The following is a 144179-nucleotide window of genomic DNA, read 5'->3' on the forward strand; positions in this document are numbered from 1 at the left end:
AAGCCGATCTGTGCCTCATATGCCGGTACTTCCTCTACCGCATCTTTGGCGAGGCGCCACTACCCATCAGGTTCATTTTCGTGAACACATTTGTGCCTTGTGCAGTCGCTACGAGGCCTGTCAGTCTCGCTGGGGAATGCCAGACTTCTGGAATACCTAAACAGCGAAGACTGAATAGTGTTCTCGATCCGAGCATACAACTGTGGGGAACTGAGAGTGCTGCCCTGGGAAAGCGGACAAAACTGCTCCACAGGTACTAACCAGGATGTATGCTTTGTGCATGTACAATGAGGTCTTAAGATTGTATTGTGACATGGCAGTATTCTGTCGACAACAGTAAAACATGTACCAAAATGATTGTGTCATGCCACAAACTTGTTCCCGGCTTGCAACAGCAGGGAAATCGAGAGGGCTTCTTAGATGACACCTAAAATATACGTGTTGTGACACAGATCTCTTCTGGCATGTAAAGTAAACAGTAAAAACAGGACTAATCATCCTGTGGAACTGCAGAGATGTCACACTCACGTTCCCAGATCACAACGGTGGGAAAGCTAGAAGTGAATTTCTTACAATTTAAGCCAGGAGTGTCATACCACTGACACCAGGCCACCCATAGACCTGTGTGGCAGGGTAAGTAAGAGAAAGACACAGTGGGTGTGGCGTCAGGCCTTGGAGAGGCATTTATTGGAAATAATAACGTAACGTCCAAAAAGGGGAATAAAACTGTCCATGGGGAAATAGCCTTCAAACGAGGCTCATTAAGCTGCACCTCTCCTTTCTCCTGCCCACTCACGTTGTGAACCTGGCTGAAGGGTGGTCCTAAGAGGCGGGGCGATGATGACGAGAGGGTTGGGCTGGTCGTTCCACCACAACCTGCCAATTTATTGAGCAGAAATCTTAGTGACCGGAGTGCCAATTCGTGGCATAGTGCTTTTCATAAGCACTGCAAAGTCAGCTGCACCAGAGACCTGAACACTCATTAAATAGGGAGAACATCAAGACAAAAACGTGCAACTCTGGAAAGGGCGGCACCAGTGGCAAAGCTCGAAGGTGCACCAACACAGTGAACACTTTTCGCGCTTTATTTCAGAGCAGGGTTTTCTCCTGCTTGAACCATGTCAAGCATAGGAGAATGGACTGAACGTGTTTGTCAGTCATGTCGACATGGCAACAAAGTCAAATTTAATTAATAGGAACATAGGTACATCTATTTACCAACACGCTTTAACCCTGTTTTTTAAGGTGTAAGTGAAAACCTCAAGCAACTCAATCTCAGAAACCACTTTTCCCCGTTTCCCGACCTCTTGAATAATAAAACAGCAAGCATCTCACCTGAGTGCATACGTTTCACTAATGATAGCTCAGAGAGCATCCCTACTATCTAAGCTGAATGTGATTATATCATGCATGCAAACTGTGAGGCACAGATGTTCAACTTTAGGTGAAGCCGCTTCATATCGAGAAAAAGGATGCATGCAAGGCTTGAGCCAGTGAAAAACCCTCCTAAAATCTCCACACTCTGTATCCCATCCTCTCGCGTCTAACTCATACAGTGCCTCGGGAGCCTCAGAGAAGCATTAGCCAGAGGAGAGGGGAATGGCTTTGGCTTTCAGAACAAAAGTGAGCTGAGAGCGAAACGTGTTGGGTTTCATGTGTTCGACATGAACAAAATAAGTTTCAGTGGGCACTGTGTTAGCTAGGGCTCTGCCCAAGCTATATACAGCACCCATGCTGAGCAGGCAAACCACTTAAGATGGAGAAAAAGGAGAAATGCAAGGCTTGAGACTGCAAGAACCCTCCTAAAATCTCCATGTTACATATCCCCTCCTCTCGCATCTTACTCAGGAAGAAAGAGGACCAGCTTCAGCTTTCAGAATGAAGCGAGCCGCTAGAGCCAAGCGTCATGAGTTTTATACACCCACATTGAACGTAATCAGTCTCAATGAGCACTTTTAGGGAACAGAGCTCAAGTCCATCAGTCAGAGGGATATATTGCTCGCAGGTGAAAAACACTTGTGAAACATTTCTTTAAAAAACATACTTTTCAGCAAATGGCTCTTTTAGTTTTCTTCAACATACTCTTTTAGGAGTGCAATGTAAACACACTGCAAACCCGGAAGAGTTTTTGAAGAGGTGCTCATTTGCTGGTGCACACAGGGAGAACAATATAACTCGTTCCCGCTGACCAGGAGCAGAGAGCTCAGCGAAGCTTTGGTTTAGGGTTCCAAGTACTTGAGAGATGTCTCTGTTGCCCTGAAGAAGGAAAATTCTACCAATGTGAAGCTGACTTTGGCCTTATATATATAAACACAGAACTTAAGGTGACACTGTCTGTGAGGGGGGGATGATGGGGGAGGGTGTCTGTGATACAAGTTTAGAAATGTCCCTGAAAAACACACATTTGTGTAATTTGAATATTGGCTCAAAGCCTGTTGTTGAGACTTTGCCTTGTGACAACTTCTCTGGGTGACAACTAGCCCAGTTCTCCCCTATATAATAATAATACACAAATTATAAAGATGCAGTTTATAGTAATTCAATTAAAATAGAATCAGATAGCGTAAAACATGTCACACTGCAAAACACTGCTGTCACTGCTTGACATATCATGTCAAACAGCACTGTGGAAATGCAGAAACAGGAAATCTGTGAATAGTTTTCAGCACTGTAGTAAAGTACAATTGTGGTAAATAAATATAGATCACTGCACTTTTCCCCTGGCTCCTAGCAACTTTGTATTCTCACACTCTTCAATAATTTCAGCATGACACTGACATCTAGTGGACTTTTTAATATTTGAAAAATGTGAAAAGCCTGTTTTGCACACGTCTCTCAAACACAGAACCAGGAAACTCGGTTGAGGGAAACTGAAACTTAAGCTGTTCTTGAGCTGTTGTATGTTTTTTCTCTATTGGTGTGTAGGCTACATGCAGTGAAATGGCAGAAGCCAGTGTTTCAGTGGAGCAGTTCAGCTGTCCAGTGTGTCTAGATCTTCTGAAGGATCCAGTGGCCATTCCCTGTGGACACAGTTACTGTATGAACTGTATTACAGATTGCTGGAATCAGGATGATCTGAAGGATGTCTACAGCTGCCCTCAGTGCAGACAGACCTTCACTCCTAGACCTGCTTTAAATAAAAACACCATGCTGGCTGAAGTGGTGGAGAAACTGAAGAAGACTAAACTCCAAGCTGCTGTTCCTGCTCACTGTTACGCTGGACCTGGAGATGTGGAGTGTGACGTCTGTACTGGACGAAAACACAAAGCTGTCAAGTTCTGTCTGGTGTGTCTGGAATCTTACTGTCAAACTCATTATGAGCGTCACGAGGAATTTCGCTCAGATAAACCACACAAAGTGACTGATGCAACTGGACGATTTCAGGAGATGATCTGCCGTCAACATGAGAAGCTTCTGGAGGTTTTCTGTCGTACTGACCAGCACTGCATTTGCATGCTGTGTACGATGGATGAACATAAAAACCATGACACTGTTTCCACAGCAGCAGAGAGGATAGAGAAAGAGGTAAGAACAGAACTGGTGTGTTGTATGAGTAGTTCGCACAAAAATGAAGACCTTTCATTTAAGCGTGAACTATTTCTTCACCAAAACAATAAAATATCCACATATAAACCTCTCTTAATTACAATGCACACTTAAAGGCACATTCAGCGATTCACTCAGAGAAACATTGTTGATATTGGAACTCAACTGCCAAAACAAACACACCCCTCCCTTTAGTGCTCCTTTGGAAGCTCCGCCCCCCAAATTCATGCACAAGAGATGGTTTTATGCACACCAGCTCCAGACACTCACAACTCTCCTGCTACTAAATCTAACATCACAACAACAGCATATATGTGTGAAACATAGCAAAATGTATGTTACCCACCTATCGAGAAGAAAAAGAGCAACTTCTGCATCCGTCTTCAAGCCTTTTACCTCTCGGAGGTCTCACTGATGTTGATGCGGCTCCTAGCCCTCGACTTACAATAATCCTTCTTTTTTAGTTTATATTCGTCTGACCTTATTCTCTTGGTCTGTTTCACAGCCATTTGTCCTCCTTGGAGTTTAGAAAGTTCTCATCAGCCAGATTTGCCATTGCTCTTCTAATGAATTTCCCTCTCACTCTGCCCCCACCCCCCATTTTGTGCACGTGCAAGAACCACCCCTTGTTTCTGATTGGCCGGAGTAGTGTTGTGTGGATCGGTCTGTTCCACTTTGTTTTTGTCCCATTTACAGAGCCAGGGCTGTGTAAAAATAATAGATTTTTTTCAGCCCACCCACAGAACAGACAGCTAGCAGACTGCGAGGAGATATTTGCAAAATTTGACAAAAAGTGTATTGGATTAGAATTACTGAGTGCACCTTTAACTATAATTATTGGGTGCAATTTTGTGGTTGTTCTGTAGTGTCCCTCATGAGCTTCTTTATTAAGTTGCACTATTTACTTCAGAGCACACAAAGATTTAAAAATGTTTCAAACAGTTAAGTAGTCAGCTGATAAGTTACTGGAATAATACACCCAAAAATGGAAATTCTGCCATGACAACATTAGGTCGTTCCAAACCCATATGACTTCAGCTGAGTTCGGAATGGCATACTACTTCTTCTTATACCATTTCTGCCATATCTATATATCTATATTACAATTATATGTTTAATCATGATCATAACCTTTTTTATTTATTTTTTTTTTTGGATAACTTCTAAAGAACTGTGAGGAACTGCAACATAATAACTATCTGTAGTTTAAATTGAATTCTAAAATAATCTGCCTGACTGCCTTTCACTGGATTGAAGTCATATCAGATATCGTGTATTGTTTGTCTACTACTTAAGGAAACATTGTGACATAATGACTAACAACATCAGACTTACTCAGAATTTTATCTTAGGATGTCTAAAGTTTTTCTCCAAAACTTGGCACACACACAGAACACTACTCATATCAAGCCAGTGTTTCTCAATCCTGGTCTTTTGTTTTTTCTTTTTTTCTCCAGGCTGCTAAATACAGCCTAGCTGGTGCATGGTGGAGCGTGTGTGGTAAACTGGAGTTCGAATGTGGCTTGGGTTATTTCCTGATCCTATACCATTTCTATCGTTTCTGACAAAAAATATTGCAAAAATCCCAATACAACAGGTTGAATACTGTTTCATAGCTGGTAGGATTTCTCAATTCATGCACCATTGGCAGGTGTGGATAAAAGTTAATTTTGTGTACTATTAATGAGACAATTTAGTGTAGCCTATAATTGATCGAAGTTGGTTTAGCCTACTCTTCTTTTTCTTTCAAAAATAGTAGTAGCCTAATGCTTCTCTGGAAAAACTCACAGTGTGAATGATATCATTATGTCAGCAGCAATCATCCACTGATTAAATAGTAAGATTATTTTTTATGCTAATCCAAATAAACTTGTGTATTTTTTTATGTAATAATTCTATGGTTTACTTTTATGTATTTTTTTAACAGCAAAACTTGAAGGAGACACAGAAAATATTCCAGCAGAGAATCCAGCAGAGGGAAAAATATGTTGAGAAGCTGAGAGAGGCTATGAAGTCTCATAAGGTACGTTTTAAGAAGTTTGAGATTCAGTTAGGATTTACACCTGGTATTAAGATGCATATTTGGGGATTCGATCAAATGTGGTCATGCGAGACACATCACTGCTTACACCAGGTCGCTCATATGCATGTGCTGTGACCACTTGTGTTTGGATTTCTGATTTCATGATGACACATCAAACACTAGGTCAGTGTATTACTGCATGAAGATGAAGTACACAAATGTTATAAAAGACAAAGAAAGTGCTAAATAACCAAGTGCACTGTTTCTCCCAGAAAAAGTTTAATTTAATCTAAGCACAAATGCGACATTTAATTTAGAATTCTCAGTTATTTTAGTGAAGTACACCTGATTTAACTGAGCTTTGTGTGTGTATGGTTCTCATCTGTGTCCTTGCATGTTCTGTGACGTTCTAGTGTGCTTTTTAAAATTTTCAGATCGGATGGTTATTTCCTTTTAAAGTGGCTCGTAACAGGCACAGTTTAAACCCTGTGTTTCAGCTCATGGTTGATTGGCAGGTGATGGGTGGTGCTTTGCTGCTGTCCGGGACACATCAGGATGGATTTGTGTGGTCACATGCATTTTTGACTACAAAATCCTACCTATGTTTTGGACCACATTTACACCTTTATTACTCACTGACCAATTTTGATCAGATAAACCAAAACATATCTAAATAAATACCAGGTGTAAGCGGGGTCTGTGTGAGGAACATGAAAAGCTGATTATAATGTGTGTGTTACAGCATTCTGCAAAGACAGCAGTGGAGGACATTGAGAGGACCTTTACTGAGCTGATGTGCTGCATTGAGAGAAGCCGCTCTGAGGTGACACAGCTGATCACAGATCAGGAAAAGGATGCAGTGAGTCGAGCAGAAGGACTCTTGGAGCAACTGGATCAAGAGATTGCTGATTTGAGGAGGAGAGACGCTGAGCTCGAGCAGCTTTCACACACAGACGACAACATCCATTTCCTACAGGTTAGAGAACTTGAGAAAAACACACTGTCCATGGTTATGGCAGGAGTACTGCAAGGGTTGGCACCCTATGGAGACAACTAGCATACTGATATGAACTATCATCTAACTTGAACGACCTGGCCCCATTTGCAGATTGAGCTGGATGGGAGAGGACCAAAGGGAACTAAGCTTGTTACTATGATGTGGGCAGCGAGTCTGGACCCAGTCTAAGGTCCTGCTTGTTGTGTTTTTGGCACAATGTTGCTTATAATGTCTTTCTTTGCCTGTTGGTGTCCTAATCAGGGACCTTGGTTTGTTGAGTTTGTTGCGGTGTGTGGATGATGGTTGTTCCAGGACATCTTCTATGGATTATTTGTGTGGGCTGGAGCAAGATTGGAGCATGACAACAGGTCCGCTACAACATTGTCATTTCCAGGTGTAAACTGCAGTTGAAAATTATATTGATGTAGTGTGTCTGCCCAGCGATAGAGGCGTAGGGTTCAATGGCCTGTGCCTGTTGTGCACATTAACATGGTGAGGGCTCGATGGTCCATCCTGAGTGTAAAGGTATGGCAATACAGGAACATGTGCCAGCTTTCACAAGCTTACATGCATGCCAAGATTTCTCTCTCTCCAACCGAATATGTTTGCTCTGATGGGCTAAGAGCCTGGGAAGTGACCACCACTGGTTTCTCCATTCCATTATGCAGTTGTGAGAGGACTGCACCCACAGATGTGTTAAAGGCACCACAGGTCACCATAGCAGGCTATACTGTAGCTAGATTGAAGTGAGCTAGGACTGATGCTGAATTAGGCTGCTTTTTCAATTGATTAATTCAAGCGCAGATTCGGAATACGGGTCAGCAATTTTATGACTGCCTTTATGTTTGATTGCAGAGGATTTATCCCATAGACTGCCAATCTGAAATCCACAAACTTAATGAAAGAAACTGCAGACACATTTCTAAGTATTCAAAGTTAGATTCTGTTGACTCAGAGTTGTGAATACCTTTTTCAGGTACTCACCGTGTGATGGCATAGGTGTGAGAACAAATTTTTTGCGAGGGGTGCTGCAGTTTATGCAGAAGATCTACACATCATGTACACGCAACGAGGGCATCAGAGAACCACATGTGCCCCTGGGGATCATGTCTTTCACCATACACACATACACACACACACACACATGTTGGTGCAGCTATCATTATGAGGACTCTCCATAGACATAATGATTTTTATACTGTACAATCTATAGATTCTATCCCCTAACCTTAACCCTCACAAAAAACTCTCTGCATTTTTACATTTTCAATAAAACATCGTTTGGTATGTTTTTTAAGTGATTTGAATTATGGGGACACTAGAAATGTCCTCATAAACCACATTTATAGCATAATACCCTTGTAATTACCAGTTTGTAACCTAAAAAAATGTCCTCGTAAACCACTTAAACCTGCCCACACACACACACACACACACACACACACACACACACAAAATGCAATGGAACGTTTTCACCAGCAATTAAGTAATTCAGTAAGCCAGCCAAAGCATTCGTTTCATTCTACCACATTCAAAACAGTTGTCATGTCAGTGTGAATGAGAAATAACCATAAAACACAATATAATTGTTTAGACAAAATAGCTAATAAAATGAACCCATAGGCTAAAATATTAGGCTATTAAGAAATGTCCTACCTATTTCTTGAAGACCCCAAATGTGGCCTTGCGCTCAGGGGTGTTGCTAATCAATGTCTTCATGGGATTTTCAATATCCAAGTTGTCAGTGATCTCCTTGTGTATGTGCATTAATCCAGAATGTGTGAGTCTTTGCTGACTCATGCTACTTTGCAGCCAAGTATCGTATTTAGCCATAGCGAAAGTGTAAAGTATTGCATCAAACTACTCTTCTTTATTAATTAAAATGACTGATCACAACAAATGTCATATTATTTAGTAAAAGTATAAAAATGATCTCAGTAGTGAGCTTCAATAAGTTTAAATACATACAATATGATGCTTGCAGAATGGAGAGCCCTGCCCACAAGCGTTACAAATCTCTCCAAAACAGGACACGATTTTTATTAACATAAATGACAGATATACTGAAGGCAGAAATGTTATTGTATATACTGCATAAATACAATGAAATACACCGATCAGCCACAGCATTAAAACCATCTGCCTAATATTGTGTAGGTTCCTGTTAGAGTAGAGTGATGTTTCTCTCTTAAGCCAAAAAAAGACAACAGGAGGCATAGGATGAAGGGCTTAAAAAGAGTGGCTTTTATTAGAGCTCAATCAAGCACCTCGTGCCACCAAAACAGTGCCAACCCGCATCTCAGAATAGCATTCTGAGATGATATTCTTCTCACCACAATTGTACAGAGCGTTTATCTGAGTTATCGTAGACTTTGTCTGTTCAAACCAGTCTGGCCATTCTCTGTTGACCTCTCTCATCAACAAGGCATTTCCGTCAACAGAACTGCCGCTCACTGGATGTTTTTTGTTTTTGGCACCATACGGAGTAAATTCTAGAGACTGTTGTGTGTGAAAATCCCAGGAGATCAGCAGTTACAGAAATACTCAAACCAGCCCATCTGGCACCAACAATCATCCATGCGATTATCTAATCAGCCAATCGTGTGACAGCAGTGAAGTGCATAAAATCACGTAGATTCAGGCCAGGAGCTTCTGTTAATGTTCACATAAACCAACAGAATGGGGAAATTTTTTTATCTCAGTGATTTGGACCGTGGCATGATTGTTGGTGTCAGATGGGCTGGTATGAGTATTTCTGTAACTGCTGATCTCCTGGGATTTTCACACACAATAGTCTCTAGAATTTACTCCGAATGGTGCCAAAAACAGAAAACATCCACTGACGCTTCCTCCAATCTGAGCACTTTAGGCTCTGGTATACACATGACTGGCTCGGCACATATCTTTACATTTCTATGTTCTTTGCACATTCTTTATTATCAAAACAATGTACAAGAAAGTTCACATTGTGTAAGTGGCAAATACTAGAATTTGTAGCTTTAAAGGGGTCATGACATGCATATTTTTTTATTCAGTTGTCTTCCTTGAGGTTCACTTATAATTTTAGAAAAGTTTGTTTGCACAGAAAGACAGTTATAATGTAGAATTACATGACCTTTTTGGTCGTTGGCCAAACGCTCAGTTTTCTGAGTACTTCACCTTTAAGACACGCCCACTGTTATGATTGGCTAACATCGTTGAAAAGCAAATGCCCTCCCGCCATTACAAGTGTGGAACTGTATTTTCCAAGAATGAAAACTTGCAAGCGATTTATGAAATCCCCTAAAAGCACTCAGTCCAGGCAATCATTGATTGTCCAAATTTATGTAAACCACACAATCAAACTACAACAGTTGTTTGACTGAAATATCAATAGAAAATGAAACAAAATCGTCACACTGTTTCTCCCCAATACTTATCAGGCATACAAGATTTGGTAATAAAATAATGCTATTAAACAGCAAAAATTGTCAAACACAAGCTATTAATAAATGTGTTTCCAGCTGTAGGGCGAGTGTTATAAGGGACGTTCGAACCAGGGATTCCCCTGTCTCATCTCCCGGCTTCAATTCGCATCCCGTGTCAGGAAATAAGCGATGTTCGCCGGCTGGAGAATCACCCTTGAATGATTTGCCTGTGGACCAGGGGAGGGGGTCTCCCTCGATAAATGTTCTGCTTAAAAATGGGAAAATGGGTGTTCCGATGCATTCATTTTGGCCAAAATGTGGGACATCATGGCTAATACGAGACAGATGAGAAAGCAGGCAGCCTTACTACTATATATTTTACCACTGATATTCATTGCGTACTACTCTCAGTGTTGTATCCCAGCTGCTTTCTCTCTCTGTCAACTCACCAGTTGCGACGATTACGTATGTTGTGGAGGTGGGGACTATGCAAATGACACTGCACTGTGACTTAACAATGTAGCCAATTTCAAAGTGAGTCTTTTTTGTAGGGTGGAAACAATGAATGTTCTTTTCGGACTGGAGAGGAAGTTTTGAGTTCTAAAACTTACAATATGTTTTTATAGTACAATGACCTCTTATATGTCAAACTATCAAGGAAAATGTTATTCCTCATGTCATGACCCTTTTAATGTGCAAGAATGTGTTGGATACTGTGAAAGTGCTGGATTGGGGTGGTGAAAGTAAGTTATTAAAAATGAAGTCAAGTCAATTGCTTTTTAATGTTTTTTTTTGTTTTTTGTTTTTCTGTAGAGATTTCCGTCTCTGTCTGCACCTCCTGAATCTACAGACGATGTCAGTTTCCTTTGTTCTTTTGATGGCATAACAGAATCTGTCTGTCAACTGAGAGAGAAATTGGAGGATTTCTGCAAGGAGATAAAGAGGATATCGGGTAAAGAACTGGAGACTCATCTGCTCTCAGAAATGAGTCATACACATCATCATCATGTAGAAAATCGTAGAAATGTTGAAGGAATGGCTGTAGATATAATTTTCTCTTTACATGAAATTTACATTGTTTGTTGATTTCCACAGTCACACACAGCAACACTCTTCCCAGGACCAGAGAGGACTTCCTACTATGTAAGTCACGTAGAAAACAAACTCAAAATCACATATTAAGTGTGCTTCCTAAGGGACCTCGTTGATTTTTCAAATAAAAAAGAACGCATGTTCAGTGTTCACATTTGTTATTAATGAAATACTTTTTTAAACACCCAGTTAAAATGCATTCTGCTGCCATCAAATGAGAGTAACAAAACCTCCATTACTTTTGCAATGTTTTTATCCTTGAGAGTAAACAACCTTTGATAATTTTTTTCAGAATATGAGACTCAATATTTAGTAAACCAATGAAAGAAAAACTACAGTTACAATTTTGTAATTATTAAACTACTATTAAAATAGTTAATAGTTAATATTTTAAGATGGTACTCATGATGAAACACTGTAGCCACACACCTGTTGTCAGAAATAAACCCATGGTAAATGAAACTTTGAGGGTGTGCAGTGACCAGAAAGGCACTGGACATGGGCAAAGAAGAGTTTAGCTACTTTTGGCAACTGGCATCTTTTAAGAATGGTTATTTTCCCTTAACTCTTACTCAGGCCTCTGTAGTGCTAATACTTAAGCAGAACTATAACCCAGAGGAATGTGGCAATGGGAGGCCTGTAAGCCTTCTAAACGCTGACTTTAATTGCTCAAGTAGCTGGCGTGCCATCTGGATCCTTGTTTACTTAAAATAGTTTCTGAAGACCAGATGGATTTATTGGGGTATGGTAATTAATTATTGATAATTATTCAATAATTATTGGCTTTTAAATATTGTTCTCTCTCCAACCACCTCGTCTGCTAGTGAAATGGTATATACTGGAAAGGTTTATTTTTTGCCTGTATTTTACCTCTTGGATATGCCTTCTATACTCTGCCCCTGATGCAAACGTGAGAGCAAATTTTCATGGCCCCAGTATTTCCTCCTTACCAGAGGTACTTGTCTATCCTTTATCACCTTTACAACCTCTCCATAGCTTTAAAAAGCTCACAGCGTTTCTCAGGGATGTTTTTAGGGGAGGTATGTCATTGTGTTTCGCTCCATGCTTATAAGCTCTTGCTTTTTGTTGCTGACCCCATTAATTCGGTTCAGAATATTTAACAAAATCTTAACACCTTTGGAACCTTTTCAGATACAAGCTTAAAATGTGTTAATGGAATGTTCCAAAATCCATCTTCTCAATACAGTGGAAGTGGATCGTGGCTCGGTCTACAGTTTAGAAAAGGACCCAAAAGTATCACAAAGTAGGGCTTTCATGATTCCAGAATTTAATGAAAAAGTAATCTTGTCCTCACCCTTTATGATATCATTAAACTATTCGTGTTCTTCTGTTTTGCACTTACATCTCTATACTCTTTGGGAACTTTCACACAATATAGTACACATTTACATTCAAGACCTTTTGAAATAATTTCTATCATTTTCGGGACACTGATTGTCTCATGCATCCACAAGTGTCTCTCTGTCTAAAACATTTTGATGTCAAATTTAACAAATGCATTTGCATTTTTACAACATTAAAAAATAACTGAGTTAAATGCTGAATTTAATCACAAGATTTTAAATGAGACCCCTCCCCCAAGAATGTGCAAATTAGCTTTCCAGGGGGTCTCCTGTTGCATTCAGGGGGTCTGAGGACCCCCAAGACCCCAGTAATTCACACATTGTTAATGCATCTCTGCATATGAGAGAAAATCAAACAGGTTTGGAACAACATCGGGTTGAGTAAATTAGGACAGATGTTTTAGGGTGAATTATTCCTTTAATATTTCTTCTGAGCCATCCACCTTGATTGCTATCTTTGGTGTCCCAACTGGATGAGTATACTAAGAAGTTTGCCAATATTATTGCTTTTGCTTAGTCTATAGCTTGCAGACAAATTCTGCTGCATTGGAAATCTTCTAAGCCTCCTTCCACTCTCTCATGGTTGGAAGATTACATGATTTTCTCTAATTTGAAAAAATTAAGTTCACACTACTGTTATATTTTATAAGTACAGGGATCATTAACTTCACTTTATTAAGAGTACATAATTTGATTTGCTAATTATTATTATTTTTTTTTTTTTATGTTCACAAAAAATTGTATTCCTGATTCCACTGTGTTTTGTCTATCAGATTCACAGCAGCTCACTCTGGATGTAAATACCGCACATCAATACCTCCGTCTGTCAGAGGGGAAAAGAGTGGCCACTTACAGTTACAACAAGTATCCTGATCATCCAGACAGATTTGATAGATATCTTCAAGTGTTGTGTAGAGAGAGTGTGTGTGGACGCTGTTACTGGGAGATTGAATGGACTGGGAGTGTGTTTATATCAGTGTCATATAAGAGCATCAGCAGGAAGGGAAATGGTTATGAGTGTAGATTTGGACATAATGATCAGTCCTGGGGTTTGTCCTGCTCATCCTTCAGGTGTTCATTCTGGCATGATACAATAGACACTGATCTCCCTGTAGTGTGCAGCTCCTGTAGAATAGGAGTGTATGTTGATCACAGTGCAGGAACTCTGTGCTTCTACAGTGTCTCTGACACAATGACCCTCATCCACAGAGTCCAGACCACATTCACCCAGCCTCTATATCCTGGATTTGGGGTTTATAAGAGCTCAAAAGTGAAATTGTGATCTAACAACAGTATAGATCATAGAGAGATCAGCATGAGAAACCAGATACAGTTAGATGCTATTTGGGTCTTATATTTTCTAATCATTAAATCAAAACTACGGCTGAACTTCTGTAACACTGATTGTGGATGCTTTTGTGTGTCCCTTGAGTTATTGTCCATCCTGTTATGTCATGACATTGTGACCTTTAATAGTTATGAAACTGTGTCACACACTGGACGTGACATCAACCATAAATTGTGTAACTTGTCTGTTTTACGCTATTGTTTAATTTTTTTATATGAGTCATATGTGGTCTGGCATAACATCTCAACAAATGCCGTACACAGACATTTTGAGGGGCAGTGGCCCAAACCATAAAAAATGGCATGTTGTTTTGATAATTAAAGACATTAAACTACATTACTGGATGCATGCGTAAACACCCTCTCAACACCCCTTATGTGACTTAATGGTTGCCGTTTGGTCACTACACAAGTGAATAAATCAGGGGTGTCAAATTCATTTAGGCAAAGGCTTGAAATGGACAAAACCAATGGCAAGCCGAATTGACTTTTATTCATTCACAGGATATGAATGGTTGATATCAACATTTCCAATTTTCACTAGTTAAAATTCTAACTCTTGATATCAAGAATGTAATTTTCACTAGTGGAAATGCCAGTTGTTGTATATAATTACATTGTGTGTTGTGTTGTCAATAATTACATTTGCAGATTTTTTTTATATCTATAATTGACAATTTTAATTTCTGATATCTGTAATGTAATTGTTACTAGTAAGAAAGTCTTTTTAGATATCATTAATTACACTCCATATTATTGATATCTGAAATCCATTTCCATTAATTAATTTCTTGATATCAGGAACTGATTTTTACTAGTAAGAAGTACACTCTTGATATCAAGAATCAGAATTTCAACTAGTGAAAATTGAATTGTTGATATCTGTAATTACCTTTGCATAGTTTTGGCGCCCTTTTAACTTTTAATCACATGTAGGATATGAATTGTTGATATCAACAATTACATTTTCACTAGTTAAAATGCTAATTCTGATATCAGGAATGTATTTTCTACTAGTAGAAATGCAAATTGTTGATATCAGTAATTACATTTCCACTAGTAAAAACATGAATTCTTGATATCAACAATGACATCATCACTCACGGAAATACATTCTTGATATCAAAAATGGGATTTCAGCTAGTAAAAACCGTCATTCTTGATATCTGTAACTGAATTCTTACGTGTTAGAAAGGAATTGTTACATGTTAAAATTTCATTTTTACTAGTTAAAATGGTCATTTCAGATATCATAAATTCCTTTTTGGATATGTGCATAATAATGAGTAGTACTTACGCATTCCTTCGTATACTTTTATTTTTCATATCAACACCACAAGGTGTATATTATTTTTATATATAATTAAATTGTATGATTTTGTAATGTGTATCGAGATATATCCATCTGCAGAGCCGCAGAGCCACAGCAGTTTCAGGACTGATGTGTTGTTAGTAGATTAGCCCCATCTACCGTTTGGAGCATAATTTCTTTCATTTGTTTGCTTTTGCGATTTTGATTTGATTACTATCTAAAACATTTAATGGTAGCCTTTTCAATACTTTTCAATAAGGTTCCATGTGTTAACATTAGTTACAGTAGGTTTCATGAATTAGCAAAGAACATTTTTTAACAGCATTTATTAATCACTGTTAATGTTAATGGATAAAACATTGTTCTTTGTTATTTTATATTTTATGAACTAATGTTAAATTTACAACTTCTAATTTTAAAAATACATTAGTAAGTGTTGAAATTAATATTAACCAAGATTAACAAATGCTGTTAAAATATTGCTCATTGTTTTTCAAGTTGACTAATGTTAACAAATGAAACTTTATTGTAAGGTGTTTCCCATTTGACTATATTATATGTGATCATTTGATTTCCTTCCTGTTCATAAAGTTACAAAGAGTACTTAAAATTGACACAAAGAATGGGCATTTAATGTCATATGTATTTAATCCTATCAAATTCAAAATAAACTTTCAATAAACATTAATTACAAAGCCTAACAAAACATGTACATTGCAAAATTAAAAAAAGAAATTACATCATAAGAAATCTAAATAATTATAAATTAAACTAAAATAATGATTTAAACAACAAAAGTTTGAGTGACTCAAAACAAAAGCATTTTTAAAAAATACAACCCGAATGCTAATCGAACTGTTTCCAGAATAATATTCGTTATGACAACCAATTTAAGCTTCTATAAGAATAATAATAAATACATGTAAAGAGATCCAGTAGTTGGCAGATAAACACTTTGCTTAATAAAGTAACTGATTACCAAAAATGCTAGATTTAATAAAACTTTACATAGACAACAACTTACCGTGCTCTCCGACATGATTGTTCTGTCATTGTTCTGTCAACATCAGTCCGTAGACTGTGGGCCTGAAACTGCTGTGACTTAAGGCCGATTTAGACTTGTGTGTCAAACCTACAGCTCTGTGGCTCAGCAGATGCATACTATTGTGTGTAATGTATCTATGTGCTGTTGATAAATGTATGAAAACATGTTCCATCTCTTTGCATAAAATCATAGGCTAAATTAATGTTTGGGTATTAGGAACAAAGAGGAGTAGACATAAAATTCTAACAAACATGGTACTACGTGAACTAGAATGAGCTCACCTGGTGTGCCTATGTGTGTAAATAATGGTTTTCACATTTTACTTTTTACTTAACCTTTGATAAAATAAATTGGCTAAATCCTTTGATTTTTTTTTTTTTCGTTATTATTTTATGCACTTTAGTTTAAAATGGAATGCACTAATTTAACAGCCGGTGCCTCGTTTCCCAATAACGATTGATCTTAGCGGTTAAGGTGTTTTCTACAAGCGATTTTACAAATGTTCATTATTTTTTAACTGCTCTTAACATGAACGTGTGAGGACGCAGTTTAAGTGCTACTTAAGAGATGCTGTCCATAAACGTGAAGTGTTGAAATGTGACCGTATAGTGCTGCTCGTCATTGCAACTTCATTATGTGTGCGCGTAACCTTAAAAACGATTGTAATTTACCTCTCTGGAAATATTTAAAAATATTTTCTTAAATGTACAACTTAATTCAACACATAATTGCATTTTGTTTTGCAGAACGATATATTTCTTTTACACAATCACTGCTTTGTTCATCAGATGTGCATTTTAATATTTTGTTTTTGAAAATGTTCTGTGGTTCGAGATTAAAGCTTCCAGGATTAGTGAAGACAGCGGAGGCCCTGTGTATGGTCCTACAAATGACAACAAGCATTAATTTAATATAACGAGGTTCACTGTGTTATTGCGGAGCGCAAAATAAGGAGACGCGTGGAAGCTGCGTTTTAGGGACATTTACCAATCAAAGGGGGATCTGCTCTTTACTCCAAAAAAATGATAACTGTAACAGCAATGCTACACAACACATGGTGCGGGCGAGAGTGCCCTTGTGTCAGAGAGGAAGAGGAGACAATATACTGTATGGACAACTTTCATGCACAGCAGCAAGTTATTGACTTTTCCTTCTCTCTCTGATTGTAATTTTTACAGTTCCCTGCAACAATCATGCCACCACTTTGTTGTTACCAACTAGTCCACAAATAACTTTTATTTGTTTACTTATTAATTTATCTGTTCATCCAATATTGACTAACCATTTTACGCATTCATTATTATTGTCATTAATCTTTTCGGTTAAAAAATAAATAAAATAAAACGAATGTATATTGATATTAAATGAGCATAAAGTGAAGCTATAGTTGTTTAAACTGTATTAGGTGTCATTTCGCATTTGTCCTGCAGGTGTCTGCGTAAGTCTGTGTCCTTACGATGCTCTTAGCACTGTACGATTACTCCAGAGCACTCTTTAATCTACAAGCATTTTCAAGTACTACTTAAGTTACAATGCTTTTGGGAAACGGCCGCAAATCTAAGATGAATCGTAAGATGGATTCTACGATTCACTTAGGATTACAATGCTTTTGGGAAATGAGGCCCTAGAATGTTCTTTTCAATAATAACATGGTGCTGTCGGGTTTATCTGTCTCGTTGCGGCATCTTGTGGACTTAGGAAACAACATCAATTTAAATATCTGGTGACTTGAAAATACGAATTTACTGGTAAATTTTAGAATTCTAGTCTCTTAGCTCTGTTGACAGCATTAACAATTACCTTGGCTATCTAACTAAAAATGATAGACCTCATATATATATATATATATATATATATATATATATACACACATATATATTGCTTGTATTTAAGATTTACACATTTCAATTTCAAAACAGAATAATTGTGTGATCTTTAGTTAATATTAATACAACTTTAATTTATTCAAGTTTTATTGATTTAATATTGTTAAAGATCGCTAATTATAATTTGATGAAATTTTGTTATGAAATTAAAATGCGTAAATGTAATATATATATATATATATATATATATATACATATGGAATACATTCCATAAAAATAACTGAGAATTCCATAATGTTTGTGCTTTGATTAAATGCAAGTCTAATTTTGGTTGTTATAGTGCACCCATTATTATAATAGTTTTTTCGTGCTGTCTTCTTGCACTTTATTACCATACAGTAACATACAGACGTACAATATTAGCATCCTAGAACATTCATTTATGTTATGCGCTATTGTTTACATTTACATTTATGCATTTGGCAGACGCTTTTATCCAAAGCGACTTACAGTGCACTTATTACAGGGACAATCCCCCTGGAGAAACCTGGAGTTAAGTGCCTTGCTCAAGGACACAATGGTGGTGGCTGTGGGGATTGATTACCAGTTATATGCTTTAGCCCACTACGCCACCACCACTCACGTAACACCCGTGTAACACCCATTCCTCCTCAATTATGGCTTAGCAGGTAAGAAGACTTTTTCCTTGGGCAGATAGCAGCAGATGGGAGGTGTTTAGAGCAGGGAGCGATTCTTTTATTACTGTCAGGGCCGTAGCTAGTGGGGTAAAAGGTGGTAATGATTCTAGGGGCCCAAAGGTCCAGGGGCCCCCACAACAAATTCTAAACTATATTATTTTATAGGAAAGAGGCCCAGAGCAATATACAGTCAGGGGGCCCAGATTACCTTGCTACGGCCCTGATTATTGGTTTTCCATGTCAGAAAAAGCATGAAAGAGCAATGTCAATTTTAAATGCTCATTTAAAACCATCAAACTATAGCTAAGATTAATTATTCAGACAAAAGGCATCCCGACTGTAACTCCGTCGGCACGCGGACTGCACAACAACCCTTATTTATGAATAATGAGCAGTATATTGCAGCATTCATGAAGGTTTAAGTTTATAAAATGTTAGTTGGAATGAATAAAATGTACACCTGCTCCTTCTGTACTCCCTTTATCCCATTCGCGATTACATTTATTAAGACGTCATGAAAACAAATACATTACAAAATCATAGTTTATTCAATATAAAAATAGTATATTATAAATATGAGACTAAACTCCCAGTCAGCATATGATGTGGCTTGCGATCTCTTATGCGTTGTCCATTAGAGACAACACCTCACAACAGCACCAGTTTTGTGCCCAGCAACAAGATTTTTCTGCGTACGGCGTGTGTAGTTTTCAGTGAGTGGTAGTTCGGGACAATATTTAATTAAAATTGAGCCAAATATACAGAGTGGTACAAACTGTTATTCTGGCTAAAAGGATTAAGGCAGTAGAAGATGCACGGGTTGGCCAATCAGATGAAAGGGGTGTTGCAGTGCCTCCCAAATATGCAAATCTAATATTCTTTTTATTTCTTTTAACAATGGACAAAAACGAAAAATGTAAATGAATTCTCATTTTCCATTTCTGAAACATAAAAATAAAACTGTTTACCCACATGGAATGTCTCCCTCCATTTTTAACCTGCTACTATTGGTGCCAAAAGTGGATTCAAGGAAAAACCAGGTCTCATTTATATTCATAAACTCATTACCATAGCTATTCTTACCTGTTATAATTGTATTTTTAGATTTCGATAATAGTGTTTTTACTAGTTAAAATCACATTGAAGATATCAGTAATTCTATTTTCACTAGTTGCAAAGGCTATTTTAGATATCAAGGCAATAATTGTTACAAGTAGATCTCCCTTTACTGATATCAATAATTATATTGCTACTAGTAAAATGTTCATTCTTGATATCAACAATTGAATTACAACTAGTGAAAATGCTCATTTTTGATATCAGTAATTGAATTTCAACATGTTACATTTGGTATTTCTGATATCTGGAAGTGGATTTCAGATATCAATAATTTGGAGTGTAATTAATGATATCTAACAAGACTTTCTTACTAGTTGCAATTACATTACAGATATCAGAAATTAAAATGGTCACTAGTGAAAACCGAATTACTGATATCAAAAATTAGCATTTTTATTAGTTGGAATTCAATTGTTGAAAAATTGGCATTTCCACAAGTAGAAATTACATTCTTTATATCAAAAATTCTATTTTTACTAGTAAGAAAAGAATTGTTCATATGTGAAACTGGAATTTCAACTAGTAAGAAACTAATTTTTGATATCAATAATTGCGTTTTGAATAAAAGTGAATGACTTATCGGTGTGAAACTTTGCTAGTGAAAATTCAGTTATAGATATCAAACATTATGTTTTTTACTAGATGAAATTCCATTTTGATATCAAGAATGTGATTTCAGCGAGTGAAAATTGAATTGTTGATATGAACAATTCATATCCTGCGAATGAATAAAAGCTAAAATGGCTTGCCATACAAAACCTCACCTTGTGTGCTGGAGGATGATCATGTTGTGAGTGTTCAGAATTCTTCCAATTTCAATCGCGGAGCAACGCGAGTAAAAGCGCCACTCGAGTCATTGTAGTACACAATATGCGTTGCAGCGTAAATTGAGTAGTTGGTGTATAGACGTAAAGCAATGCAGCGGCGCATTTGCACAACAACATTAAACGCTGTAGAAGTTTGTTGATGATTGCTCATGTTCAAAAGGACAGTGTACGAGTAAAAGAATAAGTAAGATTCATATTATTTACATTATTGCTTGATTACATTTATCCTTTGAATGTTTGTATGTAATAATTAATCATGTTAATTAAGCATGTGTTGATATTTGATTGTGAATCTGATGGAGATGTTAAAGGTGTCCATTGAAATGATTCGGGTTTTTTTTTTTTTTTTTTTTTCTGTCTTAGTTGGATATTTTATAGTGAGGGACAGACTGAGATAGCGCTGCAGCCATTACAGATGTTGAGGACGTAAGAATTTACATTTTCTGATATGAAAGAATGCTTCATATAATACACAATAATTTACAATTATTTAAGATTATGTAATAAAGGTGATTTATTATTATTATTATTTTTGTTTATTTTATCTGTGCATTCATTTGAACTGTTATGTATATGTAATCATTCCTGTTGTTATTATTATAGCTTTAATTTATAACACTTACATTATTTCCCAATGTTTAGGTAATGATAATTATAGATGGATAGATAGATAGATAGATAGACAGATAGATAGATAGATAGATAGATAGATAGATAGATAGATGGCATAAGTGCAAAAAGAGAAATATGTGACAGTTTGTAATGAAATAAATTATAAGAAGGTCCAGAGACCCTGACCGATTAACAAAATAGCCTACCTGATTAACATAAACCAAAAATGCAAAATATTTGCTACAACTGTGCACATTTGTACAAAATTGTGCAAATGCCCACCAGGCCACCCCCCTGTGAATGTCCCTGTCCACACTGTAATGGGAAGATAAAGGGGAAATTCATGTAACTTTAAAATGTTAACAATTTAATAATATGTCGACTAGATATCATTCACAGAACATAAACCCACTGAATGTCCACCCTGTTATTGTCCACCCTGCCCACATCTGGGGGTTTTTAAAGTCATTTTGTTTGACTCGTTTGATTTATAATATCTATATTGGTGAAACAAAAAAGATACTCGTAAAAGTGTGTTTTATTGTACTGAAGTTACAAAGCTGTAAATTGTAGGAAAGACCCCAAAACAGCTCATTAGATGAATCTAACATTGATAAATATATTACAATATTTAAAAGTGGGATAAGAATAAATGTGAACACATTTGTGCATGAGTCTTGGTAAGTGAATATGTTTATCTGTGTTTTTGTAAATATGTGTGTTTAGGTAAATCTTATTAATTCAGTATTCAATGCTATATAAGGCTAATCAAATTCTATCCAAAATAACTTTTAACTGGAAGCATCACACACATTAATATTTTTTATAATACATTTTTTTGTCTTTCAAACAAGTAAAAGAATTACGGGTTTCGATTAATTCAAATTTCTATATCACACTGACATCTAGTGGAATTTTGATTATCTGTGATTTTACAGGCAGTCCTGTTTTGCACACGTCTCTCAAACACAGAACCAGGAAACTCAGTTGAGGGAAACTGAAACTTAAGCTGTTCTTGAGCTGTTGTATGTTTTTTCTCTATTGGTGTGTAGGCTACATGCAGTGAAATGGCAGAAGCCAGTTTTTCAGAGGACCAGTTCATCTGTCCCATATGTCTGGATCTACTGAAGGATCCAGTGGCCATTCCCTGTGGACACAGTTACTGTATGAACTGTATTACAGATTGCTGGAATCAGGCTGATCTGAAGGATGTCTACAGCTGCCCTCAGTGCAGACAGACCTTCACTCCTAGACCTGCTTTAAATAAAAACACCATGCTGGCTGAAGTGGTGGAGAAACTGAAGAAGACTAAACTCCAAGCTGCTGTTCCTGCTCACTGTTACGCTGGACCTGGAGATGTGGAGTGTGACGTCTGTACTGGACGAAAACACAAAGCTGTCAAGTCTTGTCTGGTGTGTCTGGAATCTTACTGTCAAAATCATTTTGAGCGTCACGAGGAATTTCGCTCAGATAAACCACACAAAGTGACTGATGCAACTGGACGACTTCAGGAGATGATCTGCCGTCAACATGAGAAGCTTCTGGAGGTTTTCTGTCGTACTGACCAGCACTGCATTTGTATGATGTGTACGATGGATGAACATAAAAACCATGACACTGTTTCCACAGCAGCAGAGAGGATAGAGAAAGAGGTATGAATTGAATAAGCTATGTGTTAAAGAGATAGTTCACCCCAAAATTCAAAAATTCTGCTATCATTTAGCCTACTCACCATCATGTTGTGCCATATAGTATTATATGTCCCCTTCATATGTGAGGACTTAGTTTGTATCCTAATTTTACATAAAGATCTCAAAGGTTGTTTTAATAAGGAACACTGTTAGAGAAGGACACTTTAATTAATTTTGATTTAGTTTTATGTAATATCCCTCAGGTGTACTGTTATTTCTTTGTTCAATAGAGTGACTTGAAGGAGACACAGAGAGAAATCCAGCAGAGAATCCAGCAGAGAGAGAAAGATGTTGAGGAGCTGAGAGAGGCTGTGAAGTCTCATAAGGTGAGTTTTGAGCAGAAGAGAAGCTTGAGACTCAGTTGGGACTCTCTTCCAGTGCTGGAGCTCTTTCACTGTGTGATTGTAATGTGTGTGTAACAGCGCTCTGCTCAGACAGCAGTGAAGGACAGTGAGAGGATCTTTACTGAGCTGATGCGCTCCATTGAGAGAAGCCGCTCTGAGGTAACACAGCTGATCAAAGATCAAGAAAAAGCTGCAGTGAGTCGAGCAGAAGGACTCTTGGAGCAACTGAAGCAGGAGATTGCTGATCTGAGGAGGAGAGATGCTGAGCTTGAGCAGCTTTCACACACAGATGATCACATCTTTTTCCTACAGGTAACATAACTTGAGAAAACTTTTACTACTGTAGCTCTCACTGATAACACATGTGGGTGTGGAGTATGTGTTAATAGCGAGAAGATATGATGTTCTGTGCCAGGTTAACTTTTACATAACCAATCTTGGTTTGTTAAAGAGGGTTAAGAAATTAGGCAGACCAGTGATTTCAATTGTGACAGGAATAGCCACCTTTTATTAAAAGTATGTATAGTGGCTCATCTTCCTCTCTTAGCCACGCTGTCCTAACCATGCGAAGAAATGATGCATGTAATTCGTGGGCATCATAAGATTTATTCAAAAATCCATTTGAAACATAGAACATGAGGAAAAAAGAAGAGAAAAAAAGAGGAAACCATTCATACACCGATCAGCTACAACATTAAAACCACCTGCCTAATATTGTGTAGGTCCCCCTCGTGCCACCAAAACAGCGCCAACCCGCATCTCAGAATAGCATTCTGAGATGATATTCTTCTCACCACAATTGAGTGGTTATCTGAGTTACTGTAGACTTTGTCAGTTCGAACCAGTCTGGTCATTCTCTGTTGACCTCTCTCATCAACAAGACGTTTCCATCCTCCGTGCCCGTCTGGCACCAACAATCATGCCATGGTCAAAATCACTAAGATAATAATAACAATAATACATTTTATTTATAGGCGCCTTTCAAGACTCTCAAGGACACCTTACAGACATAATCAAGTTTAAAATAAAAGAACGTAAAAGATAAATAAAAATCTAAAATCACAAATAAAAATTTGCATTATCAATTTGCATTGCATATAACATAGAGTTATTTGTAGTAAGCTAATTTAAAAATGTGGGTTTTGAGGAGGGACCTGAAAGTGGAAAGACAATCACAATTACGGATAACAGGTGGTAAAGAGTTCCATAGATGTGGTGCAGCACTGCTAAAGGATCTGGACCCCATAGAAGTCAGACAAACCGAAGGTATCACAAGAGAGAGAGAGAAACAGGATCTAAGAGTGCGGGTAGGAGAATATACAGTTGTGCTCAAAAGTTTGCATACCCTGGCAGAAATTGTGTCTTTTATTTAAGGGTAGTAATCATATGAAGCCATTTATTATCACATAGTTGTTTGGCTCCTTTTTAAATCATAATGATAACAGAAATCACCCAAATGGCCCTGATCAAAAGTTTACATACCCTTGAATGTTTGGCCTTGTTACAGACACACAAGGTGACACACACAGGTTTATATGGCAATTAAAGGTTAATTTCCCACACCTGTGGCTTTTTAAATTGCAATTACTGTCTGTGTATAAGTAGTCAATGAGTTTGTTAGCTCTCACGTGGATGCACTGAGCAGGCTAGATACTGAGCCATGGGGAGCAGAAAAGAACTGTCAAAAGACCTGCATAACAAGGTAATAGAACTTTATAAAGTTGGAAAAGGATATAAAAAGATATCCAAAGCCTTGAAAATGCCAGTCAGTACTGTTCAATCACTTATTAAGAAGTGAAAAATTCGGGGATCTCTTGATTCCAAGCCAAGGTCAGGTAGACCAAGAAAGATTTCAGCCACAACTGCCAGAAGAATTGGTCAGGATACAAAGAAAAACCCACAGGTAACCTTAGGAGAAATACAGGCTGCTCTGGAAAAAGATGGTGTGGTTGTTTAAAGGAGCACAATACGACGATACTTGAACAAAAATGAGCTGCATGGTCGAGTTTCCAGAAAGAAGCCTTTACTGTGCCAATGCCACAAAAAAAGCCCGGTTACAATATGCCCGACAACACCTTGACACGCCTCACAGCTTCTGGCACACTGTAATTTGGAGTGACGAGACCAAAATAGAGCTTTATAGTCACAACCATAAGCACTATGTTTGGAGAGGGGTCAACAAGGCCTATAGTGAAAAGAATACCATCCCCACTGTGAAGCATAGTGGTGGCTCTCTGATGTTTTGGGGGTGTGTGAGCTCTAAAGGCACAGGGAATCTTGTGAAAATTGATGGCAAGATGAATGCAGCATGTTATCAGAAAATACTGGCAGACAATTTGCATTCTTCTGCAAGAAAGCTGCGCATGGGATTCTCTTGGACTTTCCAGCACAACAATGACCCTAAGCACAAGGCCAAGTTGACCATCCAGTGGTTACAGCAGAAAAAGGTGAAGGTTCTGGAGTGGCCATCACAGTCTCCTGACCTTAATATCATCGAGCCACTCTGGGGAGATCTCAAACGTGTGGTTCATGCAAGACGACCAAAGACTTTGCATGACCTGGAGGCATTTTGCCAAGACGAATGGGCAGCTATACCACCTGCAAGAATTTGGGGCCTCATAGACAACTATTACAAAAGACTGCACGCTGTCATTGATGCTAGAGGGGGCAATACACAGTATTAAGAACTAAGGGTATGCAGACTTTTGAACAGGGGTCATTTCATTTTTTTTTTTTTTTGTTGCCATGTTTTGTTTTATGATTGTGCCATTCTGTTATAACCTACAGTTGAATATGAATCCCATAAGAAATACAGAAATGTGTTTTGCCTGCTCACTCATGTTTTCTTTAAAAATGGTACATATCTAACCAATTCTCCAAGGGTATGCAAACTTTTGAGCACAACTGTATATGAAGAAGATCGAGATAATAGGAAGGTGCTAGGCTATGAAGAGCCTTGAAGGTCAATAACAGAATCTTGCAATCAATATGAAAGTTAACAGGAAGCCAGTGAAGTTGTTGGAGAATAGGAGTTATATGGACAGAGTTAGGGGTTTGTGAAATAATCCATGCAGCTGAGTTTTGGACCAGCTGTAATTTATGTACGTTTTTGTGGTAGACCAAATAGAAGGGAATTACAATATTCCAAGTGGGACGTTACCAGAGCATGTACAAGAGTGGCAGTGCTGTGAGTTGAGAAGGAGGGGCGAAGACAATTTATGTTGCGCAAGTGGAAATAAGCAGACCGGGTAATATTATTTACATGTGCTTCAAAAGAAAGAGTGCAATCCAGAATGACACCCAGACTCTTAATTTTCAAACAGGGAAGGACAGTGGAATTGTCAGTGGTCAGAGCAAAACATTTTGATTTGGCAAGATTAGACTTAGTACCAACAAGAAGAACCTCAGTTTTATTACTATTGAGTTTGAGAGAATTACAAGAAAACCATGACTGTATTTCAAGTAAACAGTTATGAAAGGAAGACTGTGGGAAAGAAGAATTTGGCTTGGTGGACAGATAGAGCTGGGTGTCATCTGCATAGCAGTGAAAGTGGATTCCAAATTTCCTAAAAATATAGCCGAGAGGTAGAAGATAGATTATAAATAATAAAGGGCCCAAGACAGATCCCTGTGGAACACCAGTAGTAACCGGAGAGCACTGTGAATGAAAATTTTCAATTTAACGAACTGAGTGCGACCAGAGTGATAAGATTTAAACCAAGCAAGAGAAGTGCCACTAATACCAATGGATTCTAATCTCTCTAAAAGGATGTTGTCTGAGATAGTGTCAAAGGCTGCGCTTAAATCAAGAAGAATGAGTATAGACAGAAGTCCTGCATCAGCTGAGATTAACAGATCATTAGTGATTTTGACCAGAGAAGTTTCAGTGCTGTGATGTGAGCGGAAACCTGACTGGAACTGTTCATAAAGGTTATTAGTTAGAAGATGTGTGTGGACCTGAGAAGCAACTATCTTTTCTAAAAATTTTGAAAGAAATGGTAAATTGGAGAGTCGGTAATTTTCAAGTATTTGTGGGTCTGAACCAGGTTTCTTCAGTATAGGACTAATCACAGCAGTTTTAAAAGATGATGGGACACACCCAGAAATAAGAGATGAGTGAATAATTTTAGTTATAATGGGGAGCAGGGAGGGTAAACAAGCTTTAACCAAATATGTGGGGAGGGGATCTAGCTGAGAAGTAGATGATTTGGAATTACGAATAAAATTGGATATTTCAATATCAGTCGGGAGATCAAAACTCATAAAACTAGTTTGGGGAGGTTCATGAGAGATTGGATAAAGTGAACTACAAGCTACATTACTCATGGCATTCAATTGCTGGTGAATGTTAGAGATTTTATCCTTAAGGTCAGAAAAGTGTTACAATAAGCTGTAGATTGCATGTGAGCTGGAAGAGTGTCAGAGGATGGAAGAAAGTTATTTACAGTAGAGAAGAGAGTTCTAGTATTGCCCTCAGCAGACCTAATTAGATTAGTATAATAGTCAGATTTTGCCTTAAGAAGAGATTCCTTATATAATAACATATGGTCATCATACATACTTTTGTGGAAATTAAGACCGGTTTTGATATGAAGACGTTCTAAGCGATGACCATGGGCTTTAAGCTGACGTAATTCAGGGCTATACCAAGGTGCAGAATGAGAAAAATAAACAGTACGTGTTTTTAAAGGAGCTAGAATGTCCATGGTATTTAGAAGACTGTCGTAATGGGAGACCAGTTCATCAAGAGTAGTTACATTTTCATTAATTAATAGAATATCAAGATGATTTGAGAGCACAGACAAATCAATATTCTTAATATTACGAAATGAGATGTCACGACATACATTCACTTTCGATACCGGTAGATCAACATTGAAAGATATTAATTTGTGATCCAATATAGATAAATCTGATACAGTACAGTTAATAGGAGTTACATCAGAACAGCATACAAGGTCAAGAGTATGTCCTCTGGTATGAGTAGAAAAATCAATGAACTGCTGGAGTCCGAAGCTGTCCAGACATGATAGGAAGTCCTTTGTGAGGGCACAATTCAGATTATCCACGTGTATATTAAAATCCCCTAACAGTATTACATTATGAGACAAAGAACTTAAAAAAGTTAAAAATGAAGAAAATTCACTTAAGAAATTAGTATCCAGCTTAGGAGAACGATACACAGTGGCTAGAATAGTAGGTGTTGACCCGTTTATTTGTAAAGCGTTGGACTCGAATTATGGAAAGGCACCTTTATCGAGGATACCTTCCACTTTTCATTACAGAGAATCGCAAGACCACCCCCCAGGCCAGAGATGTTAGGTTGACAAATGTAAACAAACCCGGGGGGGATTGCTTGATTCAGTTGTGTAAAATTGTTTTGTTGTTGCCATGTCTTTGTTAAACAGAAAAAGTCAAACTTATGATCATTCGGGGTTCTGGGTAGCTCAGTGGTAAAGACGCTGGCTACCACCCCTGGAGCTCGCTAGTTCGAATCCCAGGGCATGCTGAGTGACTCCAGCCAGGTCTCCTAAGCAACCAAATTGGCCCGGTTGCTAGGGAGGGTAGAGTCACATGGGGTAACCTCCTCGTAATAGCTATAATGTGGTTCGCTCTCGGTTGGGCGCGTGGTGAGTTGAGTGCGAATGCCGCGGTGGATGGCGTGAAGCCTCCACACGCGCTATGTCTCCGTGACAACGCGCTCAACAAGCCACGTGATAAGATGCGCAGGTTGATAGTCTCAGACGTGGAGACAGCTGGGATTCGTCCTTCGCCACCCGGATTGAGGTGACCACCACGAGGACTTTAAAAAAAAAGCACATTGGGAATTGGGCATTCTAAAATAAAAACAAATAAAAATAAAAAAACCTTATGATCATTCACAAGGTCGTATACTAAGGGTCCTTTGTTGGTGAGCGAGCGGATGTTAAATAGACCAAAGATCAAATTTTTTCCCCATTCTGATGGTTGATGTGAACATTAACTAAAGCTACTGACCCACACCTGCATGACTTTAGTATTTCTGTAACTGCTGATCTTCTGGGATTTTCACATACAACAGTCTCTAGAATTTACTCCAAATGGTGCCAAAAACAAAAAACATCCAGTGAGCGGCAGTTCTGTGGATGGAAACACTTGTTGATGAGAGAGGTCAACAGAGAATGGTCAGACTGATTCGACAAAGTCTATGGTAACTCAGATAACCACTCTGTACAATTGTGAGAAGAATAGCATCTTAGAATGTGGCAAGAGGGGGACCTACACAATATTAGGCACGTGGTTTTAATGTTGTGGCTGATCGGTGCATGCTGCTGAATAAACTGCTTTTGTGAGGAAACAGCTCATCACTTAATGAATTGACTGCCTGTCCACTAATCTTCAACATTTTACACTGAATAATCCTTTTAGAGTGAACTACGGCTATGTTTATATATACACCATTACTCTGATTTCTGCAATAATCAGAGAATAAGGAATAATTAGATTAAGATGTTTACATTATTTGGGCAAACCTCCAATCCCGTTTACATGCTACTTGCCAATACTCTGATTATTCACTGAGAAATATAATGTTTTAATGCTTTTTTATAAAATAATATTACAAAAACATCTTGTTGCAAATATGTATCTTTAAATACAGCTTGGCATAAGGAAAATTAGTCAGTATTTTTGAATGATTTATTTAAAGAACCGGTTAATAAGTAATTTTTGACTACACTGGATGCGCTGCCTGTTTTGATTCACTAAAAAGAATCGGTTCATGAGAGTCATTTGTTTGTTGGATTACACTGGTTGCTCTGTCTGTTTTGATTCACAAAAAAAAAAAATCGGTTCATAAGAGTCACTTGTTTGTGAATCGAAATACACGCGCTGGATGTTGTTGTGTTCTGCCCGCGAGGACAAACTCATTTCAAAGACGTACCTGCCATTTATTTTTTATTTTTTTCAGTATACAGTCTTTTTATCTCACCGACATTCTATTCAGACTGCAGACGGACATTCACAACTCAGGAAAATATGTTTTCTTTTGCCGTGGGGCTGTAGATTCTGCAGTTGGGGAGCACCATTGCTGGAAAACAGTGCAAGAAATTGCCGTTCCCTTTCAATTCAGTCTACTCAACATTGCTATGGGGAAAGTAATTTCCTCAAGGACCTAATTTAAACCCTTGTACAATAATGCCAATCTTCTTAAGGGCAATGATGTTTGAGCCCCGCCCCTTTAGGCGCGCAGCAGGCTTTTTCTGTTTCTTTCATTTGTTTCTGGTTTTTTTTCCTGTAGAATTTTCAGTCACTCTCTGCACCTCCTGAATCTTCAGACAATATCACTGCCAGTTTCCTTTGCTCATTTGATGGCATGAGAGAATCTGTGTGTCAGCTGAGAGTCCAACTGGAGGATTTCTGCCAGAAGGAGATAAAAAAGATATCTGGTAAAGTTCTGGCGATTCAGAAATAGGTCATGCATCATCTAATCATAGAGCATATTAGAAATGTTTAAGGAATGGAGAAAAAAAAATTATCTTCTCATGAGATTTACACTGTTTATGTCTGTTGATTTCCAGTCACACACATCCACATTGTTCCCAAGACCAGAGAGGAGTTTCTACTGTGTAAGTAACTAAACAAACACAAAATGCAAAGTGAGTGTGTAAAGGAACTTCATCTAGAACATTTAACTTTTGAAAGTAAAAGAAAACATGATCAGTGTTCACATTAATTACTTATAACGTGAGACTTCTGTGAAATACACAGTTAAAATGCATTCTGTGGTAAAACACAATCAGGCTGTTAACAGATATAAAGTGAGAATCAAAACATCCATGACTTCTGATATCTTTTTAACCCCTAATGTGAAATAAATTGTGTCTCATTCACAAAAAATTGCAAACAAGTTGCATACTTACGTGCGCAGAATAAGTTATCATGCAGAATTTCTGGCAGATTCACAACAGGTACATACACACCTGAATATTAGGGGTGCAAAAATGCATCGTTGCATCGCGGTGCATCTATCTATCGAAGAAATTTCGATGCATCGATTACGGAATTTAAGAATCGATTATCATTATTTATACCCAATGTGACTGTGTCATATTACACAAGCCTTCTCACAACTGACACGGAGCGGAGCATGCGAGATTGAAGGGAAAGATAGCTCACTTTGAAATAAAGAAAGTTTATGCTGCCTAGTTCACCCCACGAACCTACATAAGATAAAATGGACGGATAGATGGATGGATGCTGCCTAGTTCGGCTTTCTGTGTAATTACAGTATTTTATCTTTATAGTGAATGCTACAGGGAATAGGGAGCGATTTCAGACTGTACTGAAAAGAACTAACCAGTTGATTACAGTCAAATGTGATTGGTCAATCGCTCATGATCATGTATTGGCAATCGATGAAAAGTTCATATGTTTCCTGCCATGCATTTTCTTTGGGGTTTCTGAAGGTTGAAGCATCCAGGATACACACACCAAATGATTCATTTTGAACAATATACTTATACAAATACAAATCTACAGCAAAGACAATTAAACTTTTGTACAGCGCTCCTTCTCTTGTAAACAATGACGTGCTTCCTGACTCCTCCTCCACGTGACGCGTGACCTTACCAACGAGCTTACATCATCACTCTCATGAGCGCAAGTCACAGAGAACATTTGTAGTTAAAAAGTATACAAGTATTGTTTTGTTTCTAAAAATAATCAATTGTTTGAGTTCAGAAGAACTTTATTTGTCACCTGGAGTCATGTGGATTATTTTGATGCACCCTAAATATGCATTTTGGACCGTCAAAAAATGGAGTACATTCACTTGCATTGTTTAAAGGTGGAGGCCTGAAATGAAATCCTAAAAATCTTCAATTCTGTTTTGATGAAGAAAGAAACTCAGATACATCTTGGATGGCCTGAGGGTGAGTAAATTATCAGAAAATTTTAATTTTTGGGTGAACTAATCCTTTAAATGTTTTTTATGAAACGGATATAGCTATGATTGGTGCTTCTTCTGTCATGAGAAACAAGCGACGAGTAACAAGAGAATCGTTCATTTCCACAGTCAAAATCAGCCATTCTTTTGGCTGACTTTGTGTGTTTGTTCATAAAGTATTATTAGGGAGTGTCATAGCTGGCAGTAGATGAGCTAGTATATTACTAACATCAGTAAACAATTTGTGACTGTGTCTTGAGCTGGGCAAAGTGGAATACCATTGAGAAAAATTATTGCACAGCACATATTTTTTAGGAGCTGTGCTGTATCTAACCAATGTTAGATGGCTGAAACTGCATGTTGTTTTAGATATGAGTTTATAGCTGCAGTTTATGGATTTATTTCACAATTTTATTATTTTATTAGCAACCCCTCTGGACCATTAAGCCCCTCCGCCCCCAATGGAACCAGAGCCGCCACTTCCAGTCAAAAGAGTTGCAGGATGCCAGATTGGAACATAACATATATTCTAGTTGAGAATTACAGTAGGTTGTGACAAGTCAGGAATACTAAGAAGGGTAACACTTTATTTTGATGGTCCCAAATAGATATTTAACTGACTATAAGTGACTTATCAACTGGCTTGCTATAGCTAGTAAACAGTGTTTCAACAAACATTCGGTAGACTTGCAGTAGCCTGTATATAGATCTTTATTAATGACCTTTTAATGAGCTGATGTTCTCAACAATAATGTAAGAAGGTCATTAATAGAAATCTATATACAGGCTACTGAAAGTCTACTGAATGTTTGTTGAAACACTGTTTACTAGCTATAGTAAGTCAGTTGATAAATGTAAGTAGGTCATTAATAAAGATCTATATTTAGGCTACTGAAAGTCTACTGAATGTTTGTTGAAACACTGTTTACTAGCTATAGCAAGTCAGTTGATAAATGTAAGTAGGTCATTAATAGAAATCTATATACAGGCTACTGAAAGTCTACTGAATGTTTGTTGAAACACTGTTTACTAGCTATAGTAAGTTAGTTGATAAATGTAAGTAGGTCATTAATAGAAATCTATATACAGGCTACTGAAAGTCTACTGAATGTTTGTTGAAACACTGTTTACTAGCTATAGTAAGTCAGTTGATAAATGTAAGTAGGTCATTAATAAAGATCTATATACAGGCTACTGAAAGTCTACTGAATGTTTGTTGAAACACTGTTTACTAGCTATAGTAAGTCAGTTGATAAATGTAAGTAGGTCATTAATAGAAATCTATATACAGGCTACTGAAAGTCTACTGAATGTTTGTTGAAACACTGTTTACTAGCTATAGTAAGTCAGTTGATAAATGTAAGTAGGTCATTAATAAAGATCTATATACAGGCTACTGAAAGTCTACTGAATGTTTGTTGAAACACTGTTTACTAGCTATAGTAAGTCAGTTGATAAATGTAAGTAGGTCATTAATAAAGATCTATATTTAGGCTACTGAAAGTCTACTGAATGTTTGTTGAAACACTGTTTACTAGCTATAGCAAGTCAGTTGATAAATGTAAGTAGGTCATTAATAGAGATCTATATACAGGCTACTGAAAGTCTACTGAATGTTTGTTGAAACACTGTTTACTAGCTATAGCAAGTCAGTTGATAAATGTAAGTAGGTCATTAATAGAGATCTATATACAGGCTACTGAAAGTCTACTGAATGTTTGTTGAAACACTGTTTACTAGCTATAGCAAGTCAGTTGATAAATGTAAGTAGGTCATTAATAGAGATCTATATACAGGCTACTGAAAGTCTACTGAATGTTTGTTGAAACACTGTTTACTAGCTATAGTAAGTCAGTTGATAAATGTAAGTAGGTCATTAATAGAAATCTATATACAGGCTACTGAAAGTCTACTGAATGTTTGTTGAAACACTGTTTACTAGCTATAGTAAGTCAGTTGATAAATGTAAGTAGGTCATTAATAAAGATCTATATACAGGCTATTGAAAGTCTACTGAATGTTTGTTGAAACACTGTTTACTAGCTATAGCAAGTCAGTTGATAAATGTAAGTAGGTCATTAATAGAAATCTATATACAGGCTACTGAAAGTCTACTGAATGTTTGTTGAAACACTGTTTACTAGCTATAGCAAGTCAGTTGATAAATGTAAGTAGGTCATTAATAGAGATCTATATACAGGCTACTGAAAGTCTACTGAATGTTTGTTGAAACACTGTTTACTAGCTATAGCAAGTCAGTTGATAAGTCACTTATAGTCAGTTGAATATCTGTAGGGGACAATCAAAATAAAGTGTTACCCTAAGAAGTGTCATAGTTTTCTACAAAATATGAAGATGCAAAAGTCTACAACTTCACATGTAATGTGGTTTCAGTCTGACATGAACACAAAAACTTAGGACAGATTTAGGTAAACTGGCAAGAGAAATAATATAAAACATTCCAGCAATAAAATAAAATAAATCCTATGAACATCTAATAAGTTATAATGAATGATGCACAGATATGAACATTTCAGACAGTACTGATTGTTGCATCTGTTTTTGCTGTAAGTTTTATTTCATGTCTTTTATTATGTCATGTCTTTTATTTTGAAGAATAGTTCATGTATGTCTTAGTTCCTTTTCCTGTCCTGTCATGTGGTTTGCCTTGTTCTGTCACGTGACCTTCATGTTCCATCATGTTGATTAGTCAACATGCTTTGGTTCATTAGCCTTGTTGTCCTGTCTGTTAGTTCTGGTCTGTCATTGGTTCTTATTTAATTGTCTCATTATCTTGTTAGCCTTTCATGTATTTAAGCCCTCAGGTTTGCCTTGGTCCTTTGTCGTGTATTGCTCCGGTAATGTTGTTCCATGATTCTTGTTATTCGATTTCAGTCATAGATTTAGTTTTAGTCATAGTCTATTTGGTCATAGTTTATGTTTATGTTTTTGCTACTTTCATGTTTTTGGATTTAATTTAACTCTGTGGCAGGTGAGGTGGGGAAGCTGGAGGCAGGGGCAGAGTAGAGTCCGTGGCCTGTATAGCTGCCTGAGGTGTGGGAGCCTCCTGTCACAGTGTGGGTATGGCGAATGAAAGCAACAGAATACATGACCCATCATGAACTCAGCAGTTCAGCTAATCCATCTCTGGCAGGGGGATCATCCTATTGAGGATTTTGTTTTGTCAGAATCCACTGTCATGGCTGTCAAGCCAGAATCCGCCATAATGGACGCCACACCAGAGTCTGCCGTTATAGTCACCATGCCAAAGTCTGCCATTATGGCTGCCACAAATCACGAGCCTGTGCCAACACCTACAACAGACCACGAGCCTGTGCCCATGCCTGCCATGGACCAAAAGCCTGTGCCCACGCCTGCTATGGACAAGGTCTTGTCCAACTTGGAGCCAGCACTAGAGGTCTCATCCATCTCTGAGCCAGTGCCAGAGGTCTCATCAGTCTCGGAGCCAGTCACGGCAGGCAAATCTCCATGGCTTGTCATGTCAGGCCACGTTCCACGGCCAGTCTCACCAGGCCATGCTCCGCCGGATCTCCAGTGGTCTCATTGTTGTCCACCGGATCCCCCCGTAGTCTTCAGCTCCATCTAGTCCCCTGTGGTCTCCAGCTCAGTTGGGTCTTTCATGGTGCACAGTCCCCTGATAATGTCCCAAGTACCAGACCAGGTCCAGGCAAGCCATTTCCCCAAGGCTCTTAAGCTCCTTATGGCCTGCATAGCTGCCTGAGGCATGGGAGCCTCCTGCCACAGTGTGGGTATGACGAACAAAAGCTGTGTGGGCAACATTCGGAGGCGATTGGAATGCAAGCGGGTGCCATCATTCAGGAGATAAGAGGCCAGGCCTTGGCGATGGAAGATTTTCTGAGGAGAGGACCAGAATGAGGCCATTTATTTTCCCTGTGGGGCCTGCAAACTCTAAACCAGTCAGTGACGGTAATGTCCGGCACCCTGGAACATTTCGTTTTGTTGAATCATTGCTTCATCTGTTTCTGCTGGTGGGAAACAGAGGCTTTGACAACAAGGGGAGGTATCAGGGGCATTTGGGGTTGGGAGCAGAACTGGGAAGGGACAGGATCCTGTTTGGAAGTAGACTTGAGCTCCTGTAATAAGACAGTGGCTCTAAGGGCTGTATGTAACATTTGAATAATATCAGTTTCTGTCTGGTTAATGCCTGTGAATGGGGCTGGAGTGGAAATGGAGTGAGAGAGTAGGTCAGCCACAACATTATCACAGCCTGAAGTGAACTGTAGGCTTTAGTTACAGTATATTGGCAGAGTTGTACATTCCAGCGATGTAGCCTCAATGGCCTATGGCCTGTTTCTGTTGTGAACAGCAGTGCTACCAAGGAGTGGTGGGCCGTTCGAGTGAAGTGGTAGCTTTAGAGGTACAGATGCAACCTTTTACATGCCCAGATACATTCTAACGCTTTCTGCTAGACTGCTCTCTGTAGCCACACAGCTGTAGAGAGAAATTAACCCACAGTGACCCTCATCCAAGAGGATGAAATCAGAGAAATCTGTCCTAGAGAGCCAATTAAATGTCCATAGATAGACAGTTTCTAATGAATGAATGGGATACAACAGGCATATTGTTTTACTCACATAATAAAAGCTGTTTATTTGTAATATTTGCAGCATAGTTACATATAAACAGATGTGACTTATTTGTTGTGCTGTTTTCATGATGCATAAACAGAATAGGAAAATCTGCTACACACAATTACTTAAAGCAAATGCTCCCAATTAAAACAAGGACGAATACTGCGTGATACAATGCATAGATCCTAAGGTAAACTTCAGGGAGCATATGTTGACATGCTGAGCGACCAGACTGATCTCACAGTGAAATTATAAATAGTAGTTTGACTTTTATTTAATTAAAATCGGTCTGTGCTTATCAAAATGCAAAGCACTGCCCCCAGTGGTAAAACGGTAAAATGTCCACGGTGGGCCACCTGAAGAGAGTTGTTTTCAGCTGTACAGGCTATAATACAGTGAAGAGGAATGCATATTTTATAAACTGTACACCCAAACCCCAAAACTAAACCTTACCTTCAGAAGAGTAATGTAATGTTAGAGGGAAAATGCAACCTCCGAATTGCAGATTTCACTGATTATGTGAACACGATTACTTTCTGGTTTCAACACAGGATCCGAACACAGGTCTCAAACGCATTCTCGCCACAGGGGAAGGAAAACACACGGCAGCCAAAGCTTGTCGGTGAGTCAGCATAATGTGGTACCAGAACTCTTGGAAACAACATACCGACTTCCTGTGTGATCGTGTTGAAGTGCACTACTTGATATATGACACATTATTTAATACATTGAACAGGGGGGATCTTTATTTTATTTTGGGGCTTTTTACCTTCAGTATGAAAGTAGGCAGAGAGAAGGGCTCTTTATAAGAGCAAATGCACTAATCATCCTGTCACAGCTCTAACAGGTCAAGCCAATATTTATTCTTAAAGATTAAAAATTCATAGTTGCTTATTTAAATGTGTTTTGTCTCCATCAGATACCCATCAGTTCACTCTGGATCCAAACACAGTGAATAAATGTCTCAGTCTATCTGAGGGAAACAAAGTGGCTACTTACACTGGTAGAATCCAGCAGTATCCTGATCATCCAGACAGATTTGATAGTTATCTTCAAGTGTTGTGTAGAGAGAGTGTGTGTGGACGCTGTTACTGGGAGATTGAATGGACTGGGAGTGTGTTTATATCAGTGTCATATAAGAGCATCAGCAGGAAGGGAGAGGGAGATGAGTGTGGCTTTGGGTATAATGATCAGTCCTGGAGTTTGTCCTGCTCATCTTCCAGATGTTCATTCAGTCACAATAACAAACACACTGATCTCCCTGTAGTGTGCAGCTCCTGTAGAATAGGAGTGTATGTTGATCACAGTGCAGGAACTCTGTGCTTCTACAGTGTCTCTGACACAATGACCCTCATCCACAGAATCCAGACCACATTCACCCAGCCTCTATATCCTGGATTTTGGGTGTATGGATCAATGACACTGTCTGATTTAACAGTATAGATAATAGAGATTCTACACATAATACTGTCATATCACAGCATTAAAAGCTGCATGATAAACTAGAAACCATGAGGTGCTTTTGGATCTGCCTTGTTTTCTAATCATTAAATCAATACTACTTCTGTAACTGAAATAACATCAGATTAATCTAATGATTTTAAAAGTGAGAAAATACTAAGTTATGAAAGAGTGTCATAACCGCTTTAAATAATATATATATATATTTGTTTTGGGGGGGGGGGATTTTTTTCCCCTTTTTCTCCCAATTTGGAATGCCCAATTCCCAGTGCCCTTTTTTTAAGTCCTCGTGGTCGCGTAGTGATTCGCCTCAATCCGGGTGGCGGAGGATGAATCCCAGTTGCCTCCGCGTCTGAGACCATCAACCTGCGCATCTTATCACGTGGCTTGTTGAGCGCATTGCCACGGAGACATAGCGCGTGTGGAGGCTTCATGCCATCCACCGCGGCATCCACGCTCAACTCATCATGCGCCCCACCGGGAACAAACCACATTATAGCGACCACGAGGAGGTTACCCCATGTGACTCTACCCTCCCTAGCAACTGGGCCAATTTAGTTGCTTAGGAGACCTAGCTGGAGTTACTCAGCACGCCCTGGGTTTCGAACTAGCGAACTCCAGGGGTGATAGCCAGCGTCTTTTACCACTGAGCTACCCAGGCCCCCAGTAATAGATTTTGAGATATTTTGATCTAACATGTAATATGTTTTAAAAAATTGCTTAAGTTTATATACTGTACTGTATGCCTTTTCTTATGAATCTACAAAAAAAAAAAAAAAAAAAAATGAAGAGGTCATACAATTGTTGTTTTTAATTTAGTACAAAACAGATATTTAAGTATATTCCACAAGACAAAATAATAACTGAATTTACACAAATTATATTTCTTATAATGTGGCGTACACTTATCTCTTAATACTGTGTGTTTCCTCCACAAGCATCAGTGAGTGTTTTTAGCCATTCGTAATGGTTGTCTTGCGGAATATATGTAAATGTATGTTTTGTCTAATAGTTTAACCAGGACAATACTAAATCAAAAACAATCACTTTTATTTCTTGAAACGATAAACATCTTGCAGATTCCGCAAGGGGTATGTATGCTTATGAATTGAAATGTATGTTTTTTTATCATGACTTTTTATGATTTACATTTTTGTTCAAGGTGATTTGTTTTGTTTTCAAAGTGATTAAATACACAAAATTGGAGTACCATTTTCTGTAGTGGTTATTTTGAAGATGTATGTACTTAAATGTCTTATATAAGTCTTATAAATCTTTTAAGTATTTGCATATGTTGACAAATCCTAGCCCTGTCAATAGAAGTGTAAGCATAGTTCTAGCAAGAAGATCATTGGATTCATTCTATTAGGCATCTCATCCAATCACTATACAGCCTCTGCTTTATAAGCCTGAACAGCTGTCTCTTATTTTTTGCATACTTTCATTGTTTTCACCCCCCACCACCCCATCATCACCAGTTTAGGTCCGGTCCTGGGAAGGGTAAGCTCCGGCAGGATTTGACTCTTCAAGCAAGTATCTAAGCGCTAAACCGTAGGATGGGGCTTACACCAACTGATATAAGTATCTTTACATTCATATTAATTCAAAAAATCTTGAGTCTTTTCTGACAGAACTATTCCCCCTATATCTACACAGTATTAGATTCAGATACATATTGAAGAAGCTTTAGTTTGGTAAAACAGTAACATTATATATACACATGTATAAACACGATTTATACAAAACATCTACAACCCCAATTCTGAAAAAGTTAGGCCAGTATGGAAATTCTAATGAAACAAAAAGTAGTGATTTGTCAATTCTATTCACCCTGTTTTATATTGAAAGCACTGTATTTGATGTTTTACCTTGTGAATTTAATTATATATTTTTAATGTACACATTTAAAATGATTGCGAGATGATGATTGCAAAATTCTCCAGAAAAGTTGAGACAGTCAAGTGTTTACCAATGTGCAACATCACCATTTCTTCTAAAAACATTTTTTAAATGTGTAGGCATTGAAGACACAAGTTTGTTAAGTTTAGCAAGTGGAATTTTCCTCCATTCATCCATTTTGCAGGTCGCCAGCTGTGAAATTGTACAGTGCCTTCGTTGCTCTGGTGGAAACTCCATGTCCCACAAATATCATGGAACCGAAGGCCTGCTTAGGTTTGTTAAATTACTGTAAGAAGTTTTTATCCAACTTGTCTTGCCTTATAGCTCCCCTGCACAAGCTCTTGGGAAAAGACACTAAATGGTTGTGGGGAAAAGCTCAAGTGGATGCCTTGTAGAAATCCTAGATCTGACACAGGTACCTCATGATCTGGACTCGAACCTGATGGTTATCTCTTACTCAGACTCTATCTGAGAGATTGAATGCATCCTGTCTTGGAGTCAATCTGTGAAAATAAACCCATACCACAAATGGGTTCACCTCAAGTTCAAAGATGGGCCCTACTGATGAGTGCCTATGTGTATACCATTGTGTACAAATCAAAAGAGAATCATACAAATGTGGCTGCATTAAGCAGACTGCCCATTCCTTAAGTGATGCAGGAGGAAAGTACTGTAAATAAGATCAAGTCTTGGTGTTGGAGTTTGAGTATGTCAGTGCCGCCCAAATTAAGAGCTGTACAGCTAAGAATGTAATACTGCCTCAAGTATGTGAGTTTGTGTTGAAGGGATGGCCTACAGCTGTTGACCCTCAGCTCAGGCCTTACCACAGAAGAAAACTGGGACTGAGTGTGCACGATGGGTGTGTGCTCTAGGGAGCCAGAGTGATGGTGCCAAATTCCACTCAGGAATGTGTAAGATGAAAGGACTGACTCGCTCATATTTTTGGTGGCCTGGTATGGACAACCCTGCAAAAAATGGGTACTGGTGACCCTACCAGGCTTTTTAATTAGCTAAACCAGCTTCACCTGAAAGACCATGCTGGTCAACCAACTTCACCAGCTGGGTTTTGCTGGTGAAAAGCATAGCTATGCTGGTCCACCACCTAGACCAGCACCAAACCAGAACTAACCAGCATTAACCAGCTTAGACTTGCATGTAAATTGCATACTGGTTAAGCCAGATTTTGGAGGAGGGAAGGAAGTTAAAAAGGAGTCGGAACTCTGTGAGGAATGTGAGAATCACAGTAAAATGCCTCCTGTGGCACCCTTAAATCCATGGGAATGGCCAGAGTCACTGTGGTCCTAAAATCATGTGAATTATGTGGATGTTTAGGAAGGGGGCACGTGTCAAATTGACTTCCACATGAATGGCCGGATCTAGGGTTTCCCAGCAGAACATTGCCCAGAGCATCACACTCCCTCCACCGGCTTGTCATCTTCCCACAATGCATCCTGGTGCCATCACTTCCCTAAATGGCACACCCATACATGGCAGTCCACATGATGTAAAAGAAAACAGGACTCATCGGACAAGGCAACCTTCTTCCACTGCTCCAAGGTCCAGTTCCGATGCTTGCACGCCCATTGTAGGCACTTTCAACAGTGGTTCACCTTCAGGCCTTCATCCCTCCTCAATTTAATTCGGATGAGGAACAGTCATTGCATTTGTTATGCCCTGTGCGGGCATTACATGCATACGTTAAGCGTACTTGCCATTTAAGACTGTCTGATCAGCTCTTTATATGCTATGGAGGATGCACAAAAGGAATGTCCATCTCCAAGCAAAGGCTCTCTAACTAGATTGTCGATGCAATTACCCTGGCTTATGAGTCGCAGGATAAGACTTGCCCAATTGGTGTTAAAGCACACTCAACTAGAGGCATGGCCTCCTCATGTGCATGGACAAATGGTGTGTCCTTACAAGATATATGTTTTGCAGCAGGATGGTCCTCTCAAAACACATTTGCAAGTTTTTACAACCTAGACGTAATGTCTCTTTCTTCACAAGTCCTCTCTGTTTAGAGCACTTGCTATTCATTGGCCAAATATATATAGTTGTGCTCAAAAGTTTGCATACCCTGGCAGAAATTGTGAAATTTTGGCATTGGTTTTGAAAATATGACTGTTCATGCAGAAAAACTGTCTTTTATTTAAGGATAGTGATATATGAAGCCATTTATTATCACATAGTTGTCTGGCTCCTTTTTAAATCATAATGATAACAGAAATCACCCAAATGGCCCTGATCAAAAGTTTACATACCCTTGAATGTTTGGTCTTGTTACAGACACACAAGGTGACACACACAAGTTTAAATGGCAATTAAAGGTTAATTTCCCACACCTGTGGCTTTTAAATTGCAATTAGTGTCTGTGTATAAATAGTCAATGAGTTTGTTAGCTCTCACGTGGATGTACTGAGCAGGCTAGATACTGAGCCATGGGAAGCAGAAAAGAACTGTCAAAAGACCTGCGTAACAAAGTAATGGAAATTTATAAAGATGGAAAAGGATATAAAAATATATTCAAAGCCTTGAAAATGCCAGTCAGTACTGTTCAATCACTTATTAAGAAGTGGACAATTCGGGGATCTCTTGTTACCAAGCCAAGGTCAGGTAGACCACAAAAGATTTCAGCCACAACTGCCAGAAGAATTGGTCAGGATACAAAGAAAAACCCACAGGTAACCTCAGGAGAAATACAGGCTGCTCTGGTAAAAGACGGTGTGGTTGTTTCAAGGAGCACAATACGACGATACTTGAACAAAAATGAGCTGCATGGTCGAGTTTCCAGAAAGAAGCCTTTACTGCACTAATGCCACAAAAAAGCCTGGTTATAATATGTCTGACAACACCTTGACACGCCTCACAGCTTCTGGCACACTGTAATTTGGAGTGACGAGACCAAAATAGAGCTTTATGGTCACAACCATAAGCGCTATGTTTGGAGAGGGGTCAACAAGGCCTATAGTGAAAAGAATACCATCCCTACTGTGAAGCATGGTGGTGGCTCACTGATATTTTGGGGGGGGGGGGCTCTAAAGGCACAGGGAATCTTGTGAAAATTTGTGGCAAGATAAATGCAGCATGTTATCAGAAAATACTGGCAGACAATTTGCATTCTTCTGCACGAAAGCTGCGCATGGGAGACACTTGGACTTTCCAGCACGACAATGACCCTAAGCACCAGGCCAAGTTGACCCTCCAGTGGTTACAGCAGAAAAAGGTGAAGGTTCTGGAGTGACCATCACAGTCTCCTGACCTTAATATCATCGAGCCACTCTGGGGAGATCTCAAACGTGTGGTTCATGCAAGATGACCAAAGACTATGCATGACCTGGAGGCATTTTGCCAAGACGAATGGGCAGCTATACCACCTGCAAGAATTTGGGGCCTCATAGACAACTATTACTAAAGACTGCACATAGTCATTGATGCTAAAGGGGGCAATACACAGTATTAAGAACTAAGGGTATGCAGACTTTTGAACAGGGGTTATTTCTTTTTTTTTTCTTTGTTGCCATGTTTTGTTTTATGATTGTGCCATTCTGTTATCACCTACAGTTGAATATGAATCCCATAAGAAATAAAATAAATGTGTTTTGCCTGCTCCCTCATGTTTTCTTTAAAAATGGTACATATATTACCAATTCTTCAAGGGTATGCAAACTTTTGAGCACAACTGTATATACTTATGCCCTTCCCTTTAAGTACATGCTCCCCATCATTTGCACAACCACCTGCATTCAGGCCATTATAATTTACCATAAAGTCGGAAGCACTTTCATTATAAATAAACTCCCTTCCCGACTGGGTTCATAAGGAGTTAATTCATCCAATATGACTATTGTTCATATATTCGTTATGAGTACTCTCCTCCTGGCCAACACGAGGATCACTCACTGTGGCATACTCATGTCGGTCGCCGTCCCACAAGACTGCGGCGCCATGTTTCCTCAGGGAAGTTATGTTGTGTAGTGCGCCGTGATGGGATTCTGTTCCCCATATGCGTAGCTACGCAATGTCAAATGTACTGAGTCGTAAGGGAACATTTCGGTTATGTACGTAACCTCAGTTCCCTGAGATGAAGGGAATGAGACATTGCGAAAGCTAGCCACACTACAAGCAGAGTTCTTGAGGCACGAGTGATGCACTCCTTGTTCTCAGTCAGAAATTCTGAAGAAATGGTGTTCGTGCACCTGTTTTTATAGCGGACAGTTTTGTGTCAAAAGAGTCGGGTCTCAAACACCATAGCCAATATTAGAATATTGGCGTTACTGTAAAGAGGCTTCAACTAGGTTATGTAAGAAGGAACTCCCATATGCGTAGCTACGCAATGTCTCGTTCCCTTCGTCTCAGGGAACCGAGGTTACGTACGTAACCGAGACGTTTCAGTGCGAGCACTGAATATGGTGAACCCTGACTGGATTAGAAGCTTGATGGACCAGACCACTCATACTTTTTTTCATCGGATCCATTTAAGTTACTCAGAAATAAAAATGCACTTTACATAAGATTTAACACTTCTTGTAAGATTAAGCTACAGTATCTATGAATAATCATTTTAAATATGTTTTGTAATAAAAAATGTTGTGCATATTCAAGTGTGTATTCATTAATTAATAATGCGTTACTATGACCCTCACTTTAAAATAATTAGTAATTCATGTTTATGTGGTAACACTTGACTCATTACATATGGGTTACCAAAATTATTTTAAAAAGACCTCCAGCAATATCAAACCTGCCGAAGTTAATAATTTGTTATGAACAGAAGAGATATCCCAAGGAATATACATGTTGGGCATATACATCTGTAAGCTGACTATGATACTATACCAGACACTGTAGTCATGATTTAGAGAGCTGTTATGTTAATAATATAATACCAGCAAAGAACACACATGAGGCGCATGTTTCTCTGAAGGTGCATTTCATGATCATGTTCACAATAAAAACATAATCATTCACATTTTAGACACTGTTTATGTTTTGATTAGTAATTAATTAATAGTTATTTTAAATTAGCCATAGTGTCAGTAGTTGATAGTTCTCAATAAGGCAAATCAAATTCAGTAATTACTGATTACCTAACAGTGGACTACCTCATCAGTTCACTATTACTTACTGATTGGTTAATCATGATTCCATATTAGTTAATCGTAGTAACTAAAGTGTTAATGTAGTACTAATCATTTGTCCTGCATTAATTCCTGCATAATTACCTTTTTTATGTACATTATTCCAAACTTTTGGCTGCCAGTGTGTGTGTATATATATATATATATATATATATATATATATATATATATATATATATATATATATATATATACTGGCAGCCAAAAGTTTGGAATAATGTACAGATTTTGCTCTTATGGAAAGAAATTTGTACTTTTATTCACCAAAGTGGCATTCAGCTGATCACAATGTATAGTCAGGACATTAATAATGTGAAAAATTACTATTACAATTTGGAAAAAAAATGTCAGAACTTCTTAAACTACTTCAAAGAGTTCTCATCAAAAAATCCTCCACGTACAGCAATGACGGCTTTGCAGATCTTTAGTATTCTAGCTGTCAGTTTGTCCAGATACTCAGGTGACATTTCACTCCAATCTTCCTGTAGCACTTGCCATAGATGTGGCTGTCTTTTCGGGCACTTCTCACGCACCTTACAGTCTAGCTGATCCCACAAAAGCTCAATGGGGTTAAGATCCATAACACTCTTTTCCAATGATCTGTTGTCCAATGTCTGTGTTTCTTTGCCCACTCTAAACTTTTCTTTTTGTTTTTCTGTTTCAAAAGTGGCTTTTTCTTTGCAATTCTTCCCATAAGGCTTGCACCCCTGAGTCTTCTCTTAACTGTTGTACATGAAACTGGTGTTGAGCGGGTGAGGATTATTTAGGAGTCTGATGGCTTGTGGAAAGAAACTGTTTGTTAGTCTGGTGGTCCTTGTTCTCACACACTGGTATTGCCTGTTTGATGGCTAGGGCTTTGTTGATACAATCAAATATCGATATATCACGATACTTTTTCTCATTATATTGTATTGATACTTAGATCCATGTATAGTGATATTTTCAGTGCAGTTCAAGATGCTTCTAAGAGGCACAAAAGAGACTGAAACTGATCCTGCAGGATTCACAATTTCTCTCACAAACATGCTGGACCACTCTCATGCATTTGGATCTAGGCCCGGGCAAAAATATGAATTAGGTTGGCTTGAAAAAGTCTCACTGTTGAAAGGTATCCCTCAGGTGAGGGCTAAAAATAAATAAATACATAAAAAGGCATTAGATATACCATGGAACACAGTGAAGACAGTCACCAACAAGTGGAAAAAGTATAGCACAACAGTGACATTATCAAAAACAGGATGTCCCTCCAAAATTGATGAGAAGACAAAGAGAAAACTGGTCAGGGATGCTGTCAAGAGGCCTACAGCAACATTAAAGGAGCTGCAGCTCTTTCTGGCAAGTACTGGTTGCTCCCTACATGTGACAACTATCTCCTGTATTCTTCATCTGTCTGGGCTATGGGGCAGGGTGGCAAGACCAAGCCTTTTCTGACAAAAAAAAAAAAAAAAAATGTGTTATGGTCTGATGAGACCAAGATTGAACTTTTTGCCCAAAATTGTAAAAGGTGATGTATATTTTACTGTGCAAAAGTCTTAGGCAAATAAGATGCTCACAAAAACATTTGTCCTAAGATGGTTATTTATATTTTCAGCTTTAGTGTGTCAATAGGAAATACCATTTTAGACTCCAAACATTTCTTTTGCAAATAGAATAGAAAAGAATAGAAGAACCCTGGAACAGATGGCATGGCCCCCACAGAGCCCCCCACTGAATATTGAGTCAGTCTGGGATTACAAGAAGAGACAGAAGCAATTGAGACAGCCGAACTAGATAGAAGAACTGTGGCAAATTCTCCAAGAAGCTTGGAACATCCTATCTGTCAACAACCAAGAAAAACTGTGTCCAGGTATACTTAGGAGAATTGGTGCTGTTTTGAATGCAAAGGTGGTCACACCAAATATTGATCTAGCTTTTTTTATGTTTACTCGACTTTGTGTGATGTTAATTGATAAATGAAAACAATTTATGCATTATTTTTGAAGACATCCTCACTATGCAGCATTTTCCCCAAGTACCTAAAATGTTTGCACAGTACTGTTTGTTTGCCGAAAAAACAACACAGCACATCAGCAAAAGAACACCATACCCACAGTGAAGTATGGTGGTGGCAGCATCATGCTTTGGGGTTGCTTTTCTTCAGCTGGAACTGGGGCTTTAGTGAAGGTGGAGGGAATCATAAATAACTCCAAGTACCAGTCAGTTTTGGCACAGAACCTTCTGGCATCTGCTAGAAAGCTGAAAATGAAGAGATCTTTAACCCTTCAGCATGACAATGATCCAAAGCACACATCCAAATCAACAAAAGAATGGCTTCAGCAAAAAAAGATTAATGTTTTGGAATGGCCCTGCCAAAGCCCAGACCTGAATCCTATAGAAAATCTGTGGGAGGACCTGAAGAGAGCTGTACACAGGAGATGCCCTCGCTATTTGACAGATCTGGAATGTTTTTGCAAAAAAGAGTGGGAAAATATTCCCATGTCAAGATGTGCCAAGCTGATAGACTCTTATCCAAACAGACTGAGTGCTGTAATAAAATAAAAAGGTGCTTCAACTAAGTGTTAGTTCAGGGATGTGCACACTTATGCAGTTAGGTTATTCTAAGTTTTTTTTTTTTTATGTGAAATGTGTCACTTTGGTTTTCAGTGGCATTGCATATGTTGTAATTGTTACATTAAAGGTACAAAAATTCTGATATGATTTATCTTTAATTTTTTACATCACAAAAACCTGCTGTTTTAAAAGGGGTGTGTAGACTTTTTATATCCACTGTATAAATGCAATATAATACATGCAATTTCAATACATCATGTTTATTAATGTAATACATGGACTATATTTTTATAAAAGCTAAAATGTCATGAAAATGATGGAAAACTAACAATAAAATTTTGTAATTTGATCCTGTATGTCTGTAATTTAACTTGTTAGAAGGTCCCCTGTATAATGAATTACAGCATTAGCTGAAACAGAATTTATTTTATAATTTATGTAAGCAAAATGGACATTATAACTGAATTATACCCAAATTAATTGATATTATTCAATTAAGCAAATTAAACTAAATTGAATCATGATATCATGATGTATCGCAATATGTTTTGTGTGTTGGCTGGTGATACCCAGCACTATTGATGGCATTAGCTTAAAGAGTTTATGCTGAGGGTGGGAAGGGTCTTCGATTATGTTGAAGGCTCTTCTACACACTCTCTTGTGGTAGATGTCATGCAGTGTTGGCAAGGCTGTGCCAGTGATAGACTGTGCCGGTTTGACCAAATGCTGAAGTGCTTTGCGAGCTTGGGCAGAGTTACCATACCAAATGGTAATGTAGTTGCTGAGTATGCTCTCGATGGTGCACCTGTAGGAGTTTCTGTGTATTTTAGGTGTCATGCCAAATTTTCTCAGTCTCCTCAGAAAAGAGAGCCACTGTTGTGCTTTACTGTGTGTGTGATGTTGTGTGACCAAGTGAAATCCTCACTGATGTAGACTCCCAGAAACTTAAAGCTGCTCACCCTCTCTACCTCAGCATCACCGATGTACAGAGGCCTATGGTTTACCTTCCTTTTCCGCATGTCTACAATAATTTCTTTAGTTTTGTTGATGTTCAGGAGGAGGTTGTTTTCCTCACTCCAGACTGCCAGGTCTGTTATTTCTCTCCTGTAGGCTGTCTCATCATTCCCAGTGATGAGACCTATTATGGTGGTGTCGTTGGCAAACTTGGTGATCGTCTTTTTTTTATGAGCGAAAACACAGTCATGCGTGAAGAGGGTGTAGAGTATGGGGCTAAGAACGCAGCCTTGTGGTTCACCAGTGTTTAAAATCAGGGTGGCGGAGGTCCGGTTCCCCACTCTGACAATTTGGGGTCTGCCTGTGAGAAAGTTGAATGTCCATTGACAGAGAGTAGGGTGTAGTCCAAGCGTGAGAAGTTTGTCTACTAGTTCAATGGGATTGATCATATTGAAGGCCAAACTGTAGTCAATGAACAGCATTCTCACGTAACTGTACTTATTCTCCAAGTGGCTGAGAATTGTGTGGGCAGCAGCAGAGATGGCATCCTCAGCGGACATGTTGTGATGGTATGCAAACTGTAAACAATCTAATGAATCTGGGATGATGTTCTTTATGCAGGCCATGATTAATCTTTCAAAGCATTTCATAATGATAGGTGTGAGAGCTATCGGTCGGTAGTCATTTAAACGTCACACTGTTTTGTTTTGTTTTGTTTTTGGCACTGGGATGATGGTTGTTGTCTTGAAACAGATGGGTACAATAGCTTGTGTGACAGAGAGGTTGTATATGTCAGTGATTTTAGCAGCGAGTTCCATGGCACAAGCTCTTATTGCACATCCAGGTATGTTGTCAGGACCTGCAGCTTTGCGTGAGTGTACTCTGCAGAGGGTTTTGCACATATCTTCAACAGACACAGTAAAAGTAGGCTCCAATGTAGCTGGAGTGACCGGAACCCATCTCTGTGATGCATTGTTGGATACATCGAACTGAGCATAGAAAGTGCTCAGATCATCAGATAGATTGTTATCGCTGCACACGGAGTAATTTTTTGTAATCTTATAGCCTGTGATGTGCTGCAAACCTTGCCACTAGAGGTCTGCATTCCCGCAGAACTCCCGCAGGTTCACCGGGACCCTGTCAGATTTCTTTTTTTAAGGCGGTAGCGGACGGTACGTCCATGAGTTGTGTGTGGGAGCAGGCAGTCAGAGAAGAGCCTGAAAAATCCGATGAGAATATCTATTTTAATATTATTGATTTACGAATGCAAACAATAATTATTTTATTTTACAATTCATTAAATTTAGCAAACAATAAACAGAAAATCCAACGTAAAAATGTGCACACAACATGTGCATAAAATTATCCAATATTTAGAGCAGGCTATAGTCAACGGCGCTTTACAAGAATGGCACAGTAAAGCATGGACACACTGTGTCATCAAAGGATGTGAAACTGGGACTGGAAAATGGTCAATATAAGAGTTAAGAAACCAACCTCAGGCAAGTCAGATGGGCATCATGTCACACGTCATCTGATTATAACAATAACAAAAACAACAACAAAAATATTTGTGTGTACACTTGTCTGTTTGTATGGCTTTTGCTTTATGTGGAAAACAATGAGTGGCTGGGAAACGAGAGCGGCCGGGAAGAAAATCACTCTGGGCAGACTGCGGGCAGAGAACAGGTGTAGTAAAATTCAGCTGAAGCGTTCGGGTGCGGGAAAGAAACTTGCAGGCAGGAGCGGGATGAAAAAACAGTCCCGTGCAGACCTCTACTTGCCACATCCCTCAAGGATCATTTGTTGTGAGCTTGCCTCTCCAATACGTTTCCTCAGGTCGTCTTTTGCTTTCTTGTAGGCCTCAGAGTCACCTGACTTGAATGCAGAGGGCCAGGCACAAAGCATGGTCCGAACCTTACTGTTAATCCAGGGTTTCTCATTCTGAAATATCAATTTTATGTGTTGTTGGAACTATGCTATCAATACAAACAGTAAACAGTAGCGATGAAGACCGCAGAGAATTCTCTGGGTATATAGAAGGGTCTACATTTCACCAGCAGTAGTTTTTTATAAGTAGGTGTAGAGGTGGTTCTAATAAAGTGCTTGTTGAGTGCATTTTAAATAGCCATCTCTATCCGTGACCGCCTTTTCACTGTGTGGTGCATGCCTTCCAACTGCACCTTTCGCACTCCCATGCATCAAACGATCCATCTGAGCTTTCACTAGTGTGTAAGCACCCTAAGACCAGCTGGCTGGTGTCAGTTTTTGGCAGGTCAGGGCTTTGTAATGAAGGGTCAGCATATCACTGTTTTTTCAGGTGGTTATGAAATTTAAATGGATAGTCCCCCATGTTGTTTCAAACCCATGTGACAAAGTAAACAATGACCATTTTCATTTTAATTATTAGTGGGTTACGTGCTAACTCTGCACTTTACCCTGCACTCTTATACATACAGTGTTGGGTAGATTACTTCTAAAAAGGATTATAAATTATTACACAACTAAAATAGTCATGAGCAACATAATTTTTTAGATTACACTTTTACAGTAGGTAATCTAATAACCTTTGTATACCTTTTTACATTTGATTTTTTTAATCATTATATACTGTATACTTTGAATCAGAAAAATTTAACATTTTCCCAAGGGGGCTTTAGCCCAGTTGAACCCAAACTTGTCAGTGGTTCCAGTATAGGCTTGGTTTTCTATTAGAATAGTTTTTAACTTGCTCATCATTTCATATTATCATAGCAGTGCATGGGATGTGTTTGTTGAATGCTGCCTTTATACCATGTGCAGATACTCTGCATCATGTCAGTATGCTTTGTAGTGTACACACACTGGGATAAGCTAGTGTTTTAGATACTCAATACAGCCCTGTGTATTTGGCTGTCATGATGGTTCTGCACATGCATGAGTATAGTATAAATGCATTTATACTAGAATCAAATGTAATTATCAAAGATAAATGTAATTACACTTTAGAGGCAGAATGCAGTTAACTTTAGACTTCAGTGAACATGATAAACAGCAAATATAAAGCCTTTATTACAGAAACAGATCCCTACTGCAATTTTACTCGAGTTAGTTGACATACTGTCTGTCTTAATATCAAGTGAAAATATTTCAGTTGTACAGCAAGTTTAGACATTCACTCTCCAGACCAACAAACAGTCCAAACACCAACCATTCTTTGAACAATGTGCTAAAATTTAATGAATAATGAAAGTATTCTGTGTCATATTTGAGAAGGGGAAATGGGGAATGATCAAAATGAAATAAAAACATACAAATTCGACAATACTCAAAAAATACATCACATTGCTAAAATCTAGGGAAGGACTAAGCTCTCTATAGTTTAAAGAAACGATCATGCTTCAGTTTTCACAAAGCAAATATGTGACAATTTCTTGTTAATGTGATGGGGCTCTACAGCAGCCCCTGTCGTTTCAGATCTTCATAAGTCTTCTTGTTTACCACATTTCCACTGGAGTCTTCATATTCCTCCTGCAAGACAAGAGAGCAAATTAATTTCGCTTCTAAACTCAAACATGCGATTGCATTCGAAATTTTATCCCATAAAAAGTGCACAACTTCGCTAATCTTTAAACCTCCAATAAAGAACAAGCCAAGGAGTCAAAGGATGGATAGTTAGCTCTGCCTAAAACCTACTACAATAGTTCAACTTGAGGTCATCACGCCATGTTTACATCAAATGTGACTGATGTTGCAACAGCTTGAGTCGGTCTACACTGGAAGTGTTAGACAGCAGCATATCATCTCAAAATGTTAACTAACATGAACCAATCAGCTGTGAGCTCAATGCTAACCTCCAGCAATGGTAAAATGGATGAATAACCTGTAACCTACTTTTCTCAACTGAACATTGGTATAATAATTTACTTTATAATATTTATTATATCATAAAAATAATGTTATTATTTCAACAACTGTGTATACAGTTGAAGTCAAAAGTTTACATACACATTAGCCAAATACATTTACATTCAGTTTTCACAATTCCTGACATTTAAATCGCAGAAAACGTTCCCTGTCTTAGGTCAGTTAGGATCTAACTTTTATGTGAAATGTCAGAATAATAGTAGAGAGAATGATTTATTTCAGCTTTTATTTCTTTCATCACATTCCCAGTGGGTCAGAAGTTTACATACACTTTGTTAGTATCTGGTAGCATTGCCTTTAAATTGTTTAACTTGGGTCAAACATTTTGGGTAGTCTTCCACAAGCTTCTCACAATAAGTTGCTGGAATTTTGGCCCATCCCTCCAGACAGAACTGGTGTAACAGAGTCAGGTTTGTAGGCCTCCTTGCTCGCAAACGCTTTTTCAGTTCTGCCCACAAATTCTCTATCGGATTGAGGTCAGGGCTTTGTGATGGCCACTTCAATACCTTGACTTTGTTGTCCATAAGACATTTTGCCACAACTTTGGAGGTATGCTTGGGGTCATTGTCCATTTTGAAGACCCATCTGCAACCAAGCTTTAACTTCCTGGCTGATGTCTTGAGATGTTGCTTCAATATATCCACATAATTTTTCTTCCTCATGATGCCATCTATTTTGCAAAGGGCACCAATCCCTCCTGTAGCAAAGCACCCCCACGACATGATGCTGTCACCCCCATGCATTATGGTTGGGATGGTGTTCTTCGGCTTCACCCTTTTTCCTCCAAACATAACGATGGTTATTATGGCCAAACAGTTGAATCATCAGACCAGAGGACATTTCTCCAAAAAGAAAGATCTTTGTCCCCATGTGTACTTGCAAACTGTAGTCTGGATTTTTTATGGCGGTTTTGGAGCAGTGGATTCTTCCTTGCTGAGCAGCCTTTCAGGTTAAGTCGGTAGGACGAATAGGACTCATTTTACTGTGGATATAGATACTTGTCTACCTGTTTCCTCCAGTATCTTCACAAGGTCCTTTGCTGTTGTTCTGGGATTGATTTGCACTTTTCGCACCAAACTACGTTCAACTCTAAGAGACAGAATGCATCCTGAGTGGTATAATGGCTGCGTGGTCCCATGGTGTTTATACTTGTGTACTTGTGTTTGTACAGTTGAACGTGGTACCTTCAGGCATTTGTAAATTGCTCCCAAGGATGAACCAGACTTGTGGAGGGCCAAAACATATTTTATGAGATCTTGGCTGATTTCTTTTGATTTTCCCATGATGTCAAGCAAAGAGAAACTGAGTTTGAAGGTAGGCCTTAAAATACATCCACAGGTACACCTCCAGTTCAGTACACCTCCTATCAGAAGCTTATTGACTAAATGTCTAAAGGCTTGACATCATTTTATGGAATTTCCCAAGTTGCTTAAAGGCACAGTTAACTTAGTGTATGTAAACTTCTGACCAACTTGAATTGTGATATAGTCAATTAAAAGTGAAACAATCTGTCTGTAAACAACTGTTGGAAACATTACTCATGTCATGCACAAAGTAGATGTCCTAAACAACTTGCCAAAACTATAGTTTGCTAATATTAATTCTGTGGAGTGTTTGAAAAATGAGTTTTAATGACTTCAAACTAAGTGTATGTAAACTTCTGACTTCAACTGTATACAATACGTTTCGAAAGTTTAAATGAGTATACTAGAGACCAGAAACATCATGATCATATTCATGTAACAGAAGTTAAATATTATATGTAAAATGAATTAAATTTCAGACTGACGGGATAGTAAATTGACTAGCTCTTCAGCGTCAAAAATAAATCTGGTCTATCAACTGAAGGTGCATGCCCACTCAACGGACTCTTCCAGTGTAGACAGCATCACTGATTATAATGGAAGTGATACAGTTTTGTAGACAGGGTGTGACATCTCTAATAGTTAGGTTGGATGTCTCTCAGAAGAACTCACCTCTGTGTCTGGCTGCCAGCGTTCTGATGATTTCTGTGACTTCAGCTTCGACCAGACTATTCACAAGAAAAGATAAACATATTTTAAATTATATGGACACTGAAGATATCATTAGGTTCATTCTCAGGGTTTCTGCAAGTTTCATGAATGAAAATGTAAGACTTTTTAAAGACCTTTTTAAGACCACAAGAAATAAATAATTGTCAGAAATGCATCATTGTTATTTTTAAATTTAAAACCAAGGGATACATGCATTTTGACAAGTACACTGCCTGGCCAAAAACAAAAGTCGCATACTCCAATATTTAGTTGGACCGCCTTTAGCTTTGATTACGGCGTGCATTTGCTGTGGCATTGTTTCAACAACCTTATGCAATGTCACATTTATTTCCGGCCAGAGTTGCATACATTTTTAGCTGAGATCTTGCATTGATGACGGGAGACTCCAACCACTCCGTAAAGCTTCTCCAGCACATCCCAAAGACTTGCAATGGGGTTAAGGTCAGGACTCTGTGGTGGCCAATTCATGTGTGAAAATGATTCCTCATGCTCCCTGAGCCACTCTTTCACAATCTGAGCCAGATGAACCTTGGCATTGTCGTCCTGGAATATGCCGAGCCGTCAGGGAAGAAAAAATCCATTGATGGGATTACCTGGTCATTCAGTACATTCAGGTAGTCAGCTGACTTCATTTTATTGCTGCATAACATTGCTGAGCCTAGACCTGACCAATTGAAGGAACCACTGATCATAACACTGCCTCCAGAGGCTTGTATTGTGGGAACTATGCATGACGGGTCCATCGCTTCATGCGCTTCTCTTCTTACCCTGACGTGGCCATCGCTTTGGATAGGGTAATTCTGGACTCATCAGACCACATTACCCATTTCCATCGCTCCACAGTCCAATCTTTATGCTCCCCAGCAAATTGAAGTAGTTTTTTCCATTATCTCAGAATATCAGCATTCTGAGATGATATTCTTCTCACCACAATTGTACAGAGCAGTTATCTGAGTTACCATAGACTTTGTCAGTTCAAACCCATCTGGTCATTCTCTTTTGACCTCTCTCATCAACAAGGTGTTTCCATCCACAGAACTGCTGCTCAGTGGATGTTTTTTTGTTTTTGGCACTATTCTGAGTAAATTCTAGAGACTGTTGTATGTGAAAATCCCAGAAGATCAGCAGTTACAGAAATACTAAAGTCATGCAGGTATGGGTCAGTAGCTTCAGTTAATGTTCACATCAACCATCAGAATGGGGAAAAAATTTGATCTTTGGTCTATTTAACATCCGCTCGCTCACCAACAAAGGACCCTTAGTATACGACCTTGTGAATGATCATAAGTTTGACTTTTTCTGTTTAACAAAGACATGGCAACAACAAAACGATCCCCCAGGTTTGTTTACGTTTGTCAACCTAACATCTCTGGCCTGGGGGGTGGTCTTGCGATTCTCTGTAATGAAAAGTGGAAGGTATCCTCGATAACAGTGCCCTTCCATAATTCATTTGAGTCCATCGCTTTACAAATAAACGGGTCAACACCTACTATTCTAGCCACTGTGTATTGTCCTCCTAAGCTGGATACTAATTTCTGAGTAAATTCTAGAGACTGTTGTGTGAAAATCCCAGGAGAACAGCAGTTACAGAAATACTCAAACCAGCCCATCTGGCACCAACAATCATCCATGTGATTATCTAATCAGCCAATCGTGTGGCAGCAGTGCGGTGCATAAAATCATGCAGATACGGGTCATGAGCTTCAGTTTATGTTCACATCAACCACCAGAATGGGGAAAAAATGTGATCTTAGTGATTTCGACCGTGGCATGATTGTTGGTGCCAGACGGGCTGGCTTGAGTATTTCTGTAACTGCTGATCTCCTGGGATTTTCACGCACAACAGTCTCTAGAATTTACTCAACATGGTGCCAAAAACAAAAAAAATCCAGTGAGTGGCAGTTCTGAGGATGGAAATGCCATGTTTATGAGAGAGGTCAACAGAGAATGGCCAGACTGGTTCGAACTGACAAAGTCTATGGTAACTCAGATAAGCACTCTGTACAATTGTGGTGAGAAGAATATCATAATGCTATTCTGAAATGCGGGTTGGCACAGTTTTGGTGGAGGGGGGGAGCCCACACAATATTAGGCTGGTGGTTTTAATGTTGTGGCTGATCGGTATATACAGTATGTGCATTTTGACAAGAAAAGTAGTACATATAGTCAAATTTCAGCACTTTCAAAATCTGTGATTAATTGTGATTGACTATAAAAAAGCTTTTTAATCACATTTTTTTTTTTAAAAAGGAACTTCAGCCATGTATTGATTGCTTCAATTTAAAAAAAAAAATTCATAATTGTCAGACAAATTTCATAATCATGACATTCCTACTGTCAACACTGTTACTGTTTCCAACAGCATAGTTGTCTCCCAACATATTTCTAACATTTATACTTATTTATTTAGCTTGAGAAGGGACAGTAGCATTTATTGATCCTAGTCCACTGTGTGAGCATAATCTCACTTCACCAAAGCACTGGTCTCTAATCACTGTCTAATTCATCATCAGTATGATAATATCTCAGGTATTCAATAATCAGAATACTCACGAGACACTGCATCTTCAATCTGGGTGACGTTGGCAAAGTGGGCAGTGTTAGGAATACCCAAACAGCGCATGCCATGAGCGTGACGCCACTCCTGAAAACAGAGTAAACAGATCATTACATGTTATCATCATATCCATATTCAACCTCTGTTATGTAATCATGTGCAACAATTATGACATTACAATTAGGGGTGTAACGATCCATCGACCTGGATCGATGTATCGATCAAATAACCAATGATGCGATGCATCAATGCAACGCGAAAAAATCAATGTGTATTTTTTAGAATGCACTGTTATTGACACTCTCACGTAAGCCACGTCCATATGCAATTCTAACGTAGCGCGAAGCAAGTGCCAAGCGAAGCAGCAGCCTAGCACTCAGAGCAGCAGAAGCAGCCAAGAAAAAAAAGCAAGGATAATATATAAAGTTACTGTTTAAAAGCAAACGCTCTGCTCCAGCACTCCCGTGTGCTTTCAACAGCACAGAAAAGGACTGATTTCTGCAGCTGTTTTCAATTTCCACTGTGCAATCACTGTGACAGATATGAGGCCAACTATGATCTAACGATGATCTTATATGAAGAAGACCCATGGAAGATAGCAGAAAGAATGGGACCACGTCTCTACCACCGCAGTGCAGAGGCTACTGTTTGTGAAAGTATATGTAAATAAAAATAATGTAATAATAATGTAATACTTCTAAAATTATGTCTATGCATTTATTTTGACTGCATTAAGTAACTTCAATCGAAATCAGCTGTTATTAGGTTTGAATATTGATGAACATTGATGATCACATGTGTGTGACTTTCTTTTTTATATTATTATAAAAATAGGTACATTATATCGTTTCATATCGATCGCAAGACCCTGAATCGAATAGAAATTGCAACATGGCAGACATGGCAAAAATAGACTCGCTGGCTAAGAGAATCGATATACACTATATTGCCAAAAGTATTCGCTCATCTGCCTTTAGACGCATATGAACTTAAGTGACATCCCATTCTTAATCCATAGGGTTTAATATGACGTCGGCCCACCCTTTGCAGCTATAACAGCTTCAACTCTTCTGGGAAGGCTTTCCACAAGGTTTAGGAGTGTGTTTATGGGAATTTTTGACCATTCTTCCAGAAGCGCCTTTGTGAGGTCAGACACTGATGTTGGACGAGAAGGCCTGGCTCGCAGTCTTCGCTCTAATTCATCCCAAAGGTGCTCTGTCGGGTTGAGGTCAGGACTCTGTGCAGGCCAGTCAAGTTCTTCCACACCAAACACGCTCATCCATGTCTTTATGGACCTTGCTTTGTGCACTGGTGCACAGTCATGTTGGAACAGGAAGGGGCCATCCCCAAACTGTTCCCACAAAGTTGGGAGCATGGAATTGTCCAAAATCTCTTGGTATGCTGAAGCATTCAGAGTTCCTTTCACTGGAACTAAGGAGCCAAGCCCAGCTCCTGAAAAACAACCCCACACCATAATCCCCCCTCCACCAAACTTCACAGTTGTCACAATGCAGTCAGACAAGTACCATTCTCCTGGCAACCGCCAAACCCAGACTCGTCCATCAGATAGCCAGATGGAGAAGCGTGATTCGTCACTCCAGAGAACCCGTCTCCGCTGCTCTAGAGTCCAGTGGCGGCGTGCTTTACACCACTGCATCCGACGCTTTGCATTGAACTTGGTGATGTATGGCTTGGATGCAGCTGCTCGGCCATGGAAACCCATTCCATGAAGCTCCCTATGCACTGTTCTTGAGCTAATCTGAAGGCCACATGAACTTTGGAGGTCTGTATTGATTGACTCTGCAGAAAGTTGGCAACCTCTGCGCACTATGCGCCTCAGCATCCGCTGACTCCGCTCTGTCATTTTACGTGGCCTACCACTTCGTGGCTGAGTTGCTGTCATTCCCAATCGCTTCCACTTTGTTATAATACCACTGACAGTTGACTGTGGAATATTTAGTAGCGAGGAAATTTCACGACTGGACTTGTTGCACAGGTGGCATCCTATCACAGTACCATGCTGGAATTCACTGAGCTCCTGAGAGCGGCCCATTCTTTCACAAATGTTTGTAGAAGCAGTCTGCATGCCTAGGTGCTTCATTTTATACACCTGTGGCCATGGAAGTGATTGGAACACCTGAATTCAATTATTTGGATGGGTGAGCGAATACTTTTGGCAATATAGTGTATCATGTCATGATGAAACTGCCAATTTACACCCCTAATTATAATCAATACATTGTGTATATCTGTGACACCTGACAAACAATACTAGTCATTAAATGTGGATTAAGCGATTCCTGATAAAGATTGTTGATATTTGAACTCAACAGCCAAAATAACACACCCCTCCCTTCAGTGCTCCTTCAGAAGCTCCGCCCCCCATATGTCAATTTATGCATCAATCCAAATAATCCCACTGTGCTAGCAAACTTGTGTTTTTAGGCCATCGTGGCTATAAAAACCTTTGTAAACGTTGCACGGACAAATCCTACGATATAGAGTGAACAACAACACAGCAAGTAATGAAAATAACGTTAACTATGTAGTTGGTTTGCAAACTGTTGCTACAGTTGCAAAGATAACATGCAGAGGACAAGACAGTTTCCCAGAGCCAGCACACCAGCTCCAGACAGTGACACTCACAACTCTCCTGCTACTATAGCTAACATCACAACAGCATATCTTCGTTCTGTCAAACATACCAAAACTAATGCTACCCACCTATCAAGCAGAAACAGAGCAACCTCCGCATCCATCTTCAGGCCTTTCAGCTCTCAAAGGTCTGTCCATCATTGGAAAGCCTCTCTGATGTTTACGCAGCTCCTAGCCCTTGCCTGATCATAACCCTTCTTTTTCATTTGATATTTGTCTGAACTTATTCTCTTGGGCTGTTTCTCGGCCATCTCTCCTGCTTGGAGTTCAGCAAGTTAGCATTAGCCAGATTTACTGTCCCTGTTCTTCTTCTAATGAATTTCCCTCTCGCTCACTGCCCCATTTCCCCTCCCCTACCCTTCCCCCCCATCCTGTGCACGAGCACGAACCACCCCCTGTTGCTGGTTGGCTGGAATAGTGTTGTGTGCATTGGTCCGATCCACTTTGTTTATTTTCCAATTTACAGAGCCAGGGCTGTGTACAAACACCAGATTTTAGCACACACACAGAACAGACAGCTAGCTGACCATGAATCAGAATCAGCTTTATTGCCAAGTATGCTTACACATACAAGGAATTTGTCTCAGTGACAGGAGCTTCCAGTGTACAACAATACAAAAAAAATACAAAAACAGCAGCAAGACACACATAATAATAATTTAAAAATAGTTATACACATACGTACATAAACACACAGACACACACATACATACACATACACACACACACACACACACACATACATAGTGTAATCTAATACAATTCTGTTATCTGTTATGTACAGTGCAAATGTTTTTTGTTTTGTTTTTTTCAAAGGAATGAAATGGCAGAAGAGGTTGGATGTGTTGGATAAATATAAACAAAAAAAAGACTAAACTGTGTATTGCACATAGTTATTGCTCAATGGGGCAATTTAACTGTTCATGAGATGGATAGCCTGAGGGGAAAAACTGTTCCTGTGCCTGACAGTTCTGGTGCTCAGAGCTCTGAAGCGTCAGCCAGAAGGTAACAGTTCAAAAAGGTAGTGGGCAGGGTGAGTGGGGTCCAGAGTGATTTTTCCAGGCTTTTTCTTCATTCTGGAAGTGCACAGTTCTTTAAGGGGGGCAGGGGGCAACCAATAATCCTCTCAGCAGTCCAAATTGACCTTTGTAGTCTTCTGATGTCTGATTTCATAGCTGAACCAAACCAGACAGTTATTGAAGTGCAGAGGACAGACTCAATGACTGCTGAGTAGAACTGTATCAGCAGCTCCTGTGGCAGGTTGAACTTCCTCAGCTGGCGAAGGAAGTACAACCTCTGCTGGGCCTTTTTCACAATGGAGTCAATGTGGGTCTCCCACTTCAGGTCCTGTGAGATGGTAGTGCCCAGGAACCTGAATGACTTCACTGCTGCCACAGTGCTGTTTAGAATGGTGAGGGGGGTCAGTGTTGGGGTGTTCCTCCTAAAGTCCACAATCATCTCCACCGTTTTAAGCGTGTTCAGCTCAAGGTTGTTTTGACTGCACCAGACAGCCAGCTGTTCAACATCCCTTCTGTATGCAGACTCATCGTCATCTCGGATGAGGCCGATGACAGTAGTGTCGTCTGCATACTTCAGGAGCTTGACAGAGGGGTCCTTGGCGATGCAGTCATTGGTGTTGAGGGAGAAGAGTAGTGGGGAGAGCACATATCCCTGGGGGGAACCAGTGCTGATTGTACAGGTGCTGGAAGTGAGTTTCCCCTGTCTCACAAGCTGCTGCCTGTCCGTCAGAAAGCTGGTAATCCACTGACAGATAGACATGGGAACAGAGAGTTGGTGTAATTTATTCTGGAGTATAGCTGGGATGATGGTGTTGAAAGCCGAACTGAAGTCCACAAAAAAGATCCTTGCATATGTCCCTGGTCTGTCCAGATGTTGCAGGATATGATGCAATCCCATGTTGACTGCATCATCCACAGACCTGTTTGCTCGATAAGCAAATTGAAGGGGATCTAGAAAGAGTCCAGTGATGTTCTTCAGGTGGGCCAACACCAGTCTCTCAAATGATTTCATGACCACAGACATCAGGGCGACATGTCTGTAGTCATTAAGTCCTGTGATTTTTGGTTTCTTTGGGATAGGAATAATGATTGAGCATTTGAAGCAGCATGGGACTTCACATTGCTCCAGAGATCTATTGAAGATCTGTGTGAAGATGTGGGCCAGCTGGTTAGCACAGGATCGAAGACACGCTGGTGAGACGCCATCTGGGCCTGAAGCTTTCCTAGTCTTTTGTTTCCGAAAGGGGGTAGGAGTCCTGTAATTTGTGAGTTGTTTCATGCCACTCCACACTGATGCAGGGTCGTTAGCTGAAAACTTGTTTTAAATAAGTCCTAGTAGGAATGCACATGTCCTCACAGAAACTGATATATGATGTAACAGTATCTGTGAGCTCGTCCAGGTCTGTGGCCGCAGCCTCAAAAACACTCCAATCCGTGCAATCGAAGCAGGCTTGTAGTTCCCGCTCTGCTTCATTGGTCCATCTCTTTAAAGTCCTTACAACTGGCTTGGTTGATTTTAATGAAGTGAAGAGACATTCCCAGAATTTGACAAAAAGTGTACTGGATTCAAATGACTTTCTCCACCTTTAAAACACGATTCTATTGCAAACACCTCACATCATTACATGACAAAGTGTCTTCACTTGGAATCAATGCAACTAAACACTGCTTTATGAACTGAAGCATCCACTGAAGAAAAAAAAAAATATCCAAAAAGCATGTTAAATGTGTGGAGGGGGAAATAAATGAAACTTACTGCAAAATGCCTCTGGAAGGCTTTGGGTCCTCTGTATGTGTAATTTCCACAGATCTCACAATTGTAGTTGATGTTTAGACCATGTAGTTTATACAACCAGTATGGAATAGGCTAAAGACAAAAGAAAAAAAGTTAATGACACAGGCTCATTGTTAATGCACTTCTAATTTGCCCAAAACCTTTCCAAAAGAGTGTGTCAGTAGACTAGTTTTACGATCTTTACTCGTCTCGCAACTCACAAGAGCATTAAGACAAACATGTTTGATTAGTGTTTCAATTTAAACTTCAGTGGCAGAAACAGCTTTAGCGTTGGTAAGTTTGAGTCATTTCCTTGAATCTGTTCAAATTGTCTGTAAAAATGAATCGATTCAAAACACAATTCAACAATTTGTGTCTTATAAACGTTCATGGAAATCACCGTGTGGCATTTTTCAGAATACACATAGGTAAATATTGCTGTGTATTACTAGGTATTGCTATTTTGGTGCAGATAAATGAAAATTAAATATTCTTGTGTCGGGGAAAACACCATTTTTAAATTGAAGTGTATAATTTCTCAATACTAAAAGACTTTCTCCTTTCTAGCTTAATATTCAGAGACAACTATAAGTTAACCGTTGCTTTCCAGAAGAGTGTAAGAATGGCTCTGTCGAAGTTTAGGACAGGACTCTTTCTTTGGGTAACCAACTGCATTTGGCAAAAAAGGCATAATTTCAGAATACATAAATATCAAAATAATAGATAATATCAAGATTTTTTGCTCTAGCACCCAGTTTACTGTTACATTAATCAAACCTTAAATTAAAGTCAACCACACGATTAGAGTCAATTACACATCGATTAAAACATCTTGGAGATTAAATTGTATATATGAAGAACGGGACTTCTATGTTACGCTGTCAAACTTCTCTAAACTCCAATTCTTTACCCCAAATTTTCCCACTCTGATGAACTGAAGTGTACCTTCCCATCCCAGCCCAGCGGCAGGTTTTTGGGGTTGTAAATGATCTCATTATCTTCATCTTCACTCTCGCTCTCACTGGGCTGCTCTTCATCCTCTTCATCGCGCTCTTCTCCAGTACGCGCCTGCTTCCTCTGAACATTCTCGTGGGTCAGCTGCCTCTGCTCCTACAACACACAAACATATACACACATGAGCCATATGAAACACTACACAATTCACAACAATGCTCATGACACTTTCCCCTTACAAACACCATTCAAAGCACATTCAGGGATTTCTCCCCCCACAAGACTACACTCTAAAAGCCCAGACAACAGCACAGGCTGAGACCGCTTACCCCCAAAATCTCCACATATTCATAAATCTGAGCTTCAAGAAATGCAGTTTCCTTGTTGCGCTCTGAGTCTCTGCAGACAGAAACAGAAGATAATAATTACATTCTGCATCTAAGTGCATATTCTAATCAGAATTATTTTGTAATCAAGACGATTGAGGAATTGTTTCTGCACTTATTTCAATCTGAAAGACACTTACTTCTTTGGTCCCTTGGCTTTGGGGTTTTTGGCGAAGAGAGAGGGATCAAGAGACTCCAGAGATTTGCCTTTAGTGCTGAACAGACGCTGTGCCCTTTCTTCTAGTGTACTAGCAAAACACAAACAATAATACACTCAGCACCAGACACATATACACATACAGATTCAAGAATCAGGGACTTTAAGGTCTTTGAGAGGTTTACAAACTGTTTAAATGTGAGTTAAAAGCAGTATACTGAGAGCGGGACGGTATTGCGCCACTCACCCTCCACACTTGAGTCCTAAAGCCATCAGAGCTGACTTCAATCTGTCCAGACCCAGAGACGCCAGCTCCTACGACACAAACACACAGCATTACACTCCCACACAATTGACTTGCTCCTCTGTGCCATATGCAACAGCATTAGTAGGGGTGGGAATCTAAAAGGCACCTCACAATTCAACTTGATTTCAATTTGAGGAGTCACATTCTGATTACAAAATAATTCTTGATGCATCTTTTTCAGGGGCGCAAATCATGGGCTATGGTGGCTTGTCGGCAAAATCTGTGTAAAGATTCTGCATTAAAACCATACTCAAAGCTCTGTAGCTTTGTGTAAATAAAACGCTGCACCAGACTGACTTTAAACTTTGTCTTGGTGGTTTGTTTTTTAATATTAAGCTTATTCAGCCTTTTTGTCCTTGGCAGCTAAACTCATCTGAAGGAGCCTGCGCAAGTTTGCTTGCACTGTGCATGTTTGCACATTTTTTTTGTATTAATGCCGCCACCACAGATGTGTCCTCTGTGCAGTTTTTTTATGCGGCTTTGCACACCACATCATACTTAAGTTATATGTACCTGTAATGTGTTATCCTGTATATGCTTTTCCAATAAACAGAAACAATTATTAATTCATTTATAGATTAACAATTTGTGAATTGATCCAGAACTGTTCGAGAAAGAATCGTGATGCATCAGTGAACCAATTTTTCCCCAACCTCTAAACATTACAATTAAGTTTTAACCAGGAAAATAGGACACAAAACATACTGGGGAAAAAAGGATACACTTTACAACAGGCAGGAGAAACAAAGTCAGTGTAGATGAAACAACATGTCAGACCTCCCAGGATGAGAAGGCAGACAGATCCAGATGGGCTCCAGCATGGGTCAATGCACTACTCGTCTCTTTCTACAACAAAAACATCAAACCAATACATTTAAAAAACAACACCTCAATCACTCCCATTTGATAGCTTACAAGGCAGCATAACTGTGCTGCCTACTGTTTGGAACAGTCACTTTCCAACTCTTTTGCACTGGGAGTGAGCCTACGCGTGATACCTTGAAATGCTGTCTAGGAAGATCGCTCTCTAGGGTTTGGAACAGAGCTGATAGCGCTATGGTAACTTTAAATGTAACACCAATTTATAAGATCAACCTGCCATAATTATTTCAGCAATTTTTCAAATCATGTTCGGAAGATATGCAAATACTATTACAAATAAACTTTGAATTCTGAACACATTTAATGCGATCTGTCCAGCTCAAACACAAACCCACCGGCCAGCCTGGGAATGCCCCACTCTCCCACTTCTTCTCAAACTCCACCAGGATTTTTCCATACAGCTCATTGTGATCCAGCAGAGGCTTGACACGATCTGTGTAATCCTGAAGATACTCCAACAACATCTCCAGATACCTGCAGGAGCAGATGAGAGACCAAACACAGATGCTCAAAAATAGGGTTGGGAACAGGTTTAATTTTTTTAATTTTATATATATATATGGTTCCATAAACCAACAAACGTGCATTCTCATTCTTTGCAAACTAAAGTACTATAAAATCGTTAATGGAACTTTAATCGGAAGTGTTAAATTCCTTACGATTCCCATCCCAATTCCAAAACCTCAGACATGTGTTACTTCAAAAACCTGCATATATCAAATAAACCAGAATCTCTGACCAATCACTTTTGTAACAATATAGTATAATGACATAAAAATAATTCACAAATAACCGGCTAGTTGACATCAATACTTTAGGGTAGCTGACATGTCCTGTGGTGTGACATACTATATTCCATCTAGACGTATTTTAAACGGCATTTTAATAATTATTTTATAACTAATTTACATTCAGATTTGCAACCTCATATTAATTGAGAAATTACATGGAATACATTGGCAAGCAAAGTATGTGAACCCTTTGGAATTAGCCATTTTTCTGCATTAATTGGTCATAAAATGTTATCTCATCTTCATAAAAGTCACAAGTACAAAAGTGCCCTTTTTCCGCCATACGTAGTGCTGCGTGTTCTACCCAAACAATTCAACCTTAGTTTCATCAGTCTACAAAGCATTTTCCCAGCAGTGTGGTGGAGAGTCAAGGTAGTCTTCAGTAAATTTCAGGAGTGCTGCCATGTTTTTTGTTGGAAAAGTGCGGCTTCATTCATGGTGCCTTGCCATGGACACCATGCCTGTTTAATGTTTTCCATATAGTACTGCAGTCATGAACAGAGATGTTACAAGTTCCAGTGATTCCTTCAAGTATTTAGCTGTCACTCTAGGGTTCTTTTTTTACCTCACTGAGCATTCTGCAGTGCCCTTTGAGTCATCTTGGCTGGACGGCCACTTTTAGGGAGAGTAGCCACAGTTATAAAACATCTCCATTTATAGACAATTTGTCTATCTGTGGGCAGATGAATATTGAAGCTCTTCGAGATTTTGTAACTCTTTACAGCTTTATGCAAAGCAACAATTCTGGATTGTAGGTCTTCCGAGATCTCTTTTTTCTGAAGCATGGTCCATGTTAGCAGATGTTTCTTGTGAATAAACTCAAAATGTTTGAGTGCTTTTTAAGGGTAAAAGTAGCTCTAACCCACACCTCCAATCTCGTTTCTTTAATTGGATGCCAGGTTTGCCAACTCCTACTTTTTCCAACCTACACTGTGAAAGTTTGAATTATTTATTCAATATGTACAAAAACAATACAATAATTTGTGTGTTATTACTTCAATCAGATTGTGTGTTCATTATTGTAACTTAGATGGAGATCAAACCAGATTTTAAAGATAAATTCATACAGTAAATGCAGGTAATTCAAAGGGTCACATACTTTTTCATGCCACCGTATATGTATTAAAAATTAATTTGCCACACGGCAGGACAATTTAATATGAGGGTCATAATGACAGGTGACAAAAATTATAAATCTTTTTAAACTCTAGTTTATGTGTCAAGCTCGTAGAAATGTAATCTTTGTGTCCATGTTGGTTTCACATTAAAAAAAAAACAAACAAATTACAGTATTTTCTACCGAAAAATATTGATTTAATATTTGACTTTAAATAAGTCATGTGGTGTAATTATCAAGTAAAAAGTATTTAAATAATTTCCTTACACCTTAAATGCATGACAAATGTAAAGAACAACTTCATTAATTTGAGAAAAGTTTACCAACGTATTTTTCCTGACCAAAATGTACCTTTTCATAAAAATGATAAAATATTGATATGACAAAATGATTTGTTTTTACAACACCAAACACAATCATGAGGGTCTAAAAGGCTCCTCTCTGTTTTATTTTTATTTTATTTCTCACATGACAACAAAATAGCTACCTTCATGTTGGTTACACCACATGACTTTGATTTGGTGGACAATTTCTTTTAAAAATTAATCATATTAAATAAAATACAATTGTTTCACTGCTTTTTAAGAAAAAATAATCCAAGATTACTCTGCACTACTAATGCCAACATTTTTTTCAACTTATTGCAGCTTTTAATAAGACTTTTACTGTCTCCGGACAGTTACACCACATGGCATATTTTAATTTAATCCCCAGAAAACAAAAATATAAAAATGACATAAAACTCAGTAATTGAAAACATGTTCACCATTAAAGATGTGTTTTCAAGTAACTGTTTAGTATGAATTGCAATTGTAATGCATTTTTAAACAATTTAATAGATCTGGACTAGAAAATGAGCTTCGTTGTCTTTGACCTATGAACTTGTGAAGGCAAAAATGGTGACAAAAGAAATCATGACCAGCTACAGCACTTAAATTGCACACTTTCCCTTATACATTCCAATAAATCTTACCTTAAGTTTATGGACACATGCATGAACTACCTGAATATTGATAAAATAACAGTTTATGTTACTGCTTTGAAAAGCGCCACATACTTCTTATACTCTGCATTCTTCCTGTCTTTGGAAATGTCAAAGAGCTGATCGAATGTGGACAGGTATGTGACGTATTCCAGTTTCTAGAAGAGAACAGCAAACTGGGCATTAAGAACCTTTCAGATAATTATGGAAAGACAGAGAGATTAAAAGAAACACTGTACCTCTACTCCTTTCAGATTAATGTACTTCATGTAACAGTCATGGAGATCCAGGTAGCGTCCATAACCCTCTTCATCTGTGAACTCCACCAGGTCTGTAATTGTTAGAACATGTCAACAACAACACATCACTGTTAAAGACCAACTGAGTTCTTAAACTTTCAGTCACTAGCACCAGAGTATGAGCAGTAGTAATAAAGGTACGTTGCCTTCGCAAACAAAACTAATAACATTAGGACTTACTTTGTGCCTCTTCACTGGGGTTGTCTTTGGCTTTCATGAGCTCTTCAAATTCCACTGACATGGGCACACAGATCTGGAATTAAAGTACTGCATGTTATTTTGCATTAAGATGCATGTCTGAGTGTGGTGACGGGAAGACACATATCACACCATCATACCTCATTGGGATGTTTCCTGTGGAACTCCTTAATAAGTTTGAGGCGGTTGTAGAATTCAGCAAACTCGTTTGGTCCTGATATTGCATTCAGCTCATCCTTTCGCATACTGATGAAAAATACACAACAAATAGTCATGTGATCACACAACCTACAACGTTTCTACTTTATATAACAGACTCGAGCGTTCTTGACAAAATCTTACCCATCTTTGTCTTCGTATAAGTCTTTGAGGTTCGCACTCACTTCCATGTACCTCTGTATGGAAAAATAACACAAACTGAGTTATTGTTTGTTTTCATAACCATGAATATGATACAAATATGGAGGAATGCAAAACTACTAATGATAATTTCCAAACTTATTGATACAGATGCCAGGCAAGGCTTCTGTTCGTTTGTAAACAATTCATTATTTTTGCCAAAAACAAAACAAAAAATAAATGTTTGGTAGCACTACAGCAGCAGAAAATTACACACTTCAACAAAAGAACAGATTAAATATGCCTCTTACATCCAGCATAGCTCTGACTCGATGATCTGAATTAATCTGGTCTCTCAGCTGTTGAAGAGAGAAAGTTTATAGATGTTTGTTGATCAAATGCACATTAACACAGCAATGATTACCGCCAATGAAAACAAGGTGGAGTTATGCACAAATGTTCAAATAAACACAAGGGTACAAAGAAACAAAAGGTTTAAAGGATAAAACAGTATCTTCCGAGAAGCTGAAGCATTTGTGTACGTTTTTGCAAGGAAGGTACGTTTTCAAAAAGTGCTGAAATAAGAGTTTGAAGTACTATAGAAACACCCTCAAACGTAACTTAAATCTCAAACTTCATTTCCAGTCCAAAAGCATAATGTATTGAAACCTATAAGCTGAAAATACATAGTCAACACATTTACATTTGGACGCTTTAAAAGGTGCAGTAGCAACACCGCCCATTTAATTCAAGGGTCAGATAGAAATGGTCATGAAAAGTAAATTGCGCCAAACAGCTTGACTTAACAGTATATGTGGATATTTCACATATTCATTTTTCAGTGGTGTGTTTGTAACACCGATGTGTTTTGGCCTCGTCCAGCTGTAGAGTTACCGTGTTTTTCTTCGTCAGCATCTCTTTCGTTTTCACGTCCATAAGTCTCTCTTTCTCCTCGTGGTATCGCCGCTGATGCTCTAAAATGCTTTCCATGGTGATTTATTAATGTACTGAAATCTACTTTATTCTGTTATTGTAGTTTAGCCATCTTACGCGTGTGTAACGAACAGGAAACAGATCCAGCGTTAATTTCACTCGACCGGAAATAAGACCGAGAAAACTAAAGTTCCGGTGTTGGCGCCTACCCCTCTTCGCGTGCACGCGCACAGTAACGCTGTTTCCTCTAGATGGCAGTATAAACTCGGAAATTCGTTCAAAGGCTTCACCCTGTTCAGAACCACCGGCGGGTCCAGGGGAAGCTATATGGCAAGCCATTTTATCCAACACACTCTCACTGTGAAATCGTCAGGATTCGTACGACTTTTCTAAATTTGGCTAATTCGTATGATATTGTGCGACTGCACACGTTTGAATACCTACGACTTTCACTACAACCAATGACATCGCTGGACATCTTCTCCATCTAATACACGACAATTACTTGCTTCTGTCACACACAACAGCTTCCTATCATGTTTACACGCTACTGAATGGTTAAGTTTAGATAAGGGGTTTGGTTAAGGGCATAATATTAATAAGTGCGCGAAACTCGCACTTAATTCCGCATTAGACATCCGGGAATTTGCACATGATGAAGTCATACAAGTTTATGCAAACAAAATTGTGCAAGATCATACAAAATAGCAACTCGTAAATTATGTAAGATTTTTCATGAGATCGGCTGATTTTATCACTTAAAACACTTGTTTGCATAAGTTAGGCACATGTGGTATCATTTGAAAGCTTAGAATCTGAACTTTTAGAGAACCCCATCCCTTTTGCATTTAGTTACATAAAATAACAAAACAAGGCCTGAAAACATTTGTGAACACATTGGCCCCACCTAGAGGTTACGATGTAGACATTTTAAAATGAATATAAAAGTCCTTCACATAGCACATAAATAGACAATTCATATATCAAATGAAAGCTCTCATTCTCAGGAAGGTACAGTACAGTTTATTTGTTCCCGTAATACCACAGTTTGAATTATTTCAAAAATATCACAAAGTGAAATTTTATTACGGTAAGGCATAAAATGCAAACATCTTCTTTCTGTGCTGACCACTGATCTGTAAGCCCCAAGTAGTCTCAAACTTTACATCAAATCTTACCATGGGTTGTTAGTTTTACAATGAGTTAAAGAAATTACTTGTTTACTTGTTTGTTAGCTTGTTTGGGTGAATAATCCAATTTTGTGTCAAACATTTTATGAACAAATATGAAGTTCGGTAGAAAAAGTATGAGAAACAAATCATCAGCAAAATAGGTTTCCAACTATTGAATATGAAATGTTACACATCATTGTAAAGCTGATTCTAATGACAACTAGATTGGGCTTCTAGACAACTCAGAAGTCAGCATATTCAACAAAACAGTGTGGAAGCTCTTGGCACTTCAAAAAAAGACTTGTTGTCTGTGGGTGAGCGCTAAAATGCATTACATTTTATATCAGTATAGTGTGATGGAAGGTGATATAGGATTTTTTTTTTTTTTTTGTCTAGTACTTGCTGCCATCCAGTGGAATAAAATAAGACTTTTTGGCTCGAAAATAGAGGACACAGAACTGAAATGGCTTGCTTTATATATATATATATATATATATATATATATAAATTATGTTTCTCATAAAATTGTAAACATATATAATGTAATTTATTAATTATTGCAATCATTTCTTAAAATGTTGGGGGATTATCTGTAAAATGAGACCATTTTTATGAAATTAGTCCAATTAAATTAGTGTGAACAGGGAGCTTTTAAATTTGAGCGTGAAAATTTGGCAGCCCAAACATCCTGCAGAGCGTAAGAGGTTAAGTGGACATATTACATTGTTTTACCTGTAGAAGGCAGCATAAATTCAGATTCAAGTAGCTTTATTGAGCTAGTAAAAAGAAGCTTTACATTGCCAAAGCATTAGTAAATATACACACTGTACATATACACATTTCCACACATATACATAAAATGGAAAATATATACAAAATAAAATCAGATAAAATAATTAGAACAATAACAGATGTAAAAATAAAAACAGTGGTCTGTTTTTATCTACAATTTACACATTTCTCTGTGCGTGTTGCACAGTGGTGATATTCTCACCCAGTTGGTTGTCCTATCCCACTGGTTTCCCTTTTGTCGTGGCAGGATTTCACATATTTCACAGCTAGGTTTGCACTTGCTGGAGTTTCTCCTAACAGGTATGGGAGTTTTTCCTTATTTGTTAGTAGATTGAAGTCCTTGTGGTAGGTAATGAAGTGGGGAAAGAAAGTGTCCCTAGTCTGTGTGTAGTTGGAGCATGATGTTGGCCTATGAAGTTCTGATTCCACTTCGTTTTGTGTGCAGTGGGGACACAGCCAGCCTTCTTTTGGGGGCCAGTTTTGTCTGTGTCAGCCTGTCTCTATGACAAGCTTATGTTTACTGAGTCTGTACATGGCTAGGACTTTAGGGTCGGACACTGCTCAGGTATTCTGCTAATCTATATTCTCTGTTTAGGCACAGATAGCATTCCAATTTGCCCTATTTCTTTTTTCCAATGTTTTAGGTATTTTACTTTCTGTGTTTTAATAATTTGGTTTGGTCTAACTGATTTTTTATTCTTCAGTCTGACCTGTTTTGGGTTGTGAGGTCAGTTCTAAGACCAGCTGGTTGAGCGGATTTCTCTCTGGGTTCAGCTCTTGGTAGGTTTTGTAGGTTGTAATGGAAGGTCTCATTTTCGCTATTATTTTCAGGTGTGTGTGAAATTTTCTGTCCTTCTTTTGAATTTTAATTATTAGTGATTATAATCTTAATTCTGCTCTGCAAGTATTATTTGGGGTTTTACACTGGACTCTTAGTATATTTTTGCAGAATTCAGCCTGCAGATTCTCTATTGGGTGTTTGTCCCATTTAGTGAACTCATGGTTGGTAAGTGGACCCAGACCTCACATTCATAGAGTGCAATGGGTTCTATAAACGACTGAGTTACTTTTAGCCATATTCTGATTGGGATGTCAATTTTAATATTTTTTTAATAGTGTAGAAAGCTTTTTTATAGTGTAGAATTGCCTTTTCTCTCAGGTCATTCACAACCTTGAAGTTTCCTGTGCTGCTGATGTTTATGCCGAGGTATGTGTAGTTCTAAGTGTGCTCTAAGTATATGTTGTCTAATTTAAAGTTATAGTTTTGGTCTTGGTCTTGGCGACAGGGTCTTTTGCGGAATATCATAATTTTTGTCTTTTTGAGGTTAACTGACAGGGCCCATGTTTTGCAGAATTTTTTTTTTTTTTTTTTGCAGTAGGTCTAGATGCTGCTGTAGACCCTCTTTTGTGGGTGACAACAGCACCAGATCATCAGCAAACAGGAGGCATTTAACTTCAGTGTCTAGTAGTGTAAGCCCAGGTGCTGAAGACTGTTCTTGAGCTATTGCTAGTTCATTGATGTACATGATGAATAGCTAAGGCCTCAGACTACAGCCCTGTTTCACCCCACATCTTTGAGGGAGAAAATCAAAGCAAAAACAATTTTAACAGCAAATGTGTTGTTAGTGTACATTGATTTGATGATGTTGTATGTTTTTCCTCAGACACCGCACTGAATCAGTTGAAGTTGAAGGCCCTCATGCCAAATTGAGTCAAACACTTTTTTGAAGTCAACAAAGCTGAGCATGAGAAGATTTTACTTTTGTTTTGTTTGATGTGCTTGTCAATTAGTGTATGTAGAGTAAATATGTGATCTGATGTGCATTATTTTGGTTGGAAACCAATTTGACATTTAGTCAGGATATTTCTATCCATGAAAAATTTGTGGAGTCTGCTATTTGGAATATTGCAAAAAAGTTTACCTAGGCTGCTATTTACACATATACCACCACGGGTAGTTATTATGGTCAAATTTGTCCCATTTATTGGTGAATATGCCTATCCTAAGTATAGTTTTGAAGAGTTTGAGGATGGCCAATTTGAATTTGTGGTCTGTGAATACTACCGAATAATACTGTGAATAATATTACCATAAATCTAAATTCAATATAATGGCCAGTGGTGAATTCTCAGGGCCAGCAAAGCCTTCTCTGCTGGCCTAACATGCCAAATAAATAAATATTTTTCATCCTTTCATTCTCAATCAACTTTTTGCCTAGGTATTTTTAATCACTTTCCACTCTTAATTAATTTACAAACAAATAGAGAAAAACGAAAAGTTTATCCAGTCAGAATTTATTCCTTGATGCTTACAAGCAAAGTGTGACAACTGTATCACAAATCACATGCCCAAAGCAGCACGTGAGTCTGAGCTCCACCCCCTCAGGCCTTCAGAATTTCTACAGAATCCCTCAACAGTGCAAATGAATGAGCAACTAAAGTCAGATTGTCAGATTCATCAGCCAGACAGATTGATTTATTTGTTCTTGGTGGGTGTGATCTTTAGGATATGTCCCGGTCGAGGCCTTCTAGCTGGCCTTGAGTGACGCAATCACTCTTTAAGTGACGTAATTTGAAAGCGAGTGCGAGATCTTGCTGATGAGTCGATTGACTTGAAATGATTACTGCTGGTACCGCCATTGAGAAAGAGATCCTTATGGATTTAAAAACAGGAGATTTTCTGCATGATCATGCAATTGATTAATTTATTAAACAGGAAAGGAGGACTGATTTTCACTTCAAGCAAATTGGTAAGTGCTTTTTGCATTGTTATAGCAACATCAGCATCATAATCATACTAGCTGGAAGACAGGCGAACAGCACATTACAGTAGTACAGTCTTGAAATGACCAGAGCTTGGATCAGGAGCTGTGTAGCATATTCAGACGGGAAAGGTTTGATTTTTCTGATGTTGAACAGCACAAACCTGCAGGACCAGGCAGTTGAAGAGATGTGGTCAGTGAAGTTAAGCTGGTCATCTACCACCAATCCCAGGTTCTGGGCTGTCCTGGTTGGCCTTAGTGTACAGTAGTTGAATAGAGAGGTTTAGGTTAACAGAGGGGTTGGTTGGGATCAAGAGGAGTTCTGTCTTTACAAGGTTGAGCTGAATGTGACTGTGACGAGGAGGAGGGCGTTGATGACACACGCTTGGCACTGAGTTGTCTAATCAGTGGGAGAGAGATAAGGAGGAGCCAGGATACCAGTTCGAGAGAGAGACACACATGTTGTGTGTGTGCGTCTTTGTTTTGTTTGCTGCAAAAAACTTTTATGTTATGCTTGAGTTATGTTCTGCCATTAAAGTTTACTTTGCTGTTCAGCCGGTTCCTGCCTCCTCCTTGCCCATGCTGTGAAACTCGTTACATTGGTGCCGAAACCCAGGAGGGAGGAGGGATGCACTGTTGGAGAGCCCTCACCACTGTTGGAGGGTCGCGACGCTGAGGAGGTATGGTACAGTGTTACTGGATTGGTTCATCAGGAGGGATAGGAGCCCGCTGCAATTCGCCAGGAGACGGAGAAGCTGCTGCCGTTTGCCAGGGGGCGGAGGAGCTCGCTGCCTACCGCCTGGAGGCGGAGGAGCCACTGATGTCTGCTGAGAGGCGGAGGAGCCTGCTGCCATCCACCAGGAGGCTTTGTCCAGTGCCATTGTCCGGCTTCGCGGAGGACCGCTCCCCAGCTGGCCGCAAGCACTTTTAAAACTTGTTACAGTGACATTCCTTCATCCAAGCTGAGAAATCCGCGAGACAGGCAGAGATACGAGCTGAGAAGATGCAGTCATCAGGCTGGAATGACAGGTAGATCTGCGTATCAAATGCATAGCATTGGTAGGAAAAGCCATGTGCCTTAATTATCGATCCAAGTGATGTAGTGTAGGTTGAGAAGAGGAGGGGTCCAAGCACTAATCCCTGAACACCAGTGGTTGGACACCTCTCCACTCCAGGTGACCTTGAAGGATCTGCCTGTGAGGTATGACTCAAACCATCCAAGCGCAGTTTCTGTGATGCCCAGGTCAGAGAAAGTGGACAGGAGAATCAGGTGGTTCACTGTGTCAAAAGCAGCAGACAAGTCAAGGAGGATGAGGATAGATGATTTGGAGTTAGCTCTCGCCAGTCGCAAGGTTTCAGCTACTGACAATATGTCTCCACTGAGTGTCCTTTTTTAAAGCCAGACTGATGTCTGTCGAGTAGTTCTGTGAAAACAGGTCTTCACTTGAACCAGAAAATTAGCCACTCAGAGAACTGAATATTTTTCAATAAACTTATAATCAACAACTTCAAATCAATAGTTTTATATTGTTCCATCGTTTTTAATGTATTACGTTATTCGTAATGCTTTATTGGATTGTAGTTCACGTCCAGTAGGTTGTGTCCAACTTTCAGTATTGTATTTTATTTTATTTTATTTTTTTGCTTATAATCAGAGTGTGTAATGTTGTGATTCACCTCAGAGCTGGTTGATTTGGTTCATGGCTTACAACTCTTTTATGAGTAATGTGAAAACACTTCCGGAACCTAGATGGCTAAAAAAGTGGTCGGGCACTGTTGTGCTCTTTTGAAAAAATAACATTTACAAACTGGTTTCCTGAATACTCCTGTCTGCCAATGGTCAGCAAACAGATAGTACCACCCCAAACTCATACCATTTGTTGAGTCAGTGTTGCTGTGTCTGGGTGGCCAGGATGCTCATACAAACTGAGCAACATTTTGAAAGTGCCATGAAAGTCACAGTGCTTACGCTGTTCAGGGAAAATTCACATACCAATGGCTGACCTAAAGTCTTTCTTCAAAGACTTACACGTATCAGGGCAGAATCAGGGCATACTGGGGCTCTTTTATAATTCACTCTGAAACTTAGCAGAAGAAATCTGATTGAAGATTGTAGACAGGAGATACTTTGCGAGTGATTTAGTCTTCAAGATGATGCCATGGATGGCCGCCTCGGTGTGTAGCTCTTCAGTTCATTTGTTGTTTTGTTTGTTTGTCCTGTGTTTAGTAATATTTTTCCAGTCAGTTTTACCAGGGATGAACTGCTGAACATTCAGCAGCATATAGCAGACAACCTTTTCTCGGTTTTTGAATATTCTGATGTTTTGCTGGACATTTTAGTTGGAGGCACAGCTGTATTGTTTAAATGCACTATGAGACACAGGTGAGGGAGATGAGCAGGCGTGCTGGTCAGGCTCCGTCGGCACGGCTTTCAAACAGCGCTGCCAAGCATTCATCTAGCGAATTCCGCTCTCTTCCTAACAAAACGGATGAACTACATCTCCTCACCCGTACAAACAAGGACTTTTCAAACTCTGCTGCCTTGTGCTTCACAGAAACCTGAGTGAAGCCATTCCGGACAGAGCGTTTCATCTGCCGGGCTTTCAGCTGTTCAGAGCGGATCGCATCGCGGAGTTAATGGAGAAAACGAGAGGTGGTGGAACACGCTTTTACATCAATGAAAGTTGGTGTACAGATGTAACAACGTTAAACGTTAAAGAGGATGTGCTGTCCTAATTTGGAAGTGCTCTTTATTAACTGTAAGCCGTTACTCGCCGCGGGAGTTTTCCTCGTTTATTCTGGTGAGTGTGTATATCGCGCCAAATGCGTGTGTGAACACAGTGCTGCAACAGCTGACTGATCAAATCACAGACACAGAACAACAATACCCGGACTCAGTTATTATTATTCTTGGGGATTTTAACAAATCAAATCTCACATGTGAACTGCCCAAATACAAACAGCACATTACATGCCCCACCAGAGAAAGGAACATACTGGATCATTGTTACACAACAATAAAGGATGCATATTGCTCTGTCCCTAGAGCAGCTTTGGGACTCTCTGATCACTGTCTGGTTCATCTTCTTCCAAACTACAGGCAGAAATTAAAATCAACCAAGCCAGTAGTAAGGACTGTAAAGAGATGGACCAATGAAGCAGAGCGGGAACTACAAGCCTGCTTCGATTGCATGGATTGAAGTGTTTTTGAGGCTGCAGCCACAGACCTGGATGAGCTCACATATACTGTTACATCATATATCAGTTTCTGTGAGGATATGTGCATTCCCACTAGGCCTTATTTAAAGTTAAACAACGACAAACTGTGGTTTACAGCAGAGCTCAGGCAGCTTCGTCAGGCCAAAGAGGATGCTTACAGGGGTGGGGATAAATTCTTGTACAATCAGGCCAGGAACACACTGAACAAGGAAATCTGAGTGGCTAAAAGGAGATACTCTGAGAAGCTGAAAAACTAGTTTTCAGCTAACGACCCTGCATCAGTGTGGAGTGGCATGAAACAACTCACAAATTACAGGACTCCTACCCCCAACCCTGTGGTGGACCAACAACTGACTGATGACCTGAATGTGTTATACTGTAGATTTGAAAGGCCCAATCTCACACCCCACATCCACTCTGACCTTCACTTCACACAAAGACCAACACCTCCTGCAACCCCCCTCCTCCCCCCTCCTGCTACTCAACCTGCACTTAAGATCTATGAAGATGATGTGAGCCGGGCTTTCGGAAACAAAAGACAAGGAAAGCTTCAGGCCCAGATGGCGTCTCACCAGCGTGTCTTCGATCCTGTGTTAACCAGCTGGCCCCCATCTTCACACAGATCTTCAATAGATCACTGGAGCAATGTGAAGTCCCATGCTGCTTCAAATGCTCAATGATTATTCCTGTCCCAAAGAAACCAAAAATCACAGGACTTAATGACTACAGACCTGTCGCCCTGACGTCTGTGGTCATGAAATCATTTGAGAGACTTGTGTTGGCCCACCTGAAGAACATCACTGGACCCTTTCTAGATCCCCTTCAATTTGCTTATCGAGCAAACAGGTCTGTGGATGATGCAGTCAACATGGGATTGCATCATATCCTGCAACATCTGGACAGACCAGGGACATATGCAAGGATCCTTTTTGTGGACTTCAGTTCGGCTTTCAACACCATCATCCCAGCTATACTCCAGAATAAATTACACCAACTCTCTGTTCCCATGTCTATCTATCAGTGGATTACCAGCTTTCTGACAGACAGGCAGCAGCTTGTGAGACAGGGGAAACTCACTTCCAGCACCTGTACAATCAGCACTGGTGCCCCCCAGGGATGTGTGCTCTCCCCACTACTCTTCTCCCTCTACACCAATGACTGCATTGCCAAGGACCCCTCTGTCAAGCTCCTGAAGTTTGCAGACGACACCACTGTCATCGGCCTCATCCGAGATGACAATGGGTCTGCATACAGAAGGGAGGTTGAACAGCTGGCTGTCTGGTGCAGTCAAAGCAACCTTGAGCTGAACATGCACAAAATGGTGGAGATGATTGTGGACTTTAGGAGGAACACCCCAACACTGACCCCCCTCACCATTCTAAACAGCACTGTGGCAGCAGTGGAGTCATTCAGGTTCCTGGGCACTACCATCTCACAGGACCCGAAGTGGGAGACACACATTGATTCCATTGTGAAAAAGGCCCAGCAGAGGTTGTACTTCCTTTGCCAGCTGAGGAAGTTCAACCTGCCACAGGAGCTGCTGATACAGTTCTACTCAGCAGTCATTGAGTCTGTCCTCTGCACTTCAATAACTGTCTGGTTTGGTTCAGCTACGAAATCAGACGTCAGAAGACTTAAATTCAAAGGATACCATGGTACATTTCCAAAACTGTTACTTTTAGTGACTTTTTTAGTGTTTAGGTGTAATACCTCTGGTTTTCTTCCAGTAAATGATTGTGTCATATTGTAGAGGGAATTTTCAGCTCTTCAGAAAGAACCCCTAGAACAAAAAGAGAGTTCTGAAAAGTAAACATGTATGTTCTTTATGAAAATAAATGGCACTGCAGATGGATTTCAGGTTCCAGGACACTGATAGTAATGTACTGAAAGACTGAAAGATATTAAAATCTCCTCTCAATATTTCATGTAGTTTATGAAATTTTCATGCTGTCGGCGTCACTGGGAGTTTGATGAATGATGAACAATATATTCACTGACATTCAAGAGTTCTATAGGAGAAACTGCATTGTATTCTAAGAATGTAAATACACACTGTAAACACACGCTGTAAATCCAGAGGCCTGTGTGTGAATATAGTCAAGGATAAAGGGCATTCTTAAGCACGACATGAAGCAGAGTTCAACCCCTTTATTTGTGAATATATTCACAAATAACGAAATGGCACAGCCTCGACTGCCTTATACTATAGCTTTTTAAAATGGTTCCCACATAATAAAAATATTAAGGACATAAATGTTCAAGAAAATGTTATTTTTTAAGTAAAATCATTGAATACCATCCTTCCACAAGAGGAAATAGCCCCTGACAGTAAACAGTAAACAGAACATTGCTATGCAACAAAAATAACTTGGCTGTGTCAGCTGTTTTTTTTTTAATTTAATTTTTTTTTTATTGTCAATAAACAACAATAACCTTAAACAGAAAAAAAAACATGTCCATTCAAGTCTACACTAAGTATACATATAAATGAACAACAATACTTTTACAATATAAAGAAGCAAAAATAAATAAAGAACTCATCCATAAGGTCCATTAACAAATTGTTCTTCTTACTGACAATTAGGTTTAAAGATTTCTTTAAATTATCCATTTCAAGCAAGAATAAATTAAATTTAGGTTGACATTTTGCAAATGTATGTTTGTGAATATAATATTTACCATGTAAAATATAAAAATTAACAACATACTCTTTCATCTTATCCTTATTTTTATAAGAGCATATGACATCTTCAAGAGTGAGCTGGTAAATAATTTTCAGATGAGTAAATAAGCTAAGAGCTGACCTTGGACCAAAATTCTGAAGATACACAACAATTATAAAATAAATGAACCAGGTTTTCCTCGTTAATGCTACAAAAATTGCACTTGCAGTCAAAGTTCCAATATTTAGATAAAATAACATTACAGGGGTAGATCTTATGTAAAATTTTAAAATGCACCTCTTTCACCTTATTGGAAATATAAAATTTGTAAGGAATTAGCCAAGCTTTTTTCCAATTAATATGAGAGATCTGGGCATTCCAGAAGAATTTCCCTCTATAGGGGAAATCCTATGTTTTGATTGAAAAATTAACCTAATACGTTTGTTATTTTAAGGAGAACAAAATAAATTAAAACCATCCACAGACAACTCTGGCATTATCAATTCACTACTTTCAAACAACAGATGACTTTTCATTAGTTGTATAAGGTCATTAGGGATGGCTTTAACCACCAATAAGAATTCTTTATGGGAAATAGGGAAATTATGAAAATACATAAACCTCTCATAGGGCATAATATTTCCTTCTTTATCAAAAAGGTCCATAACAAAATTAACATCCCTTTCAAACAATTTATTAAGGAATAAAGATTTGTTTCTAAAGGTAATCAAATAATTATTCCAATTAAACTATTCAAAGTTTCCATATTTACAATGATCTAGCTATTTATATCCTTGTAGAACATGCTAACTACGTCAATAAAATGATCCCCAAAGCCGAACATTTCCAAAGAGTGAAGAAGAAAACCGTGTTCGATTGTATCAAAGGCCTTACAGAAATCAAGAAATAAAATAACAACCCCAGGCTCTATCTGGTCACAATAATCTAAGAGGTCTAGAATAAAGCAAACATTGGAATTAATATGTCTTTGTTTCAAGAAACCCATTTGAGATTCATGGATAATTTTATTTAAACCAGATTTCAATCTTTTGGCATATACTAAAGCAATAAGTTTGTAATCAGTGTTTAGAAGCATGATAGGTCTCCAATTATCAATTACAAGAGGATCAGCTCAGGTATTAGGGATATTACTCCTTGCTTCATAGTTGAAATCACCTCCTTTTTCTTGATATATTCACAAAACCAAGGGCTGTTCTAAGATTCCCCACCCCCCCCACCAAAAAAAAAAAAACAGATAAAATTCTATTGTTAACCCATCATGGCCAGGACTCTTATTCTTTTTCATAGATTGGAGGGCTGAACGCAGTTCGATAATACTAAGATCAGAGTTGCATAACGATCTAAAATCATTGCTAATTGAAGGGATAAATTGTTGGATGTTATCTGTAAAAGATTTGCATTTGTTATAGTTGAAATTAGACTGATATAGTTGTTCATAGAAGGAGCTTACAAAAACAATCATTAATAATCAGAGATGACAAAGATTTCTTTTTAAAGTTCCTTTTTTCCAGAGCGAAAAAAATACGATGTATTTTTCTCGCCATTCACTATCCATTTAGCCTTTGTGCATAGGAAGGCCCCTTTTGCATGATTGATTAGCAGGTTTTCCAAATTTAACTTCAAAGATTGAAGTTCAGACTCCTGAGCAAAGGAGAGTGCCTGTTTCTTCAGTAAAACATCAATTTTGCTTAGCAAGTCTTTTTTTAAATAGAGTCTCTTTCCTTTTTAAGTTCCTTGCTTCGCTTAATGGCTAATTTTCTGGTTTTAAATGTAAATATTTCCCATTTAGAAGAATAATTGGAGCCCTCTGCATTACAAATATTAGTAGCTAGGGCTTTAATACTGTCTCAGAAAATCAAATCTTCGAGTATGGTATTGTTAAACTTCCAATAACTGCGTAGGCTATTACATTTAAAACCGGGCTGTAAGACTAACTGAATCAGAAGGTGATCTGAAAAGGGAGCATAACAATGGGATATATTTTGAACGTGTTGTAATAAGTTTGAGGAAATAAGGAATAGATCAATCTGCGATTTTAAAGTATTTGAGGAATTACTCCATGTGTAGTCTAGTGAATCTCCATTAAAATAACACCAACAGTCAACCAAGGATAATTTTTTTATTTAAGATGTCAATAATATTAGAGTTACAGGAAATGTGATGCACTTTCAGAGGCAATCTATACAGCAGGGGATCAGGAACTTCTTTAAAGCCCCCGGAAATTATTAGTTTAGCATCGGGGTTGTATTTTGCATTTCAATCAAAGTTTTGGCAAGATCATTAAATAGGGATTTATTTTTTACCTGAGAGTTATATCCATACACATTACAAATAATAAAAAATGTGTTATCTACTTTTATAGATAGTATGACCCATCTACCTTTTGCAGAAGTTTTGAAATTAAGAACGTCTCCTTTAAATTTGTTGATAAGAATGAGTACACCAGCAGCATTGTTTGTTCCATGACTAAAGTAAATTAAATCACCCCACTTCCAAAATTTTGCATATGACACGGAGGAATGAGTTTCTTGGAGAAAGATAAAGTCTTTGATGTATCTTCTGCAAAACAAAAAAGTCGCTTTTCTTTTCATATTATCTCTTAATCCCCTTGTATTTAAAGAAACAATGTTTAAGGAGTTAAATTCAAAGTGATCCATAAAAAAATAACTAAGAAGAAAAAAAAAAAAAGAAAGAAAAAAAACACTTTTACCAAAATACAGTGAACACCAAACTAACCACTTCTACGCAAGTCGTTTTTAACCAGAAAGTTTAACCAACCGAGGGAATATGAACAACCGACCATAGAACCAAGATCACTGTTAAATCAGGCAGATTTGAGCTTGAATGAAGTCAGGGCATTTGTGAAGCTATCTGCTCAAGAAGTTTGTATTGAATCAGCGGAGATCCTCCTGTCACTGGTCACCATGAAAGGCCCACTGTAGCCAGCCTTCTTCCCCTCTTTCCTCGCAGCCTGAATCAGCGGCCAGAGTTTATTCCGGTTCTCAATGTCCGCCCTGGTGAGTGACATCTTAATGAGGAGGCTGTTCTCCCTGAGGTAAATTGAGTTCTTCGCTTCAGACCAGATGATATCGCGGTGCATCCTTGTCACGAATCGAACAATGATGTGCCGGGGAGAGCCGTCAGATCTGCGTTTACCAGTGCAATAAGCCAAATTGATAACATCCTCCATTTTATCTCTGATGCGAGGAGGCACTCTGGCAAAGTGATTAATGGTCAACAATCGAACATTTTCACCTTCACACTCCTTCACTCCAAGTAATTTTAAGCACCACCTGCGACTATATCCAACGCCTCCACTCTCAGTTTGAGTTGCGTATTCTCATTTCGTACACATTGAAGCGAATCTTCAGTGTTCCTTATTTTTTCACCGTGAGATGTGACATCAGAAAGTAGACTTGCTTGTTCCATCCCCCCTGGAATCTACGCCCTTGGTTGGATAATTTCTTTGTGGTTTCCTGTCTGATTGTGATTTCTTGTCGATCTGGTTTGTTCCTGGTTTTTGTGTTTTGTTTTTGTTTTTCGTCTCATGGGTTGTTTTGTTTTAATGCCATGCATTTTACCTGGGTCTTTTGAGCTTTGATTTTTCTGTAATGAAGTAATTTTGATTATAAATTGTCTGTGCTTGGGTTCTTCTGTTTCACAATCTGATGGTTGGACCCTCTTGACACAATCTCAGTTCACCTTGAGAATGTGCAACTGAAGTACAGGCATACAGTATATGCATTTCGGTGGAGAATTAAGTTTATTTCATGATTGACCTAGAACTGGTTATAATCTTTATTTGAGCTGTGTAATTTTATGATCTGATTTTGAGTGAATTCAACTAAAATGAAGTAGAAACAACATTTAAATAGCAAATCTGAGTTAGTCGACTTGTATCTTGTTACTGTAACTTAAATAGTTAACTTCATTCTGCATTAACACCCAAGTCAAGTAAAATAAATTACACACCATTACTTATTTTGGGCATTAATTCACCAATACTTAAAGCTACACTATGTAACTTTTTTACTAATACACAATTGTATTAATGAGAGAGTGCAACAAAAATCCATCTTCCAAACCATGTCTTTATCTGACCCAAATACACTTTGATAAACCTATAATAATGATATTATATTATAAATATTTTAGAGAACACAACGAACTAGAAACATTGACTATGGATCATTCAAAACGGCAAACCTCCAGGGAATCACCGGTTGTAAAAACAAAGAAACCCCAAACAGAGCAGAGTCTACAAGCAAAAAGGGAAAGTGACAGAATCCGTAATAAAACCTGAATCAACATCGGCTTGGCTTTTCAGAGGTGGCGACAACTCCGAGATCTGATAGGATTTAAAAGTGACCCAGAGATGGCTTTTTTCTTACTCAACAGGTGAGATATTTTATTGATATGGTTTATGTATAGTTGTGTAGTGTAGTAGATAATACAATAATTATACTGTAATCGGTGCAGAACTTTTCACTTGCTATCACATGTGTGTATTTTTCTTTATAACGGCAATAATTTATGTAAATAAATCATTTAGTCCTAGGCTTGCCAGGGACATGTGAGTCTTGAAATGATGTTGACCACTGGTTGGTTACAATGACAATCTATAAATTAGTTACTACCATGGTCTATTTCGACAGAATATACTGCAGTTATAAAAACTTTACAATGTTTGACCTTATCAATGTTAACGAACGTTGCCTAACTTTTGTAAGGTCATTTATTTCAAAACATCAGTGTTTCCAGTAAGTCAAAATAACAGCATAAGATATGGCACTTACCTGCTAAGATGACATGTTTTCAGATATCCATCTTTTCCTTTCTTTCGTTATTTATTCATTCGCTCTGATAAGATGTCCTGAAGCATAATCAAAATAATGTTCTTCCGCAAGACGCATGCCATTTAATTTTTTAAGCGCTAGAGGGCCAAAAGTTACATAGTGTAGCTTTAATTTGAGAATTTTACAAAATCAGCTGAGTAAAATCAACTTATTAGGGTTTTCAGTGTAGGTTGACAAATTCCAGTGTCGTTGATTTTCTATAATATAATGGCTATCAAGTATTTCCAGGTTTGTTGACCACATTACAATTTCACTAAAAATGTTTTGTCTTAACAGATTTTTCCAAACTAGTAATGGCAGCATAGGCTGTTAGTAAGCGAGATACAAACTGGTGGTGTAAAGTAATTCTGCACACAGGAGTATTTTAGGGACAAGAGCATTTTAGATAATCACAAGTAAAAACAATTAGGAGATTAACAAATGTCCCTTTTGTAACTGTGGTAAAATTTAAATAATATGTTACAGACTGTTAAATTATTGAAATTTAATGCACACACGAGGACCCTTTTTGTAGTGGTTGCATTTCCACCTCAGAAGTGAATTAATTTGCAATTAGTCAAGAGTCTGTTGTCTCCAGCCAGGTCTCCTGAGCAACCAAATTGGCCCGGTTGCTAGGGAGGGAAGAGTCACATGGGGTAACCTCCTCGTGGTCACTATAATGTGGTTCGCTCTCGGTGGGGCATGTGGTGAGTTGTACGTAGATGCCACGGAGAATAGCGTGAAGCCTCCACATGCGCTATGTCTTCACGGTAACATGCTCAACAAGCCACGTGATAAGATGCGCGGATTGACGGTCTCACACGCGGAGGCAACTGAGATTCATCCTCTGCCATCCAGATTGAGGCGAGTCACTACGCCACCACAAGGACTTAGAGCGCATTGGGAATTGGGCATTCCAAATTGGGGAGAAAAAGGGGAGAAAAAAAAGGGAAAAAAAAGAGTCTATTGTCAATTATTCCTACAAATATCCAAAAGTCTGAGACTACCTGCAGTTCACTAATGAAAATGGTTCTATTTGACATTTTTTTAATTTATTATAAAAAGTTTAATTACAAATTATATTATTAGTACCCAGTTCACTAAAGTAACTCTGCAGATCAGGCAACGGTGCAAGCATGGCCACAAAATAGCTGCTGAGCACAGGGGCATAGCAATCATTTTAAAAGTGTGTGTGGGGGGGCACAGCTGTCAGTAGGTGGCTTGCACAGACCCAACACTTAAAGTACAGTATTAATATATTACAGTATATATTAATATATAAGTATGATATAAGTATTGTATTAATATATACGTATTATTTACTTTTAATATTTGTAGTATCTTAAAGATTCAAGTATTGCAAAATAATTGCTAAATTTTGCTAAATTAGCTGCAAAAATTAAGGGCATCTTGTGGAGCACTTGCTTCTGTTTCACACATGACAATAAAAGACTAAGCACAAGCTGGTCCTGAATAAATTATTTAATCAATTACAATAATGACAATTGTGCTTGTGCATTGTGGGAATTTAATGTATCCAAGTGGCTTGAGTGTTTTGACTGCGTTCACAAAAGTTAGTTTAGATTCATTTAATGACTCGGTGACCATTTCTGGTAATTCCAGAAGGTGGTAACAAATGAGTGTCTTGTTAGTTAGTCACTGAATCAACGATCAAAAGAAAAATGTAATCCTTTAAAATGTGTATGTCTACAGACTTACAAAGAGACTTTACTAGAGGTTTTAAGCATTATAAGAACAAAGCAAATCTATAATTTCCCTACAGTTTGTGAGCTGCTGAGCATGACTTTTATCAAAAGACAACAACAATAGTCTTTGAATAATTATGAGTTTCAATAACATCCGTACATTTTCATGTATAAAAAAATGTCCACATATATATATTCACTTCAGTAAAATGCATGTGTTCTAAGAACACAGCAGATCTATATTCTTACAGTTTGTCGACTGCACACCAACATAGAGGTAAAAAACAGGAGCTGATATTAAAAATAGCTTTACATATTTAACACAGATCTTGAAATCTGCTTAGATTGGCAAAAACAACCGACCAAACTATTTCCTCACAAACATATTGTAAAAAGCGTAACTTAATGAAGACGCATGTGCTGATATAAACTCCACTTACAATGTGTGCTTAAAAGAAGTATTGTCTTTTTTTTTCTGCAGTGCATTTCACGTAATGCTGCCAATCAAGAACGATATGCCGATAAATAACTCTTGTTTGTGTGTTCCTCATCTCTAGATTATTAATTTAGATCAACATCAATGCAGATAAAAAACATGGATAAATGAGCATTGTTGAAAGCAACTTTGCAGAAATGAATGGAGCCACGTTGATTAGACTGTCTGACTGACGGCCTATTACGTAAGAGTTGTTTTGGTTCATGAAACTCACCTGTGATTGGCTGGATGGTCGCTCAATCAGCCCAAAGAAACAAAACACAAAGAATACTGTATACAAATCCATTATTTGGACTCTGTATGGGTTCAGCTTGGAAATGTGTGGGGGACGCAAAAATCACCTTTTTAAAGAGTGTGGGGGACGTCCCCCCCACGTCCCCCGTGGCTGCTACACCCTTGGCTGAGCACAATTTGCACACGCAATTGCGATCTTGTGGGGCAATTCGGAGTGCTATATAGCGGAGGATGCTTCAGACCACCGTGATCTGATCTGACATACTTTGGCAGGACCCAACAGTATCAATGATCTAGACACCTGAATCATTTCGTTTAACATGCCAAAAGTGCGCTTAACTACACCGCACTTTTGAATAAATGCCAGGTTATAACGCTTTTCTGCATCTATTCATCATTATTTGAAGAACTACTGCTGTCAAAGAAAGACTCAAGCTGTGAATCTTTAACTGATTTAATTAACAAAAAGAACAGGAGTTCTCACATACACAGTCTTCTCTGTTCAGCATACTTTCAATCACGTACATCACGTGACGTTTCCGAGTTACATCATCACATACATTAATATTATTGGTTGAGTTTTCCAAATTCTAATGAAAAATACTCTGACATCTCCCCCTTTAAAGAGTCTTTAATTGCACATTACACCACCATCACCATCTATCAAAAACCCATAAGTAATACTGCATTGTATTCCATTATATTGATTCAAATGCAGTGTGTCACCCTATGTATATAAATATATATATAAATATCAAATCAATCAAATCAAATCAAATCAAATCACTTTATTGTCACACAGCCATATACACAAGTGCAATGGTGTGTGAAATTCTTGGGTGCAGTTCCAATCAACATAGCAGTTGTGACAGTGATGAGACATATACCAATTTACAATAACATCAAATTAACACAACACAATTTAAACATCTGTTATACACATAATTACACTCAACAATATACAAATAATAACATACACTGTACAGTATACAATACGCTGTTTTTTTTTTTTTTTTTTTACTGTATGGATACACATTATTCAATTAAAATTAAAAATTAAAATATATATATATAAAAAAAAAGTATATATATATATATATATATATATATATAGAATGTACAGTATTGTACTCTATTGACATTCAGGCTGTCGGTTGATAGTCAGTTGTTAAGAGAGAACATAATATAATAATAATAATAATATAATTTATAAAAGTCCGGTGTGAGATATAAGAGTAAGGGTAATAAAGTGCAGTGCTGATGTATTTTGATCATGGGAGATCAAGAGTTCAGAAGTCTAATTGTTTGGGGGAAGAAGCTATCATGGAGTCGGCTGGTGCGGGTCCTGATGCTGCGATACCGCCTGCCTGATGGTAGCAGTGAGAACATCCCATGGCTCGGGTGGCTGGAGTCTCTGATGATCCTCCGAGCTTTTTTCACACACCTCCTTGTATATATTTCCTGGAGGGAGGGAAGCTCACCTCCGATGATGTGTCTGGCAGTTCGCACCACCCTTTGCAGTGCTTTGCGGTTGTGGGCAGTGCTATTGCCGTACCAGGCGGAGATACAGCCAGTCAGGATGCTCTCCACAGTGCAGGTGTAGAACCGTGTGAGGATGTGGCGGTTCATTCCAAACTTCCTCAGCCGTCTCAGGAAGAAGAGGCGCTGATGAGCCTTCTTCACAACGACTTCAGTGTGGACGGACCATGTGAGTTCCTCAGTGATGTGGACACCCAGGAACTTGAAGCTGCTGACTCTCTCCACTGGTGCTCCATTGATGGTGATAGGACTGTGTTCTCTGTCTTTTCTTCTGAAGTCCACCACAAGCTCCTTTGTCTTACTGACGTTGAGGGAGAGGTTGTGCTCCTGACACCAGTGTGTCAGAGTGTGCACCTCCTCTCTGTAGGCTGTTTCATCATTGTCAGTGATCAGACCTACCACCGTCGTGTCATCAGCAAACTTAATGATGGCATTGGAGCTATGTGTTGCCACACAGTCATGTGTGTACAAGGAATACAGTAGTGGGCTGAGAACACAGCCCTGCGGGGCTCCAGTGTTGAGGGTTAGTGATGAGGAGATGTTGCTGCATATGCTAACCACCTGGCGTCTGCTTGACAGGAAGTCCAGGATCCAGCTGCACAGTGAGCTGTTTAAGCCCAGAGCCCGGAGTTTCTCATCTAGCTTGGAGGGCACTATGGTGTTGAATGCTGAGCTGTAGTCTACAAACAGCATTCTCACATAAGTGTTCTTTTTTTCCAGGTGGGAGAGAGCAGTGTGTATTGTAGATGCAATGGCATCATCAGTGGAGCGGTTGTTGCGGTAAGCAAACTGCAGTGGGTCAAGATTGAGTGGCAATACAGAGCAGATGTAATCTCTGATTAGTCTCTCAAAACATTTGCTGATGATGGGGGTCAGAGCAACAGGACGCCAGTCATTTAAACAAGTTATTTTTGATTGTTTTGGTATAGGCACAATGGTGGATGTTTTAAAGCATGTGGGGACTACAGACAAAGAGAGGGAAAGGTTGAAAATGTCCGTAAAAACACCAGCCAGCTCTGATGACGCGGCCCGGAATGCCGTCTGGGCCCACGGCTTTGCGGATATTCACCCGTCGGAAGGATCGGGTTACATCCGCTACAGAGACGGAGAGTGAACTAACCTCTGTAGCTTCAGCCGCGAGAGCTCTCTCCGCGAGGGCGGTGTTATTTCCCTCGAAACGAGCATAAAAAGTATTTAGCTCATCCGGTAGAGAGGCAGCGGTGTTCATGGCGGAGTTTTTATTCCTTTTGAAGTCTGTGATGATGTTAATTCCCTACAACATGCTTCTAGAGTTGGTGGTGTTAAACTGTCCTTCAATCTTGCTCCTGTACTGGCGTTTTGCTGTTTTGATAGTTTTTCGGAGGGCATAACTGGCTTGTTTATGCTCCTCCGCGTTCCCGGAATTAAAAGCGGAGGTCCGCACATTAAGTGCCGCACGAACATCGCTATTGATCCACGGCTTCTGATTCGGATAGATTCGTACAGTTCTGGTCGGAATCACTTCCTCTACGCACGTTCTGATGAAACACATTACGCTATCAGCGTAAAGCTCGATGTCGTCGTCAGAGGCGGACCGGAACATCTCCCAGTCCGTGTGATCAAAACAGTCCTGTAGCATAGAGTCTGATTGGTCCGACCAGCACTGGATCGTTCTGAGGGTGGGTGCTTCCTGTTTCAATTTCTGCCTGTAAGCGGGCAGAAGCAGAATGGAAGAGTGGTCCGATTTGCCAAATGGTGCACGGGGGAGGGATTTGTAGCCATCCCGGAACGGAGAGTAGCAATGATCCAAAACCCGGTCCCCTCGTGTGTTGAAACTAATGTGCTGGTGATATTTTGGTGCGACTGATTTTAAACTGGCTTTATTAAAGTCCCCGGTCACAATGAACGCGGCCTCAGGGTGCGCGGTTTCCTGCTCACTTATAATCCCATACAGTTCCTTGAGTGCCCGGTCTGTGTCGGCTTGTGGGGGGATGTACACAGCAGTGATAATGACCGCTGTGAATTCCCTCGGTAGCCAGAATGGTCGACACAGAAGCATAAGAAATTCCAGATCAGGAGAACAGAAAGACTTGATGGAATGTACGTTCCTCTGATCACACCAGGATTTGTTGATCATAAAACATACACCACCTCCTCTAGTTTTACCTGAGAGGTCTTTCGCTCTGTCCGCTCGGTGCACGGAGAACCCTGCGGGTTCAATGGCTGAGTCTGGAATCTCCGCAGACATCCAAGTTTCTGTAAGGCAGATAATGCAGCAGTCCCTCGTCTCTCGTTGGAAGGAGATCCGCGCTTTCAGCTCGCAGAGCTTGTTATCCAGAGACTGAACATTTGCCAGTAGAATAGTGGATAGCGGGGGTCGATTTGCAGGGCGACTTACTCTGACGAGAACGCCGGCTCTGTTTCCCCTTTTCCTCCTGCGTTTCCGCGGCCGTGCTGCCCAGACAAAGGGCTCCGCTTGCGTGTTTGTAAACAGCGAGTTGGCATTGAAGAATGTGAAGTCCGGTTTTCGGTGTGAGATCGCTGAACCAATGTCCAAAAGTGTTTGTCTGTCATAGACAATAAGGCAGACAGCATCCAAGACAAAAAACATAAGAATTGTGAACAAAACAAACAAAACATTGCTATGTTGTGTCGGAGCTCGCAACGCAGCAGCCATACTCGGCACCATGTTCTACAGTCCCCCCCCCCCAAATATATATAAATGTAGCATGTTACCTTATGTAGTTGTCTTAAATTACTTCTAGGCTTATATAGTATGTTTTCTTTTGTGTTTAACTTTATTTAATACAACTATAATTATTTTTTTATTTTATTTAAATATTTATTGTCTCTTCTTGTCTCTCTCTCTCTCTTTGTTTTTTTGCCTTTTGTTTATACCCCCTCTCTTTCTTTCTCTCTCTAAAACCCCTGTTTATCTTACTGTTTTCTCTATTCAGTTAAGATGAACTGTATGTTGTTTGTTTTTTGTAACGTGTTTGATGATGATAAAAAAAAAAAAATTGCACATTACAAAGAGGTCAACTTACGGGTTACCCTAGGACTTTACGTAACAAACGTAACATTGCGGAACCTCTGTATATTGATGCAAGACTGTGTGTTCCACACAGTTTCAAACACAGGGTAAATGAAATAACATTGTTCTCTTGTGAACATTTCAAGTATTCAGTTATTTGCAGGACTTTACTGTATGGATAACTCAACTTAACACAACTGCATCACAACATTTCTCAAGTTAACCAATACTTTTCACCACAGGACATATTGAACAACACCGGATTTCACCAGTTCGTTCCTCAAACGCTTGTGTAGCATCGAAAAAGTACGGTACCTACAGGTTTAGTTTCTCAACTGGCTTACTCACCCAATCGGACCTTGTTACCTCAGTCCTTTATTACTCGGAGTTGGCAGTGAGCTATTTTTTTGTCCTGTGTTATCTTCACATGTTTTTTATAAGTTCATTGCTGTTGCGTCACCTGCATGGGCTCGGATGGAATCAATTGCAAGTGACAGCGATTTTGCCTTTTCTCTTCTCCTTCAGGGCAGCCAAGCACATAGGAGCGTGCGGTCACGCTTGGCTCCATGACCGACACTGGAGATGTCTACTGTTTTTCTTCGTCAAGCTTTACAAGGACAGGATCTCCCGGCTTCAACTTAGGTAAGTTTCTCACCCCATGCCTTCGGTTAAAGTAGAATTTGTGCTGTCACTTAGCTGTATCATCTCGTTGCTGTTCAGGTGTTGTGCTCTGTAAGTGTAGAATTTCTAGATATCTAGAGTAGTGGTCCGAAAATCACACAGTGATTACTTTGTAATCACACAGATCTGTGCCCAGGCACTGCCATGGTCTGTCAGGTAAGGGAGTGGGACTCAGTGTCTCTTTTCTCTGTGTCCTTTTAAGCTCACAGGAGAATTTGCACACTTCAATCTTTTGCTTCAATTCAGAGGATACCCCCGGCCACCATTCAGATATTTGCACTCACTCTCTCTATATTTAGTCAAGCTCTGTTATAATCTTTCTATAATTTCTTGTCTAAGGTACTCTGGTATGACAATAAGTTTTCCCAGGTGTTCAAGCCATTAGTCTCAGACAGTTTGCTATTAAATGCATGAAAGTCTCTTACCGAGGGATGTACATCTTATTCGTGCTCGGACCATCCAGTTCTGATCAAATGTTTCACTCTCTGCAACTTTTCATCTTATTGTGTTGCCTTACCAATCTCTTTCATTTTATGTTTAGATGCGGACGCATTTTCAATGATTGCATTAACATAGCTGCTGATGTTGCTTCAGTGCTGCTGTCTATGGTGCTGCTCCATGGACCACGATAAGGTATTACCCCAAGTTTATTTTCCAGGAGGATATTCGGCTGTCACACCAAATCTCATTATTCTGAGAAAAAAACTATGCAAGACACTCTTTCTCAATCTGTGCATACCTGCACTCAACTATGGTCAGTTTTCGCAAGGGTTAAGATGCAACTGGTTTCCAGATGTCTAAATGACGCATTGGAGGAGTACTCCCCCAAGACCCTAACTTCTGGCATCGGCTGACACTGCTGTTGGGCTTTTTGAATCATAGAATGTCAGCACCAGCTAGGTCATGAGTGCTTCTTTATGCTGATGAAACGCTCGCTCTTGTGCCGAGTCCCATGTCCACACAGTTTTAGTTTGGAGGAGCTCATATAGTGGGCCTCCCAGGGTTGCCAATTGAGGAACTAACTCCCCATATTGACCAATGGATAATTCCCAACTCTCTCTTTAGTTTGTGCATGTTCTTAGGAGGTGGGAGTTCAGTGATGGCTTTACCATTCTCGAGGTTGGCCCAGATTCCATTTTTGTCAACAACTTCACCCAAGAAATTCAGCTCGCTTTGCCGGATATAGCAGACACAACAGAAGAGGGCTAGGCTGAAGACAGGTCAATAACCAGGCAAGAGATCTGAAAACCAAATGTACAGACTAACAAGAGGTTTATTAGAGACCTCAGCCATTGCCAACCACCAAACCGCTGGCGGACAGCTGCCAAGGCCTTCTCACCCCAGGGTAGCAGACCAACCTGGACAAGTGACCCCACTGGAGCACGGGAGATGGGCTGACCAAGGCACAAAAAGCAGACCCTCAGGGCACCCTGACCCCATGAAGTGCCTTCCTGACCTGCCTCTCCACCCCCCACAAAATTGTATGTGTTGCGAAGGTCCAACTTCATGAAGATCCTTGGCCCCTGCAACATCTCGAAGGCTGAAGACATGAGAAGTAAGTGGTACGTTCATGAAGAAGAACCCCGTTCCTACCGGTGATGAGGAGGGGTGAATGAGGCCAGCTGCCAGAGACTCAGAAATGTACTTGTCCATAGCTCACTTGGGACCAGACAGGGCATACAAACACCCCTGAGGAGGAGAAGTGCCTGGGAGCAGGTCAATGCCACAATCGTATGGCTGATGGAGAGGGAGAAATGAGGCCCAGGACTGACTGAAAACCACCCACATATCATGATATTCTGGTGGAACACTGGACAAATCAACCACCTCCTCCTGTAACACAGAGACAGAAAGACAAGAACAGAAACAGAAAGCAAACACTGGGACAAACAGAAGGGTCTCAAGGCTATCACAAAAGGATGGCCGAGAACCACCGGGATGAAAGGTGACTTAAACAAATAAAACACAATTTCTTCCTGGTGGTTCCCCGAAATAAGCAAACTCACTGAGGCAGTAACTCTGGAGACCTGGGCAAGGGAATGAAATGACGGCATTAGGCAGGACCCAATCCTGATCGGTCCGGAGTTGGTGCAGCTGGGCAGTAAGATCTGCAACCTGCGCTGCTAGAGCATTCATGGTGCTGTGTGTGACAGATTGCTGCTCCTCATGGCATCCCAGCATTACTCCTTGCAGCTCCTCTGCCAATCTCATTGAGTTGCTGTTCGCTGAATACATACTGGTCAATTGTACTATCACACTGAGAGAAGACCCAAGTGTGGAGAACAGTTAGAGTCACACTTTATTGAACACAAGAAAAAACTCAAGAAACTTGATAAGGCAAACTCAGGAACACGATGACTCTTAGACAGGGCTGATCAGCCCTGAGTCAGCAGGGAGCCATTAAGATCAAGGCAAACAGTCTCAGGAAAAGAGCAGAGGGCGATCTGAATTAGGTAGACAGGCAGGGTCAAAAACACAGGCAAGCAGTCTGGATATAGCAGACACAACAGAAGAGGGCTAGGCTAAAGACAGATCGATAACCAGGCGAGAGATCTGAGAACTAAACAGACTGACAGAACACAATAAACAGGCTGAACAACTAGACTGACTGACTGGAGGTAGTTGATTGCTGGAGAACACTCAAGACAGTCTGACACAGAAGAGCACACAAGAGGAGATTAAGGGTACATTTACATGACAACGATGTACTAAAAACGGAAAAGTTTTTCCTTTGCGTTTTTGAAAAGTTTTGCGAACAGACGACAACAATGTCAAAACAATCCCCGTACACACTGATCCGTGAAAACGACTAAAAACACTGTATTATGCATGCCAGGCCAGTAGTTGGCGATGTCACTTTATAAAGAAACACTACACGCCTGTGCACATAAGCATTCTTCCACAGAGCGGTGAATACAAACAATGAAGATGACGAAAGCATCAAGCAATTTTGTCTGGACGGACGATGAGGTTACTTTATTACTACAATTACTTTGCTGGAGAAGCGTCAATAAACTCAAAATCTTGAGCAGCACAAACACAGTCCTGTAGTCTGCCATTGTAGTTTTGAATGTCTCACGCATTGTTTTGAAGTACTTGCGCACATGCCTATAGACTGAACACTTAATACGCGTGCGCATGACGTCATAGTTTTCACAAATTCACGTTTTTGTATGTTTACACGGAGACGATAACGGCATCGTGTTCAAAAACTTGCACTTTGAAACCCAAAAAGTTTGTGTTTTCAGGCCCCAAAATGCTGTTGTCATGTAAACGAACAGCCAAAATGCATAGAAAGTTTTCAATTTTTAGTTGAAAACATTGTCGTGTAAACGGCCCCTTAGTCACAAGCGGTTAAGCTCATTAAGTCATCAGAAAATCTTGACCGACCTGTGACAAAAGAACACACAGCTAGACATGGCACATGAGGGAAACACTAAGCACATGGGAAGACAAAACAAACACAAACCAATCTCTAGTCCGGAGTCCTTACAGAAAGTTGTTAGCAAGCTGCTCTCAGTGTGCAACGGTAACTGCCAAAAGCCACTTGTGGCATCCAGTGATGTGAATACTTTGGCACCAGTTAATTTTGCAAGTATTTCTTCTGTTGCAGGCAGCATGAATCATTATCTTTTGATGTTCTTATTCAGTTCCTTTAAAAATACACATGTACGCATCTTTCCGTTAGGTTTAATGACAGATACCATGGGTGAGCACCAATCTGTTGGATGAGTGACCTTCTCGATCTCTCCATTTGTTTCCATTCTGCTTAGTTCCTCTTTCACTTTGCTAACAGTGGTAACAGGACTATAAAAGAAAATAAAGCTGTGATGTCTTAAAAGTCATCATTGTGCAGTTTGATAAAAATTTGATTGTAGATTGTGCCTAAATAAGTAAATAATATTTGTATTTAGACCCCCAGTGAGCAAACCAAAGGTGATTTTGGTGAGGGAAAAACTCCTTAACATATAGGTTAATGGAGGAAAAATATCCTTGGGAGAAACAAGGCCCACTTTGGGGTCCAGTACCCTTCTGGCTAAACAGCATAAATATAATGCCAATATTAGTTATTTATGTGTAGTACAAGTCATGGTTTAAATTAGTAAGCTAAGTAAATGTTAGGGGCCAATGTTTAAACAAATGATTTTGTATGAACTGTAAGAATACTGAGTAAAATTCTTTTAAGTCCATCTTGAATTAACTGCGGAAGTGCACATAAATTCATTGTTCTTAGTTATTTAGCTGATAAAGACCTTAATTGGCAATTAATTAACTGTCTATGCAATTCATTTTAAGATTGTAGTCCATCTTTTGACCAAGACAATACAGTCAGTTAGGGGCATCGCATTCCGGCAGGAAGCTTGTGGCAGTTCATTTCGGTGAAGCCCATCCTGAGTCCAGGCAATGGCCAGTGAAGTATCCCATGTCTTAAAGTTGGTATCAGATCATCCTCTGTGGAGTCCATCATAGTAGACTGAAGTGATGTCTGGCTGGCACAGGATGCAGATAGTCGTCATCACTCAGCGACATGTAGCAGAGGGACTCAGACAGCAGGCAGGACTGAAGCTGGATTTGTCTGGCTCTGGAAACCACGGAATGCATGCAAACTATGATCTGTAATAATTTAATTTAATTAGTGCTTTGGATAAAAGTGATCTAATGTTTAGTAGTCCTACCTTTATATGATGTTTACCTTCAGTTTTTTTGTTATTTTCAAGTTTGACATCAATAAAAAAACTTCTAAATGACTTAATGAGGGTTTTGTGTTTGGCAGTTAGGGGAGTAGACACAGTCTCTATATGATAGCTAGGTGATACAGTCTTTTTGAGTTTATGTGACCTGTGTGACGTCTCAAAGCAGCTAGCAGACAGATGGTTAAGCCAGTATGCTTCCTCACCTGGGCCCCAGTTAGTCAAATACTATCACTATTTAGACCATGAGCCAAATTACTAGAGAGGAGAGTGGCACATTCTGTGGAGGGACATCACTCTTAAATATGTCAGATCTACCCCAAAAACTCTGGGGTTGTCCATGTCTATGAATCCTATGTTATTCTCCAGACACCACATCCAGCCATTCAGTGACAAAAATCTACTATGAACCTCATCACCACGATGACCAGGGAGAGGGCCAGAGCATATTACAGTGTCTGACATTGTTATTGCAAGTTCACACACCTCTTTAACATTATCTTTAGTGATCTCCGACTGGCGAAGAAACAGATTAATATTTAAGTCCTTTTTTTTTTTTTTTGCTAGAAATTCTTCTCCCTGCCCAGTAGGGGTGGTACACATGAAGAATATGAATCACCAAAAACACTAGAAGAAGAATGTGAAAGTGATCTGTTTCTTACCCACACCTATAATATCACTTCTGAAGACATTGATTTAACCACTGGAGTCGTATGGATTACCTTTATGCTGATTTATGTGCTTTTTTGAGCTTCAAAATTTTGGCACCTATTCACTTGCACTGTATGGACCAACAGAGCTGAGATATTCTTCTAAAAACCTTAATTTGAGGACTGCAGAAAAAAGAAAGTCATACACATCTGGGCTGGCATGAGGGTGAGTAAATGATGAGGGAATTTTCATGTTTGAGTGAACTAATCCTTTAATTCCTAAACTGAAGTACCTAAGTAGACGGGAGTGAAATATGCACTATGTAAAACAATAATAGTACTCAAAATATGTCTGTCTTGCCCTGAATAACCAAAACTCCACCTTCTGTGACAAAATAGTATTGCACCTATATTTTAGCTGAGTCAACTCTCTAAGAACATTGGATGACATTTGGCTCTGTTTTAGCACTTTTAATACTATTTTCCAATTCTATGAATTCCTGTGCTTTGATCTTTTTAATGAATGAGGCATATTGTATGATCCGCCCCCTAAGAACTACCTTAAGCGCCTTCCATGCCATGCCCACAGAGGACACTGAGGACCAGATGGTTTCAACATTATAATTAACTTCAATCTTTAACATTTGTTGAAATGCTGGGTGCTGTAGAAGGGATGTATTAAAGCACCATCTATATGATTTCCTTTTCTTTATATGTGGCAACATCTCTAAATACACCAAAGCATGACCTGAAACTAAAATGTTCCCAATTCAGCAGTCAGTGGCAGATGGAATAAGTGACTTAGATATATATATATAAAAATACAGTAAATCTTATGAACTGATGAAAAAAGGCATAGTCCCTCCCAGATGGGTTCAGAAGTCTCCAAATGTTTGTAAGACCAAGATTTTTACACATCCTCTGTAGTGTCAACATTGCTCAAAATGGTCTACACACCTTTGCATCACTATGATCAAGGACCGGATCCATTAAGGGCGTGTTCACACTTGGCAGGTTTGGTTCGATTAAAACAAACTCTGGTGCAATTGCTCTGTTAGTGTGGTTCATTTGAACAAGTGTGAACGCTGCCATCTGAACCTTGGTGCGCACCAAACAAGCGGACTGAGACCGCCTGAATAGTGGGTCTCAGTCCGCTTCCAAACGAACTCTGGTGCGGTTCAATTGATATATGAATGCAGCATGGACCAAAGGTGTCTAAACGGACCAATGACAGGAAGTAATTTGCCTAATACTGACCTCAAACATACCTGGTTCTTCTCATCATAGGAGCTATGTTGCCCATTACAGTTCGGTACAGGCGTCGATGTGTGCAACAGAGGAATTCCTGGAGCTGTTTTGTCTCCTTTACACATTTCATTAGCTCTTCGTTTATACTCAGCTGGTAAAAATACCACCATATATACATATAGAAATCCAATGAGTGCATTTAGCCCAGCAGCCAGCATTGTTTTGGATGTTCGGCAAGTTCCATCACAAAATATACGTCATAAAATCTGTCCAATCAGGTTGTGACCTTATCCTGATGCCTTTTGTTTTGTCTCTTTAGGTTCGGTGTTAAAAATGCCAGTGTGAATGCTAATCGAACCAGGACTAAATGTGTAATTTTCTTCTTTGTTCCGGACCAAGAGAACCAAGAGAACCGAACTACAAGTGTGAACACACCCTAAAAGATTGAAGTCTCCACCTAAAACCATATTATGAAGAATTCCAGCAGCTTGTAGCTTATCCTAAAGATCTACAAAAAAAAGTTCTGATCATCAGAGTTGGGTGCATATATATTAGCCAAAATCAGATTTTGCCCATGTATTTCAGCCAAAACAATAATGATTCTTCCTAAATTATCTTTAATCTGTAAGAGACATATAAATAGTAAATGCTTACTTATCAATGTGATGACTCCCCTGCTTTTACTCAAACCAGCACTACAAAACACATGCCCACCCCATGCCCTGCCAAGTTTTTCAGCTTCCTGTGAAGAAAAGTGCATTTCTTGAAGGAACACTATCACATTTTTTATGCTTAAGAAAAGATAAAACCTTCCTTCTTTTTATAGGGTGCCCCAGCCATTTAACAGTACATGTGGAGAGAAACATTTTACCTACATATTAAAGTGTGACATACTGACATGTAAAGATAAATTGTGTACCCAAGGCTAAATTATATAGACCACTATCCAACACTGATGTAACCATAACACCCTTAATAACCCATAGAACAGAAAAAAGTTGCGCTTCAACCCCGCGCATAACAATCCCAACTGGTGTCCATCGCTCGGAAATCCAACAGTCCGTGCAGGCTCACAAGACTTTCTGTGACGCTATTGCTACCAGATTGCTCAAGTCCAGTGATTTTTATATATATTTGTATATATATAATTTTTTTGTTTGTCTGTTTGTTTTTTCTTAACATAAACTGTTAAATTGTACATAAATATTTAATTTAATTGTATAAAAACTTCACCATATCCTGACCTTCCTTTCCCTCTGGGATTCCAATGAAACAAACATTATTACATCTGCTCTGATTTTCCCTATGCTCTAGTTTTTCCCACACCCGCTCCACATCAGCTTTGGAAGCAGGCGGGTTAGCCTGTAGCTCTCTTTCAGCCAAGTCCAGAAACTCGTCTGGTTTTTCAACATTGTCCATTCTTGTGATCAGGGTGAAAAGTTTAGCCTCCATAGATGTGATCGCTCTACGTATTCCTGCGAGGCCCTCCATGTCGGTCCAGATTTTCATCAGCACTGCATAAATGTTAAAGATATCACGACCTACGTCACGAAGCTCGCTGCTGTCACTTTCGACTGGATCTCTGCCATCTTGATCCTGCGAGGCGTCTGACACGTGAGAGCGTAAGGGCTTTTTAATATCTCCACAGGCCGACGATTTTGAATTTTTCGACATCCTGCCCTCCTAGCTCAGTTTAACAAACAAAACTATTAAGTTCTCACCAGTTAAAATAGCTTAAAGGAATAATTGTGGCAAAGTTTAAGCGGAGCTCACCTTTAAGCGACCAACCCTTGCATAGTGTCTTGTGATACCATGCAAGGGTTTCTTAAATAAATTGTGGTATGACATTCACTTTGGATGAAGGGGGAAGGAGGGTAATAGACAACTTAAACCAGACTTGTTTGCTCTTAAGCACGACAAAAAGGGTTAAAAATATTTTAAAATGACTTTCAACAAAGAAACAAAGAAGCAAAAAAAAAACACTGGAGATGGACAGGGAAAATCGGAGGGGCGCAATGTTTGAAGGGCCTGGTAACCCCCTGTGTCCAGTTTCCTCAATGGAGAAATATCTCAGCAAAATCCAAACACATGCAAAAGCACTCTACCTGCGGCTGAATCACAGCCATGCTGATGTAGGGCCATACAGCACTCTTGCTCATGTGATATTGCTTAATTAGCTGGTGAATTGCTATTTGTGAACGCAATCTCTATAAAATTATTAGGAATTAGTGATGGGGATTTTGATTCATGCCACTGACTTGAATCTTTTGAATCCATTCACCAAAAAGTTTATTTCAAAGATTCATTCAGTCATCATTAGCTTTATGTCAGTAGATGGAAGCAAATGAGCATCTTTTATTTGTAATGAGTGAGTCATTGCATAATTTTGATTCAAGTGATTCGTTCATGACCGAAAATATGTGAGTGAATGAGAATAAGTTCAATTAAACATGTTCTTCTACAGTGTATCACCTACTGCAGATCCAGTCATCCTCTGTCATTCCAAACAGCACCAGGTTTCCCATTCTGATGTGTCAGAATTTGGTGTTGTTGCCATAGAAATCCTCCCCTACGGCAAAATGGGGATATTTCTTCCCCTTGGGAGAGGTTGCTAGGCAACAGTGCCTGAACCAATGGGGGCTTGTTACAAATGGTTTGCGCTTATGGAAAGGTCAGTAGGAGAAGAGCTCCTACAGCCCCATTTCTGATCCAACATAAACTTTTGTTTTGCTCATTTAGAAGAGGAAGAATAAAAGCTGTACACAAGCTGGCATTAGTCTTTTACTAAATGCCTCAAAGCATTCACTATCTGGCATTTTCCACATAAACTGCCTTTAACACACCAGTTGAGTTGATTGAGCTGTAATGTGAACCTCAACAACGTTAGCTTATAGAGATCAGCCAATGAGTGGAGCACAGAAGCCATAAACTGGGCATCTAGTGCATTCAGAAAGTATTTTAGACCCCTTCCTTTTTTCACATTTTGTTATGTTGCAGTCTTATGCTAAAATGCTTTAAATTATTATTATTATTATTATTATTATTATTATTTACATCAATCTACACTTCATATCCCATTCTACACTTTGATTGGAGTCCACCTGTGGCAAATTCAATTGATTGGACATGATTTGGAAAGGCACACACCTGTGTATATAAGGTCTCAAAGCTGAAAATGCATATCAGAAAAAACAAAAAACAAGCCATGAGGTCAAAGGAACTGCCTGCAGAGCTCAGAGACAGGATTGTGTCAAGGCACAGATCTGGGGAAGGCTACAAAACAAATATGGCTGCATCGAAGGTTCCCAGGAGCACAGTGACCTCCATAATAATTAAATTGAAGAAGTTTGGAACAACCAGGACTATTCCTAGAGCTGGCCGCTTGGCCAAACTGAGCAATCGGGGGAGAAGGAACTTGGTAAGAGTGGTGACCAAGAACCCGATGGTCACTCTGGTTGAGCTCCAGAGATCATGTGTGGAGATGAAACTTGCAGAAGGACATCCATCACTGCAACATTCCACCGATCTGGGCTTTATAGCAGAGTGGCCAAACTGAAGCCTCTCCTCAGTGCAAGACACAAAAAAGCCCGCTTGGAAACTGCAAAAAAGCACCTAAAGGACTCTCAAGCTGTGAGAAAAAAGATTCTCTGGTCTGATGAAACGAAGATTGAACTGTTTGGCCTCAATTCCAAACGTCATATCTGGAGGAAACCAGGCACCGCTCATCAACTGCGCAATACCATCCCAACGGTGAAGCATGGTGGTGGTAGCATCAAGCAGTGGGGGTGTTTTTCAGTGGCAGGGACTGGAGGACTGGTCAGGGTTGAAGGAAAGCTGAACACCATAAAATACAGAGATATCCTTAATGAAAACCTGGTTCAGAGCGCTTAGGACCTCAGACTGGGCCGAAGGTCAATGACCCTAAGCACACGGCCAAGAAAATGCAAGACTGGCTTAGGGACTTAACTCTGTGAATGTCCTTGAGTGGCCCAGCCAGAGCCCAGACTTGAACCCAATCGAACATATCTGGAGAGACTTGAAAATGGGTCCCCATCCAACCTGACAGAGCTTGAGAGGATCTGCAGAGAAGAATGGCAGAAAATCCCCAAATCCAGGTTTGCAAAGCTTGTCACATCATACCCAAAACGACTTGAGACTGTAATTGCTGCCAAAGGTGCTTCAACTAAGTACTTAGTTAAGGTCTGAATTCTCAATGTGATATTTCATTTTTTTTTTTTAAATACATTTTTACTAAAGTTATCAAAAGTCTGTTTTTTTTTTTTCTTTGTCATTATGGGGTATGGAGTGTAGATTGATGTAAAAAAAAATAGTAATTTAAAGCATTTTAGCATAAGGCTGCAACATAACAAAATGTAAAAAAAAAAAAAAAAAAAGAAAAAAAAATGAAGGGGTCTGAAAACTTTCTGTTGTAATTTCATGTAATTGTTATTTTTATTCCAGTAGATGTCACCAGAGACCCCCGAGGCATGACATATTTTGATGTTTTGACACTTTTAATATATTGAAATTAAGTTTTTTATTAAAGTGAAGATAACATAAAATGTGCTTATTTTATATGAAAATGAATGGTGTAATTTATAGTTAAATAAGGTCTAAAAACTCAAAATCCCCCTAAAATGCACAATTTTAGTGTTTTTACATAAGTAAAATTGGTGTTATTACATATCTTTCAAAAAGAAAAAAAATGTACACATGTATGTTCGGGTCATTTTTGATCCACAAACAACTTAAATGTGACTCACAAACAAGGCCGTAACCATGTCTTGAACATTGGGGTGGGGGGGACCAAACCATTTTGGGAGTGGGGGGTCACAGGTGTTGAGGTCACAGATATAATGATCCTCTTTGGTCCTTTAATATAGTAAAGGCGCTGATTGCAATAATTTTCTGAATAAAGGACTGAAATGCGATAAAGGCCCAAAATTTTATAATTTTTGGTTTTAAAAGATACATGTATTTTTAAAGTTCACACAGTACAAGACAAACACTGTGTCTACATTGCTAGCAATTTGCCTGTTACAGTCAAATTATAATTTTTTGGTTTGTTGATTTTTTTCCCCCCTTTTGGAATTGGAATGCCCAGTTCATGTAGCACTGCAGCATCCATGCTCAACTCACCATGCACCCCACTGAGAATGAACCATATTATAGTGACAACAAGGAGGTTACCCCATGTGACTCTACCCTCCCTTACAACCAGGCCAATTTGGTTGCTTAGGAGACCTGGCTGGAGTCACTCAGCACACCCTGGGATTTGAACTAGTGAACTCTAGGAGTGGTAGCCAGCTTCTTTACCACTGAGCTACCCAGGCCCTCTGCTGTTACAGTCCAAAAAAAATGTTTTGTGCTGCCTCAAAGAAAAGATGAATATAATTTGAATTTCTTTTCATCATTGATGTATTTGTAAAATGACATGACTGTGTCAGCTGGCTATCAAAAAGACAAAATTATTTACTGCCTTCAAATTGTCACTAATTGTTTTTTCCTCCCAGTAGAATCTTAAGATTCTAGATTTCCTCCCAGTAGAATCCTAACGCTGCTCTTTTCCATACAAAAACAGTTCATATTGACCAAATACCATAAAAGTAGTCCATACAACACATAGCTGTTGTGTGGCCCCAGAAAGCTTTGAATATAGTGCACGAGTCATATAGACTGCTGTTATGATGTCTTTATACTGAACCTTTAATAGTGCTTTATAGTATTTGTCTTTTTTTAAGCTTGACAGCTCCTGCTCACTATAAACTGTGATTCTATGGAATAGAGCTGCTTAAAATATCTATTGTTATGTTCCAAGAAAACAAAAAGAAAAAACAGCATATGTGTTTTGAACAACATAAGGTTGAGTAAATGAGTGAGTAAAAGTACATTTTCCATTTTTAGGTGAACTACTTTAACTGGTGGCTCATTTTTTGAGCACAAACCTGACAAGACATACTCAAAATAAAATGGTCTCTTTTAAAAGTTGACTCTTACAGTAGGAAATGCTGTACAAATTTCAGAATTAATTAAAGACATAAAACAATTATTTAGAAAATCTTAAATTGATTTTAAATTATTACCTAATAATATTTGCATTAAGAATATATGACACTGTCCTCGCCACAACCTAAAAACTCAAAAGTCACAGGTCTAATGTTCTAGTTCTGATCTGGGTGATAACGCTGTCTTTTGTGCTTTTTTATAGCTAATTTTCATGGACAATGTCTAAAGAATTTTCTAAAAAGCTACTTCAAAAGCCTGCCAGATTACCACATTCATTCAATTCCTTTACAATATATACACATTCGCTCTTTGTCTTAAGCCTGACATGCTGAAAACTACTCCGTTAATGTTTTCACGTTCACAGTTATGAATGACATACAAATCACGTACTATAAATGACATATTTTAAATTCAATATGGCGAATTTCGCCAAATGGTGAATAGTTTGCACCCTTGGATATTAATGTCGGTCAATTTCAGTCATAAAACAGTGGGCAAACATTGCATGTTTAGTTAGATACTTACATCTCACATGACACAAACACTCTTAACCTGAACTGCTGACACTGATGTACGGCGCTCCACGAGGTTCCCGCTTAGCTTCTTAAATTTAAGTCCCGCCTTCATCAATTTGATTGGCTATCTCATATGATATTGATGAGTGGTGCAGCAGAACAGCAACAAGGATATTTATTATTGGGAGGGGGGGAATAATTGCCTCCCTCAAAGTATATTGTGGTTATGGTCCTGCTTACAAACGAACAATTCACAAGGTTTAACTGATAAGTGGTGATGACAGTCCATATCTCTGTGAGTTTCATTGCTGACAACAGGATATTATCAAATTTGTATGTTATCTTATGTAATGTTGTTTCAGTGTGGCATCTCTTTTCTGCACTGCACTGCACTGACCTGGCCTTGTTTATTTTTTCAGTGCAGGTCTTAAAGGAGACAACACCTATGAGTGGAGATCCACTATTCTGGGTCCTCCAGGTTCAGTGTATGAGGGAGGAGTGTTCTTCCTGGACATTGCCTTCACACCAGACTACCCCTTCAAACAACCTAAGGTCACATCTGTCCACCACAACACAGTTACTAGATTAAAGCAATAGCTCACCCAATAGCTCATATTTCTGTCATTATTTACACACCCTCATGTTATTATAAACCCGAATGACTTGTTCTTCTGTGGAATACAAAAGGGATGTTATTAAGAATGTTCACACTGCACTCTTACAAATGTAGTGACCAGGGGCTGTTAAAGCTGCACTATGGAACTTTGTGCTCTCTAGTGACATCTGTGGTTGAAACTTATAATTGCATGCAACTTGCAGAAGAACAATTTACATGAGTTGCGATTCAACACTGCTCTTCTGGCGGATGAATCTCATGGTTTGAGGTTACCTGGACATTGCCTGTAATCCTGCAGAGCCGGAGTCATAACGTGCTATTTTCATGTTCATATTATGTTATTCGATTAAACATTTATAACTAAAATATTACTTGCTTTGATGAAGATAAACAACACTCGTATTTACATATTTTGAATGAATTAATTTTTATGCTTAAAGTGCTTTTCTGACACTACACTCAAAGCCAGGGACTAAAAACAAAATATTTTTCATTTCCGTTCGTTCTGAGCAAAAACTGTATTTTTTAGTTCCGGTTCAGAAGTTGCACAGCCTCCTTTCCAAATTGTAACTGGTTAGAACAAAATAAAAGAACTTCTAATAACTGTCACGGATCCACCGGACTCCCTCTCTCACTCCACCTCCTCTCCCTCACTGCCGACACAGCACAGTGACACTCTCCCCCAAGCTTTGATCACACGCACCTGCACATCATTAGTGACTAATCAAGGACTGCTTTTATACCTAGCTCTCACACACATTCATTGTCTGTACTTGTCAGTGTTTTCCCGGAGACTATGGACTCCTTAGATTTGTCTAGACTTACCTGTGTATATACTTACCTGTTATTGTTCTCCTCGTCAGAGTTTTGTGTTGGTTCATCCTCCGTTTGTTCCCCAGCATTTGGACTCTCCTGCGTTGGTTAAGTTTCCTACAAGTATTTAAAGACTGTTGTTAGTTAACCATTCATCTGTTCATCGCACTATTTCCCTGACTGGATATTACCCACCTGCTGTTTGCATCACAACTGTATTTGGATTGACTCACCTGTTGTTTTCTTCTCTGCTTCATTCACCTGTTCAATAAACCCCACAATTGAGTCCATATCCCTGCCTCTGTGAGTTTCTCCATGACAATAACGTTGACTGAAAATGACTGTGCTAAGGGGTGGGTGAAATACTATTTGATGTGTTGCCAGATCTCACAAGAGAAACAAGCCCAAAATAAGCCACTTGCCTCACCAAAATAACCGAAAATAAGCAATAAAATTTCCCATACTGTCCTATGGGAAGAGGGACTGGTGGCAGCCTATGAGAGGAAAAAGCTCATATATGCTGATCTGGCTGCAGAGTGCAGGGAAAATGGATGGAGGCCTGCCACTTACCCTGTGGAGGTCAGGTGTCTAGGGTTTATTGGAACATCAGTGCAGCACCTGTTGAAAAACATTGGTATCTTTGGATCAGCGTTGAAGAAGTCTCTGAAGGAAATGGCATAGGAAGCAGAAAATGGGAGCTTCTGGCTATGGTTCAGAAGGAAAGATGAAAAGTGGGGTATGCAGAAGTGAGAAAGTACGAATAGGGAACAATTGCTATATGTGGTGAGATAGCAAGTAGAAGAGGAAAAGGGTGGGGAGGAACTATTTCCTCTGACCCACTTTGTCCTTATCTTGGGGTTTCTGGAGAGGAATTGAGTGGAGGAGTGAAATCAGGCCAAGCTAGGCTTTGGAGGGGCGGCTGACGCAGTCTCACGTTGCTCTCCTACTTAATCTGTTGGAGGATTGGTTTAAGGACAGGCACAGGATGGGTGGTAGGCAGAGTTTGATAGCTTGTGTTTTTTCTAACAGAGAAGAGGCCTTGGATGTAGGGTAGGTCTGCTCATGGGGTGAGGTGTATTGAACCCTGGTTGTACGGTACTCTTGACGCAAGAGCAAGAACGAGAAGTAATCAAGATTATCTGGTGTCCAGCTGCGGGGGGTGGCAGGGAGATGTCCCTGACTGCTGCCCCACCACCAGCACATGTTCTGGGATTAATGGGGCGAAACATCCGTGATATGTGGCTCCCCGCTGATGACCCTGTAGCTGGACAACTGAAGGCACCGGCGGAGGTGCGGCAGACAGTAATGCCCAGCAGGTCTGGACATTTACCTGTGCATCTGAGTGGATTTACCTCTTTTGTGCATTAACTGCATTGCTGACGAATGTCAGGCATATTTCTATGACAGTGACACTCCTTTTATACATATGGAAAATGTGGTTCAGGATTTGGATGTAGCCTCCATTAAAATGATAGTGAATTTAAGTATTATTAATAATTTTCATTTACTGACACACAAATCATGGCTAGTATTAACAGTGATTGTATCAGCACACACTTCACTTCTACCGATCGATTTTGAATAATTAAATTAATTTATTGGAACATGAAAAAATTAAACCAAAATATTTCTAAATTTAAATTACACTTCGAAACAAAAGTGGACCAAAAAAACAAAACAAAAACAAAAACAAAAAAACAAATCCAAACATTTTACCCTCTTTAACTTCTTTCACCTGCACCTTTTGCTTTGACTTAAAAATCACTCTATGACAACAGGTGGAAAAATACCAACACAAATTAGATCATAAATACAATTGTAAATATTAATGTAATAATAATCATTGAAAAATAGACCATGACCTCTAGATAGTTTAACACAAATCTAAAACATTTTTGTTTTCATAAAAATTATTGTCAGGGACATAATTTGATGTTCCACTATATTTTCAGAGTTTGGACATTAAATGTATTATCACCTGCTAGTGTAATCTCCAAACCTCAAATGCAGGAACTGAATTTAGACTTTATGCTGAAAACAGATCAGCTTTTGAAACGTCTTAGCTCAATTACCTATTTCTCAGGAAAATAGCAAATTGTACCACTTCATAAACGTACAATACACACAGTTTGCGTGCATTCACCCACAGATAGCGCAAACACTCCCACTCACGGCCACTTGCGCTTTATATAAAATAGAGCCCTTTATCTACTGTACATCTGCATTCTTCAAAAATCTCTTATGTACAATAGTAGAAAGATAGCCATATGGCCATAAATATAATATTAATAAATCAGTATTTCCCATTTATCCACACTATAAATGTGACATCTGTTTATCAATCAGCACATGAGAAGTGCCTCTATAAATGTGTTCACAGCACAACTCACAGTGAGTTTCCTGAGATTAAGAACTACACAGGTGCACAGCAGACACCAGTGTGTGTTTAATACTGCTGTTGGACTTAAGACTCTTTCTCAGTCTCTGTGTGTGAGTGTGAGAGGACGTGTCTGGTGTCCTGTTGGTGTTGTTTTACAGTCTGGCTGTGAGTGCTAGTAGATGTTTCATCCGCTCTCACTGCAGCACTGCCTTTGCTGATCTCTCAGCAGTCCAAGTCAAAGCCAAGTCTGAAGTCATAGGAGGAATTTCACTGAGGATGAATTTCAGCCAGAATTAGTACCTGATTCATTAAAAGAATTATGTGGATGTGGCGCAAACAATATCTGTGCTCAACATGATTTTCACATGCAATCCCTGATCTTGTGTGTTTGTTCTCTATGTAGCGGAGGATACAGCAGACCACCGCTACTGGGCATCACTCCACTACTGTTATTCAGACTCCTGATTCGTCTCTTAAATATGCCGAAGGTGTGCTTGACAGCAATCAGATTTATGGTATTCACCTGTTGGACGATAGAATGGGTAAAAAAAAATCCCATCTTACATTGAAGGAGGGACTTGAGCCATAATGACTTTGGCAAGAAAACAACAATTCCAGACCATCCTAGCAATCATATGTTAGCAACTGCATAGCAACGCACTAAAAACACTCAGAACACCTATTACATCATCATAATGGTATGTTTTGCACTTGCAAGCACCACTTACATTTGGAGAATTGATAGTAAAAAAATTACTTAAATATTGATTTGTTTCTCAACCACTCCTATTTTATCGTTTCTGAAAATATGGATTTAACCATAGGAGTCTTATGGATTATTATTTATGATAAAGGCAGCATATGTCTCCTCCCTGCCCAGTAGGTGTCGATATGCACAAAGAATGTGAGTCACCAAAAACAAAAGAAGAAAATGAAAGTGGAGATTTACAGCAATTTTTTTTTTATTTATTTATTTTTTGATCTGATTGATCTGTTTTCACCCACACCTAACATATTGCTTCTGAAGCTATGGATTTAACAACTGGAGTCTTATGGATTACTTTTATGTGCTTTTTGAAGCTTTAAAGGTTTGTCACCATTCACTTGCATTGTATGGACCTACAGAGCAGAGATATTCTTCTAAAAATATTTATTTGTGTTCAGCTGAATAAAGAAAGTCATACACATCTGGGACGGCACGAGGGTGAGTAAATGATGAGAGAATTTTAATTTTTGCATGAACTATCCCTTTGAATATGAGCAAGATCATTGAGCCCTAGGAGAAACAAGCAATCATGCATTATTTTGCATGTTCTACTCTAATTACATCACAGATTCTCCATTATTACTCCTCTCACTGCTGCCAAACAATCTTCATTAGACACATTATAGCAATCTATGTTTAAAAGCCTTCTGTCCACTTAACAAAATAATCAATATCATTTTTAACAATTGTGGCATTAATCACAGTTAACATGCTTCACACAGTATAATGGAGCACAGATATGTTCCTTTTCATCAAGACATTTTGAGTGTGCACAGTTCTAGGTATCGCAATCCAGTCCTTGTTACAAATATGTAATCAGTAGTGACTCCAGATGAAACTAATTCATCTTTACAGCACCAGCCCATCAGGGGTGTTGTGAAAAATAATGATGTGAAGAATTGTTGTGTCTTCCAAAGTCTATCAAGGCAGACAAAGCCTTTTTTTTCTTCTTCAAAAAAGATTTTATGCTGTAGTTACTGTCATTCCTAGTGTGCATGAAAGGGAAACAGTCCTACAAACTCTTAATTATGGAGTTGTTAGAAAAAGATACCCCCTTTTTATTTGAATATATTTTTATAATAACATTGCTCTCTTAATCAGCTACAACACAGAGACACAAAGGTGTCTTTTGCAGTGATGTGCGACCTTGTAATCGTGTCGCAGGTAATTGAGTCTTCAGTGTCCCAATATTATTAATATTAAAAGAATTTGAGGTCAAATGTTTTTAAAGTACAGATGAGCATTGCAGCGCTTGTTAATGGTCAATAAAAGATTTGTGCTTCTCTATAATAGCTCAGTGGATAATAATTAGATTTTTGTTTTTGTTATCTGAGCCCTTTGATGCAAACGTAGTAGCAAATATGCAATAGATTTATTGCTTAATTATAAATAATGTTAAACTTACAGTACATCACGTCTAGTTGAAATATAATTTCTGAGCATTTGTGTTGATGAATAGTCACTAAAGTTGTATTACATTCTCTTAAACTGTGCAAATCTGTATTAATGCTTGATAACAGGACTACATCAGTATTCTAATCCTATTTCTGTGGCTTCTGTAAAACACATCTTATAGATCTCTCGTCTACAGGCCTATTCACACTGAGAGCAAATATTTGCTGTGAATGTTTGGCATGAAGACTTTGAATGGAAACAATGCATTACAATTAACCTCGTCACACCAGGAATTAAATTGATCAGACAAAGCAAAGCAAAGCTTACTGACCCAAGACAAAGTGAAAAGTGATTTTTTTTTTTTTTTTCGTATTGTGGTCAAATCATCCTGGCAGCGGTTAATATCACTTTTAAAGCCATAAGAGTAACAAACAAGTGCAGTAAAAAGAAGTTATATGAAGAGCACATGCTGACAAAATGAGAATGTGTTTGTTTTTGTTTTTTTGTTATTAACATTTTTCATTGATTCAAAGAAAATAACACAACAGAGAAAAACACTGCACATACACACCAAATCAACATTTAACTTTTAACCCTCACTAATATCCCTACCCAAACACCAGCCCCACCCAACCCCAAAGAACACCCCTGTGGTCACATAAAATAATACATACACAAAAAATAAATAAATAAACAAATAAAATAAAATATATAATAAACATGCATAATTTAACTAAACTTCTCTCTCCTCATCCCTTCCCCGAGAGTCCCCCAAAACCACCAAATACCTACCCCACTTCCTGAAAAACAAGTCCCCCAACTCCAGCCTTCTACCGTCATCTCCTCAAAAGCCGCCACCCTCCCCATCTCCGCACACCACTCCGGAAATGGTGGCGCTCCGTCCAACTTCCAACCCCTTAAAATAATTTGTCTGCCAATCATCATGCTAGTCAGAACCCAATTTTTTATATATTTGTCCCCCAAATTTATAACTGCCCCATCGCCCAAAATACAAAGTCTGGGGCAAAGTAAAATTTGAGTGCCCAAAACGTCACACAAATAATTCTGAACCTTAACCAAAAATCTTGGATCTTAACACATCCCCAAAAGACATGTGTTGTGTCTCCAACTTCTGATTGGCATCGCCTGTTTCCTTTGTCAGTCTTTACCTGTATTACGCTGTGCTCTGTACCTTTGTTCCCTGTGTTTTGTTTCTTTATGTTCTGAGTTACCTGGTTTACTTTTGTTTTATTAAAGACGCTGCATTTAGATCCTCCATTCTCTCCTGACTCGTTACAGAAAGACTGACCCCCTCCGAAATGGATCTAGCAGCGTTCTTTATCCATTTGAGCCAAGCAAACTTACCAATTAGGGAATACTCTCATCTGATTAGCACCGTCGCCAGATACACGGAATTTACCGATTCACACCTGAAATCCCTGTATCAGATTGGACTCATAGCTCACAAGTGGAGGGAATTGCCAGAGACCGGAGATTATACATGGGAGGAATATGAAGAGTTAATATTAGAGACATTTGCTTCAGAGGATCCTCCTCTCTCAATCCCAGTTCTGGTTTTCGAGTCTTCCATGCCTGAGTCCGCTCCACTCCATGTCACAGCAACACCTCAGCCTGCTCCATACCATGTCACAGTCAAACCTCAGCCTGCTCCACGTCATGTCACAGCTACGCTTGAGTCTGCTCCATGCCATGTCACAGCTACGCCTGAGTCTGCTCCACGCCATGTCACAGCTATGCCTGAGTCTACTTCACGCCATGTCACAGCTACGCCTGAGTCTGCTCCACGCCATGTCACCACCAGTTTAAGTCTACTCCATGCCATGTCACAGTCAAGCCTCCCACGGCCCTTGTTTCCAAGTTAAATTATCCACCACTTATGTCGGTGCGTAGGGTCACGAAGACCCTTCCTCACAGCTTGTCAGTACCTATGCCTGCCATGGCCAATGAGCCAATGCCCATGCCTGCCCCAGCCAACGAGCCAACGCCCACGCCTGCTACGGCCAACAAGTCAACGGCCATGCCTGCCACGGCCAACAAGCCAGCGGCCACGCCTGCCACGGCCAACGAGCCAATGCACTCGCCTGCCACAGCCAATGAGCCAACACCCACGCCCACGCCTGCCAACGAGCCAATGCCCACGCCTGCCACGGCCAACGAGCCAACGCCCATACCTGCCACGGCCAACAAGCTGGAAGCCTCGTCTGTCCCAGAGCCAGGGTTGCCAGCCTCGTCCATCCTAGAGCCTGCGTTGCCAGCCTCGTCCATCCCAGAGCCTGCGTTGCCAGCCTCATCTGTCCCAGAGCCTGCATTGCCAGCCTCGACTGTCCCAGAGCCTGCGTTGCCAACTTCGGCCATCCAGAGGAGGAGGAAGAGAAGAAAAGTTTCTGTTCCCAAGTCTCATCCCGTGTACATGACCACGGAGGTCGTTTCCAAGTCTCTGCCCATGCCCACGACTACAGAGGTCATTTCCAAGTCGCTGCCCATGTTCACAACCACGGAGGTCGTTCCCGAGTCTCTGCCCATGCCCACGACTACAGAGGTTGTTCCCAAGTCTCTTCCCATGTACACGACCACGGAGGTCGTTTTCAAGTCTCTGCCCATGCCCACGACTACAGAGGTCGTTCCCAAGGCTCCGCCCGCTCCCCCAGAGACTATCCCCCCAGCGGCTCTGCCCGCTCCCCCAGAGACTGTTCCTCCAGTGGCTCCACCCGCTCCCCCAGAGACTATTCCCCCAGCGGCTCCGCCCACTCCCCCAGAGACTATTCCTCCAGCGGCTCCACCTGCTCCCCCAGAGACTATTCCTCCAGCAGCTCCGCCGCCTGACCCAGTCCCTGTCCTGCGGCCACCTTCGGCCATCCAGAGGAGGAGGAAGAGAAGAAAAGTTTCTGTTCCCAAGTCTCTTCCCGTGTACATGACCACAGAGGTCTTTTCCAAGTCTCTGCCCATGCCCACAACTACAGAGGTCGTTCCCAAGTCCCTTCCCATGTACACGACCACGGAGGTCGTTTCCAAGTCTCTGCCCATGTTCACGACCAGGTCGATCTGCTCTGGTCTCCCTGGTCTCCTGGCCGTCCACATGATCTGCTCTGGTCTCCTTGGTCTCCTGGCTGTCTGCCTGATCTGCTCTGGTCTCCCTGGTCTCCTGGTCATCTGCCTGATCTGCTCTGGTCTCCTTGGTCTCCTGGCTGTCCGCCTGATCTGCTCTGGTCTCCTTGGTCTCCTGGCCGTCTGCCTGATCTGCTCGGGTCTCCCTGGTCTCCTGGCCGTCCGCCTGATCTGCTCTGGTCTCCCTGGTCTCCTGGCCATCCGCCTGATCTGCTCTGACCTCCCTGTTCTCCTGGCCGTCTGCCTGATCTGCTCTGGTCTCCTGGCCGTCCGCATGATCTGCTCTGGTCTCCTTGGTCTCCTGGCTGTCCGCCTGATCTGCTCTGGTCTCCCTGGTCTCCTGGCCGTCCGCCTGATCTGCTCTGGTCTCCCTGGTCTCCTGGACGTCCACCTGATCTGCTCTGGTCTCCCTGGTCTCCTGGCCACCCGCCTGATCTGCCCTGGTCTACTTGGTCCTCCGAGACTGCAGCGTCACCCTGGCTCTCCATCCTTCTGGCTCCACCTTGGTTTCAAGCCTCCCTGACTTTGCCTTGTTCCTCTGCTCCCCTTGCCCCTTGTGCCCCCTTGAACTACCTGTTTTCCCCCACACCCTATGGACAATTTGTTTTTGTTTTTTTGTTTTTTTTGGGGGGGGGGGGGGCTCTGTCACATATTCCCTGTTTTTTGTATTGACTTATATTGAAATTCTTGTTTAGTTCCCATGTTTCTGTTTCATGTTAGTTTGTAGTCCTTTTGTAGATTCATTTTATGATTGGTTTTCCCCTGACTGTTTCCACAGGTGTTCCTCATTCCCTTGTTTGCCCCTGTGTATTTAAGCCCTTGTTTTCCCTGTTTCCTTTGTAAGTATTTACCTGTATTACGCTGTGCTCTGTACGTTTGTTCCCTGTGTTTTGTTTCTATATGTTCTGAGTTACCTGGTTTACTTTTGTTTTATTAAAGACGCTGCATTTAGATCCTCCATTCTCTCCTGACTCGTTATAGTACCGCTGCTACGGGGTGTCTATAAAGTAACTTAATCCAACCAATAAATGTACTCCCAAACCCATACATTTCCAAAATCTTCAAAAGATAATCCCATTCTACCATATCAAATGCCTTTTCAGCATCAAGTGAGATAGCAGCGACCGGAGACTGATCATTTGCTACTGACCACATGATATTGATGAAACGCCTAATGTTATCAGAAGAGCTACGGCCCTGAATAAACCCCACCTGATCTATATGTATAAGAGATGTCATAACTTTATTTAATCGGTTAGCCAAAATTTTTGACAAACTTTTTACATCTAGCTGGATCAGGGAAATTGGATGGTAACTTTTACACTCGCTTGGATCTTTGTCCTTTTTAAGAATCAGACTGATCCGGGCTTGTGTCATGGTTGGGGCAAGATTTCCATTTTTTAATGATTCTGTATAAACTTCTAACAAAAGTGGAGCCAATTCTGTAGCATAAGATCAAAAAAATTCAGTGGCAAAACCATCTAGTCCTGGAGCCTTGCCTGCAAGTAAGGCCTTAATTACCTCGTCAAGCTCCTCCAAGGTTATCTCAGAATCAAGATAATTTTTTTGCTCAGCCATCAATTTAGTGAGTTCTAATGGTTCCACAAATGTTCTAATATCCACATCAGTAGACGAAGACATGGAACTATAAATTTCAAGAGAGAACACTTTGAAGGCATTATTAATATCAATGGCTGAGGTACAAATTTCACCACCAGCAGATTTCACTGAGGAATGGTAGAAAAAGAATCTCTCTGCTTTATTTATCTAGCCAAAAGCTTCCCTGCTTTGTCCTCAGACTCAAAGTATGTCTTGCCCTGAATAACCAAAACTCCACTTTCCACGACAAAATAGTATTATATCTGTATCGGGTCAATTCCATCAGATGACATTCGACATTCAGCTCTGCCTCTGCACTTTTAATATTCCCTTCTCGTGCATTGGATTTTTTGGTAAATGAGGCATACTGTATGATCCGACCCCTAAGAACCGCCTTAAGTGCCTCCCAAGCCACACCCACAGATGATACTGAGGACCAGTTGGTCTCCATATAAACAATGATTTCAGTCTTTACCATTTGTTGGAAATTAGGATTTTGCTAAAGGGATACATTAAAGCGCCAACTATGTGATTTATTTTTCTCTTTATGTGGCAACATCTCTAAACTCACCAGGGTGTGATCTGAGACTAAGATGTTTCCAATTGAGCAATCCACAACAGATGAAATGAGGGACTTAGATATATATATAAAATAACTATTCTAGAAAAAATCTTATGGACTGATGAAAAAAATTTATAGTCCCTACCAGATGGGTTCAGAAGTCACAGGACCAAGATTTTTACACATCCTGTGAAGCGTCAATGTTGCTCTAGGGGGCTTACACACTTTTGCTTCACTATGATCAAGGACTGAGTCCATCAAAAGATTAAAGTCTCCTCCCAATATTATATCATGAGGGGTGCCTGCGGCTTGCAAAATCCCTTCAAGATCAATAAAAAACCTTGATCATCAAAGTTTGGCACGTAAATATTAGCCAAAACCAACCTTTGCCCCTGAATTTCTGCTAAAACAATAATGATTCTCCCTAATTTATCTTTAATCTGCTTGAGAGATTTTAATTGTAGATACTTACTTATCAATGTAATGACTCCCCTGCTCTTACTTGAGCCAGCACTAAAGAAAACACGTCCACCCCATATCTTCCCAAATTTTTCAGCTTCCTGTGAGGAAAGGTGTGTTTCTTGAAGAAACACTATATCACATTTCTTACGCTTAAGAAAAGAAATAACCTTCCTTCCCTATCTGTCACTCAATCGATGTTGTGTCGATGTAGTGACACTAGGGGTCACTCTTGGGAGCCCGAGACACCTCTGATCTTTAATAAAAGGCCAATGAAAATTGGCGAGTGGTATTTGCATACCACTCCCCCAGATATACGGATATAAAAGGAGCTGGTATGTAACCACTCATTCAGATTTTCTCTTCGGAGCTGAACAGTCATGCTCATTGAGCTGAATATTACTGTTCATTCACCTCTGCTGGATCTGACGGCGCATTTCAGCGGCTTCTCCCTCCTCTGCACTGGTGCACTGCAGAGAACGCCCCTGGGTGCTTCGGCAGAAAAACTACAGAGTATATTTTCTGAAAGAGCCTTTTTCCCCTCTAAAAGAGTATATATTTCTCTAAAAGAGCACACACACGGAACGTCTTTTTAAAGATGCGTCTTTTCAAAGATGCCTTTCCGATTGTGTGTTATTCCTGGTTGCGGTCGTTATCTCTCAACTTCGGATGGTCATGATCGCTGTCTTTCGTGTCTGGGCGTGACCCACATGGAGGCAGCGTTTGTGAATGGTTTATGTTCTCACTGCGAGAACATAACCATGGCAACGTTGCGGTCGCGGCAAGCCACCCCAGCGGCTCCCCGCCTCGGTCCTTCTACCTACGGGTATGAGGCCAGCGCGGCTAGCACTGGGGGCGATTTGGGAACCCCAATGGGATCGTCTCCGCTGCGTATCCCCCCGCAGACCTCCCATTCCCCAGCACGCTCGTCTGCCCCAATCGGGCTTCCGAATGAGCTTCTTGTTCGGAGCCCGTGAAGATGATGAGCTCTCGAGCGCAGCATCGGAGAGCGGGCTTGTCCAGTCGGACGCAGAAGCCTCAGCTGGGCTTCCCCCTTCGGGGACAATCGCCCAGTCACAGGCCGATGCCGAAATGATGGACATGCTTTCCCGGGCGGCCGCGAGCGCTGGGTTAGAGTGGAACCCTCCGCTCAAAGCAGCCGCGCCCCGCTCCAGTGCCATTCTTCCCGGAAGTGCATGAGGAGCTGACAAAGTCGTGGGAGGCACCTTTTACTGCCCGGCCCCGACTCCGCAGTTCCCCCGCTCTCACTACCCTCGATGGCGGGGCAGCCAAGGGTTATAAGGCGATTCCCCTGGTGGATAAGGCGCTCGCGGTGCGCCAGCACCTGGCGTGGACACCCTAAGCTCCCGTCCAAGCCCTGTAGGCTCACGTCGTCCCTGACGGCTGAAGCCTACAGTGCTGCTGGACAAGCCGCCTCTGTCCTGCACGTCATGGCTCTACTGCAGGTCCACCAAGCCAAGGCGCTGAAAGAACTGCACAAGGGTAGTTCTGCCCCAGATTTGATGCAGGAACTGCGCTTGGTGACCGACCTCACTCTCCAGACGACGAAGGTCACGGCGCGGTCTCTCGGGCGGACGATGGCCACACTAGTAGTCCAGGAGCGCCACCTTTGGCTCAACCTGGTCGAGATGGGCGAGGCCGACAAGACACGGTTCCTTGCTGCCCCCATTTCCCAGGCGGGCCTATTCAGCGACACCGTCGAGGACTTTGCCCAGCAGTTCTCGACGGTGAAGCAGCAGACGGAGGCAATCCAGCATATCCTGCCCCGCCGTGGCTCAAGATCCCACACCACATCTGCTCGTCGCCAAGGGCGTCCCCCTGCGGTGACTGCATAGGCTCCACCGCAGCCCGCCCCTTCGGCCTGGCCCCGGCATGGAGCCCACTGCCGTCACCACCCGTTTCACAGCCGGCACCGAAGAACCCACGGAGGTCCTTGAAGCGCCCCTGAGACGGGTGACCCAGGGACGAGGGAACCCACTCACATGGAGCTGGTAGGAAGACCACTCCATCCCCCGGTGGAGGGCCGGGTGGAAAATCTTTTGTTGCCTTTTTGTTTGATTTCGCCGCACGCCCGAGTGGCTGCAGTACCCAACAGTTCAGCAAAAGAGCAGCTTCCTTCCTCCCTGGGTCACATACCCGGTGCGTACGGTCGTCACCACGACTACTGTCCACGGGCTTTTTCTTGCAGGATTGGTGCTCCAGTGGTGCCCTTCCTGCCCCTGAGCACCCAGCTGTGGCACACAGCCACCCCCGATGTGGCAGTCTCCACGGGTTACGAGGACAGGCCTCTTCCTCCCCCGTCCCAGGCTGTTCCGGGGTGGTCACAAGGAGCCAAGTAAGTGCTTCGATGTCCCTAGACTCAGCATGGCCATGACGTGCTGTGGCACCTCGCGCTCTGCCCTGCCGCGAGGCCCCACCTGCCGGTACGTCCAACAACGTTGTCCCCTTGGTCCCCCTCGCGCGGAATTTGGACGCGTGGCTCGTGCTGTCCAATCCATCGCGATGGCTGATCCGGACCGTCCGACTCGGCTACGCAATTCATTTTGCCAGGCGCCCGCCCAGGTTCAGCGGTATTCATTTCACCTTGGTCAAGGGCGAAAACGCCGTCACCCTGCGCGTGGAGATCGCGATACGCTCCCAAGCTACCCTCCTATGGAAGGACGCAATAGAACCTGTCCCTCCAGACGAGATGAAGAAAGGGTTTTACAGCCCCTACTTCATCGTACCGAGAAAAGGCGGTGGGTTGCGGCCAATCTTGGACCTGCGAGTACTGAACCGGGCTTTACACAGACTCCCGTTCAAGATGCTGATGCAAAAACACATTCTGGCGAGCGTCGGCATCAAGATTGGTTCGCGGCGGTAGACCTGAAGGATGCGTACTTCCATGTCTCGATCCTTTCTCAACGCAGACCCTTCCTGCGGTTCGCATTCGAGGGTCAGGCGTATCAGTACAAAGTCCTCCCTTTCGGCCTGTCCCTGTCTCCTCGCATCTTTACGAAGATCGCAGAGGCTGCCCTTGCCCCATTAAGGGAGGTGGGCATTCGCATTCTCAACAATCTCGATGACTGGCTAAACCTAGCTCACTCTCGAGACATGTTGTGCGCACACAGGTACCTGGTGCTCTCACACCTCAGCCGACTAGGGCTTTGGGTCAACTGGGAAAAGAGCAAGCTACTCCTGGTTCAGAGCATCTCTTTTCTCGGATTGGAGTTTGACTCAGTCTCCTTGACAGCGCGCCTTATGAACGAGTGCGCCCAGTCGGTGCTGGCCTGTTTGAAGGCGTTCAAACAGGGAACAGCGGTTCCACTGAAACTTTTTCAGAGGTTCCTGGGGCATATGGCATCCTTGGCAGTGGCCACCCCGCTCGGGTTGATGCATATGAGGCTGCTTCAGCACTGGCTCCAGACTCGAGTCCCGAGATGGGCATGGTGCCACGGGACACATCGCGTGGCCATCACGTCGGTCTGTCACCGTCTTTTCAGCCCTTGGACCAACCTCTCGTTTCTACGAGCAGGTGTTCCTCTAGAACTGGTCTCCAGGCACGTCGTGGTCGCCTCCAAAACGGGCTGGGGCGCTGTTTGCAATGGGCACGCAGCCGCCGGCCTCTGGACGGGCCCGTGACTGCATTGGCACATCAACTGCCTCGAGTTGTTGGCAATTCTGCTCGCCCTGCAGAGGTTCCGGCCATTGATCCAGGGCAAGCACGTTTTAGTTTGGACAGACAGCATGGCAACGGTAGCATATTTCAATCGCCAAGGCGGTCTGCACTCTCGTTGTATGACACAACTTGCCCGCTGTCTCCTCCTCTGGAGTCAGCAGCACTTCAAGTCGCTGCGAGCCACTCACATCCCGGGCAACCTCAACACTACAGCGGATGCGCTGTAACGGCAGGTTACCCTCAGGGGAGAGTGGAGACTCCCAAGAATCCTCCCACTGCCCGCTCTGGTACGCCCTCACTGAGGCTCCCCTCGGCATAGACGCGCTGGCACACAGCTTGCCCCCTGGCCTACGCAAATATGCGTTTCCCCCAGTGAGCCTGCTTGCATGGACCCTGTGCAAGGTCAGGGAGGACGAGGAGCAGGTCGTCCTGGTAGCACCCTACTGTGGCATGCAAATACCACTCGCCAATTTTCATTGGCCTTTTATCAAAGACCAGAGGTGTCTCGGGCTCCCAAGAGTGACCCCTAGTGTCACTACATTGACACAACATCTCGTTCCCTCCATCAGGGAACGGAGGTTACACAAGTAACCATGACGTTCTTTTTATGGGGTGCCCCAACCCATTCACATTCCACGTGGAGAAAGATAATATTAACATTTGACATTTTGATATAAAATAAAAATAAATTGTGTGTCAAAAACAAGATTATACGGACCACATTCCAACATTAGTGCAACAATCAAACCCGAACCTTCCCCCAGGGCACAAACAGAAAAAATAAAAACGTGCGCATTAACCCCGAGCACGACAGCGCCAACCGGCGTCAATCCCTTTAAATTTAAAAGGTCCATGTACGCCCCCGTGACAGCTTTGTCATCGGATTGCTCATGTCCGGTGCTTCTGCACAAATTTTGTGAGGCAAAATTACATAACAGAAAATACTTTGTAAAACAAACCCCAGCCAATAGGCAGAATAAACACAAAGAATGTGTAGATTAATTCACAGAACTGTCTGGAAGGTGTGTTCCTCCACAAAACAAATTCCAGCCAATATAAAGCTGTTCAGTTTCCTCAGACAGACAAACAAGTGTTCAGTGAGCCGGCTGTTTATGAGTGCCGCAGATGACGTAATCATTCCAATGTCCCGCAAAAGTACTCCACAAAACAAACTCCAGCCAACAGGAGGCATAAGCACAAAGAACGAACAGATTCATCCACAACTGTCCTGAAGCAGTGTTATTCCACAGAACAAACTCCTGCCTCTAGGCGGAACCAGCACAAAAAGAAACAAAACAGGCATCCCTGTTCCTTGGATGGTCAAGAGTGTATTGAGTGAGTCAAATTCATTCGGAGGCCACATAACAATATACACCATGACTTATTCAGTCAGTCAGCTTTATAAAAGGCATCCTTTGTGTGGGTATGTAGATATTTTGCGGCCATCCTTAGTATCCATCTCAATCTGGCCGGGAACTTCAGTGTAAAAGCGATCTTCCGTCCATGCAAAAGTTTCTTGAAGGAGTGTTATTCCACAAAACAAACTCCAGCTGCTAGGCGGAACCAACACAAACAGAAACAAAAATGGCGCCCAGCTTCCTCAGACAGCCAAGTGTAAGTACAGTGAGTTAATCCACTCTGGAGCTACATGAGAAACACCAAATGGCTTACTCGCCTATTGTTTCTATGAAGGACAGTGCTTGCTTGGGACACATAAATACTTTGCAGCCATCCTTAGTATCTATTCTCAGTTTGGCCAGAAACATCAGTGCAAAAGCGATCTTCCATTGATGTAAGAGTTTCTTACATTCCTTGAATCGATCGCATTTTTCAAAATGAAATTACGTGGTTCATTACAGGTATCGTGACAGTTCTGATATGAAATGTCCACTCAAGGGTGCAAAAAGCAAGTTAAATGTTCTCTCAAACAGATGATGTTTTAAAGGGATAGTTCAGCCATAAAATGAAAATTCTCTCATGATGTACTCACCCTCATGCCATCCCAGATGTGTATGACTTTCTTTCTTCTGCAGAACACAAATTAAGATATTTAGAAGAATATTTCAGCTCTGTAGATCCATACAATGCAAGTGAATGGGTGCCAAAATTTTGAAACTCCAAAATCTACATAAAGGTATCATAAAAGTAATCCATATGACTCCAGCGATTTAATCCATATGTTTAGACACAATATGATAGGTGTGGGTAAGAAACAGATCAATATTTATATACATTTTTTAAATAAAATAAATTTAAATAAAATACGATTTGGGATGGCATGTGGGTGAGTAAATGATGAGAGAATTTTCATTTTTGGGTAAACTGTTCCTTTAATTTGAAACCAGATTACACCCAATACTGGCCATTATACAAAGACATTTGACCACATAATGGAAGCCTTAAATCATAATCAAGTGTTCCAGAGAGGTGTGTTATATCTTGTATTAAAACATGAATTACTTAAGTGCTTTTTTGCTTCACTGTTGGTGTGAATAGACCGTACCAGTGTTTCACTCACACACACACACACACACCCACAAACCCATCCCCCTGTTCTCCTGCTGTTGAGCATGGTGGTCCTGACCCCTCCCCCATGTTCCATGTGCTCATCCCCTGAAGGGTCTAGGAGGTGCAGCTCATTATCATGACAGTTCATTAACCCCTCACATGCTCCTCATTCCCATCACAAACTCCTCCATGTGTCAATTTGGAGTAACAGCCTTTAACCTCTCACAATCTCTCTCTGAAATGTGTTACACTAGCTGTCATACTAGTCAATTTTTCCAGCTCTTCCAGGGTGAGAGACAGAGCTTGGATCAGCATCTACCAGCGGGAGGGAAATTAATCATTTGACCATCGGGACTCCCATTTAATTCATAAAGTGACCAATGATCACAAACAATGATTGTTCCTAACCTGGCCTCATAAAATTAAGTTACTAATGTCAGGTATGGAGAGAACAGGCTAAGACTCAATCACAGGATTAAACACAAAAAGTTTATTTACAATGGGCAAAAATGTGAAGTACCCCTGTAGGGCAAAAAAAAAAAACAGTACAAGGACAGGGTCACAGGCAGACTGGCTCAAGACAGGGAGTTGAATGGAGGAGCTGGTCAGGTGGCTGAACTGGAGGGGCAGACAATGAGCCACAACTGGCAATCAGGCAACCAGGACAGGCAGACAGAGTCAGACTGGCAGCCAGAGAGAAGGGTAGACAGGGAAATGGTACCACCAGGCAGGACTGAAGGGAAGGCCTCTCAGGCAATGTGACCAAGCACCAACCATGCAGGAACCACCAGGAACTGGAAAAAAACAAGCAAACAGACCAACAAGACCAACAGAAATTAAAGATAGCAGACCTACAAGACTGACTGTAGTTCAGAGAGCACCAAACCAAACACATTGACAGGGCATGAAACCACAATGAACTGGCACAAGACAGAGCATGCAGAGAGATTAAATAGGGAAGCAGACAAGGAGGGTAATGAAGAAAGGCAGGTGTAACTTATGAACTTATAACAAGGCAAAAAAGGGGGTGGGGTTATCACTAAAGACAGTACTGACACGAGAGTACATTACAATGAAAAAACCAACAAAGCCATGTGCGCTCACAGAACATGAGAGACAAAACAGGGTGTCAGGACACTGCCACAAAAACTAGAAACGATACCAACAGAAGTGGCAGGATACTGACAGTAAATATATTTTTTATTTTATATTATTTTATTATTATATTATTATATTATTAATTGTGTTGAATTTTCTAACAATGATCTAACAATGCAAAATTAATGGCAGCATTAAAGTGACGTCACTTTTTCTCGCAGCTAATAATATAATAATAATAATATAAAAATAGAATAAAAATAAAAAGTGGATAGAAAAGAAAGTATATATAGAAATACACTATAAGACAATATCTATCTATATATATATATATAGGGGGCAACCAATAATCCTCTCAGCAGTCCAAACTGTCCTTTGTAGTCTTCTGATATCTGATTTTGTAGCTGCACCAAACCAGACAGTTACTGATGTGCAGAGGACACACTCAATGACTGCTGAGTAGAACTGTATCAGCAGCACCTGCTGGTGAAGAAAGTACAACCTCTGCTGGGCCTTTTTCACAATGGAGTCAGTGTGGGTCTCCCACTTCAGGTCCTGTGAGATGGTAGTGCTCAGGAACCTGAAGGACTGCACTGCTGCAAACAGTGCTGTTTAGAATGGTGTGTGTGTGTGTGGGGGGGGGGGGGGGGGGGGGGACAATCATCTCCACCGTTTTGAGCGTGTTCAGCTCCAGGTTGTTTTGACTACACCAGTGAGCAAGCTGTTCAACCTCCCTTCTGTATACAGACTCCTCATCATCTTGGATTAGGTAGATGACAGTAGTGTCATCTGGAAACTTCAGGAGCTTGACAGAGGGTTCCTTGGTGGTGCAGTCATTTGTATACAGGGAGAAGAGTAGTGGGGAGAGCACACATCCCTGGGGGGTACCAGTGCTGATTGTGCATGTGCTGGAAGTGAATTTCCCCTGTCTCACAAGCTGCTGCCTGTCCGTCAGAAAGCTGGTGACCCACTGACAGATAGACATGGGAACAGAGATTTGGTGTAATTTAGTCTGGAGAATAGCTGGGATGATGGTGTTGAATGCCAAACTGAATTCCACAAAAAGGATCCTTGCATATGTCCCTGGTCTGTCCAGATGTTGCAGGATATGATGCAATCCCATGTTGACTCCATCATCCACAGACCTCTTTGCTCGATAAGCAAATTGAAGGGGATCTAGAAAGGGTCCAGTGATGTCCTTCAGGTGGGCCAACACCAGTCTCTCAAATTACTTCATGACAACAGACATCAGAGCGATGGGTCTGTAGTCATTAAGTCCTGTGATTTTGGGTTTCTTTGGGATAGGAATGATGATTGAGCATTTGAAGCAGCATGGGACTTCACAATGCTCCAGTGATCTATTGAAGATCAGTGTGAAGATGGGGGCCAGCTGGTTAGCACATGATTTTAGACAAGTGGGTGAAACACTGTCCGGGCCCTGTGTTTTCCTTGTCTTTTGTTTTCGGAAGCCATGGCACATCTCCTCTTCACAGATCTGAAGTGCAGGTTGAGTAGCAAGAGGGGAATTGCAGGAGGTGTTGATGTTTGTGTGAAGGTCAGAGCGAGTGAGGGGTGTGAGATTGGGCCTTTCAAATCTACAGTAGAACACATTCAGGTCATCAGCCAGTTGTTGGTTCCCTACAGTGTTGGGGGATGGTGTCCTGTAGTTAGTAAATTGTTTCAGGCCACTCCACACTGATGCAGGGTCATTAGCTGAAAACTTATTTTTCAGCTTATCAGAATAGCTTTTTTAGCCACTCCGATTTCCTTATTCAGTGTGTTCCTAGCCTGATTGTACAAGATTTTATCCCCACTTCTGTAAGTATCCTCTTTTGCCTGACGAAGCTGCCTGAGTTTTGCTGTAAACCACGGTTTGTCATTGTTGTGTTAAATAAGTCCTAGTAGGAATGCACATATCCTCACAGAAACTGATATATGATTTCACAGTATCTGTGAGCTTGTCCAGATCGGTGTCTGCAGCCTCAAATGCACTTCAATCAGTGCAGTCAAAAAAGGCTTGTAGTTCCAGCTCTGCTTCATTGGTCCATCTCTTTACAGTCTTTACAATTTTATTTTCTGCCTGTGGGTTGTCAGAAGCTGTTGGACAGCTGTCCGTAACTCTCTCTCTGTCACACTGCCATCTCCGGCCGGCATTATCCCTCTCGGGATTAATCAGCCTAATTAGGGGCCGGGTGTGTGGAATCACGACCCGGCCCCGCCCTCCACCCAGCCACATTCCTCCCTCATTCTCCCAGGCAGGGGAGCCCCCGGCATGACGTACATCCCCCTCCCCCCCTTTCCCTGGGGGGAGGCGTGCCCTTCTGGCCCCATCTGCTGGCAGGTCATCCCTGCCTTCCTGTATCTGGGAGGGTGACAAGGGGAGGGGAAAAAAAATAAAAACGAGAGGGAAAAGTCAACACGGAGCGACAGCGGGAGAGAGAGAGGAGAGAGAGAGAGAAAAACATTTACTCACCAGTTCTCTGATACGCCGTAGCTTGGTCCTCGGCCACTCCTTCACCCTCTAGTGGACGACAGCTGCGCCTCCCTGGGCGGATTGGAGGCAGTCCTCCGGCCCCTGGTGGACAGAATGCCCCGCAGCATTTTCGGTGGATGGAAGGGGTCTCCCCTGCCCCTGGCAGCGGTTCTCCATGCTCCAGGCGGTCGGCTAGGAGCCCCCTCCTCCCCTTGTGGTCGGCGGCCATTCCTCTGCTCTCAGGTGGCTGGGCTCATCTGTCCCCCAGTGGATGGCCACGGCTGCTCCATTGTGGTGGATGGTAGTGGCGAGGACTCTGCTACGGCGCATCCCTCCTCCTTCCCGGGTTTCGGCACCAGTGTAACACAGTTCAATAGAAAGGAGGAGGCGAGAACCGGCTTGACAATATAAATAATATTTTAATAATGAACTTAACCAAAAAGACAAACACACACAGGTGTCGGACAGCTGTCCGTAACTCTCTCTCTGTCACACTGCCGTCTCCGGTCGGCTTTATCCCTCTCGGGCTTACTCAGCCCAATTAGGGTCCGGGTGTACAGAATCACGACCCGGTCCCGCCCTCCGCCCTGCCACAGCATCCTTTATTGTTGTGTAGCAATGATCCAGTATATTGCTGTCTCTGGTTGGGTATGTAAGGTGCTGTTTGTATTTGGGCAGTTCATGTGTGAGGTTTGCTTTGTTAAAATCCCCAAGAATAATAATAACTGAGTCCGGGTATTGTTGTTCTGGATCTGTGATTTGATTAGCCAGCTGTTGCAGTGCTGCATTCACACATGCATGTGGAGGAATATAAACACTCACCAGAATAAACAAGAAAACTCCCGAGGTGAGTAGAAAGGCTTGCAGTTAATAAAGAGGGCTTCCAAATTAGGACAGCACATCTTCTTTAACGTTGTTACATCTGTACACCAATGTTCACTGATGTAAAAGCATGTTTTTACATCACTTTTATCTATTACAATGTGTTAAAATTATGACATACTAGGTGTTATTTAAGAATAACATCGTACTATGTGCATTTCCAGTTTAATTGTATCCAAATCTATGATGTTTTAAAGATAATTGACATGTGTACAGATAGCTGACATGTCTGACAATGCCCAACTCCCAATGCTCTCTAAGTCGTCATGGTGGCGTAGTGACTTGCCTCAATCTGGGTGGTGGAGGACGAATCTCAGTTGCCTCTGCGTCTGAGACCGTCAGTCTGCGCATCTTATCATGTGGCTTGTTGAGCACATTGCCGTGGAGACACAGCACCTGTGGAGGCTTCACGCTATTCTCCGTGGCATCCATGCACAACTCACCACATGCCCCACCAAGAGTGAGAACCACACATTATAGTTTTATATATATGTGACTCTACCCTCCCTAGCAAGCGGGCCAATTTGGTTGCTTAGGAGACCTGGCTGGAGTCACTCAGCACACCCTGGATTCGAACTCGCGACTCCAGGGGTGATAGTCAGCGTCTTTACTCGCTGAACTACCCAGACCCTGATAGGTGACATGTCTAAATAAATGAGCAAAGACCCAGAAGTGTTTTTATCCGTGCTCTCCACCTTTGACTTTAGAGAAATGAAGCTGTGTCACTTGAAAGATAAAACATTATTAAAAGAAAAATTACACTTAGGCTCTGGTCAAACAGCAGTATCACCTTTTCATGATTTATAATTAGAAAAAAAAAATTAGCCGGCTTTTGCCGCATCCCACATCGCAGCACATTGAAGGTAGATGCAGAATCCTTTTTACATAAGGATACTACAAGCTTAGCCTAAAATAGCATAACGTGGATGTCCCATAGGCATTCTATGGTCGGTACACTGGCGAGGCAGTCATACAGTTACGTGAATTGGTATACAGAAAAAAATGCTACAATGTCAGCCTTTTTCAATAAATGAAAACAGTTGCTTCATAGGTATTAGTTGTTTAATTATCCTCCTGAAAATCTAAATGAAAATACATTGGCTGTGTCTCGTTTTGAAGGCTGCGTCCTCCGGAGGTCACATTTGTCAGCCACATACGTCATCGAGGCTGTCTCGTTTCAGAAAAGCGAGTAGGACATTCCGAATGCGACCTTCAAATGCGACCTTCTTTCACAGGTATTTGGAGGATGCATGAGGTGTAGGCTATCATTCGTGGGCACTCACAACCCACAATTCTTTGCTTCAATGGAAATTAACATCATTTGTCTAAAAAAATTATGCCAATTTTCCCATAAATATGATGTTCAAATGCAAGTAATGTTAATTCCCAAGTTGAAGTACCTCAGTAGATGGGTGTCGAGTATATAATATGTATAATTATAGTAATATATAATTAAAATAAAGTATTATAGACTAAAAGTACACCTGTAAAATCTATTTTCTTTTCTCTCTACATCATTATAACTCTCCTAAAATATACCTCATACATTCTCTTCCAAAGGGACTTTGTTCCCTTCTCACTCAAAGCGCTCGCGCTATGTTAAAGAGTGGCGTGCTGTCATAGCAATCATGATGAGTTCTGTTTCCGTTTGTCCTACGAAGGCCATCTCATTTAAACAAGATTTGTTTAAAGGAGGATGCTCGGTATACTAGAGCCTTCAAAGGACATGTCCTAGATAGCATGCAGCCTTCGAAACGAGACACGGTCATTGTGAACATTCATAATTTTATTTGTTAGCCCTACAACAACATTACAACATAACAACAACATTGCTTTTAACACGTGTTGTACTTTAAATGACACAGTAGTAGGTAGTCACATTCTTTAAATAATCTCATGGACTTTTAAGTCAGCGGCAGTGTGTTCGGCATGCTAGCAAAAGATCGTTGGATCGAATTTCACTTTTCTTATTGTTTGTTTGTAATAAATACATATTTGATCATATATAGTAACATTTGATATTGCTGAAATGAATTTCAACATTCGAAACAAATGCAGACATTATTTCAGCATTGCATGGTTTTTATTTGCATTTCATTCCATTTTGTGCTGTGGCTGGTTCTGACTCTTTAAAGATTTGTTGGTCATTTCCCAGATAGCAAGGAGATGTCGATTCAATGTCTATTTTTAGTTGTTAAGTCGGGATGAGTCGTCGATCAATTTTCAATAACCATGTGCTAGAGTTAAGCAGAAAAATATTATGTCGACACTTGTGAAATTATTGCGATAATTTGCGTTATCAAAAAGATTACCGATGTAGCTGATGGAAACGCACATTTTCGCTAAAATTTTACAAGAGTCGACATAATATTTTCTGCTTAACTCTAGCACATGGTTATTGAAAATTGATCGACGACTCATCCCGACTTAACAACTAAAAATAGACATTGAATCAACATCTCCTTGCTATCTGGGATGTCCACGGGGGGATACCCGGTGGAGACTATCCCATTGGGGTCCCCAAATTGCCCCCAGTGCTAGCCGCGCTGGCCTCATACCCGTAGGTAGAAAGACCGAGGCGCGATTGCAACGTTGCCATGGTCATGTTCTCGCAGTGAGACAAACGCTGTCTCCATGTGGGTCGCGCCCAGACACGGAAGACAGCGATCATGACCATCCGAAGTTGAGAGATAACGACCGCAACCAGGAATAACACACAATCGGAAAGGCATCTTTAAAAAGACGCGTCTTTAAAAAGACGTTCCGTGTGTGCCGCTCTTTTAGAGAAATACATACTCTTTTAGAGGAGGAAAAGCTCTTTCAGAAAATATACTCTGTAGTTTTTCTGCCGAAGCACCCAGGGGCGTTCTCTGTAGTGCACCAGTGCAGAGGAGGGAGAAGCTGCTGAAATGTGCCGTCAGATCCAGCAGAGGTGAATGAACAGTAGAATTCAGCTCAATGAGCATGACCGTTCGGCTCCGAACAGAAAATCTGAATGAGTGGTTGCATACCAGCTTCTTTTATACCCGTATGTCCGGGGGAGTGGTACGCAAATTTTCAATGGCCTTTTATCAAAGACCAGAGGTGTCTCGGGCTCCCAAGAGTGACCCCTAGTGCCACTACATCGACACAATGTCGAGTGAGTGACAGATAGGGAACATATCATTTTTATGCACAAAGATGTTTTAAATTAAAAATAAATACACAATACTAGGAGAAAAGCTTCAGTGTGTTTTTTTGGAACACTAACATAGCCCAATTCCATAAAATTCTTGTTTAGCTTACTTTTGAAAAAATGCCGGCAAAATTATGTGTTTAAATTAAATAAATTACCATATGAAAAAAGCATTAAATTAAAAAAATAAATTAACAAACAAAAAAATTATATTGTTAGGCCTATATAATTGTCTTTTTACAAACTGAAATTTGTCTTACCCTGTTATGTAGATGAAAAAAGTCTGTGGAATGACATTCTCAGAATGTTCTACACTTTTTTCAAAACTTTAAATTATCAGAACTATTTGTCCTGTGCTGAGTTCACTTTCAGAAAACGTGCCCTTCCAGCCCCATCTGCCAGCAGGTCATCCCCGCCTTTCTGGATCCGGGAGGGGACAAGGGGAGGGTAGCTTGGTCCTCGGTCACTCCTCCACCCCCTATTGGACGACAGCCGCGCCTCCCCGGGCAGATCGGAGGCAGTCCTCCGGCCCCTGGGGGACGGAACACCCCGCCGCATTTTCGGTGGACGGTAGGGGTCTCCCCCGCCCCTGGCAGCAGTTCTCCCACTCCAGGCAGTCGGCCAGGAGCCCCTCCACTCTTGTCCTCGCCGCATTTTAGCATCCGGTAGAGGTCTCCTCCGCCCCTGGCAGCAGCCCTGACCGCTCCAGGTGGTCGGCTAGGAGCCCCTCCTCCCCTCGTGGTCGGCAGCCATTCCTCCACTTTCAGGCAGCCAGGCTCCTCCGTTCCCTGGCGGATGGCCACGGCTGCTCCGATTTCAGTGGACGGTAGTGGCAAGGACTCTACTACGGTGCATCCCTCCTCCTTTCCGGGTTTTGGCACCAGTGTAACAAAGATTAAAAGTCGGGAAGAAAGGTGGCGAGAACCGGCGTGGCGATAAATAATATTTTTAATGGTTAACTTAAACAAAATCAACAAACACATGCATGGCAGCTGCCCATAACTTTCTCTCTTGAACTGCCACCTCCGGTCGCCATTATCACTCTCGGGCTTGATCAGCCTGATTAGGGGCCGGGTGTGCAGTATCACGGCCCAAAACATTTAAATATTTTTAAATCGAACCCTCTTTACCTCGGATTGTATTTGCTGAACTTCTTCAGAAAATGTAAATTGCATTATGACACTAAAATTTATTTTAGATGACAGTCAAGTTCAGTTGGTCATTAAAAGTTGCTGGGCAAATATGCGGGATATAATACAGTTGTGATGGCAATGCTTTAGATTAGATAATTGTTCAAAATAGTCTATTGAATATCAGGAATGTATCATATGTAAACCCTGATATTACAAAGCATCAATTTTTCATTAATAGCTTTGCACACAACATATACACATCGATGGATGGTCCTTATACTAAAACCGAAAGTTTCCCCCACTACTTAGTGCGGGTTGTCAGCTTGAACAGGGCCATGATGATTAGCTTTCTGGTCGGAACTAGTGGCAACCTGCGATAGGTGCACCATCAGGACCAATATTACAGTCCTATAAGAAGGGCAACTGCTCCTCTTCTGATTGCATTTATTTGTGAAATTAAAATGCCAATAAGCTGGCTATTTTCAGTTAATTGTCTCAATACTCTCCCCATTTTACAAAGAATTAGGGACATCTGGGAGGCGAAAGGTGCACAATTAGCAATATACACACATTTCTGTATGGAAACAGCTTAAAGGTGCTATATGTAAGATTGACAACAAGCGTTTGAAATGGGTACTGCAGTCCAAATTCAAAATATTGGAAAGTTGTCTGCCCCTCCCCAGACTCGAAGCTTATGCGGGTTACCAGAATGAGGACACGCAACAGGATTTCTGGGCTTTAAGCTGTCTCCATCTTCCAAAGGCATCTCCAATATTTATCGTTGTTTTACTACGCCTCTGGTCATGGTGTTTTTTAGACGGATGGCGAGGCTTTTTAGGTCAAGTGGAATCTGTTATCTCTGATCCAGTTCATTTTCTGGCTTCCATGGCTGCAGCATGCAGTGTTATTTGCCTGCAAACTTAATCAAATCTGGCAACCCGGCGGTGTCGAAATACTATTGGTGAGTGGGCAGTGGTCAGGATCACACAGGCCAAAACATAAACAGAAATTCCCGCCCGGAATGGACACTTCAAAGTAGAATATACTGACTGCAGCATTGTTATTGGAGAAGCCAATATTTCAACTTAGCATGTTTCCTAATTCTCAAATGACATATTATGGTCATTTTATGATTTAATACAGTAAACATAGTACATATAGCACCTTTAAGGGCAGATTTATTTTGCGATAACCAAAACTTATGCGACAAAGTGTTTATTTATTTTTTTATAAGCATGACGTCATTACGCACACCATTTTTTTTTTTCCGCTAAAAAGCCATTTGAATGGAAACAAGCAGAAGACGGCAAATTTCACAAACATTTTCACTTTGTTGATAACAAAATAGCGTGAAAAGTGGATGTATAATAGGTTACTGCTGAATCAACATTCACTATTTGGTCGGTACATCAGAACGTTGTTAGGTCGAAAATAGAACATATATTCGTCGGAATGAGATTGATTCATCAACCTGTACCGCATAGGCGTAACTAGATCCTATTTAGGGGCTTCAGCCCCCCTAAAATTCATCTCAGCCCCCCTAAATATCTGTGATTTTGCAATGAGCACACAAGTGTTTTAAACAGCTGCAGCACTTGTTTTGAAGCGCGAGGCACTTTGGTGGCTTTTCTTGTCTGTAAAGACTGACTAAAGCATGAGCCAATAGCATTGGAGTGCATGGCTGTGAAGGAGCATATCATTGGTTTGACCCAGTGAACATGCCCCATTTACTCATTCAATTAATGAATGAGCGAGGATTATCGTCTTTTGACTGATTGAAGAAGAGGAGGTACAGTATGTCGCTCATTTAGTTCGGCAATCTCGTTGAACTAGTAGAGAAAGGGGCTGGATTAATTAAGACTAAAAATTACTAATGACATTACTATGACAGCAGAACGTGATTAAAACTTGGAATTACTTACAGGCTATGTTGCTAAGTTTTTGTATACCTTGATGGTCATGCACAGCAGTTCATGAAATGAAATGCTTTGTTGTCATTTGCAGGGAAAATGCTTATGATATTTAAACACTGCTGAAGTCTCTTAGTTGACACGCTGATTTGAATAAAGTATAATTAGACTTCTTTCAGTGGTGAACGTTTCTGTGCTTTATCAATGGTTTAATGACCCCAAAACACATAAAAGACGTTAATTTGTTGCCACCTGTGATTTAAAAAATGGTTACTAAACAAATAAATAAATTCTGTATATATATATATATATATATATATATATATATATATATATATATATATATATATATATATATATATATACACTATATTGCCAAAAGTATTCGCTCACCCATCCAAATAATTGAATTCTGGTGTTCCAATCACTTCCATGGCCACAGGTGTATAAAATGAAGCACCTAGGCATGCAGACTACTTCTACAAACATTTGTGAATGAATGGGCCGCTCTCAGGGGCTCAGTGAATTCCAGCATGGTACTGTGATAGGATGCCACCTGTGCAACAAGTCCAGTCGTGAAATTTCCTCGCTACTAAATATTCCACAGTCAACTGTCAGTGGTATTATAACAAAGTGGAAGCGATTGGGAATGACAGCAACTCAGCCACAAAGTGGTAGACCATGTAAAATGACAGAGCAGCGTCAGCGGATGCTGAGGCGCATAGTGCGCAGAGGTTGCCAACTTTCTGCAGAGTCAATCGCTACAGACCTCCAAAGTTCATGTGGCCTTCAGATTAGCTCAAGAACAGTGCATAGAGAGCTTCATGGGATGGGCTTCCATGGCCGAGCAGCTGCATCCAAGCCATACATCACCAAGATGCAGTGGTGTAAAGCACGCTGCCACTGGATTCTAGAGCAGTGGAGACGCATTCTCTGGAGTGACAAATCACGCTTCTCCATCTGGCAATCTGATGGACGAGTCTGGGTTTGGCAGTTGCCAGGAGAACGGTACTTGTCTGACTACATTGTGCCAACTGTGAAGTTTGGTGGAGGGGGGATTATGGTGTGGGGTTGTTTTTCAGGAGCTGGGCTTGGCCCCTTAGTTCCAGTGAAAGGAACTCTGAATGCTTCAGCATACCAAGAGATTTTGGACAATTCCATGCTCCCAACTTTGTGGGAACAGTTTGGGGATGGCCCCTTCCTGTTCCAACATGACTGTGCACCAGTGCACAAAGCAAGGTCCATAAAGACATGGATGAGCGAGTTTGGTGTGGAAGAACTTGACTGGCTTTCACAGAGTCCTGACTTCAACCCGATAGAGCACCTTTGGGATGAATTTGAGCGAAGACTGTGAGCCAGGCCTTCTTGTCCAACATCAGTGTCTGACCTCACAAATGTGCTTCTGGAAGAATGGTCAAAAATTCCCATAAACACACTCCTAAACCTTGTGGAAAGCCTTCCCAGAATAGTTGAAGCTGTTATAGCTGCAAAGGGTGGGCCGACGTCATATTAAACCCTATGGATTAAGAATGGGATGTCACTTAAGTTCATATGTGTCTAAAGGCAGGTGAGCGAATACTTTTGGCAATTTTCTTTTGGAGTGATTTTCTCTTATGAACATATTCAAAAGACTTGTCACGAGTTAATGGCATATAGAGAAACATCACCTGGAGTTAATTCACTCTACTACAAAACAACTAAGCTAGACATTTTTCATATAATAGTTTTTTTTTTTTCGTACTGTTTGATATAACTTTAATCTGTAGAAGCTGCAAAATTATTGATTTTCTATCATTAACATTTTTTTCATTTATTTGTTAATAAATGGAAAATATATAAAAATCGTTGAGTGGTTCTTTAAATTGTTTCAGTTTTTAATAACTTTATAAGTGTGTTTATTATTTAAAAAATGACAATATTTTGAATGTATATTAGTTGGCTTGAATGATGTGAACACAGTAAAAAATAAAAAACAAAACACTATCTATGCTAAAGAGTGGAATATATTAATTGTGCAAATCTAGTGTCACTGGGGGCTGAGCTCCCCCCCCCACCCCCCAATATCGAAATCATTGAATTGCCCCTGGTGTACCGCCTTCCGATTTGGTCGAAATCATAACATATTTCTGTTGAAACTTGGCTAGAGAAATCGGAGTTTTGCGCATGCACATTTTTGAATCTACGTCGGACCAACTGTCAATGGATGCGTCGCTAGAAAAAGGTAAGAATAAATGTATTTTTATTCATCATTTTGATTAATGATTAATTTATGATGATGATTAGTAGTAGGAATGTTAATAATATTGCTTAATAAAGTCACTTGTATGTATTTCTCTATTTCAGAGAGACATCCAGTGCCTTATCCCTGTTTCATTTGCTTCATGCTTCAGAGGGTAACATTTTTAGACACTAATATTTTTTGCATTGTTACTTTTCAGCTGAATTATTTTTTTTTATTTTATTTTATTTTATTTATTTTTTTGAGGGATTGCCTTTGCTATAAATCCACCCCAAAGAGGCTCCAATACAGAAGACAGTGGTATTCTTTTTGAGTATTGTATTGTAATGCCAAATATCTCAAGATAATGTTTGATATACTGTAGAGTGGAATTAAAATAGAATAACTTGTTATTTCTTTATAGAATTTATATTCGTAAGACTTGATTTTATTATGGAATAATCCGCTGTTGAAATGCATTTTCACTGTGACTGATGCCTCAACACATCATAGCACATCATTGTGAATATTCACATCAATAAGGCTAAAGGACCGGATAATATTAATCCTAAGGTGCTTAAAGTGTGTGCAGGGGAGTTGGCGGGTTTTTTTTAGCCATCTCTTTAACCTCTCACTGAAACTGCAAAAGGTGCCTACCATATGGAAAACATCATGTATTGTTCCTGTGCCCAAGAATATACATCCTAGTACCCCTAGGGACTTCAGGCCCGTGGCCCTGACATCACAGGTAATGAAAATCTTTGAGAGAATCGTTCTTCAGCACCTTAAGCCTTTGGTACGTGACAGCTTGGATCTGCTGCAGTTTGCTTAACAGTTCAGGGGCACTGGGACAACTGGGGCCAATAAGATAAACAAACTAGTGAGGAAAGCAAGCTCAGTGGTGGGGATAAAATTGGATAATGTGGAAAGGGGAAAGGTGAGGATAAGGGGGAAGTAGGAAGATATTATGGGAAATCCTTCTCATCCTCTTTATAAGGATCTGAGGAAACTGAAGAGCAGGTTTAGTCAGATATATATTCAACCCTGTGCTTCAAAACGTTTAGAAGGTACTTTTGTGCCATCTGCCATTAGATTATTCAGTGCCACTGTCCACAGCATCTCACATTCTATTGATTAAGTGTTAAACGTTTTAAATTTTTAATTTTTAATTTTGTTATGTACTGTATGTGTGTGTTTTTTTTAATTGTGTTTAAAGCGTGTGTTTATGTATATTTATGTATATTTATTTATTATGTATATGTATTACTATTATGTGCTACTGTGGATCGGATTGAATTTCTCCTGTGGGGATTATTAAAAGTATATCGTATCGTATTGAATGATAAAGGCTTTCTCATCACTGATTATAATTTTCCACCTTCGCAAGCTTTTGTATCTTACCAGAGGGAGGTTTGCAAATGCATGGATGTAGCTTACATGGTGCAGATCAAAAAACAGATGTCAATGGAAATAAATGTTTCCTGTACACTTACTGATGCACATGAATTACTCCAGAAAATACCAAATATTTTGTAAGTCTGCTGCAGCTGATCATTAATCCTTAAAAGGGCAAGAACATAAAAATATCTCATAAATTAATTTATGAAATTTATTGCTATTTTCTAACCTATTACTACCCAAATATTACATTTTCAAGTTTGTGCAGCATGTCGCCTATTTTTTCATGAAAACAACATGTAAAATTTAGGAACATTTGCCATGGGGTCAGTGGATTTCTCACAGTGCTGCCATGTTACTTTAAAGGTGCAGTATGTAAGATTCAGAAACCCTTGTTATTAATGACACCTGTGGCCATTAAGTGAACTGCAGCCAGCTACCTGTTGCTCGCACTCGTGCTCGTGCACACACTCCGTAGTGACGCGAGCGAGCGAGCATCGGCCAAAATAATGACGTAACGTACAGGAGCCTGAATGTGATTCACCTGCATCATGCTGACAGATGAGGTAACATAATTCAATTTACACAGTTATGATTGTTTTACTACAAACTTTGAGACCACTTTTCAGCTAACATAGCATACAGATACACACATACAGCTACATACTACTGAAATATACCAGACAGTTTACTGTTGCACTGCACTGTCATGTTGCACTATTGTTGTTTTGTATGTCATATGTTGTACTATGATCAAGAAACCAGCGTATTTGCTTAAACTGATCCTGTATACCTGACTTTTAGTGTAAAGAGAAGATTTTTGAAATTATTTGAAAGTTACGAAGCAAGGTAGCTTGTAATTTGTCAGCGTTAGCCGGCAAGATCAAGTTAGATAAAATTACACAGATCAATCCTTATGGCACTATATTTCACATGCTTTGCAGTTATGTAAGCTTACCTGTCCAATAAGAAGAACACCAATTCAGGGTCAGTTCTGATCCCCAAAACCGAACGAAGGTCCCTCCAGGACTCAAATGCCCTGCCGATGTTCACTCTAGTTTTCGCTCGACCACGATCACGTTCACGCTTAGCCGGATGGGATTCAGTAGAAGGCTCTCGGGAGCATGCATAAATGTCACATCCTTTGGATTTTCCCAGCAAAAGCGACCCGCTCCCTTCGCATGAAAATCAGTCTACAGGCTTTAATAGGCAACCTAGGAAGTCCGGGAAGGCTCATTTTTTAAGTTGCGTTACAAGCCGTTCACACATTGGCAAAAAAATAAATAATTGTTACATATGCACCTTTAAATTAAGATTGCGAATTGATGCCAGACAGAGTTTTATAAAAAGTCACATGGCCTCAGTATTTGCAGGGACTCTATTTTCAGTTATTTTCACAGAAATTTGGCCAACTTACTCACTGCTCCTCGCTTCAGCCTCTCAAATGTTGTATCGTCCAGGATATAAAAACCTTTATAGGGTTTTAAAGGAATCATAAGAGTTGTTATAGGATTGGGAATACTCCTGTGACCAGATAAGATTTGAAACTGAAGTGGGTAATATGGCAATATTTGAATTACATTGTTTGTTTGTGTTATTGCAGGTCTTCTGTTTTTCTGTGAGCCCCAGTTGAAGACAGAGAACCTGGACAGAATTCTATTCTAGTCCTACATACACCACACAAGACTTTTTTCTGCTTTTATATGGATGGCTGTCTACTTGCAAGTTCTCTTCAAAATTAGATGTATGCAAATACTACTTGAACTTGAACTACAAGAGCAAACAACTTGATCCAGTTGCAGACAATCCCTTAAGTTAAAGGGATATTTCACCCAAAAAACATTCTCTCATCATTTTCTCACCCTTATTCCATCCCAGATGTGTATGACTTTCTTTCTTTTACAGAGCACAAACAATTTTTTTAGAAGAATATCACAGCTCTGTAGGTCCATACAATGCAAGTGAATGGTGGCCAGAACTTTGAAGCTCCAAAAAGCACATAAAGGCAGCATAAATGTAATCAATTCGACAGTAGTTTATTCAATGTCTTCTGAAGTGATCCAGTCGGTTTTGGGTGAGGACAGACCAAAATGTAACTCATGTTTCACTGTACATCTTACCATTGCAGTCTCTAGGCACGATAATGATTTCTAGCTCGATTACACTTAATAGTGCTTGACGCGTGCACAGAGCGCTAGATGGCACTAGGAAGTGTAATCAAACATGAAATCATGATCGCCAAGGAGGCTGCTGATGTCATGATTTATTATGAAAAAGAGTTATATTTTTGGTCTGTTCTTACCCAAAACCAATTGGATTGATTCAGTAGATATGGATTAAACCACTCTAGTCTTATGGATTAATTTTATGCTGCTTGTATGTGCTTTTTGGAGCTTCAAAGTTTTAGTCACCATTCACTTGCATTGTATGGACCTACAGAGCTGAAATATTCTTCTAAAAATCTTCATGTGTTTTGCAGATGAAAGAAAGTCATACACATCTGGGACGGCATGAGGGTGAATAAATGATGAGAGAATTTTTAATTTTTGGTAAAATAACCCATCAAGAAAACCTTTAGATATTGTTGTAAGCATATTGTCACTAAGGGTTTGCTTAACGTAAAGGGATATTTCACCAAAAAATAAAAATTATCTCATTATTTACTCACCTTCATGATATCCCAGGTGTGTATGACTTTCTGTCTTCAGCAGAACACATGTGAAGAAAAATAGAAAAATATCTTAGCTCAGTAGGTCCTTAAAATGCAAGTGAATGGAGATTTCTCTTTTCAAGCTCTAAAAATCACAGACAGTCAGCATAAACATCATCCATATGACTCCAGCAGTTAAATTAATGCCTTCTAAAGTGACACTATCACTATTGGTGCAAAATAGGTCTATAAACCATCGCTTCCGGGTAGCAGCAGTATATGCATTCATGAGAGCACTGTGTACACGTCTCTCGTGTGATGAATAAGCGTTGGCATGTTATGGGCATAATCTCACATTTTTCTCTCGGTTTAGACATCCAGGTTGAGCACACAAATGCACCACTGTGAGTAAACAAACTTATACAAATTCTGATCTAAACCAAAACCAATGAAGCATCTATACAGCATTCCTCCTATTCAGCTGTAAACAGTGCTGCTCTTCTGCATGTGTCGCACGTGCGTCAGTTTTCACGTGAACATGTCAATGCGTTTACGTCACATGTGCATACTGCTGCTGACCGGAAGCGGTGCTTTATTGTTAAAAAGTATTTAAATATTGATCTTTTTTGCATCCAAAGTGAACGAGTCGCTTAAGAAGATATTAATTTAATCGCTGGAGTCATATGGATGATGTTCATGCTAACTGTCTGTGATTTTTGGAGCTTCAAAAGTCGAATCACTATTCACTTGCATTTTAAGGACCTACTGAGCTAAGATATTTTTCTATTTTTCTTCAAATGTGTTCTTCAGAAGAAAGAAAGTCAAACACATCTGGGATATCACAAGACAATAAATGATGAGAGAATTTTTATTTATTATTGCTTCCTCGCAATAAATTATCCATGGTTTTACTTTAATACAATTTTAGCAAACATGACTTTAGTAACCATGGTAAATCTTGTAGTAATGGTTTTTAAATACCATGGTTAAACAATGGTTTCTGTAGTAAAACAAGGTTTCATTTTCAAAATGGTTAAAAAAAAAAAAAAATTTCAGGAGTAACAATAGTTCAAATAGAGCTGCAAGCAGCAATGACAGGCCCAAGCACCATAGGTCCATTTCCACCCGGTGGCTTTCAGAAAACAATGCAAGGTGGACACATGCATTTGACATTTGACATAAAGTCTGTTGTAAGAGCCACACTTCCTGCTGCCAGGTGGTGGCATTATGACCGTGACCCATAACTGTCACATCCATGTGATTAGCCCTAAAGACTAAACATCTCAATTTTGATCTAAATCACACATTGCACATAGAAGATGAGACACTTCCTGTTTCCCATTTTTCGCCATTAATTTAATGCCTCGCCATGGCTTCTCCATTCAATATATCAGAAATCTGTTCAAAATTTAGCATCTTCAATGTCTTGGCACAATATTCTCTAAATGTGGTGACAGTCTCACAAATCCCCTAGGAGCAGTATTTAAAAGTTCAGAGACTGCAAAATTCAAAAATGCCAAAATGGCCAACTTCCTGTTGGGTGGAGCTAATTACTATTATTATGAAAGTTGTCCGGCTTGATGAGAACTATATATGTACCAATTTTGGTGACTGTAGGTGAAAATGGGGGAGCTACAGATGCAGTCTTAGGGTATTTTGACCCTCTGTCCGTTTCAGGAGTCTGAGCTCAGTTCGGGGGATTTTTGGCCCATATGTGAACACACCAAATGATCTTAGATCCTTAGAAATTAACTGAGCCGAGACCATCTCGGGAGGTGGTCTGAGTACGGTTCACTTGCAGCCTTTGGTTCGGATCGCTAATTATGTGCATTGTGAACAAAAACGCTCCAGGCTCACTTGAATTTCCCATTCGCATAATACCAAACATGTTTGGCCCTGACAGGTTCTGGTACTCAGGAAATGACAATGCGAACACCGGAGAGACACGATGAACCGCTTGCTTTGTTTCTATGGATATGACAGAGGGAGATGCATATTAAAACTATTGTAAAACTATTGTAATACTGAAAGTTTAACCGGAAGCCTTGAAGACTGCATGAAAGTTGAGAAATTACAATCTATGAATGGAAGTAACCCGAGGCTGTCAGTAAATTAAACAAATTGTGATTAATCTTATTGATTGTCATTAATAAGACTAACCTACCATGATTGAATGCTGACTTTTGCCTCTAAATCCAATATTTTAATATAAAAATACAATGCAATCAATTCTGTTACATTACTTTTCTTTGTAATAATATAGAATTAATTAATATTGATGCCAAAGATCAATAAATGAAATTGTACTGAATATAGACATGTTATTATGCTGCTTATTCATTTTGAGAGCATTAAACATGTTTATATTATCTTATAAGTTAATACGTAGAGCTATTTGTACTCTTAACATTAAATATAGCCCTAATAATGAAAATACATACAATATTTTTAAAGTGGGCTCGGTCCCAGAAATTACACAGAGTGTGAATGCAAAAAGGACTGAAACCCTGTAACTGGTAAAGTGGACCAAAAAGAGATCTGAGCTCACTTACAAGCTCTCAGACAGTGTGAATTCAAAGAGAACTGGGTCCTTTTTCACTCGTCCACTTTTTAGTCCACTTCAAGGGGTCTGAGTTTGGTTCTTTTAAAGAGGACTCAAGTGTGATAACACCCTTAAACACCCATTTTAAACCTGATAACTGTCACTGGCCAACAGGTGGGCCAAATTTCATCAATGTTCACAAACTTGGTATCAAATTAAAGCTTTAAAACTCAACTTTCATCTTCTGCAATCTATTTTGCAATTAGAACATTACAGTGAAAACATATTTTAAAATGTTAAAAGAGTGCATTTTTAAAACATGCGACATGTGAGCGACAGTACTTATGCTTCATGTTCTCTGCTTATGATCCGATCCAATGAGAAAAACAGCATGCATTTCATTGTGAAGGTCCACTGATGTAAATGCAACAACCACCTCAGATTGGTTAAGTAACATTATTACCTTCTAGT

The 144179-nt window shown here is 40.1% G+C and overlaps 3 protein-coding genes across 13 annotated transcripts; 2 read left to right on the plus strand and 1 right to left on the minus strand.

Moving 5' to 3' along the window:
- Window positions 1-2854: 2854 nt before the first annotated feature.
- On the plus strand, window positions 2855-17950 carry LOC127420715 (E3 ubiquitin-protein ligase TRIM16-like). Its single transcript, XM_051663213.1, has 6 exons — window positions 2855-3525; window positions 5474-5569; window positions 6312-6545; window positions 10787-10925; window positions 11069-11116; window positions 13203-17950. Exons 1-6 carry the CDS (start codon window positions 2941-2943, stop codon window positions 13709-13711), a joined length of 1611 nt encoding a protein of 536 aa, XP_051519173.1. The 5' UTR covers window positions 2855-2940; the 3' UTR covers window positions 13712-17950.
- Window positions 17951-22197: 4247 nt separating this feature from the next.
- LOC127420712 (E3 ubiquitin/ISG15 ligase TRIM25-like) lies at window positions 22198-48186 on the plus strand. Of its 11 annotated transcripts, none has more exons than XR_007893852.1 (8): window positions 22198-22867; window positions 23137-23232; window positions 23329-23562; window positions 30530-30677; window positions 30810-30857; window positions 32078-32162; window positions 39729-40422; window positions 46937-48186. XR_007893852.1 is itself a non-coding variant. In XM_051663207.1 (6 exons), the coding sequence occupies exons 1-6, from the start codon at window positions 22283-22285 to the stop codon at window positions 38230-38232; spliced, it is 1635 nt and encodes a 544-aa protein (XP_051519167.1). In that variant the 5' UTR covers window positions 22198-22282; the 3' UTR covers window positions 38233-39076. The 11 variants fall into 11 exon arrangements, 3 of the variants coding, with proteins under 3 accessions (XP_051519167.1, XP_051519169.1, XP_051519168.1); XR_007893851.1 differs by lacking the exons at window positions 39729-40422; window positions 46937-48186 and adding exons at window positions 37341-37411; window positions 37709-37781; XR_007893850.1 differs by lacking the exon at window positions 46937-48186 and having other exon boundaries at window positions 39729-43009.
- Window positions 48187-51820: 3634 nt separating this feature from the next.
- On the minus strand, window positions 51821-70276 carry sf3a3 (splicing factor 3a, subunit 3). The gene is made up of 17 exons (XM_051663223.1): window positions 70045-70276; window positions 69462-69509; window positions 69154-69206; window positions 68952-69057; window positions 68794-68866; window positions 68554-68645; window positions 68390-68472; window positions 65760-65898; window positions 65320-65388; window positions 64483-64550; window positions 64219-64326; window positions 64022-64091; window positions 63684-63848; window positions 62721-62831; window positions 57287-57377; window positions 54674-54729; window positions 51821-52301 (listed from the first exon to the last, which is right to left on the minus strand). The coding sequence occupies exons 1-17, from the start codon at window positions 70138-70140 to the stop codon at window positions 52224-52226; spliced, it is 1506 nt and encodes a 501-aa protein (XP_051519183.1). The 5' UTR covers window positions 70141-70276; the 3' UTR covers window positions 51821-52223.
- Window positions 70277-144179: the final 73903 nt, after the last annotated feature.

This window comes from Myxocyprinus asiaticus, chromosome 30 (genome assembly GCF_019703515.2).
Source record: "Myxocyprinus asiaticus isolate MX2 ecotype Aquarium Trade chromosome 30, UBuf_Myxa_2, whole genome shotgun sequence".
Lineage (NCBI taxonomy): Eukaryota > Metazoa > Chordata > Actinopteri > Cypriniformes > Catostomidae > Myxocyprinus > Myxocyprinus asiaticus.

Coding starts and splice junctions, on each gene's coding strand:
- sf3a3 (XM_051663223.1), bottom strand. CDS start 70,140: ATGGAAAGCATTTTAGAGCATCAGCGGCGATACCACGAGGAGAAAGAG. Junction 65,389..65,759: donor GGGCATTCCCAGGCTGGCCG/GTGGGTTTGTGT, acceptor TTTTTGTTGTAG/AAAGAGACGAGTAGTGCATT. Junction 52,302..54,673: donor GCTGGCAGCCAGACACAGAG/GTGAGTTCTTCT, acceptor CTTGTCTTGCAG/GAGGAATATGAAGACTCCAG.
- LOC127420715 (XM_051663213.1), top strand. CDS start 2,941: ATGGCAGAAGCCAGTGTTTCAGTGGAGCAGTTCAGCTGTCCAGTGTGT. Junction 5,570..6,311: donor AGGCTATGAAGTCTCATAAG/GTACGTTTTAAG, acceptor TGTGTGTTACAG/CATTCTGCAAAGACAGCAGT. Junction 6,546..10,786: donor ACAACATCCATTTCCTACAG/GTTAGAGAACTT, acceptor GTTTTTCTGTAG/AGATTTCCGTCTCTGTCTGC.
- LOC127420712 (XM_051663207.1), top strand. CDS start 22,283: ATGGCAGAAGCCAGTTTTTCAGAGGACCAGTTCATCTGTCCCATATGT. Junction 22,868..23,136: donor CAGAGAGGATAGAGAAAGAG/GTATGAATTGAA, acceptor TTTGTTCAATAG/AGTGACTTGAAGGAGACACA. Junction 30,678..30,809: donor GGAGATAAAAAAGATATCTG/GTAAAGTTCTGG, acceptor GTTGATTTCCAG/TCACACACATCCACATTGTT.